Here is a 144,179-nt window from a genome sequence, read left to right as displayed (position 1 = left end):
AATCTAAATGATATCAAAACTGAGATCCAAATGATTACAACTTCTTGGGGCTGGAAGGAATATTCTAAGCTGAGAATCAGTAGTGTGCTGGAAGAATATTGCAAGCCAAATATTAAACCATTAGTAGCTTGAAACAGGCCCTGGTTGGAGTAGTTAGCCTGCAGAAATCAGCAAATGCTACAAGTCAGTGCCTTCCTCTCTTACTCCCCACCCCCCACCTAATAGCACTTCACTGGAAGTGAGTGAGCACATAGAAAATTAAGGAACTGAACGTGCTTTGCATTGCTGGAGTAGTAAAAACTGAACCTGGAAAAGCAAGTAGGGGCCAGATCTTCAAGGACCTTGTAATCCATAATGAAGAATTTGGAATTTGTCAGGATGAGGAAGGGAAGTAAATGAAGAGTTTTAAAGAGAAAGTCTTGATTCTGTTTGCATTTTTAAATGCAAAACTTGACAGTAGTATGCAGAGCTTTCTAGACAAATACCATGTGTGTTTTCACAGAAACAAGTTGAAGGCTATCATGTGATTTGAAAAAACATAAGTAAAGTATTCTCCATATTACAAGAGTACATTTGGGGAAGATTTATTCCCATGGCATATTGTGATAGTGTGTGCTTTAACAGCTGGGAAAGGAAGGTAAAATAGATTATGGCAACTGCTTCATGTGATGTCACCTGTAAGACAATAGCCATAAATGAAAGCCATATGTTGCACTCAGTACAATGTCAGTTTGAGTATTAAGGCCAAGAAGAAAGCCAGTCAATGCATCATTCATTCACCTACTGTGAATATAATTCATTAACTATGATATAATTCATTATCAATTGCTAATTAATTAGTAGAGACACCTATGAAGCTAATGTGAGGAGCCTGTATTGGTGGTATTTGGCAATGAAATTTGAAATAATGTTCTACATTACAAACACTGTGAATTGTTTCACTGGATGTATTTGTATATACATATTGCTTCACTGTATATATTGTATAATTATGATTTAACTGTGTATATTTATGATTCAGTAGCTTTCCCGGATAAAAAGGAAAATGTATAGATGATTTTACAATAGACAAAATTCACAAATTTAACAAGTCCATGATCCAAAATCGTTTAAAATTTTGCTATAACTCAAATAGTAAATACACATAGTGCTGGGCTGGTTTCTGTATTGGATCATTTACCTAGGAAATGAGCCTACTCAACAGCCCCACATCTGCATCCCAATAAGACTTTTTTGTTAGTCACTTTAAGTCTACAACTGACAGGGCTCCTGGGTGGCTCATCCTACTTTTGCTCCTGGTCCATGAGTTCAAGCCCTGCGTTGGGCTCTGTGCTGACAGCTCAGAGCCTGGAGCCTGCTTCAGATTCTGTGGCTCCCTCTCCTCTCTGCCCCTCCCCCATTCATGTTCTGTCTCTATCTCAAAAATAAACGTTAAAAAAATTATTTTGAAAAAAAAAGTAAATCTGCCACTGACAGATTTAATAGAAAAATTAAAAGGGAGTACACCATATTCTTGGTTAATTAGACTCAACATTTTAGAAATGTCAATACTCTAAAAAATGAATCTATCAATTTCCAATAAAATACCAGCAAAATTTGTTAAAACTAGGTGTACTGACTCAGAATTATATATTGAGATAAATTATATGTTGAGATAAATATGTAAGATGAGCTAAGAAAATTCTAGAAAAGAGGGTGAATGAAGGGAGCTTACCAATACCAGATATTACCATGTATTATATAGTAATGGTAATTACAGAATGAGATACACATACATCTCAAGAGACAGATTACTGGAACAGAATAGAGAAATCAGAAATAGAAACTCAAGTACATATGGAAATTCAATACATAGTTAAAGGTAACATTGCAAATTGATAGATTAAAAATTTAAACATTAAAATGAAGCCATAAAAGTACCAGGAGAAAGTATGGTATAGTTTAAAAAACAATCTTGGTATTTTGTTACAGGGGAAGACTTTGAAAACATTATGCAGAAACCACAGGAAGTGAAACATGCAAATTTAAGTGGATAAAATTTTTTTCTATGAGATAAAACATCAAAAAACAAACTATAAAGCAAATAGTATACTGGCAGTGAAATATGTGTGACATATGAAATAGGGAATTTTTTAATAATATATACAGAACAAATCAACAGGACAAAGAACAACACTCCAATATAAAATAGTCAAAAATCATGAAGACAGACTTCACAGAAGAGGAATCAGAATGTCTTTTAAAGATGTGAAAATATACTCGACTTCATTCATTACAAATAAATGCAAATTATTACTTCAAAGAGAGAAATTTTCACCTTCAGATTGGCATAGTAACAGTGCATGACACTCATGTATTTGGTAGTAGGAAAAATTGGTATGAATTTTTTTAAAGTCAATTTTACAATTTATATCCTAATTTCACATGCAGATATCCTTTCACCTAGTAATTCTACTTTGAAGAATTTATTCCTTATGCATACCTGTACATATATACACTAAGATATTACTTGTATTATTATTATTTGAAATACCAAAAACTTAAAACAAATATTATTAGTAGAAAATTACTTAATAAATTATTGTACATCCACATAATAAGATACTATGATACCATCAGTTAAAAAAAAAAAAAAAAAAAGCAAGACTTATTTGTCAGGATTAAAGGGACAATTGCCAAGACATAGTATTAAAGGAATAAAAGGAGGGGTGCCTGGGTGGCTCAGTCGGTTGAACATCCGACTTCAGTTCAGGTCATGATCTCGTGATTGGTGAGTTCAAGCCCTGCATCAGGCTCTGTGCTGACAGCTCAGAGCCTGGAGCCTGCTTCAGATTCTGTGTCCCCTTCTATCTCCGCCCCACCCCTGCTTTTGCTCTGTCTCTCTCTGTCTTTCAAAAATGAATAAACATAAAAAAGTTTTAAAAAAAAGGATTAAAAGGAGTACAGAATAGTATATGTATGACATATTACTACTGTGTGAAAGGTATATGCACAAAAATATAAATGCAAGTGTATGTAGAAAATACCATTAGAAGCACACAAAAAAGGAATATGGAAGAGATAAGAGAAGTAAAGGACATACTTTTTGTTTATTTGTTATAAATATTTTCCTTTTATAGCATTTTTGTTTGTTTAATTTGGGAGTGGCTGGAATCAGTGCCAGGAAGATTATGAGATTTTAGGGAGTGCTTCAGGAAAAGCAAAATGTGTTTATTGAGTGAAACATGCAACTTAGAAGTTGAAAAAGCTTTCATATAGTAGATTTCATAATTTTTGTTCATGATATATCTACGAGATGATAATATATTAAGGTTCTCCATGGAAACAGAACCAATAAGATATAAACAGATATATAGATTTATTATGACGGATTGGTTCACATGATTATGGAGGCTAAAATATTCCACAATCTTTCATCTGCAAGCTGGAGGCCCAGAAAAGTCAATGGTACAATTCTAGTCCAATCCCAAAGGCCTGAAAACCAGGTGAACCAAAGGTGTAAGTCTGAATCTGAGTCTGAAAGCTGAAGAACAGGGGGCTGATGGTATATAACCCAGTCTAGACAAGAAGGTTTGAGAAACAGGAGCTCCAATTTCTGAGAGCAGGAAATGGATGCCCCAGCTCAAGCAAAAGAGCAAATTCTCCTTTCTCCTGCACTTTTGTTCTATTCAGGCCCTCAAAAGATTGGATGATGCACACTCTTATTGGTGACAGTGATCTTCTCATTCTACAGATTCAATAATTAATCTCTTTTGGAGACATGTTCACAGATTCACCCCCAAATAATGTTTTGCCCACTATGTAGGCATTCCTTAGTCCAAACTGACACATAAAATAAACCATCACAGGTAGGAATCATCATTAACAGGTATCAATGTGGGTGAGTTTTGTGAGGGCTGGGGTTATGTTTTATCCCAATCTCCAGTGAATTCACTCAGATTAGCACAGTGCCTAGAACAAAGTACCTAAGTACCTATGGAATGAATGCATGAAAATGAATTTAGTGCTATGGTTATCATATAACATAATATATACCTTTTTCTTTTAAAGGTATATATTTTTTACTTTATTTTTATAAATAAAGTTGCTCATATATTTTGTTCATTATACGTACATGGTCATTTTCTTTTATTTGGGTTCATGTTTACTATAGTTAATGAAGGAAAATATCATAGTATTCAAAAATCTAGGTATTTGTGATAATCTTAAGATACCTTATGCCAAACAAGGCTGTACTACAATTCTTACAAATTATGGTACCAACTGAGATGCTTGTTTAATATACAGAATGTTAGGTTCCACATGCAGAGATTCTGATTTAATAACTCTAAATTGATGTTTAATAGAATTTAAAAATATTCTCAGGTAATTATAATAGTCATTACATTTGAGGAACCATCGGTTCCCAATTATTTTTTTATCCTTAGTTACCTTATGGAAAACTCTTGTGAAAAACAATATATTTAATGTATTCTTTAAAAAAAAAAATAACACCCAGTGCTCATCCCAACAGGTGCCCTCCTCAATGGCCATCACCCACTTTCCCCTACCTCTCACTCCCCATCAACCTTCACTTCACTCTCAGTTTTTAAGAGTTTCTTAGGGTTAGCCTCCTTCCATACCTGTAAATTTTTTCCCCTTCCCTTCCCCTGTGGTCTTCTCTTAAGTTTCTCAGGATCCGCATAAGAGTGAAAACATATGATATCTGTCTTTCTCTGTATGACTCATTTCACTTACCATAACACTCTCCAGTTGCATCCATGTTGCTACAAAAGGCCAGATTTCATTCTTTCTCACTGCCAAGTAGTATTCCATTGTATATATGAACAATTTCTTTATCCATTCATCAGTTGATGGACATTTAGGCTCTTTCCATAATTTGGCTATTGTTGACAGTGCTGTTCCTTTGCATCAGCACTCCAGTATCCCTTGGGTAAATTCCTAGCAGTGCTATTCCTGGGTCCTAGGGTAGATCTATTTTTAATTTTTTGAGGAAACTCCACACTGATTTCGAGAGAGGCTGCACCAGTTTGCATTTCCATCAACAATGCAAGAAGGTTCCCTTTTCTCCACATCCTCGCCAGCATCTATAGTCCCTGATTTGTTCATTTTAGCCACTCTGACTGGAGTGAGGTGATATCTCAGTGTGGTTTTGATTTGCATTTCCCTGATGAGGAGTGCCATTGAGCATCTTTTCATGTGCCTGTGGGCCATCTGGATGTCTTTAGAAAAGTGTCTATTCATGTCTTTTGCCCATTTCTTAACTGGATTATTTGTTTTCCAGGTGTGGAGTTTGGTGAGTTCTTTATAGATTTTGGATACTAGCCCTTTGTCCTATATGTCATTTGCAAATATCTTTTCCCGTTCCGTTGGCTGCCTTTCAGTTTTGTTGTTTCCTTTGCAGTGCAGAAGGCTTTTATCTTCATGAGGTCCTAAGTGTTCATTTTTGCTTCTAATTCCCTTGCCTTTGTAGATGTGTTGAGTTAAAATTGATGCAGCTGAGGTCAGAAAGTTTTTTTTTTTTTTTCCTGCTATCTCCTCTAGGATTTTGACAGTTTCCTGTCTCACATTCAGGTCCTTCATCCATTTTGAGTTTATTTTTGTGAATGGTGTAAGAAAGTGGTCTAGTTTCATTCTCTTGCATGTTGCTGTCCAGTTCTCCCAGCACCATTTGTTAAATCGACTATAATTTTTCCATTGGATATTATTTCCTGCTTTGTCAAAGATTGGTTGGCCATACTTTTGTGGGTCCAATTCTGGAGTCTCTATTCTATTCCATTAGTCTATGTGTCTGTTTTTGTGCCAATACTATGCTGTCTTGAAGATTACAGATTTGTAGTACAGGTGAAAGTCTGGGATTATTATGCCTCCCACTTTGGTCTTCTTCAATATTACTTTGGTTATTTGCAGTTTTTTGTGGTTCCATACAAATTTTAGGATTGCTTGTTCCAGCCTCGAGAAGAATGCTGGTGCAATTTTGTTTGGGATTGCATTGAATATGTAGATAGCTTTGGGTAGTATTGACATTTTAAAAATATTTATTCTTCCAATTCACGAGCATGGAATGTTTTTCCATTTTTTGTATCTTATTCAATTTCCTTCTTAAGCTTTCTATAGTTTTCAACATACAGATCTTTCACAACTTTGGTTAGGTTGATTCCCAGGTATTTTATGATTCTTGGTGCAATTGTGAATGGGATCAGTTTCTTTATTTGTCTTTTGTTACTTCATTATCAGTGTTTAAGAATGCAACTGACTTTTGTACATTAATTTTGTATCCTGCGACTTTGCCGAATTCATGTATCAGTTCTACTAGACTTTTGGTGGAGTCTATCGGGTTTTCCATGTATAATATCATGTCATCTGCAAAAAGTGAAAGCTTAACTTCATCTTTACCAATTTTGATGCATTTGATTTCATTTTGTTGTCTGATTGCTGATGCTATAACTTCCAACAATATGTAAAACAACAGTGGTGAGAGTGGACAACCCTGTCATGTTCCTGATCTCAGGAGGAAAGCTCTCAGTTTTTCCCCATTGAGGATGATATTAGGGCTTTTCATAAATGGCTTTTATGATGTTCATGTATGTTCCTTCAATTCCAACTTTCCATAGGGTTTTTATTAAGAAAGGATGTTGAATTTTGTCAAATGCTTTTTTTGCATTGATTGATTGGATCAAATGGTTCTTATCTTTTCTTTTATTAATGTGATGTATCAGATTGATTGATTGGCGAATGTTGAACGAGCCATGCATCCCAGGAATGAATCCCACTTGATCATGGTGAATAATTCTTTTTATATGCTGTTGAATTCGATTTGCTAATAATCTTGTTGAGAATTTTTGCATCTATATTCATCAAGGATATTGGCCTGTAGTTCTCGTTATTTTCTGGGTCTCTGGTTTTGGAGTCAAAGTAATGCTGGATTCATAGAATGAGTCTGGATGTTTTCCTTCTCTTTCTATTTTTTGGAATATCTTGAGAAGGATAGGTATTATCTCTGCTTTAAATATCAGGTAGAATTCTCTGGGGAAGCCACCTGGTCCTGGACTATTTGTTGGGAGATTTTTGATAATTGATTCAATTTGTTCACTGGTTATGGATTTGTTCAAGTTTTCTATTTCTCTCTGTTTGAGTTTTGGAAGTGTGTGCATGCTTAGGAATTTTTCCATTTCTTCCAGGTTGTCCAGTGTGTTGGCATATAATTTTTCCTAGTATTCCTTGATAATTTCATCTATTTCTGAGGGATTAGTTGTATTCATTCCATATTCCTTCATGATTTTATATATTTGGGTCCTCTCTCTGTTCTTTTTGAGAAACCTGGTTAGAAGTTTATCAATTTTGTTTATTTTTTCAAAAAACCACCTCTTGGACGAGAGGCCCATGGGAAGAGGGTAGGAAGGGCAGAGAGGCAGTGCACGCTACACGGACTGGTGGGAGGGAGCCAGGACAGTGGAGGGGCAGCCAGTCCACCAGCAAGGCAGAGCACCCAAGACTGGCTTGCAAAAGCGAGGGGCTGGATGAAGTGTGTTCTGATAGCCAGCAGGACTTAACATCTGGAATGTTAAAAGTCAACAGCTCTGCTCAGAGAGCCGGACGGGGAGAGTTGTTGAGCCCCGGAGGACAGAGCTCAGCTTGGCGGGGAACAAAGGCGCTGGGAAGAGCCATCTCCCTCTCCCATCACCCAGCCAAAATCTCAAAGGGAGCCAGTTCCCGTCACGGTACTTTATGCACTGCTCAAACACCCAACAATGTGCTTCTGCAGATCCAACACCCCGACTGGTCAGCCTCCCTACTGGTGCCACAGGGCCCCTCCGAAGTGGACCACTGAAGGCAAAGCTAGCTGAGCTTGCACCTCCCGCCCCTGTGCACCTTGAGGATCAACCCCGGCTAATAAACCAGATCCAATTGAAACAGCACCACATGCCTGGCAGTGGGCAAGTAACCCAGACAGAGGCCACACCACTCCACAGTGAATCCTGCCCCTGGGAGAGAGGAAGATAAGATACACACCAGTCTGACTATGGCCCCAGCGGTGGGCTGGGGGAAGACATCAGGTCTGACTGCAACCCCGCCCACCAATGCAAGTTACTCCAGACAGCACAGTGGAAGAGCCCTGCAGTTCTGCACCACTCCAGGGACTATCCAATGATGAAATGGAAGAATTCTTAAAAGAAACTCCAGGAAGTAGCGACAGGTAATGAACTAATCAAAAACAATTTAAGCAGTGTAGCAGAAAATGAATTTAAAATAATAGTCATAAAATTAATCGCTGGGCTTGAAAAAAGTAGAGGACAACAGAGAATCTATTACTACAGATTCAAGGGAATAAGAAACAGTCAGGAGGAGCTAAAAAAATTATATAAATGAGCTGCAAAAAAAAAAAAAAATGAAGGTGACCACAGCTTGGATTGAAGAGGCAGAGGAGAGAATAGGTGAATTAGAAGATAAAATTATGGAAAAAGAAGAAGCTGAGAAAAAGATTTAAAAAAATCCAGGAGTATGAGGGGAGACTTAGAGAACTAAGTGACATAATTAAGTGAAATAATGTACGCATAATTGGGATTCCAGAGGAGGAAGAGAGAGGGAAAGGTACGGACAGTGTACTTGATGAAAGCATAGCTGAGAACTTCCCGGATCTGGAAAAGGAAAAAGACATTGAAATCCAAGAGGCACAGAGAACTCCCTTCAGACGTAACTTGAATCAATCTACTGCAGGACATATCATAGTGAAACTGGCAAAATACAAGGGTAAAGAGAGAATTCTGAAAGCAGTTAGGGATAAACATGCTCTAACATATAAAGGGAGGCCAATAAGAATTGTGAAGGATCTGTCTACTGAAACTTGGCAGGCCAAAAAGGAATGGCAGGAAATCTTCAATTTGATGAACAGAAAAATATGCAGCTTAGATTCCTTTCTCCAGCAAGTCTGTCATTTAGAATAGAAGGAGAGATAAAGGTCCTCCCAAACAAACAAAAACTGAAGGAATTCATCACCACTAAACCAACCCTACAAGAGATCTTAAGGAGAATCCTGTGAGACAAAATATCAGAGACATTACTACAAGCATGAAACCTACAGACATCACAATGACTCTAAATCCATGTCTTTCTTTTTTTTAACATTTATTTATTTTTGATACAGAGAGGGATAGAGAATGAACGGGGGAGGGTCAGAGAGAGAGGAAGACACAGAATCTGAAGCAGGCTCCAGGCTCCGAGCTGTCAGCACAGAGCCGACGCGGGGCTCGAACTCACGGACCGTGAGATCATGACCTGAGCCAAAGTCGGATGCTTAACCAACTGAGCCACCTAGGCACCGCTAAACCCATGTCTTTCAATAATAACACTGAATATAAATGGATTAAAAACTCCAACCAAAAGACATAGGGTATCAGAATGGATAAAAAAAATAAGACCCATCTATTTGCTGTCTACAAAGACTCATTTTAGACCTGAGGACACCTTCAGATTGAAAGTGAGGGGATAGAGAATTATCTATCATGCTACTGGAAGTCAAAAGAAAGCTGGAGTAGCCATACTTATATCAGACAAACTAGACTTTAAATTAAAGACTGTAACAAGAGATGAAGGGCATTATATAATAATTACAGGGTCTATCCATCAGGAAGAGATAACAATTATAAATGTCTATGTGCCGAATACGGGAGCCCCCAAAAGTATAAAATAATCACAAACATAAGCAACCTTATTGATCAGAATGTGGTAATAGCAGGGGAATTTACTACTCCACTTACAACAGTGGATAGATCATCTAGACACACTGTCAATAAAGAAACAAGGACCCTGAATGATACACTGGATCAGATGGACTTGATAGATATATTCAGAACTTTGCATCCCAAACCAACAGAATATACTTTCTTCTCGAGTGCACATGGAACATTCTCCAAGATAGATCACACAATGTGTCACAAAGCAGCCCTTCATAAGTATACAAAAATTTAGATCATACCATGCATAGTTTCAGACCACAATGCTATGAAGCTTGAAATCAACCACAAGAAAAAGTCTGGAAAACCTCCAAAATCATGGAGGTTAAAGAACACACTACTAAAGAATGAATGGGTCAACCAGGCAATTAGAGAAGAAATTAAAAAATATATGGAAACAAATGAAAATGAAAAGACAACAATCCAAATGCTTTGGGATACACCAAAGGCAGTCCTGAGAGGAAAATACATTGCAATCCAGGCCTATCTCAAGAAACAAGAAAAATCCCAAATACAAAATCTAACAGCACACCTAAAGGAAATAGAAGCAGAACAGCAAAGACACCCCAAATCCAGCAGAAGAAGAGAAATAATAAAGATCAAAGCATCAATAAACAATATACAATAAAAAACCCTGTAGAGCAGATCAATGAAACCAAGAGTTGGGGTTTGAAAAACTAAGCAAAATTGATAAACCTCTAGCCAGGCTTCTCAAAAAGACAAGGGAGATGACCCAAATAGAAAAAAAAACATGAATGAAAATGGAATTATTACAACTAGTCCCTCAGAAACACAAGAAATTATCAGGAAATATTATGAAAAATTATATGCCAACAAACTGGACACCCTGGAATAAATGGACAAATTCTTAAGCACCCCACACTTCCAACACCCAAACAGGAAGAAATAGAAAGGTTGAACACATCCGTAACCAGCAAAGAAATTGAATCAGTTATCAAATATCGCCCAAAAAATAAGAGTCCAGGACCAGATGGCATCCCAGGGGAATTATACCAGACATTTAAAGCAGAAATAATACCTATCCTTCTCAAGCTGTTCCAAAAAGTAGAAAGAGAAGGAAAACATCCAGACTCATTCTATGAAGCCAGCATTACTTTGATTCCTAAAATACACAGAGACGCAGTAAAAAAGAAAACTACAGGCCAATATCCCTGATGAATATGGATGCAAAAATTCTCAATAAGATACTAGCAAATCGAATTCAAAAGCATATAAAAAGAATTATTCACAATGATCAAGTGGGATTCATTCCTGGGCTGCATGGCTGGTTCAACATTCGCCAATCAATCTCATACATCATATAAATAAAAGAAAAGATAAGAACCATGTGATCCTTGCAATCGATGCAGAAAAAACCTTTAACAAAATTCAGCATCCTTTCTTAATAAAAACCCTCGAGAAAGTCGGGATAGGAGGAACATACTTAAACATCATAAAAGCCATTTATGAAAAGCCCACAGCTAACATCATCCTCAATGGGGAAAGACTGAGAGCTTTCCCCCTGAGATCAGGAACACGACAGGGATGTCCACTCTCACTGCTATTGTTTAACAGAATGTTGGAAGTTCTAGCATCAGCAATCAGACAACAAAAGGAAATCAAAGGCATCAAAATGGGCAAATATGAAGTTAAGCTTTCATTTTTTGCAGATGACATGATATTATACATGGAAAACCCAGTACTCCAACAAAAGTCTAGTAGAACTGATGCAACAATTCAGCAAAGTCGCAGGATACAAAATCAATGTACAGAAATCAGTTGCATTCTTATACACTGATAATGAAGCAACAGAAAGACAAATACAGAAACTGATCCCATTCACAATTGCACCAAGAAGCATAAAATACCTAGGAATAAACCTAACCAAAGATGTAAAAGATCTATATGCTGAAAACTATCAAAAGTGTATGAAGGAAATTGAAGAAGATATAAAGAAATGGAAAAACATTCCATGCTCATGGATTGGAAGAATAAATATTCTTAAAATGTCAATACTTCCCAAAACTATCTATACATTGAATGCAATCCCAATCAAAATTGCACCAGCATTCTTCTCGAGGCTGGAACAAGCAATCCTAAAATTTGTATGGAACCACAAAAGGCCCCGAACAGCCAAAGAAATTTTTAAGAAGAAGACCAAAGCAGGAGGCATCCCAATCCCAGACTTTAGCCTCTACTACAAAGCTGTAATCATCAAGACAGCATGGTATTGGCACAAAAACAGACACATAGACCAATGGAATAGAATAGAAACCCCAGAACTAGACCCACAAAAGTATGGCCAACTCATCTTTGACAAAGTAGGAAAGAACATCCAATGGAAAAAAGACAGTCTCTTTAACAAATGGTGCTGGGAGAACTGGACAACAAAAAGCAGAAGAATGAAACTAGACCACTTTCTTACACCATTCACAAAAATAAACTCAAAATGGATAAAGGACCTGAATGTGAGACAGGAAACCATCAAAACCCTATAGGAGAAAGCAGGAAAAGACCTCTCTGACCTCAGCCATAGCAATTTCTTACTCGACACATCCCCAAAGGCAAGGGAATTAAAAGCAAAAATGAATTATTGGGACCTTATGAAGATAAAAAGCTTCTGCACAGCAAAGGAAACAACCAACAAAACTAAAAGGCAACCAACGGAATGGGAAAAGATATTTGCAAATGACATATCGGACAAAGGGATAGTATCCAAAATCTATAAAGAGCTCACCAAACTCCACACCTGAAAAACAAATAACCCAGTGAAGAAATGGGCAGAAAACATGAATAGACACTTCTCTAAAGAAGACATCCACATGGCCAACAGGCACATGAAAAGATGCTCAACGTCGCTCCTCATCAGGGAAATACAAATCAAAACCACACTCAGATATCACCCCATGCCAGTCAGAGTGGCTAAAATGAACAAATCAGGAGACTGTAGATGCTGGAGAGGATGTGGAGAAATGGGAACCCTCTTCCACTGTTGGTGGGAATGCAAACTGGTGCAGCCACTCTGGAAAACAGCGTGGAGGTTCCCTAAGAATTAAAAACAGACCTACCTCATGACCCAGCAATAGCACTGCTAGGGATTTACCGAAGGGATACAGAAGTACTGATGCATAGGGACACTTGTACCCCAATGTTTATAGCAGCACTCTCAACAATAGCCAAATTATGGAAAGAGCCTAAATGTCCATCCACTGATGAATGGATAAAGAAATTGTGGTTTATATACACAATGGAATACTACTTGGCAATGAGAAAGAATGAAATATGGCCTTTTGTAGCAACATGGATGGAACTGGAGAGTGTTATGCTAAGTGAAATAAGTCATCCAGAGAAGGACAGATTCCATATGTTTTCACTCCTATGTGGATACTGAGAAACTTAACAGAAGACCATGAGGGAGGGGAAGAAAAAAAATGGTTAGAGAGGGATGGAGCCAAAACATAAGAGATTCCTAAAATCTGAGAACCAACTGAGGGTTTATGAGAGTTGGGAGGAGGGGTGGATGGGTGATGGGTATTGAGGGCACTTGTTGGGATGAGCAGTGTGTGTTATATGGAAACCAATTTGACAATAAATTTCATTAAAAAAAACAACTCTTGGTTTCATTGATCTCCTCTACTGTTGCTGTTGTTTTTGTTTTTTAGATCCTATATTGTTTATTTCTGCTCTGATTTTTATTATTTCATTTCTTCTGCTGGGTTTAGGTGTCTTTGCTGTTATGCTTCTATTTCTTTAGGTCCTGTGTCTAGATGATCTATCCACTGTTGTAATTGGAGTATTAAAATCCCCTTCAGTTACCACATTCTTATCAATAAGGTTGCTTATGTTTGTTATTAATTGTTTTATATATTTGTGGACTCCCTTATTCAGTGCATAGACATTTATAATTGTTAGGTATTCCTGATGGATAGACCCTGCAATCATCATATAATGCCCTTCTTCATCCCTTGTTACAGCCTTTAATATAAAGTCTAGTTTGTCTTATATAAGTATGGCTTCTCCAGCTTTCTTTTGACTTCCAGTAGCATGTTAGTTCTCCATCCCCTCACTTTCAATCTCAAGGTGTCCTCAGGTCTAAAATGAGTCTTTGTAGACAGCAAATAGATGGGTCTTATTTTTTTTTATCCATTCTGATACCATATGTCTTTGGTTGGACCATTTAGTCCATTCACACTCAGTGTTATTGAAGGATATGGATTTAGAGTCATTGTGATATCTGTAGGTTGCATGCTTGTAGTGGTGTGTCTGGTACTTTGTGGTCCTTGGTACATTTCACTTACAGATTTCCCCTTAGGATCTCTTGTAGGGCTGGTTTAGTGGTGATGAATTCTTTCACTTTTTGTTTGTTTTGGAAAACCTTTATCTCTCCTTCTATTCTGATTGACAGACTCCGTGGATAAAGGGTTCTTGGTTGTATATTTTTTCTGTTCATCACATTGAAGATTTCCTGCCATTCCTTTCTGCCCTGCCAAGTTTCAGTAGGTAGGTCTGCTACTTCCCTTATGTGTTTATCTTTGTATGTTAGGGCCCACTTATGCCTAGCTGCTTTCAGAATTCTCTCTTTATCCTTGTATTTTCCAGTTTCACTATGATATGTCATGCAGAATATCAATTCAAGTTATGTCTGAAATGAGTTCTCTGTGCCTGTTGGATTTCAATGTCTGTTTTCTTCCCCAGAACAGGGAAGTTCTCAGCTATGATTTGTTCAAGTACACCTTGAGCCCCTCTCTCTTTCTCTTCTTCTTTTGGAATTCCAGTGATATGGATATTGTTCTGCTTGTTGCATCACTTAGTTCTCTAATTCTTCCCTCATACTCCTGGATTTTTTAATCTCTCTTTGTCTTGGCCTCTGTCTCTTCAATCCATGCTATGGCTGCCTCCATTTTATTTTGCACCTCATTTATAGCATTTTTTAATTCCTCATGACTTTTTTTAGTCCCTTGATCTCTGTAGCAATTGTTTCTCTGCTGTCTTTTATGACTTTTTGAAGCCCAATGATTAATTTTGTGACTATTATTCTAATTTTTTTCTGTTATATTGCTTAAATTGGTTTTGATCAATTCATTAGCTATCACTACTTCCTGGAGTGTCTTTTGAACATAATTCTTCTGTTTTGTCATTTTGACTAGTTTTCTATCCCTTATGCATTTTAAAAGCTTGTGTGCTCTGCCCCTGCGAACACTGCTATATTAAAGGAGGGTCATACCCTGTCCAGGGCTTGGCCTTCAGGAGGTGTTTTTTGGGCATTGTTACTTGCTCTTTGTTGTTGTGACTTTGCTAATTTTATTACCCTACTCATAGCAATATTTTGGACCCTTTAGCAGGTGTGCTTTCATTTGTTCCTTGGAGTAGCCCAGTAAAGGAAAACAGACAAACAGGAGACAAAAACATGCAAACACACAAACAAATAACACACACAAACAAATAAACAAAAAAAAACCCTTAAAGACTAAAAAGAAAATCCTCAAAAACACAGACTACAAATAAAGAAGTGGGTGGAGGTGGTGCTGATGGAAGAGCATATACAAAGAGAGAAATGACAGGACCGGGGGAGGGGTCCATGGGGGGAATAAAAGTTGATTAGGCAGAGAGACTAAAAGGCTTAATCCAGAAAGAGAGAAAGGAAAATAAAGGAGTTGGAGAAAATGAAATGAAGTTAATATTACCCAGACAGAGAAATTATATGGCTTGATTATTCCAGAGAGAGAGAAAGGAGTGTAAAGAAGGAGGTGTAGAACATGTATCAAGATAATAGATTAAATATGCCTGTTTAGACAGATCAATATCCAAAGAAACCAGCCTAAGGGAGGGAAGAGATAAGGAGGAGAAATGGTGGGGGAGAATATATATATATATATATATATATATATATACCCAGAATTGACCTAGAGTTAATCCAGGCAATGCTGCATTGCTTGTCAGGAGGAGCTGTCTTCATGGTCTGCATGGTCTGCATGGTGCCACTACAGTGGATATGCAGCTACCAGTGCAAGGGGGTGTGGCTTGGCATATTCTGAACCCACCTCCACTATGGGCCCCGGGAGTGATCCCTGAGGCCCCGCCTTGGTGGTGGGGGGTGGTGGGGGATGGTGATGTCCCAATCTCTTCTCTATGGAGCCAGACTGGTGGACTCTGTTTGAGTCTTCCTCACTGTGCCACAGGGACAGAGGGGGTGGTTCTTCTCACTCCACCAACTCCCCTGACCCTGCACTTGGCTAGGATTCAAGCCCCTCTCTGTACACTCTGGCACTGGGGAAACATCTCTCAGTGTACCGATATGTGGTCCCGGCTATCTTTGTGCCACCACACTTCAGGGAGGACTGACTTCTCCTATTGCAGACTGAGAGCCACTGCCCTCGCTGCCAGCCTCCAGGGTGGTGGATGCAGGTAGGCTTTGTCTTTTCCCACAGCACTCCAGGGCAATGGCTGCTCTATCCTCCTGTGGACTGAGCCCTTGACCCAGCCACTGCTCCCAGGGGTGGCAGATGCAGGCATGTTCTGTGCTATCATGCAGCCCTCCAGGGAGGGAAACACTTTTTAGAACTGTTGACTGAACCACTTACCTACCACTGCACACAGGCCCCTGGCTCTTCTCCTCCCCCAGGTGTGCAAACAGGGAGCCAGCCCCAGTCTGAAGAAAGCCCCACAGTTAGAGATCAGATCCCTCTCACTCTCAGTCTGAGGTCTTTCTCCTGTCCAGCTACAGTCCTGCACTTCCCTAGCCACTCTTTCTCTTCCCTTTGTCTCTCCACAGAAGGGGGGGCCTTCCCTTCTGTGCCCACTCGGCCCTTTTTTTATCTCCCCCGTTTTGCAGTTACCCACCTATATTTTTCCCATCTTTCCCATTTTCTTCCTAGTGGAGTCAGTCTCTTTTCCTCCCAGGCTCTGGTGTTCAAAGTACTTTGGCTTCTACACTTCTTTGCTTGAGAGACATGGGACTTATTGAGACCCCTACTTCTCTGCCATGTTGACCCTCCTCCTAAGTACACATTTCAGGTAATTTCTTATTTAAAGTCAGTTAATTATAGATGTTTTCCGCATCTACAAAATATTTACACAAGATCACTGAGACTAATATTTGATTAAATAAGTACTATAGCCTAGATAAGTTGATAAATAAAACTTATCACCACTGTGATCATTTAAACAAACTCAGCTAATTTTATAACCGAGAAACCTGAGTCCTGCAGAGGGAAGGGAGATGGCGAATTATCTAACAAATTTATGACAAACTAAAATTAGTATCCAAATGTATTTCTACCAGATTGAGAGTTCCTACCAATCAGAAACTTTAGTGTGTACCATTATATTGGTGGAAGTGGAAGGATTTTAATAGATTCTAAGTATTTGTTGATCATGGAATTTCTTATGTTTGCAATTAATTTGGAAAGACTATTCTCAAGGTATTAAGAAAAATTTATTAAATGATATATTACATGGATCAACTTAATGCTTTTACCAGTGTTAAGCACCAAACCAAAATATTTAAACATATGGAAATACTGCTGAGGTCTTTTATAAATTGAGTGACTAAAGGCCACTAAGTTATCTTTCATTTGACCTTCAATTTGTACTTCTATTTCAATAAAAACATCTATTAATTTATATATAAAATAAATTTTAATTCACATTTACTTACCTCACAAATAGAGTAATATTAAGATGTGTTAGTTATAAGAATTTGCATTCTTCTCCACTAAGAATACTTAAAGACGTCCAGTGTGATTATATCGTCATTTGGTTTCTAAAAAATGCTGACAAATTTAGTGGAAACTATTTTTTATGATAAGAAATAAGATTTATAATTAAATACTTTGAGTTTGTTACATAAAGGGTGGTTTTATAATCAAGGATATGATGCAGTGAGACTCCCAACATTCACCTTTTTAAACTAGAATCTCTGTAAATGAACTTGATACTGGATAAACAAGATAGAATGACATGATCTTTTAGGTCATGGAAGAAATGCAAACATTAGTCATGAAAGGAGCTTTAATTCCCTAAAAATGCTTGGTAAAAAAATAAAACAAGTGGCAATTAAAAAAAAATACTCAATGCATAGCAAATGAAAAATGAAAAGAAAAACATGCCAGTTTTTTTTTGAATACTAAGCAAAGGATATGAACAGGGAAGTTCCAAACAAGGTATATGAATTCCTAATAGGATATGAAAACAAAAAGGTTACATGAACTCCTAGTAGGATATGAAAACAAAAAAGGTTAATTATATTAGTAATCAATACATTAAAACTAAAATAGGGAGATGTATTTTTTGCCTACTAAATTGTCAAATATTTTAAATAATAATTTTAGAATTGATGGGATAGACAGTTTCTATACTGCTGGTGTTGGTAGATATTGGTCATTTTATTCTGTAGGTTAATTTGGCAACCTTATGAAAAAAAGTTTTTAAAAATGGCATACTGGGGTGTCTGGGAGGCTCAGTTGGTTAAGTGTCTGACTCTTGATTTCAGGTCACATCATGATCTCCCTGTTCGTGGGTTTGAGCCCCACATCTGGCTCTGCACTGACAGTGTGGAGTGTGCTTGGGATTCTCTCCCTCTCTCTCTGCCCCTCCCCCACTAGTGTGTGTGCCCTCTCTCTCAAAAATAAATAAAAACATTTCAAAAAAGCATCTTCTTTTTCCCAATAATTTAATTCCTAGGAATTTGTCTTAAGTATATTATTGAATAAGTGAGGAAAGGTGGATGTACAAGGATGTTCATGTTCATAATAATTATAAATTCAAAAGTAGGTCAAGTTGTTCAATAAGTTATGCTTTATCCATGCAACAGAATACTATTCAGTATTTAAAAGCTATATATGAACATTAAACAATGAAAATTCATGTCATAAAAAGATATGCAGAACATGCATAATATGATTTTATTTAAGTATAAATGTATACATTGAAAAAAATGCTTATGTATATATACAGCAGTGTGGTAGCAATTGATCTACTTGGGCAGTGGGATTACTGTTATTTTTGTTTTCTTCTCTTGGTTTACTTTAATTTTATATAATTTATAATAAGTACACAGGTTTTTTGGTCGTGGGAAAAATAATGAGAATTCTTTTTTTTTAATGTACTTAAGAAAAAAAAAGATGTACATAGTTACATTTCAAACCAGAGACATAGTACTATGGATTGAATTATATCCCCCTTATCACCAAATTTATGTGTTTCCTTCATTCCCAATGTAACTGTATTTGGTGATAGGACTTTTAGGAGGTAAATAAGATTAAAGGAGATGGTAATAGTGGGATAGTGGGGTCTTAATCCCATAGTACGGTAGCCTTATAAAGAAGAAAAAGAGAGAGCTCTCTCTCTCGTTCTCTCACCACTGCATTCATGGATGAAAGGCCATCTGAGCACACAGTGAAAAAGGTAGCCATCTGCAAATATGAAAGCGATCTCACCAGAACCCTATTACACTGTCACCCTGATCTTGGACTTCTAGACTCCAAAAGTGTGAGAAAATAAATTTCTGTTGTTACCCAACTTATGATATTTTGTTATGGCAGCCTGAACAGACTAAGACATTTGTTTTTTTTTTTTTAGTGATTTAATGTATTTTTTGGTAATTTATAAACTTTGCCCTACTTAGTCCCAAAGACGTGAATTGGCTACAATAAGGCTATAATTAATACATTCTGTTAAGTCAGGGGAAAGAAATTAATCTAGACTCTAAAAAGTACCTAGTATTTAGAAGAGATGTGAGATGGTCTGAAATGATGGTGGGAACAATATAAGCAATTGCATAAAGATGGGACATTATGAGTCATAATCAGGGGATAAGAAGTAGGCCAATGTAAGTATATAGATGAAAAAAGATCAGAAGATAACAGGGCTCTTATTTTTCTCATGAATATTTTTTTTCAAAATTCACAAAGAACAAAAATAAGCTACCAGGTGTAATAATATTTTTTTAATTTTATTAAACTACATTTTTAAGGTACCTTATCAATTTCAAAAATTGTACTATTATAATTATGGACTTGTACTTCTTTTGGAAGCACTAACTTGCATATATTTTTAAGAAATGAAATTGTCAAACAGGATTGGCAAAGGCCCAATTTGCCCATGTTCTCAGAGAAATAGTAACTTCTATCCCAAGAGGGGCTAATGGAATCTTGTTCATTAAGCCAGTAATTAGGCTTTTGATTATGTAAGTATTTGGAGTCTCTGTTACTATTTTATATTTTCACTTAAGTTTTAAAGATACCCAGTTATATGCTACCTAAAATACATGAGAAGAAGGAAAAAAGCAAAAGTGTAAAAGAAATAATAGGAAAACAAGAGCCGTAGAATATCCACTTATAAATTTGACATTCTCTATGACCACTGGGCCATCTCCACCCCATCAGCAATTACTCACTAAATTATAACCAATCATGTCATTACTGAAGTAGACTTGTGTTTCTGAAAGACAGAAAATTAGATGTATAAATTGAGGTCAGTGAGAAAAGAATGGTCAATAGTAATATTGACAAAGGGAATGTGTTAAACTTTGGTGTTCATGATGCATCTAGTATATGAAATGGTAACTACAACATTAGTTTTGAGATGTCATCTGTTTTAGAAACATACATGTCAAAAATACTCAAATTTCCCTTCTAAAAAATACTTCAGCCTAATTTTAAAGTCCATCAATATTACTTAAAACCAATGTCTAGGAGGATGGATGGGGAAATGGCTGGACTGGTTTTCTATTAATGATTAAGTACACACATTTAATTATTTGTTCATTCAACAAACATTTAAGAAATGCTTACTATGCTCCAAGAACACTGGCACTAGATGTACAAATGACATGTTTTCTTACCCTGAGATGAAAAAGCCTAGATAGAGAATTGGTCTTCCAAGTGGAATGCACAACAGTTTAGAGGGGAGGTGTTAGCAATATAGGGGGCGTTGTTAGGGGCAGCAAAGCATTTTCAAAGGTACTACCCATTAGGTATTTGTGAAGAAACATTAACAATTATCTTTAAATTTATTGATTTATTGATTTATTGATTGATTCAGTGTGTAGTTGTTGGAGGTAGAGTTACTTTATTTTTATTTTATTTTATTTTTTATTTCTTAAAATGTACATCCAAATTAGTTAGCGTATAGTGCAACAATGATTTCAGGAGTAGATTCCTTAGTGCCCCTTACTATTTAGCCAATCCCTCGTCCCACAACCCCTCCAGTAACCCTCAGTTTGTTCTCCATATTCATGAGTCTCTTCTCTTTTGTCCCCTTCCCTGTTCTTATTATTTTGTTTCCCTTCCCTTATGTTCATCTGTTATGGCTCTTAAAGCCATATGAGTGAAGTCATATGATTTTTGTCTTTCTCTGCCTGACTAATTTCACTTATCATAATATCCTCCAGTTCCAACCACATAGTTGCAAATGGCAAGGTTTCATTCTTTTTCGTTGCCGAGTAATACTCCAGTGTGTGTGTGTGTGTGTGTGTGTGTGTGTGTGTGTGTGTATACCACATTCTCTTTATCCATCCATACATGGATAGACATTTGGGCTCTTTCCATACTTTGGCTATTGTTGGTAGTGTTGCTATAAACATGGGGGTGCATGTGTCCCTTCGAAGCACCACAACTGTACCCCATGGATAAATGCCTAGTAGTGCAATTGCTGGGTTGTAGGGTAGTTCTATTATTAGTTTTTTGAGGAACCTCCATACTGTTTTCCAGAGTGGCTGCACCAGCTTGCATTCCCACCAACAATGCGAAAGAGATCCTCTTTCTCCACATGGCCCCCAACATCTGTTCTTGCCTGAGTTGTTAATGTTAGCCATTCAGACAGGTGTGAGGTGGTACCTAATTGTGGTTTTGATTTGTATTTGCCTGATGATGAGTGATGTGGAGCATTTCTTCATCTGTCAGTTGGCTATCTGGATTTCTTCTTTGGAGAAGTGTCTATTCATGTATTTTGCCCATTTCTTCACTGGATTGTTTTTTGGGTGTTGAGTTTGATAAGTTATTTATAGATTTTGGATACTAACCCTTTATCTGATATTTTATTTGCAAATATCTTCTCCCATTCTGTCGGTTACCTTTTAGTTTTGCTGGTGGTTTCCTCTGCTGTGCAGAAGGTGTTTATTTTGATGAGGTCCCAGTAGTTCATTTTTGCTTTTGTTTCCCTTGCCTCCAGAGACGTGTTGAGTAAGAAGTTGCTGCGGCCAAGATCAAAGAGGTTTTTGCCTGCTTTCTCCTCGAGGATTTTGAGGGCTTCCTGTCTTACATTGATTGAGTTCTTTCATCCATTTTGAGTTTATTTTTGTGTATGGTGTAAGAAAGTGGACCAGGTTCATTCTTCTGCATGTCGCTGTCCACTTTTCCCAGCACCACATGCTGAAGAGACTGTCTTTATTCCATTGGATATTCTTTCCTGTTTTGCCAAAGATTAGTTGGCCATACGTTTGTGGGTCCATTTCTGGGTTCTCTATTCTGTTCCATTGATCTGAATGTCTGTGTTTGTGCCAGTACCATATTATCTTGATGATTACAGCTTTGTAGTAGAGCTTGAAGTCTGGGATTGTGATGCCTCCTGCTTTGGTTTTCTTTTTCAAGATGACTTTGGCTATTCGGGATCTTTTCTGGTTCCGTACAAATTTTGGAATAATTTGTTCTAGCTCTGTGAAGAATGCTGCTGTTATTTTGATAGGGATTGCATTGAATATGTAGATTTATTTGGGTAGTATTGACATTTTAACAATATTTTTTTTCCTATCCAGAAGCATGGAATCTTTTTCCATTTTTTTGTGTTTTCTTCAATTTCTTTCATAAGCTTTCTATACTTTCCAGCGTATAGATTTTTCACCTCTTTGGTTAGATTTATTCCTAGGTATTTTATGTTTTTTGTGCACCTGTAAATGGGATCGATTCCTTGATTTCCCTTTCTGTCGTTTCATTGTTGGTGTATAGGAATGCAACCGATTTCTGTGCATTGATTTTATATCCTGCAACTTTGCTGAATTCATGATTCAATTCTAGCAGTTTTTGCTGGAATCTTTTGGGCTTTCTATATAGAGTATCATGTCATCTGCGAAGAGTGAAAGTTTGACCTCCTCCTGGCTGATTTGGATGTTTTTTATTTCTTTGTGTTGTCTTATTGCAGAGGCTAAGACTTCCAATACTATGTTCAATAACAGTGGTGAGAGTGGACATCCCTGTCTCATTCCTGAACTTAGGGGAAAAGCTCTCAGTTTTTCTCATTGAGGAACATATTAGTGTTAGGTCATTCACAATATGGCTTTTACGATCTCGAGGTATGCTCCTTCTATCCCTACTTTCTTGAGGGTTTTTATCAAGAGAGGATGCTGTATTTTGTCAAATGCATTCTCTGCATCTATTGAGAGGCTCATACATTTCTTGTTCTTTCTTTTATTGATGCGATGAATCACATTAATTGTTTTGCAGATATTGAACAAGACCTGCATCCCAGGTATAAATCACACTTGGTCGTGGTGAATAAGTTTTTAATGTATTGTTGGAGTCAGTTGGCTAATATCTTGTTCAGGATTTTTGCATCCATATTCATCAGGGAAATTGGTCTCTAGTTCTCCTTTTTAGTGGAGTCTCTTGTTTTGGCATCAAGGTAATGCTGGCTTCATAGAAAGAGTTTGGAAGTTTTCATTCCATTTATACTTTTTTGGAACACCTTCAAGAGAATAGGTGTTAACTCTTCCTTAAATGTTTGGTAGAATTCCCCTGGAAATCCATCTGGCCCTGGACTCTTGTTTTTTGGCAGGTTTTTGGTTTCTACTTCGATGTCCTTACTGGTTATGAGTCTGTTCCAATTTCCTATTTCTTCCTGTTTCAGTTTTGGTAGTGTATATGCTTCTAGGAATTTGTCCATTTCTTCCAGATTTCCCATTTTATTGGCATACAATTATTCATAATATTCTCTTATTATTGTTTTTGTTTCTGCTGTGTTGGTTGTGATCTCTCCTCTTTCATTCTTGGTTTTATTTATTTGGGTCTTATCCTTTTTTCTTTTTGATCAACTGGCTAGTGGTTTATCAATTTTGTTAATTCTTTCAAAAAACCAGCTTCTGGTTTCATTGATCTGTTCTACTGTTTTGTTTTGTTTATTTTTTGTGGTTTTGATAGCATTAATTTCTGCTCTAGTCTTCATTATTTCCTGTCTTCTGCTGGTTTTGGGTTTTATTTGCTGTTCTTTTTCCCGCTCCTTAAGGTGTAAGGTTAGGTTGTTTATATGATATCTTTCTTCCTTGTTTAGGAAGGCCTAGATTGCTATATACTTTTCTCTTATGGCAACCTTTGCTGTATCCCAGAGGTTTTGGGTTGTGGTGTTATCATTTTCATTGACTTCCATATATTTTTTTCATTTCCTCTTTAATTTCTTGGTTATCGCATTCATTCTTTAGTAGGATGTTCTTCAGTGTCCTAGTATTTGTTACCTTTTCACATTTTTTCTTGTGGTTGACTTCGAGTTTCATGGCATTATAGTCTGAAAATATGCACAGTATGATCTTTATCTTTTTGTACTTATTGAGGGCTGATTTGTTTCTCAGTATATGTTCTGTCATTGAGAATGTTCCTTGTGCACTGGAGAAAAATGTATATTCTGCTGCTTTAGGATAAAATGTTGTGAATATATCTGTTAAGTCCATCTGGTCCAATGTGTCATTGAAAGCCATTGTTTCTTTGTTGATTTTTTTGATTCGATGATCTATCCATTGTTGTGAGTGGGGTGTTGAAATCTCCTACTATTATGGCATTACTGTGGATGAGTTTCTTTATTTTTGTGATTAATTGATTTATATCTTTGTGTGGTTCCCCACGTGGTGCATAAATGTTTACAATTTATAGGTCTTCTTGGTGGTTGGACCCCTTGATTATGATATAATGCCCTTCTGCATCTCTTGATACAGTCTTTATTTTATCTTTTTTTATTTTTTTTTAATTTTATATATGAAATTTATTGTCAAATTGGTTTCCATACAACACCCAGTGCTCATCCCAAAAGGTGCCCTCTTCAATACCCCCTCCTCCCTCCCACCCCCCATCAACCCTCAGTTTGTTCTCAGTTTTTAACAGTCTCTTATGCTTTGGCTCTCTCTCACTCTAACCTCTTTTTTTTTCCTTCCCCTCCCCCATGGGTTCCTGTTAAGTTTCTCAGGATCCACATAAGTGTGAAACCATATGGTATCTGTCTTTCTCTGTATGGCTTATTTCACTTAGCATCACACTCTCCAGTTCCATCCATATTGCTACAAAAGGCCATATTTCATTTTTTCTCATTGCCACGAAGTATTCCATTGTGTATATAAACCACAATTTCTTTATCCATTCATCAGTGGATGGACATTTAGGCTCTTTCCATAATTTGGCTATTGTTGAGAGTGCTGCTATGAACATTGGGGTACAAGTGGCCCTATGCATCAGTACTCCTGTATCCCTTGGATAAATTCCTAGCAGTGCTATTGCTGGGTCATAGGGTAGGTCTATTTTTAATTTTCTGAAGAACCTCCACACTGCTTTCCAGAGCGGCTGCACCAATCTGCATTCCCACCAACAGTGCAAGAGGGTTCCCGTTTCTCCACATCCTCTCCAGCATCTATAGTCTCCTGATTTGTTCATTTTGACCACTCTGACTGGCGTGAGGTGATACCTGAGTGTGGTTTTGATTTGTATTTCCCTGATAAGGAGTGACTCTGAACATCTTTTCATGTGCCTGTTGGCCATCCGGATGTCTTCTTTAGAGAAGTGTCTATTCATGTTTTCTGCCCATTTCTTCACTGGGTTATTTGTTTTTCGGGTGTGGAGTTTGGTGAGCTCTTTATAGATTTTGGATACTATCCCTTTGTCCGATATGTCATTTGCAAATATCTTTTCCCATTCTGTTGGTTGCCTTTTAGTTTTCTTGGTTGTTTTCTTTGCTGTGCAGAAGCTTTTTATCTTCATAAGGTCCCAGTAATTCACTTTTGCTTTTAATTCCCTTGCCTTTGGGGATGTGTCGAGTAATAGATTGCTATGGCTGAGGTCAGAGAGGTCTTTTCCTGCTTTCTCCTCTAAGGTTTTGATGGTTTCCTGTCTCACATTCAGGTCCTTTATCCATTTTGAGTTTATTTTTGGGAATGGTGTGAGAAAGTGGTCTAGTTTCAACCTTCTGCATGTTGCTGTCCAGTTCTCCCAGCACCATTTGTTAAAGAGGCTGTCTTTTTTCCACTGGATGTTCTTTCCTGCTTTATCAAAGATGAGTTGGCCATACGTTTGTGGGTCTATTTCTGGGGTTTCTATTCTATTCCATTGGTCTATGTGTCTGTTTATGTGCCAATACCATGCTATCTTGAGGATTACAGCTTTGGAGTAGAGGCTAAAGTCTGGGATTGTGATGCCTCCTGCTTTGGTCTTCTTCTTCAAAATTACTTTGGCTATTCGGGGCCTTTTGTGGTTCCATATGAATTTTAGGATTGCTTGTTCTAGTTTTGAGAAGAATGCTGGTGCAATTTTGATTGGGATTGCATCGAATGTGTAGATAGCTTTGGGTAGTATTGACATTTTGACAATATTTATTCTTCCAATCCATGAGCAGGGAATGTCTTTCCATTTCTTTAAATCTTCTTCAATTACTTTCATACGCTTTCTATAGTTTTCAGCATACATATCCTTTACATCTTTGGTTAGATTTATTCCTAGGTATTTTATGCTTCTTGGTGCAATTGTGAATGGGATCAGTTTCTTTATGTGTCTTTCTGTTGCTTCATTGTTAGTGTATAAGAATGAAACTGATTTCTGTACATTGATTTTGTATCCTGCAACTTTGCTGAATTCCTGTATCAGTTCTAGCAGACTTTTGGTGGAGTCTATCGGATTTTCCATGTATAATATCATGTCATCTGCAAAAAGCGAAAGCTTGACTTCATCTTTGCCAATTTTGATGCCTTTGATTTCCTTTTGTTGTCTGATGGCTGATGCTAGAACTTCCAGCACTATGTTAAACCGCAGCGGTGAGAGTGGGCATCGCTGTCGTGTTCCTGATCTCAGGGAAAAAACTCTCAGTTTTTCCCCGTTGAGGATGATGTTAGCTGTGGGCTTTTCATAAATGGCTTTTATGATCTTTAAGTATGTTCCTTCGATCCCGACTTTCTCAAGGGTTTTTATTAAGAAAGGGTGCTGGATTTTGTCAAAGGCCTTTTGTGCATCGATTGACAGGATCATATGGTTCTTCTCTTTTTTTTTTTTGTTAATGTGATGTATCACGTTGATTGATTTGCGAATGTTGAACCAGCCCTGCATCCCAGGAATGAATCCCACTTGATCATGGTGAATAATTCTCTTTATATGTCGTTGAATTCGATTTGCTAGTATCTTATTGAGAATTTTTGCATCCATATTCATCAGGGATATTGGCCTGTAGTTCTCTTTTTTTATTGGGTCTCTGTCTGGTTTAAGAATCAAAGTAATACTGACTGCCTAGAACGAGTCTGGACGTTTTCCTTCCCTTTCTATTTCTTGGAATAGCTTGAGAAGGATAGGTATTATCTCTGCTTTAAACGTCTGGTAGAACTCCCCTGGGAAGCCATCTGGTCCTGGACTCTTATTTGTTGGGAGATTTTTGATGACTGATTCAATTTCTTCGCCGGTTATGGGTCTGTTCAAGCTTTCTATTTCCTCCTGATTGAGTTTTGGAAGAGTGTGGGTGTTCAGGAATTTGTCCATTTCTTCCAGGTTGTCCAATTTGTTGGCATATAATTTTTCATAGTATTCCCTGATAATTGTTTGTATCTCTGAGGGATTGGTTGTAATAATTCCATTGTCATTCATGATTTTATCTATTTGGGTCATCTCCTTTTTCTTTTTGAGAAGCCTGGCTAGAGGTTTGTCAATTTTGTTTATTTTCTCAAAAAACCAACTCTTGGTTTCGTTGATCTGCTCTACAGTTTTTTTAGATTCTATATTGTTTATTTCTGCTCTGATCTTTATTATTTCTCTTCTTCTGCTGGGTTTAGGCTGCCTTTGCTGTTCTGCTTCTAGTTCCTTTAGGTGTGCTGTTAGATTTTGTATTGGGGAATTTTCTTGTTTCTTGAGATAGGCCTGGATTGCAATGTATTTTCCTCTCAGGACTGCCTTCGCTGCGTCCCAAAGTGTTTGGATTGTTGTATTTTTATTTTCATTTGTTTCCATATATTTTTTAATTTCTTCTCTAATTGCCTGGTTGACCCACTCATTCGTTAGTAGGGTGTTCTTTAACCTCCATGCTTTTGGAGGTTTTCCAGACTTTTTTCTGTGGTTGATTTCAAGCTTCATAGCATTGTGGTCTGAAAGTATGCATGGTATAATTTCAATTCTTGTAAACTTATGAAGGGCTGTTTTGTGACCCAGTATATGATCTATCTTGGAGAATTTCCATGTGCACTCGAGAAGAAAGTATATTCTGTTGCTTTGGGATGCAGAGTTCTAAATATATCTGTCAAGTCCATCTGATCCAATGTATCATTCAGGGCCCTTGTGTCTTTATTGACCGTGTGTCTAGATGATCTATCCATTTCTGTAAGTGAGGTGTTAAAGTCCCCTGCAATTACCACATTCTTATCAATAAGGTTGCTTATGTTTATGAGCAATTGTTTTATATATTTGGGGGCTCCGGTATTCGGCGCATAGACATTTATAATTGTTAGCTTTTCCTGATGGATAGACCCTGTAATGATTATATAATGCCCTTCTTCATCTCTTGTTACAGCCTTTAATTTAAAGTCTAGTTTGTCTGATATAAGTATGGCTACTCCAGCTTTCTTTTGGCTTCCAGTCGCATGATAAATAGTTCTCCATCCCCTCACTCTCAATCTAAAGGTGTCCTCAGGTCTAAAATGAGTCTCTTGTAGACAGCAAATAGATGGGTCTTGTTTTTTTTTATCCATTCTGATACCCTATGTCTTTTGGTTGGCGCACTTAATCCATTTACATTCAGTGTTATTATAGAAAGATCCGGGTTTAGAGTCATTGTGATGTCTGTATGTTTTATGCTTGTAGTGATGTCTCTGGGACTTTGTCTCACAGGGTCCCCCTTAGGATCTCTTGTGGGCTGGTTTAGTGGTGACAAATTCCTTCAGTTTTTGTTTGTTTGGGAAAACCTTTATCTCTCCTTCTATTCTAAATGACAGACTTGCTGGATAAAGGATTCTTGGCTGCATATTTTTTCCGTCTAGCACACTGAAAATCTCGTGCCAATTCTTTCTGGCCTGCCAAGTTTCAAAAGAGAGATCAGTCACGAGTCTTATAGGTCTCCCTTTATATGTGAGGGCACGTTTACCCCTTGCTGCTTTCAGAATTTTCTCTTTATCCTTGTATTTTGCCAGTTTCACTATGATATGTTGTGCAGAAGATCGATTCAAGTTACGTCTGAAGGGAGTTCTCTGTGCCTCTTGGATTTCAATGCCTTTTTCCTTCCCTAGTTCAGGGAAGTTCTCAGGTATTGTTTCTTCAAGTACCCCTTCAGCACCTTTCCCTCTCTCTTCCTCCCCTGGGATACCAATTATGTGTATATTATTTCTTTTTAGTGTATCACTTAGTTCTCTAATTTTCCCCTCATACTCCTGGATTTTTTTATCTCTCTTTTTCTCAGCTTCCTCTTTTTCCATAACTTTATCTTCTAGTTCACCTATTCTCTCCTCTGCCTCTTCAAGCCGAGCCGTGGTGGTTTCCATTTTGTTATGCATTTCGTTTAAAGCGTTTTTCAGCTCCTCGTGACTGTTCCTTAGTCCCTTGATCTCTGTAGCAAGAGATTCTCTTCTGTCCTGTATACTGTTTTCAAGCCCAGCGATTAATTTTATGACTATTATTCTAAATTCACTTTCTGTTATATTATTTAAATCCTTTTTGATCAGCTCATTAGCTGTTGTTATTTCCTGGAGATTCTTCTGAGGGGAATTCTTCTGCTTGGTCATTTTGGATAGTCCCTGGCATGGTGAGGACCTGCAGGGCACTTCCCCTGTGCTGTGGTGTATAACTGGAGTTGGTGGGCGGAGCCACAGTCAGACATGATGACTGCTCCCAGCCCATCTCTGGGGCCACATTCAGACTGGTGTATGCCTTCTCTTCCCCTCTCCTAGGGGCGGGATTCACTGTGGGGTGGCGTGGCCTGTCTGGGCTACTTGCACACTGCCAGGCTTGTGATGCTGGGGATCTGGCGTATTAGCTGGGGTGGGTAGGCAAGGTGCACGGGGGCAGGAGGGGCAGGCTTAGCTCGCTTCTCCTTAGGTGATCCACTTCAGGAGGGGCCCTGTGGCAGCAGGAGTGAGTCAGATCAGCTGCCGGAGGTTTGGCTCCGCAGAAGCGCAGAGTTGGGTGTTTGCGCGGAGCGAGCAAGTTCCCTTGCAGGAACTGGTTCTCTTTGGGATTTTGGCTGGGGGATGGGCGGGGGAGATGGCGCTGGCGAGCCCTTTGTTCCCCACCAAACTGAGCTCTGTCGTCCCAGGGGCTCAGCAGCTCTCCCTCCCTTTGTCCTCCAGCCTTCCCGCTTTCTGAGCAGAGCTGTTAACTTATGACCTCCCAGAAGCTAAGTCGCGCTTGCTTTCGGAACACAGTCCGTCAGGCCCCTCAGCTTTTGCAAGCCAGACTCTGGGGCTCTGCTTGGCCGGCGAGCCGCCCCTCCGCCCCGGCTCCCTCCTGCCAGTCCGTGGAGCGCGCACCGCCTCGCCGCCCTTCCTACCCTCTTCCGTGGGCCTCTCGTCTGCGCTTGGCTCCGGAGACTCCGTTCTGCTAATCCTCTGGCGGTTTTCTGGGTTATTTAGGCAGGTGTAGGTGGAATCTAAGTGATCAGCAGGACGCGCGGTGAGCCCAGCATCCTCCTACGCCGCCATCTTCCCTCCTTCCCTCTCCAGTCTTTATTTTAAAGTCTAGATTGTCTGACATAAGTATGGCTATGCCAGCTTTCTTCTGTTGACCGTTAGCATGATAGATGGTTCTCCATCCCCTTATTTTCAATCTGTAAGGTGTCTTTATGTCTAAAGTGGGTCTCTTGTGAACAGCATATAAATGGATCTTGTTTTCTTATCCATTCTGTTACCCTATGTCTTTTGATTGGAACATTGAGCCCATTGACATTTTCAGCAAGTACTGAAAAATATGAATTTATTGCCATTATGATGCTTGTGGAGTTGGAGTTTCTGGTGGTGTTCTCTTGTGCTTTCCAATCTTTGTTGCTTTTGATGTATACATTACATCATTTTTTCCCCTCAGAGAGTCCACCTTAAAAGTTCTTGCAGCGCCTGTTTAGTGGTCACAGACTCCTTTAATTTTTGTTTGTATGGGAAACTTTTTTTATCTTTTCTTCTATTTTGAATGACAGCCTGGCTGGATAAAGAATTTTTAGCTGCATATTTTTTCTGATTCAGCACATTGAATATATCCCACCACTCCTTTCAGGCCTGCCAAGTTTCTGTGGATAGGTCTGCTGAAAACCTGATCTGTCTTCCCTTGTGTGTTAGGGACTTCTTTTCCCTTGCTGCTTTCACGATTCTCTCCTTGCCTCAGTATTTTGTGAATTTGACTATGATATGCCTTGTTGATGGTCGGCTTTTGTTGAATCTCATGGGGGTCCTCTGTTGTTCCTGGATTTTGATGTCTGTGTCTTTCTCCAGGTTAGGAATTTTTCGGCTATTATTTGCTCACATAACCCTTCTACCTTTATTTCTCTCTCTTCCTCTTCTGGGACCCCTATGATTCTGATGTTGTTACTTTTTAATGAGTCACTGATTTCTCTAATTCTTAAATTGTGCTCTTTTGCATTAATCTCCCTCTTTTTTTTCTGCTTTATTATTCTCTATAAGTTTGTCCTGTATATCACTGGCTCTCTGTTCTGCCTCATCCATCCTTTCTGCCGCTGCATCCACTCCTGGTTCCAGCTCAGTTATAGCATTTTAAATTCCATCCTGGCTATTTTTCCCTTCTTTTATGTCTACATAAAGGTATTCTAATGTATTTTCGACTCCAGCTAGTAATCTTATTATCGTGATTCTAAATTCTGGTTCAGACATCTTGCTTGTATCTGTGTTGGTTAATCCCTTACTGTCATTTCTTTGTGCTCTTTCTTTTGGGGTTAATTCCTTCATTTTATCATTTTGAAGGGAGAAAATGAGTTAATGAGGTAGAAAAATTAAAATTAAAAAATTAAAATTAAAAAAATATTAAAATTATAAAATTAAATCCACACAAACACACACACACACAAATCTAATAAATGATGCTAGATCCTGGGTGTGTTTTGGGATGGGTGTTGAAAGTGGTTTGACAGAGTAGAGAAAAAAGAAGGGGGATGAAGAAAAAAAAGAAAAGAAAAAAGGGAATCATATGAGAAATTGAAAAAATGAATACACTGTAGTAGACTAAAATGAGATGATGCAAGTAAAATAGAATTTGAAAAAAATATACACAAAAGTAAAGAATATAGTAGAAAAAATTTAAGAAAAATATTTTTAATAAAAAGTAAAAATAAATACGATTTTTTTCTTTTTCTGTATTCAAGAAAAAGGAAATCATTTGAAAATTTGAAAAAGTGAATACACTGTATTAGACTAACATAAAATGATGGAAGTAAAATGGAATTTGAAAAAAATTACATAAAAGCAGTAAATATGGGGATAAAACCCAGGGGAAGAGACCCAATTCTGGGCTCAGACCAATGAGTAGTACTTCCTCTTCACATGAGTTTTGGGGTTTGTATTAATTTTAGTTTCTAATAGTGTGACTGCTACCTAAGAGCAATTTTCTGTAGCTTTGAGAGTTTCAAATCCATCATGTTAAGAACAATTCTAAAATTATTTATACATTTTTAGCTTTTTAATTTATCTTTAAATGCCCATAGACACCCACAGCACATAATTCTAGGAACTACCAACGTGTACAACAATATTTTTATTGTACATTTTTGGACAAAAATAATACTTAAAAATTAGATCAAATGGAACTAAGTTGGAAAGAGAAAAATCACTGCAAAAAATCTTTCCTTAAAACTTGGTCAAAATAAAATATGGTATAAACAACAAAATGTTTTATATATTTATATACCTTAAAGAATTTTGCTATATACCTCTGTTATTCTCCAGTGTATTCATAAAAGCCCATATCACCTTGAATGCTCATACTTTTATCAACATATCAGAATTTTCTCATCTTAGTCAGTGGTGTGTCTTATTTTTAATTACTGATTTCAGCTCCAAATGGTTCTAACAATCCTGAGGAAATTGTCCAAAGAAAACAGTATTTTTTTAGCCATTACCTGCTATGTTGACCATAGCACTTACAATAGTTTTTCCCTACAGTCGTCTTTTCCTGTCTTCCAATAAGAAAGCCCTCATTTTTCAGGATAATCATGCCACAGGCACATTTGTTAAGACCATACTCATTGGGTAGCTTGGGCTCTATCAGTAGACATCAGATAATAATATGTAGTATAGATATGAAGGTTCTTGTTACTATATTTGTTATCATTCATGGGATAGAAGTATATTGTATTATACTTTTATTAATGTTGGTAAATGGTTCTAGTATAAGTCAATTTTGTTAGAGACTTAGAAACAAGTAATAAAAATAGATGCTACATATTTTGTCCTTTTTATATTCTCAGTTCTGCATTGTAACATTATTTGAAGTCTAAATTAGTGTTCATAGTCCACATATAGGATATATGAATGATAATAATTAAGTTAATTTCTGTTCAATGCCAGCACAGTTGGAAGAATCCAAAGACTTAGGTTAGTGGAAATGTTCAACTTAACTCAATTCAATATACATTTATTGAATGTCTAATATCCAATGCAGTAAGACAGTTATAAATATGATATAACCTCTGAGCTTAGAAATTTACTGTTGATTCAATATTTGAATCAATAGGTGTATTGAGCACCTACTATGTGACAAGCACAGTTCCAGGAACTAGGAATAAAGTAATAAATAAAATACTTGCCCTCAGGAATCGTACAGTCTAGTGGAAAGAAATAGACAATAAAGAAATTAGGGAAATGTCCAGGTGTTTGTAAGTGCCATGGAGAAAAATAAAACAGAAAAGGGGGATATGGAGCGATAGTAAGAAGTGTTGGGGCCAGGAAGTTTAATCATGGCCCATAACATTTTATGAGATTAGAGTTGGGAATTAAAGTATAACCAAGGTGATATAGAGGCCAGATAAGAGGCATCTTATCTGCAGTATTCAGAGTTCCTGAACTCTGTCTTTCCTCCTGTGGAAGTGTCGGATATAGGAGTGACCTATGACAGTCTTGTAAATAAAACTGTGTGAAACTAAGTACAATTCATGACATGATTTGCTGAGTTCTATGATAAAAATGCAAAAATAGCACATGGGATTAGAGGGGAAACAAAGATTCATCCTCACTGGAAGTCTTCATGGAAGAGTTGGCATCTTTATGAATCAATAGTTATGTGATACCTTTCTCCTTCAGCATGCTCCAAGCATGCTTGCTCAGCCATACAGCAAGCAAGTGACTTTGTAGAAGTTTACTAAATTGTGTCAAAAACAGTTCCAAAAAACTTACTTTGAGGAACATAAGCCTTCTGTGGTCTAAATCCTGAAGCAGGTGAATGTACAGAAATGTGGCCTAATGTTCCAAATCTGATGAGCTATAGATGTGGTCAAAAAACTATAAATATTTTGAGTGGTAATATCCTTAATCATTACTAGTCCAGATTTTGATTTCAATTTTTGAAATAAGATCTAGGTTAGTTAGGTCTTATTTTTATGTTGTGTCCAGCATAAATTTAAAATCAAATTTATCTAGAAATAGAGGATATGTCAATGGAAACTAGGTCAAGATTAGTCATAACAACTACCATTGATTGCATGCTAATTGCTTTGTACACGTTATGCTATGCCTCATGATTATCTTGAAAAGCAATATTCTCATTTTTGTTTTAGATATGAGATTCTCTTACAAATATCTGTTAACCTAAGGCTAAGACTAACCTTAGTCTTGTTAACCTAAGACTACACAGTTAGTATGTAACAGACTTGGATTTGTTCCCTGATACTGTACTTTTTCAACAACATTGTACTGCCAAAAATGGAATCCCAAACATTGCATCCATTAGTTTAAAAGACTTGAACTTTATACATGAGCGGTGGAAACAAGGTTGATGTCACAAGTCCTTTTCCAGATGAGTTTGCCTGTTTGCTTATACATTCCAGCAGTCTATACCATCATTGCAAGAATGGTAAGAAACCTCAGAAATTAATGCTGCAACTAATAATGGTTAAAAATTATTTCCAGTTTTACTGAAAAGCCCTAGAAGTATCTCCAGATAGTAAATAGAATAGCCAGAACTTAAATGGAAATTTCCATGAAACTAAGTGAACTCTACAAGGAGACTTTGTTATTTACCTCAGGAGAATATGATTAAAGAATGATATTCATATTATGATATATCACTTTTAGAAACTCAGGCTTATTTTTTTTCTTATTTTATACACAAATTTTCTTAAAATGAAGCACAATAATGCAGGTTAGTTTATTTTAGAATACTACTTCATGTTTGCCTAGCCATTCAGCACATTTCAGAACACTCATTTGTTTTTCATAAAGACACTAGATGTACAACAGATATTATTATCTAAGGTTTTTAAATATAAGAACAAATCTCAATTTAAATAATCTGGCAAATTTGCACAGCTAGTGAAGGATGGAGCCAGTCATTGAACCCCAGTTTGTTCATATGCAGTTCAGCAGTCTTTCTTTTTAGTATGTTGTTCCAAAGGCCTGTATATCTTGATTCATTTTTTTAATAGAACATCATCAGTCTTAGTATTCATCATAGTACAATAATCATGATTCTAAGTATCTGTAATTATACTGGTCTTTGCAAGCTTATTTATTTATTGTCTCATATATCAGGTTGAGTGGATTATTATAGTAACAGGCACTATAGAAATGCACAAGATTAAAAATGGATTATGAACTTTCATAGGTATCCAGCTAGGATACCTTCAATGAAAAGTCACTCCAAAATTGAAAAAAAAAAAAAAACTAAACAAAACAAAACATTTCTCATATACATGTCATGACCCACATGTTAAAATCACTAAATATAAATAGGTATGTCTATCATCAAGAGGCCAGGTGAATTCTGTTCAAAGTAAAAAAAAACAACACTTTAAGGAACTTACTTTAGCTTTGCACTTGGCAGAATGATTAAACTAGTTTTCTTTTGTTTCCTTTAAAGTTGTCAACCATGAAAACCTCACAAATAATGAGCTCATTGTTTTGCTTCATCCTTCTCAGCTCCAACCAGATGTGGCTTATTTGCACTGTTACATTTGCTTGTGTGTCGTGACATACACATTCCATGGGCATATTTTAAAGGAACTTTGGCAAATGGCAGTATCTACTCGTGAGGAAATCAAAGAGTGTGAGAAGTCTGTAATCCATTTTGTATACAGAATAGTTGAAGAAGCAGAGTATGCTTTGCCAAGTGAAGAAAAGATAAAAGAGCACATGGGAGCTGCCCAAGGGTTTGAAGACTCATCATGTAGAAGAGGAAATTTATACTGCAGATCTCTGGAGTGCAAAAATAGGACCAAAGTATAGAAGTGGCAGGGAGGCAGGTTTGGCCTCCATGTGGAAAGTGAATGTGAGATTCACTGAGTGCTTGCAAATATAGAAACAGTGGCCTTGTGATGCAGTGAGGTCCTAGAAAGGATTCCTGGAGTGGGATGTTTGGAAAAGAAAGCTGCTGGATCCTTTCAGAGTTACACAATTCTTGGATAATAATTGTGAAAATATATTGAGCTCCCATATGTTTTACGTATTTTAGCTTTTCAATCTTCATGAAAATCTCAGAAAGTAGGTACTATTATTATATAAACAAGGAAATCAAGGGACAACAAAATTAAGTAATTTTCCCAAGGACAGTTGATAGGTATAGTGGATATGGGATTCAAACTCAAACAACGTGGTGTCAGAGCCAAAGCTTTTGACTACTATGCCTCAGAGTTGCTTAAATTGAGTGGTGCTCTGGTTCATTTGTGAACTTAAATGATCCCAAACAACCCTTCCCAAGACCTCAGGCCTAGTAATAGCCTCACTTTTACCAGTAATGTTATGTGTTATAAGTATATACAATGTTTAAAATTCAACTAGATACTGAAAGTACAACTACCATTATAGTGTGTGTGCCTGTGTGTGCTGGGGAAGCAGTCTGAGAAATTTGGAGCATTAAAATGAGTTATCATGTATTTTTGCTTGCAACCTTTGTCTTTTGACAAAGCAGGAAAGAACATCCAATGGAAAAAAGACAGTCTCTTTAACAAATGGTGCTGGGAGAACTGGACGGCAACATGCAGAAGGTTGAAACTAGACCACTTTTTCACACCATTCACAAAAATAAACTCAAAATGGAGAAAGGACCTGAATGTGAGACAGGAAACCATCAAAACCTTAGAGGAGAAAGCAGGAAAAGACCTCTCTGACCTCAGCCGTAGCAATCTCTTACTCGACACATCCCCAAAGGCAAGGGAATTAAAAGCAAAAATGAATTACTGGGACCTTATGAAGATAAAAAGCTTCTGCACAGCAAAGGAAACAACCAACAAAATTAAAGGCAACCAACGGAATGGGAAAAGATATTTGCAAATGACATATCGGACAAAGGGCTAGTATCCAAAATCTATAAAGAGCTCACCAAACTCCACACCCGAAAAACAACCCAGTGAAGAAATGGGCAGAAAACATGAATAGACACTTCTCTAAAGAAGACATCCGGATGGCCAACAGGCACATGAAAACATGCTCAACGTCGCTCCTCATCAAGGAAATACAAATCAAAACCACACTCAGATATCACCTCACACCAGTCAGAGTGGCCAAAATGAACAAATCAGGAGACTATAGATACTGGAGAGAATGTGGAGAAACAGGAACCCTCTTGCACTGTTGGTGGGAATGCAAATTGGTGCAGCCACTCTGGAAAACAGTGTGGAGGTTCCTCAGAAAATTAAAAATAGACCTACCCTATGACCCAGCAATAGCACTGCTAGGAATTTACCCAAGGGGTACAGGAGTACTGATGCATAGGGGCACTTGTACCCCAATGTTTATAGCAGCACTCTCAACAATAGCCAAATTATGGAAAGAGCCTAAATGTCCATCCAGTGATGAATGGATAAAGAAATTGTGGTTTATATGCACAATGGAATACTACGTGGCAATGAGAAAGAATGAAATATGACCCTTTGTAGCAACATGGATGGAACTGGACAGTGTGATGCTAAGTGAAATAAGCCATACAGAGAAAGACAGATACCTTATGTTTTCACTCTTATGTGTATCCTGAGAAACTTAACAGAAACCCATGGGGGAGGGGAAGGAAAAAAAAAAGAGGTTAGAGTGGGAGAGAGCCAAAGCATAAGAGACTCTTAAAAACTGAGAACAAACTGAGGGTTGATGGGGGGTGGGAGGGAGAGGAGGGTGGGTGATGGGTATTGAGGAGGGCACCTTTTGGGATGAGCACTGGGTGTTGTATGGAAACCAATTTGACAATAAATTTCATATATTGAAAAAAATAAATAAATAAAGCTCCAGATATGACACCTGTATGAATCCAGGGAAAAAAAATGAAAACTGTTTCTTTCAAAAAAAGACTGAAAACCATTCACATGTGTGAAGCAAGCTTCAATTCCTCAATTTACTATAGATCAATTATTGGAACTTGGAAACATATTAGAATTACATTTGGAGAAGTAAAAATAAAGAAATCCAGTGTTTTGGTCCTATCTCACACCAATTAAATCTGAATCTCTGGGGGTAGACCCCAGGCATCTGTATTTTAAAAAGCTTCCTAGGTGATTCTATTCTACATGCAGCGTTGAGAACCACTTCTATAGCACAAATTGCCTTTTTATTTAAAATTAGGAACACAGTTGATCTAAGTAGAAACTGTGGAGCTAATGGAGTTTGTCTCTCATTTCTGAGCCCTTATCATAAGCACTCTTCCTGTCTTCCAGGGCACAAATTACCTTGGTGTTTCTGTCACAGTGACTCGCTGACCTCATGTGTCCCATGCCCTGGCTTTTTCCTTCTCTTTGGAATCAAGCTTGTGCATTATCCCGAGACTTCTTTGTTCTTCTCTTTTCTGCTAGTGAGTAGAAACAGGTCAATCAGAAAAAGTGATCCCAGGTCACGTGTTTTAAGTAATGTGCTTTCCTACTTTGATACCACACTCCCTTAACCCAGTTTGAATAGACTTTCAGGCTCTGCTACAGTTGGGAATTTCAAGCATGACTGTTTGGAATAATATATCTGAGCCTCAAATGAGCAGACACCTGCTCCAATAATCTTTAGCTCTGGCCTTGCTTAAGGAATGACTCGTTGTTTTATGGTTGATTTCATTATAAAGGCACATTTTTCCTTCATAAATAGTGTCCAGGATATTATATAATGTTCTGTAGGATATTTTTTAAGGAGGGAAATGCTATCTTTCATGAGGAAATCATTTTGACAGCAGTTTCTTTTGTTATTAAAAAGGTAGTTAGCAATTGTTTATGTATATTCTTTTCTAAGAAGGAGGAAGTGGGAAAGCCTTTGATCAGGGCCTTGTAATCAGGGAAACAGGAAAACAAAGGATGCACAAATATGAGAAATTGACTACTACCAGAAGGAAAATGTTACGTGGACATCAATTAATATTATTGAACACCTACTGGGTATATAATACTCTGCTAGCAATTTGAAAAATGACATGGAAAACATACCTATAAAACATAATTACCAGGGAATTTTTTGGCTATTTGTTTAAATTCATTATAGCAAGGATAAGCAACCAAGGCTGCTTGTAATTTGGTCTCAATAAAACTGATTCCTAGGTAGACTTTCTCAGAAGGATAGAAAATAAACCATATTGAAATATTATTTTTTTTATTTTTCTGATAATTACAACACATACACACAGGTGGAGGCAAATACTCTAATTTTAAATATATGATTCTCAAATTCAGTCATCAACACAATCCCAGAGCATGTACAGGATCCAGCACACTGCTTGGGATTTCCTTCACTTATCATTCATAAGTACTGTGGATTTTGCCCTATAGGCTGAGATTAATAATGCAACTATGCTTGTATATCACTAAGATGCAAGGAAAAAGAAAGAAGACTCATTCCACAGGTCACACACAGGAAGCATTCTCATTTCTTTATGCTTGTGGATGAGAAATTATATATTCATACTTCTGTTTTGAAAATGGAGAGACAAAGCTTGAACTGTGTTACATAATCATCTGAAAATGTTAGCAAATGTATTTTTATTTTGGCTGAAGAGTCTGTGCTGTACCCATGTGAAAAGTGCCAGGACACCTTGAATGGAAGATTGATGCCTGGGAAAGACTAAGGCAATCTGAAAGTTTTGTGAACATCCACTTCTCCTAAAATATGGTAATTGGCCATGTTACTTAAAATTTAGAGAAAATTGATATTTTCTATGGATTTTCATGCTAATCAATTCAATTGACCATTTCTTAGTATTTTTGTTGGGCTTGCTTCTATTATTGTTTGGAGTAGAAATCAATTTTGCAAATATTTTATTTCACGTATTTTTTAAGTGTATACATTTTCCACTTCCAGAAAATATCCTAAGTGCTTACCTTATCAGTTATGAAAAATAGATTGAAGAAAATGTAATGCATGTTCCTATCACTCTAGGGTGTCTATAGCCTGCTTCATACCATGTCTTGAAAATGATGCATTTGAACAGCCTAGAGAGGCACAGTCCTATATTATGAGTTATATTTCCATTTTTTTTTACAAATATGATTTACCCTGGGCCTGTGAGGGTATACTTACCTGTCTGTCTTGATTATATTCCCTTTTAAGGCAGTCCAAGGTGAGAAAATTTCCACAGATGAAGAAACAATTTGGATGGGTTTGCTAAGAAGTTGGTGACTAATGTCCACCATTAATTCTCAAATTTTAATATATTTCCTAAAGTACATAGTGTGGTCATAGTTCAGGCTAGAAATAGTGTGTCAAGTTCTAGTAACTACTAAGCAGCTAGTATTGTCAAAAAGGATGAAAAAGAGGGATATTTGAATAAACATGGAAAGGAAGAAGGAAGAAAGGAAGGAGAGTGGGCATATAGGAAAGCACATCCGTGTGTATTAAGAGACATACATCCTGAGCATGAGAACCTGCCTCTCAAGTTCATCAGCTTCCACTGTTGTCAAAGAGATTATATGATCACAAAGGATGATATGTACTCAAGTTTTGGGAAAATAGTTACTCATTTCTAGTTTATATGTCTTAGTTATGATTTTAAAAGAAACAATTGGTGAAATGCTCTAGGACAATGTAAGGAAACAGTTCTCCATAGTTATCAGGCATTTCTACACATGGAGCAAACAGATGCTCTGTCTTTGCTCTGAACTATCTTTTTTTAAGGACATGAGTATGTTAGACAGCCTTGTTAGAGATAGTGTCTCCAGCTGGAGTGAAGAGCAGATTTGATTCTGTAAATATACTAAAATAATGTTTCCCTCCAGGAAAAAGATCAAGCATTCTCACTGCTTATTATTAACTTCTTAGGTTAGGCTCAGAGTTCCTCTCCAATAATGCAACCCAAAGCCTATACAGATGTCACCTGGCCCTCTTCAGATTGTCCTTGGGAATTGGGACTTAGCAAACTTAAACAATTGCTAATACCCACAGGTACTGCTATCACTAGAAATAATAAATTGTCCTTTGCCTCTGAACCAGGAATCTCATGTTTTCCACTAGGCTAACTTGTTAGTTTGAAATCCCAGACCCTTCATGGTCCTTGACAAATCGTAGAATGTCAGATCTAAACAGAACATTAGAGATATATAATCCAACCCTCTCTTTTATAAATGAGGAAATTTAGAACCAGAATTTAATTTATCTGCCAAAGGTCAAAAAGGTGATTAAGAACCAGGACTAAAGGTAATTAAAACATATCTAAAAGATAACTCCAAATTTGTTGATAATCTTTATTTTAGATTTAATAATGCCCCCTCCAGATCTCCTTAGATTTCTCTTATATATGTGTTTCCTCCCCATGAGTACTTTTGTTTCTGACTACCACGGTCTTCAGGCCCAGCACCATGGCCTCAGGTTGTGACAAATCTGACATGTAACACCCTAGCATTTCTTTGTGGAATACAGCTGGAACATATGCTCTCATCTCTGTCCTGCTTCCCTCACTCTCTTGCCAATTTCTCCTGGGCCAATTTCTTAATACATTGCTTAACAGATACACAAATCTTTGCCTGCAAATTGGCTTCTGAGTAACCTGACCTGAGATGGTAACCTAATTATTAAAGAAAATTAGGCAAGACTAATTTCTTGCCTAAGAAATTAGTGACTCTATACTCAGTATATTTTAGAAAAAGCACTGGGCTCAATGACTGCTACTAACATCAGGGTAAGAGTTAGAGGAGGTATGATTGACTGACTAAATGTGGGGAGACAGAAGGAGCTCAATTCATAGATACAGCTGTCATTTAAAAATTATGATGTGCCTACTCCATGTAAAGCACTGTAGGATATGTAAAGCCCCTTCTTTTAGGCAAATAGGCTTAAAAATAATACAGGAAAGTATTTGATATGGGAAAAGGGTTATTCCCAGAGCCTAAGAAGTAGAAAAATTTAGGCAGCAGAGTAAATTTTAAAAATAGAACCAGTTTACTTATTCATTCATAAAATAATCACTAATTAAATGCCCACTATGCACCAGGTGCCAAGTATCATGTTAGGTACTGAGGGTGCTGGTTACTAACAACCAGGCGAAAATGAGCCAGCTTTGTTGCGTTTGCCAGTTTCTGTGGTGGAAATATTCCCACCATGGCTGATTTCACGTTACCAAAAGGACATCAATCAGTTCACAAAATTCCTGAAAGTGTAACAATGGGCTCTTGTGAGACAGTAGAACCAGTTCTGGCATAAGCTGGCTCCAGCATACCATTGCCTAAGTATGTGTCAATAAACACCACATAAATAGTCTCTGTCTTTCCATGGATTACTGACAAACAAGTTTACAAGTAAATAGATAATGACTGGGAAAGCAGATATAAAGAAAAAGGTGCCTCTAAAAGGACCCCCTAACCCAATCTTAAAGATGAGGGGAAGGAACATCTTCCCAAAGAAATGGCATCTATTTGGAGATCAAAAGCATAAGAAGGAGTTCATTAAGTGAAGGAAGACTTGGAGGTGTGAAAAGATGGTTTCTTTTAGGTAGCTGAAAAGAGTAGGAGCAGGAGAGAACATAGCAAGAGGTGAGGCTGAAGACATAGGGAGTGATAGACCATAACCAGCCTCCTAGGATGGGTTAAGTAGTTTGGATGTTAGCCCAAGGCACGATTTTCTCCAGTATGTCTAAAAAAATGCCAATAAGGAGGAAAAAGGAAGGAAAAGAAGAAAAGAAAGAGGAGAAAAAGAAATACCTATGCTCAAAAAAAATGTTTTGGAAATACTAGTTGATCAATGTTAAATAGTTGTCCTCACTGTATCATTTCTCAGTCTTTAATCTGCTGATGTACAATATGGTTCTCTCAAAGTGAGATATAGTATATTTCATTTATTGGAATTATTTAACTGTGGAACACCTCTCATTTATTTTTAGGATTATCTCAAGAGTAGGGTGCCTTGGGAACTAGTGTCCACAAAACATATTCTAAAAAGTGTTCTTCTGAGAACAATGGAAAGGGATTATAAATTTTTAAGCAACAGCGACATGATCAGATAATGCAATAGGTATGTTTTCTTTCACCAATTAGTGATTTGTTTTATATCATGTTTTTCTATTGCCCCCACACTTCCCTAACTGGTTTGTATGCCCAAAAGTAAAGAGGCCTCGAGAACCATCCAAATGCATCTTAGTAGTAAAAAAATCATTTCACATAGGTATTACACTAATACTAAATTTGATAAATTTCATTGTTTTGGTTTTTAGCTTTAATCTCTCTTTAAAATTTCATTATTTCTAAAAAGCAGAAAGGGTAAGACCTGGATCTATGTCAACTTTTAGGTCTAATTTTCTTCAAAACCTAACAATGACAAATTCATTCATTTCTAGATTATAGTCTCCCAAATCTTAAGTGGAAATTGTGGCTCAGATTGTATATCCACTTATAGCCACTTCATTCTACAGAAGGAATGAAGGGGACAGGGTTTAATGTAGAAGAGGAAAAGAAAGTGGGGATGAGAGAAAAAAGACCATTTAGTGACCTATCAGAGCTTGATGAAATCTAATATAATTAACAAACTTGTGATATCTCTTGCGATTGTAATTCCAATTATTTGCTAGCTGTAGGCAAATTTCACTGCTTTAAGTTAGGAAATCATGTAAATAGCCTAATTAATATAGTTTTCCTTATGTTCTACTAAGAAAACAAAAACAAATATGTCATTTTTTAGAATAAATAGCATGTTATAGACTAAATATTATAAATATTCAGTCAGTTTGCAGAACAAATATTGCATAGTATGGATCCTTTTCAGCGATTCTATGAAGTTCAGTATGATTTAATGAAATTATGATGGCTGTTTGAGTTTAACAACTACATTACAATAAAAATAAAGCACTTCCTTTGCATGGATAAGAGGAAGATTCTTGATGAAAAATCATGGTAGTATAATTCTGTGGACCTGAGGAGACAAAGATTCTATTATTTTTCTTGCCAGTTCTGTAATCTTAAGAGAACCCGAAAGTTAAAATAAATCTTTTAAAAATTCCATATGTCAGTGGTGGAGAGATATAATAAATAATTCTTTGCCATTTAATCATGTAGAATTGAGAGATAAAGCTGTTTGTAAAACCCTAAAAGACTTACAAATCATCTCTACAGATTGTCATATGTTAATGTCAGTGAGCATTTAATCACCACATGTGAAAATGCATAATGCAATGGTTGGCTTGCATTGCTCTTTGTCTGGTAGCTCCACCTCACCCCATTATATTTAATCATCTGCCCTCTGTCCTGCTGTCAAGTATTTATCCCTCAAAAACAACTTAAGACTACCATTATGAAGAGAGGGAGAAAGAATGATGATGATTGAGTTAATAAAGAGTTATTTATTGAGATTCTCTATTTCTAGCACTGTGTTAGGTAATGTCAAGTAAGGAAAAACAGTGTTTTAATGCCACACATAACCCCCTGCTTTACAGAATTTTACTATCTATTTAGAGCATCAAAACTCTCACAAATCAATTAGAGATCAACCAAACACTATATATAATATTAATCTGAAAGGCAATAGCTAAGAAATGAGATATTCATTAACTGGAGTGGTAGCAAAAGACTTCATGGACAAGCTAGAGGTGGAATCTTGAGAGATGTTTAGGATGTACAGTGGTAAAGAAGGGAGGGCATCCAAACCAGAGGAGAGGTTTAGTATAGCGAAAGGTACAGAGATGTACCTGTGTGAGGGAGATAAAGGATTTTTATGATAATAGAAGTTATCATGTGTACAAGAATTGAGTAAGATTATTGATAGTTTAGTAAGCCCAGAAAAGGGGCTGGGATATAATAAGGTAGAAAACAGGGAGTTTCCTGGTCCAGAAGGTGACAGAATTAACCCAATTAAAACAAAAACAAAAACACAATAAATGAAACAGTTTCAAAATTAAGATACATTATAATAGCATAGAACAGAACTGAGTCAAAGTGAAGAAGACTATTTTAGTAAGTCATAAGAAAGAGATGAGCAACTGAACAAAGGAAATAGAAGTGAAAATGAACACAAAAGGGTAAATCAGAAAGACATTAAAAAATATCAAACTGTCTTCTAATGTCTTTTATGTCAGTTTGGATATAGGAAACAAAGGGGAAAGAAGTTAAAGAAGACTTCAAGGCTTTTAGCTATGACAAGAAGTGATGTTATCTCTGGGGTAAAATTATGTGGTGAGTTCTGATTTTTACATGAAATTGAACTACAGGTGGGTAATACTTGACAGGTATTTTGGGAGTCATCAGCACAAAATTGATTAAAGCAGGATACTTCAACCACCACCACCTGATTCTCCAAATTTGCATCCAAATATCAAAAAAAGCCTTTACTTTAATAAATAAAGCCATGAAAGTTCATGTGGTGAAGACTGTTAGGACTCCATTTATCTTTTCTTCCATAGAAATAAAACTGTAACCTGGCACATACATGGCTGGTATGGTAAATCAAACAATGGCTTTCAAAGATGTCCACATCTTAATCTTCAAAACTTATAAATATATGTTAGGGTAATGGCAAGGAGAGATTAAGGTTCTAGATGAAATTAAGGTGATTAATCAGCTGACCTTTAAAATAGGAAGATTATTCCAGATTATCTGGGTGAGCCCAATGTAAAAATAATGTCCTTCCTTTAAATTGAAAGAGGGAGACAGAAATTGAGGTAAGTCTGAAATAAATTTGAAAATGATATGCTGCTGGCTGTGAATTTAGAGGAGGGGGCCACAAATCATGAAATGTGAGAACCCTATAGAAGCTGAAAAAGGCAGGGAAACAGATTATTCTCTAATGTCTCCAGAAAAAAAAAAAAAAAAACATAACCCCACCTTGATTTTAACCCAGTGAGGCTTATTTCAGACTTCTGACCTCCATAACTATAAGACAGTATATTTGTGATGTTTTGAGCCATCAAATTTGTGGTAAATTGTTATAGCAGCGATAAGAATCTAATACAACTAACTATACTATATTTCCCACCCACTATTATATTTAGGTGTGACGATGTGACAAAATTTTCACCAATGAAATGATAGAGATAGATATGTGTACTTTTGGGGAAGCATCCATCACATGACTTGTCACCTCTCCCCAGGATTGCCCAATGAGCACCCTGGGCCTGGAACATTCCTTTGTATGGAGGCTGTGAGCTAAGCTGCTACTTTGTCTCAGATTCTTCTTCCTTAGTAAAAGAAACTTACCCTGTTTTGGGTGCAGTGAACTTCCTTGTACTTCTTATGCATGTGCATCATACAGTACCTGGCCAACCCCACCAATAGATCTGCCACTACATGAAAGGAATAGGGTCTTGAACTGCATCATAAGAGGGATGCATAAAATCCATCACCCTGCTTTAATTACTAGGAGTTTCTCACTGGCCATGGGAGGCCAGCACCCACTACAGATACTGATCTTACTATTTCTCTTTTTTCTAAGAGTAAATTATTATTCCAAATCGTACTTTGTGTGTTGATCCCTCTTGGCAACTCCATAGAATATACAGTGGATCTATGTTTGTGGGCTCCTAATTTTGGTGGTTGGCATTATTATGATCTTTGTGGAGCTGGAATGCACAAATTGTGAGATCATGACCTAAGCCAATGTTGGATGTTTAACCAACTGAGCTACACAGGAGCTCCTGGAAATTTGACTTCTAAATTTCTCTGTGCATGAAAATTTCTCACGGATCTGGAGCTTGGACATGAGAAAACTAAACACACTTTAAGATGAACTAAATAATTCATCTTGTTTGAACTATTGCTCTGGATTCTTTATGTTATAGTATCTAGTATGACCCTGGTATTAATCAAGGTTCTCCAGAGAAACAGAACTAACAGGATGTATATAGGAAGAGATTTATTATAAGGAATTTGTTCATGCAATTATGGAATTTAAGAAGTTCCTTGATCTGCTATCTGTAAGCTGGAGACTCAAGAAAGCCAGTGGTGTAATTCAGTCCAAGTTCAAAAGCCTGAGAGCCAGTAGTGCCGAAGGCAAAAATTAATAGTCCAATTCAAGTAAAGACAGCAAGGGTTCACATCTTCCTTCCTCTGCCTTTTTGTTTTATTCAGTCCCTTAATGAATTGCATGATGCCAACCCACATTGGAGACAGCAAACTACTTTACTGGGTTCACCAATTCAAATGCTAATTTCCTAAGGAAACTCCCTCACAGATACACCCAGAAATAATGTTCAGCCAAATATCTAGGTATCTTATGATGCAGTCAAGTTGACACATAAAATTAATCATCACAGACCCTAAATAATACAGAAGATGATCTTGTTTAAAGAGTAAATATGTTTGTGGTGAAGGGAGGAAGTTGGAGAGGAAAAAGCCAAAGGCAGCCATTGGGACTATCTTTATGTAAAGGCTTGGAAGAAAACCAGCAGAGATTAAAACGGAGCATACAATGTTACAGCATCTACAGGAAGACAAAATTTCATGAAGGACATGATTAGTAACTGTAAATGTACCAGAGATATATGACTAGTGGGTCACTCCTGTTTACTTTCATTTGTCCTCTTCCATCTCTCTGTATGGCTTTAAATACCATCTATACACTTATTCACAAATGTATATCTCCAGACCAGATCACTCTTTTTACTTACTTGATATTGCCACTTGGATACCTCTAAGCATCTCAAACTCAATATATCAAAAAGTAGACACTTGAGAACTCTCTAGAAAAAGTCTGTTCTTCATTCTCATTGTTCCATCTCAATAAAGGCACCTCATCTTTCCAACTGTTCAAACTTGAACATAAGACTTCTTTTTTCTCCTTCACCTTTCACATTCAATCCATTAGTCCATCATCAAATCCCATCAATTTTACATTAAAATACACCTCTAATTCTAGCCTTATCATAACTACAATCACTGCTTACCTGAAATCATGTAATTCCTTACCAAATGTATCCTTCCAATCCATTTTCCTCCACATTACAAAGCTGTAAATAATATTTTTTCACTCCTATTTAACGTGAAATAGCTTGCCATTGTATTTAGGGTTAAAGTAAAATCATTAATATGGCTTAAAAAAAAAAGCCCAGCATAATATTTCCTAGACTTACCTTTCCATATTTTTTTTTCTTTAACCACTTTTCCCCCTTGCTTTTTATGCTGTGGCTGCACAAAATGTCTCTCGATTTTTGGGGGTGCCTGTGTGACTCAGTTGTTTAAGCATCTGATTCTTGCTTTTGGCTCAGGTCATGACCTTACCATTCATGAGATCAAACCCTGCATCAACCCTATCAGTGTGGAGCCTGCTTGGGACTCTCTGTCTCTCCCTCTCTCTCTGCTCCCCCACCCTGCTCATGCTTTCTCTCTTTCTCAAAATGAATCAACTTACAAAATTTATTTTAAAATGTCTTTCAATTTTTCTAATGCATCAATTCTTCTCTTTCTCAGGGTTACATACATGCTTTAAATATAGTTTAAAATATAAATTTTTAGTATATATGATCAAAGCCTTATTCTTTAAATTGTCTTCTGCATACACATATGGATTGCATATGACAATATAGATTGTCAACCTGCATATATTAGAAATATTTATTACTTTACTTAGTAAATTGTTGTCGCAGACTTTGAGTCTGGAGTTCTCTCTTGTCCAGCAAGACTGTGGACACAGAATTGAATACAAGAGAGGCTAATGTCCAGGAGGAGACAAGAGCCCCAAACAGGGGATTTGTCTCTGTATTTATTGAGCTCTCAAGGTTTTATATATGTGGTAAATGTGCAGAAGAAAACAATAAGCTAGTGACCAATAACTAGTGTGGGTAAGAAGCAAAGGGTTTGGGGGGTGAGTGCCATTAGAAGTTGATATTAAAGCACAATGATATATTGGCACCAGACACCAGATGGATAGTGTTTCTCTGTGGGCAATACAGGTAAGTAGCTGTTATTGCCAAAGTTTAAAATTGTTGGAGCATGCTGCTCCAAGGATAACAAGGCACACTTTTCACTAACTAACCTAGGGAAATTTCATACCTCAGTGGCTTTCTGCCTCTGTTCTCAGATGCTTTTGTCCTGTGGAGGTGGCTTTCCACCCTAAGCCTTGTTTTCCACCCTAAGCCTTGTTTTACTTAATGACTAAGCTTGGGTGCTTTCACCCTGTGGCGGTTCTCTGCCCTAAGCCTTGTTAACCCATTGGTGCAAGTGTACAGAATGCTTTTTTTTTTATTTTTTAATGTTTATTTATTATTGAGAGACAGACAGAGACAGAGTATGAGCATGGGAGGGGCAGAGAGAGGAGGAGACACAGAATTTGAAGCAGGCTCCAGGCTCTGAGCTGTTAGCACAGAGCCTGACACTGGGCTCAAACTCACAAACCACAAGATCATGACCTGAGTCGAAGTCGGACACTCAACTGACTGAGCCAACCAGGCACCTCAAGTGTATGGAATATTTCAACTTATTTCCTACAGGTGTATATAGTAATTTCAATTAAAATTTTACCTAAACCGTTTTGAACTTTTAAAAACAATATTTTAAACCTATACCACTAACTGTGAAATGATTTTTTTATGAATTTACTATCTAGTATTTTACTATATTTTGTAAAATCACTGAATTTTAAACTACTGCAATAGTTCCCTTACTTCTTGTTTTCCTGGCCTCCCAACCTTTCTACATTGCTGCAATGCCACTTTGTGTCCTGTATTCCAATGCTCAAAATCCTTCAGTGACTTCATATTGTCTATGGAATGCAAATGACCATTATTTGCTTTACACTACATTAATTTTCCCAAGAGAACTTATACACTTGCTATCCTACACAGATTATCTTTAGTTAGTAAAAGTTGTACGTGTGTATGTATGTATGTATATATTTATGTGTAATATATATGTATATATATGTGTGTGTATGTGATAATGCATATTCCTTAAGAAATAAATGTCTTTTCTTCTCCTAAATCTATCCCCAGAACAATAAATCATGGCTATGCCTCAAGAAATACTTGGTGAATGTTTATTAAATGAGCTTATTTGAACCTTGTGTAATTTTTTCAGTTTCTTCATTTTCTGATTCAGGACTCTTTCACTGTTTATTGGCATTTAGTAAAAGAATAAAAAGTGATGGGAAGAGGAGGACCAACGGCCATGTTATTGGCCTCTAAAGTCCTGGAATCTCTAGATACCCTGTCTTGTCTTAACTCTATATCCTCCAACTATTTAGCCTTTGCAAGACTAAATCTTCTGCTCAAATTCTTCCAGACATCCATTGTCTCCATTCCCTCAAGAAAAGCTTTACAACTGTCTCCATGTTGTGCTTTTTGATAGTCAAAATTTACATTAAAACTAGTGAAATGAAACTTCAGAGCACTAATCATAGTTGTCACATTCTATACATTGTTATCAAGTCCATGCCCAACACTTATTACACACTGAATATGCATTAAACGTGTAGCATATTCTTCATCATTCACACTTTATCTTTATAAATTGAAAAAAATCATGTATGCACATATGTGTATGTGTATGTATGTGTATATATGATAGAGCTTTGGCAATATGATAAAGAAAAATATATAAATAAATTATATACTTAAAAAATTTTAATTAACTATAGATAAACTTGTTTGAAGTATTATGAATATATGTGCTAAAAATGTGAACATTTAGATGAAATAAAGATATTTGTAGAAAAACATACAATACAGGGGCGCCTGGGTGGCACAGTCGGTTAAGCGTCCGACTTCAGCCAGGTCACGATCTCACGGTCCGTGAGTTCGAGCCCCGCGTCAGGCTCTGGGCTGATGGCTCGGAGCCTGGAGCCTGTTTCCGATTCTGCGTCTCCCTCTCTCTCTGCCCCTCCCCCGTTCATGCTCTGTCTCTCTCTGTCCCAAAAATAAATAAAAACGTTGAAAAAAAAAAGAAAAACATAAAATACCAAAAATGCTAAAGAAGAAATAAGACTTTCATAAACACCAAACCATGATCCATTATATATATATATATATATACACACACACACCCACATATACATACATACATACATATATACATACACATATACATATTTACATGCACACACACACACACACATATATATACACGTACATACACTGGATTCATCAAAATTTTAAATTTTTTATCTGAAAAATAGTGTTAAGTGGATCAAAAGACAGGTCTAGGCTGGAAGATATTTGTAAAGCTTTGTCAAACAGAGGACTATTATCTATAATATGTAAATAATTCAAAATTCAAAAGCAAATGAAAGCAAGCAATCCAATTAGACAATGTACAAAAGACATAAGCAGTTCACTGAAGAGAATATTTGATGATAAACAAGCACATGAGAAGATGTTCAACATCGCTATCCATTATATACATCTATTAGAACAGCTAATATTAAAAATATACATACTGATAATACCAAATACTAACAAGGATGTGAAGAAACTAGATCACTTATATGTTGCTGGTGGGACAGTGAAATGGTGTAGCTGCTTTGGAAAATAGTCTGCTAGTTCCTCAAAATGTTTAACAAAAAGTTAACTCAAAATTTAAGCCATATGAACTAAAAGTTTCATTACTAGGTATATATCCAAGGAAATTCAATACATATGACCACACTAAAACGTGTATGGAAATGTTCATAGAATTTTTATTAATAATAGCCTCAAACTGTAAACAATTTGAATGTCCGTCAATGAGTAATTAAACAAACTGGTGCATATCTATACTAAGAAATAATACTCAACAATAAAAAAGAAGAAACTATTGATATATGCAACTTGATGGATCTTAAGAGTGTTACACTGAGTAGAAAAAGACAATCTCAAAAGATTATGTACTGTATTATTCCATTTACATAATGTAATGACAATCAAAATGACAAAATTATAGAGGTGGAGAACAGATGAGTAGTAGCTGCCAGGGATTATGGTTATGGTAATAGATGGGTGAAGGGTGGCATAGGTGTGACTATTAGGAGGTAACATGAAGGATTTTTGTGTGGTTATGGAAAAGTTCCATACTTTGTGATTTTGGTGATTACAAAATTCTGCACAAGTGATAAAATTGCACAAATATTGCACACTCACAGACATACATACACACACAGACAAGTACAGGTAAAATTGTTCTAAATGTCTGTGGATCATACAAATGTCAATTTCCTGTTTCTGATCTTGTACTGTGGTTATACAAGATGTTAACCACTAAGGAAACCTGAATGAAAACACATGGGATCTCTACTATTTTCACAACTACCTGTGAACCTATTATTATTTTATAAATTAAAACTTGGGACACCTAGATGGCTCAGTCAGTTAAGCATCCAATTCTTGGTTTTGGCTCAGGTCATGGTCTCACAGTCATGAGATAGAGCCCACATTGGGCTCTGCACTAGATGTTGAGCCTGCTTAAGATTCTTTCTCTCACCCTTTCTCTCTGTCTTCTCTGCTTATTCTCTCTCTCTCTCTCTCTCTCTCTCTCTCTCTCTCTTTCTCTCAGATTTATTAACAATTAAAAAACGTTAAGAGCAAAACAAAACAAAACAAGTATAGATTCTTACCTAACATTATATACAAAGGCCAAATCTAGGTATATTAGACTGAAATGTAAAAGTTAAAATGTAAAGTCATTAAAAGAAAAGTAGAAGAATGTCTTTGTGACCTAGGGGTATACAACAATATCTTAAAACTTCAAAAATATAAGTCATAACTTAAAAATGTATTAATTTTATTACATCAAAGTTAACAATATTTATTCAATGAAGATGCAATTTAAAAGTTTATAGGCAGGTGAGAGAATGAGGGAAGATATTTGTACTATCTAAAATTTAAAAGGAATTACTGTCTAAAATATACAGGCTACTCATTAACAAGAAACAAACATCAACCTCAGTAAAAAAAAAATGTGGGCAAACATTGAAAACAGGAAATGTATAGTGTATAAATCCTTGAATCCTAATAGACATATGAAAACATGGCAAAATCATTAATAACCTGACAAATGCACATAAAATCACCTTACATGTATTAGATTGGGAAAAATTAAAAGCTGAATAATGTATCATGTATCCATTGGTCTAGATGTGGTGATAAAAAATTTCCTCAGCTAGTGGAATTGCAGACTGAAAACAGCCAATCTGGCCATATGTATTCAAATTAAATATACTCAAATATAAGTAAATTTAATTTATATGTCAAATAAATTCCCACTCAGGTCCATAAGAATCATACAAAAGAATATTCATTAAGGCATTATTTGTGATGGAAGGAGTGTTGAAAAATTTTGTGCATCAATTTCTGTAAAAGTAGTGAAGTCAAATATAGTGGGTACAAAAGATGGAGAAGTGTGTAGCAATCAGAAACAGTAGATTATATATATAGTAAATGGATGGATTTTAAAACAGTACTGAATGAAAAAAGTAAGAAACACGGTGACATATAACACAACATTATTAAGTAATATAAAAATGAATGAACTAAAATTCACATTTTGTAAAAACACATACATAGAAAACACAATGGAATGATTGATGATTGGAGTCATGGAATGAGTGTGGGAAATTTGGATAGATGAGAATGATTTAATTAATTAAGGAGGAATTTTATGAGGACCAAATAAGATAATATTCTATGATATGAGGGGTAAGATTAATTCAATCTTCTGCATCTGACATTAATACAACACAAACAACAACATATCAGAAAGAATCTGGTTGGATTGAGAAGGCTTAGCTCAGCCATTAATAAGCTATGTGAAGTTGTAAAAAGCACTTCACTTTTCTCTTTTTCGTTTCCCCATCTATACAAGGATATAGTTGGATTTTACTAATTCTCCACTTAGCTCTAATATGGCTCCCTTATAATGCTTTTCCAGTTCTACAAATCTCTAGTAATGGAGGAACAATCCATTAAGGTTTTTTTCTCATTGTATTTAACTACACATAACATAAAATTTACCATCTTCACCATTGCTTAGGTGTATAAAGTACACTCATATTGTTATGCAACCATCATGACCATCCATCTGTAGAATTATTTTCATTTGAAAAATTGAAATGCTATACCAATTAAACAATAACTGTCCCTTTCTCCCATCCTTTTATCCGCTGGCAGCATGCACTCTACTTTCTATCTCCAAAAATTTAAGTACTCTAGGTACCTCATATAAGTGTAATCATACAGTATTTACCTTTATGAGACTGGCTTATTTCACTTTAGTATAATGTCCTCCAGGTTCATCCAAGTTGTAGGTTATGCCAGAATTTCCTTTTTTTTTTTTTTTGCATTCTGAATAATATTCAATTGTGTGTATATATATATATATATATATATATCACATTTTGATTATCCATTCATGTATAAATAGACAATTGTGTTGCTTTCATGCTTTAGCTATTGTGAATACTACTACTATGAATTTTGATGTACAAATATCTTTTGAGACCCTGCTTTCAATTCTTTTTGGTAAATATTCATATGATAGAGAAAAGATAAAATAGCCACAGAAAGTAAGGTTAGGAACTGAGTTGTGTGGATAGGGGCAGCACATATTTTGGAATCATTCTGGGAGGGGCTGAACACAGCAAACCCCCTCAGGCATAAGGTTGCTCTTAAGAATGTAACAGACAACACCTCCTCATCAGGTTTCCTTCAGGAATATGACAACTCATCAGGTTTCCCTCAGGAAATTGACAAAAGTCCTGACTAAAAATAAGTAGTGGACAATAAAATGTATGACCCACAAGGAAGGATACAGCCATAGATCACTCCTCATACAATGGAATCAAGCCAATCAGGAATGGACATCCAACAACTAGAGCTATCAAGCCAATAAAGGTAGAACCTGAGAAGGAACAAGAGGGAAGGTGTGTGTGGGGGTGACCAGAACCTTATAAAACAAAGGCCCTTGCCTATAGTTTCAGGCATTCACTTTCAAATGTCCCCTCCTTGTAAAGAAAGCTTTCATACTATTCTTACTTTCTGATCTTACACTCTAATAAACTTTGTCTACTGCTCATTTTGTGTCCATCTCTTCATTCTTCAAAGCAGCGAAACACCAAACCTGGGTAATGAAGTAAAAAATCACTTTCCGCTCAGAAGTGGAATTGCTTGAATATATGGTAGATCAGTTCTTTTTTTTTATTTTTAAAAATGTTTTTTAATTTATTTTTGAGAGAGAGACAGACAGACCATGAGCAGGGGGAAGAGCAGAGAGAGAGGGAGACACAGAGCCCGAAACAGGCTCCAGGCTCCAAGCTGTCAGCACAGAGCCCAACACGGGGCTCAAACCCACAGTGAGATCATGACCTGAGTCGAAGCGGGACGCTCAACCGACTGAGCCACCCAGGCGCCCCTATGGTAAATCAGTTCTTATTTTTTTAAGGAAACAACATAATGTTTTCTACAGTGACTATACAATTTTACATTCCCACTGACAGTGCAGTTTCCAATTTCTCCTCATTCTCACTAACACTTATTATTTTCTGTTTTTTTTTTAAATCATAGTTATCCTAATGAGTGTGAGGTGATATCTCATTGTAGTTTTGATTTCCTTAATGATTACAAATGTTAAACATCTTTTCATGTGCTTATTGGCCATTTGTACATCTTGTTTGGATAAATACCTATTCAAGTCCTTTCCCATTTTTAAGTTATATTGTTTTATTTTATTGTTGTTGAGTTTTAGATGTTCTCTATATGGTATGGTTTTATCGAATATATAATTTACAACTCTTTTCTCCTGTTCTATGTATTGCCTTTTTACTCTGTTGAGTCTTTTGATACACAGAAGTTTCCCTTTCTTTTTAAAGTTTACTTATTTTGAGAAAGAGAGAGAGAGAGAGAGACTGAGAGAGAGAATGAGTGGGGCAGGGGCAGAGAGAGAAGGAGAGTGAGAATCCCAACCAAGCTCCATGCTCATAGTGGAGCCTGACATGGGGCTTGATCTCATGGCCTTGAGATCATGACCTGAGCTGAAATCAAGAGTTGGACACTAAACCAACCGAGCTACCCAGGCACCCCCAAGGTTTCTCATTTTAATAAAGGCTAATTGATCTATTTTTTTCTTTTGTTGTCTGTGCCTTTGTCATATCTAAGAAATCATTGCCAAATCCAATGATGTGAAACTTTCCCCTGTTTTCTTCAAAAAGTTTTATAGTTTTAGGTATTTGATAAATTTTGGGTTAATTTTTATGCATAGTGTTAGGTAAGAGTTCAACTTCATTCTTTTACATGTGTATATCCAGTTTTACCACCATCATTGCTTAAAAGACTTTTATTTTCCCATTGAATGATCTTACCATGCTTGTCTAAGATCACTTGACCATATATATGAGGATTAATTTCAAGGCTTTTTATTTTATTCCATGGCTTTATGGGTCTATTTTTATGTCAGTGCCATACTGTTTTGAATACCATAACTTTGTAGCAATTTTTGAAATCAGTGTGAGTCCTCCAAATTCATTCTTTTCTTTCTAGATTGTTTTGACTATTTGGGGCCTCTTGGGTTTCCATATAATTTTAGGATGAACTTTTCTACTTCTGCAAAAGATGTCATTGGGATTTTGATAGGGATTGCATTGAATCTGTCAATAGTTTTAGGTAGTATTGGCATTTTAACAATGGTAAGTCTTCTAACCATGAACATGGAAGTCTTTCCATTCATTTATGTCTTCTTTAATTTCACTCAGCAATGTTTTACAGTTTTTTACCTCCTTAATTCCTAAGTATTTTGTTGTTTTTAACACTATTGTAAATTAAATTGTTTTCTTAATTTCTTTTGAGATTGTTTCTTGGTAATGTATACAAATGCAACTTATTTTTGTGCATTGACTTTATATCCTGCCACTTTGCTGAATTTATTTATTAGTTATAATGGGTTTTTTTGTAGACTCTTTAGAATTTTCTACATATAAGAGCATATTATCTGCAAACAAAGATTTACATTTTCCTTTTGGATTTGGATGTTTTTTATTTCTTATCTAATTGCTCTGTCTGGGAGTCTCAATACTATGTTGAATAGAAGTGTGAAAGCAAGGATCCTTGCCTTCCTTCTGACCTTAAAGGAAAATTTTTCAGCCTTTCATTACTGAGTTTGCTGTGGGCCTTTCATATATGACTTTTCCTATGTTGAGATAGTTTCCTTCTATTCTTAATGCAATGGGTGTTTTTATCATGACACAGTGTTGGATTTTATCAATGATTTTTTTTAATCAACTGAGATAATCATGTTTTTTTCCTTTATTCTGTTAATGTGGTTTAATATATTTCTCAATTTTCATATGTTGAAAAATCCTTGAATTCCAGGGATAATTACCACTTGGTAATAATGTATCATTCCTGTTATGCTACTGAATTCAGTTTGCCAGTATTTTATTAAAGAATTTTGCATCAATGTTTATAAGGGATATTGATTTGTAGTTTTCTTCTAGTGTCTTTGTCTGGCTTTGGTATCTGGGTAATTATGGCCTCATAGGTAGATTAGGTAGACAGTGTTCCTTTTTTTGTATTTTCTAGAAGCATTGAAAAGAATAGGTGTTAATGCTCTCTTTAAATGTATGGTAGAATTCACCAGTGAAGCCATTAGTCCCAGGGCTTTTTTCATCTATTCAAGTTTTTTTTTTTAATTTATTTATTCATGATCAGTCCTAGTAGGTTTTGTGTGTCTTGGAATTTGTTTTTCTAGGCTATTCAAGTTGTTACAGTATAGTTGTTCAAAGTACTCTCTTATAGTCCTATAATTCTTGCATAATCAGAAATAATATTCCCATTTTTATTGCTGATTTTAGTAATTTGGGTCTTCTCTCTTTTATCTTAGTTTAGCTAAAGGTTTGTAACTTGTGTTGATCTTTTTGGAGAAATAACTTTTGGTTTTGTTCATTTTCTCTATTTTTTTTATTGTCTATTTCATTTATCTCCCCTCTAATCTTTACTATTTATTTCCTTCTCCTAGATTTAGGTTAAATTTGTTCTTTTTATTCTAGTCTCTAATTTGCAAAGTTTGGTTCTTGATTTGAGATATGAGATTTTCCTTGCTTTTTAATTTGCTTATTGATATTAAATTTCCCCATACGACTTCTTTTGCTGTATTCCCTCATTAGTCTCTACATATTTTATGATTTTTGTTTGTGATTTCTTCTTTGATCCATTGGTTGTTAAGGATGCACTATTTAATTTCCACATATTTGCATATTTAAAAATTTTCCTTCTGTTACTGTTTTCTAATTGTATCTTATTGTGGTTGAAGATACTTTGCATTATATCTGTCTTTGTAAAACCAGTGAGACTTAATTTGTCACATAAATATGGTCTATCTTGGAGAATGTTCTAGGTAAATCTGGGAATAATGTATATTCTGTTGTTGGGTTGACTACTATGCATATGTCTCTTAGAACTAATTGGTTTATTGTGTTGTTGAAGTCCTTTATTCCCTTCCTTACTTTTTTTTTTTTGATTGTTCTATTATTGACAATGGGGTGTGGAAGTCTTCACCTACTATTGTGAAACTATTTCTCCCTTTAATTCTCTCAAATTTTCTGTATAGTAATATATAAATATATTTATATTTTGAGAGATCTGTTGTTGGTACATACATGTTTTAATTATTATATTCTTGCTGTTTTGAAACTTTTGTTAGCATATAATGTTCTTCTTGGTCACTTGTGTCTTTTCTATTTTTAAGTCTATTTTGTTTGATATTAATATACCAAACCCTGCTTTCTTTGGTTACTATTTGTATAAGATATCTTTTTTCATTGGTTCACTTTCCATCTATGTTTGCCTTTGCACCTAAACTGAGTCTCTTGCAGACAGTATATAGTTAGATTATATTTTCTTTTTTATTTTAATTTTTTAACATTTATTTATTTTTGAGACAGGGAAAGACAGAGCATGAATGGGGGAGGGGCAGAGAGGAGAGGGAACCACAGAATCTGAAGCAGGCTCCAGGCTCTGAGCTGTCAGCACAGAGCCCAATGCGGGGCTTGAACTCACGGACTGTGAGATCATGACCTGAGCCAAAGTCAGCCGCTTAACCGACTGAGCCACCCAGGTGCCCCTATGTTTTCTTTTTTAATGCATTCTGCCAATCTCTATCATTTAATTGAAAAGTTTAATCCATTTACATTTAAAGTTATTACTGAGAGATTTGAGGAAGATGGTTGAGTAGGAGGACCCTAAATTCACTTTGACTGATGGATACAACCAGATAACACTAACATCAGAAAAAAAAAGACTGTAAGCACAAATTCTACTACTAATCATAGAGAAGAGGCCACATTGAAGAGGGTAGGGAGGGTGGAGACATGGTAGTGAGCTAAATGTGCCTGTGGAGCTGTCCCCAGGAAGGAGGAAACTATGGGCACAGAGAAAGGAAAGCAGAAGACCATTAAACTGGGGATCCCACATAAGAAAGATGAATCCCCTTAATGTTAGGCTTTGAAAACCATGAGGCGCCTGGGTGGCTCAGTCAGTTGAGCATCCAACTTCAGCTCAGGTAATGATCTCACTTGTTTGTGAGTTCAAGCCCCGTGTCAGGCTCTGTGCTATCTCAGAGCCTAGAGCCTGCTTCAGATTCTCTGTCTACCTCTCTGCCCCTCCCTCATACATGTTCTGTCTGTGTCACAAAAATAAGGTAAACATTAAAAAAAAATTGAAAACCAGAGGGGCTGAATTTTTTGAGTTCTTACAACCAGTGGCACTTAAAACCTGAAACTGTAAAAATCAGCAGACTCGGTTCTGGGAGAGCTAGAAGGGCAAGAGGAAATTACGCCTTTGCCCTTAAAGAGAGCACAAGAAAGATCCCAAAGAGATACAGCATAGAGGCCGCAGTTTGAAAAATGCCTAGGGCATATGGGATGCAGTTGTTTATTCATCTCAGATCATGTCATGGAGGGACAAAGATCATTGGGGGACTCCTCCAGGAGCAAAAGAGCTGGAAAGTATTTCCCTTCCCTGCTCACAAGCATAAACACTCACTCATCTGTGAGAACCAGCATGGCACCAACTTGCTACCAAATTTGCTAACACTGGTTCCCCACCTCCCTACTTTTCAGTGGATCTACACCCTTATGTTAGGCCTGCCTCTGTACCAGGGCTGCAGGTCTTCTTCTTCAGAGAACCAGTGGTGCCCAAACTTTGTTAACATTACCACGTCTCTCCCCTGTATGCTTTTCAGGACCCCCCTTAAACCCAGCCAGCCTCAGTAATAGAAGAAGCAGGCCCTCCCCACCATCCCCATGCAAAGCACCGGTATGAGAACCTTATAAACACTGCAAGCCCCATCTCCATGCACATTGCAGATCAGCCCCATCCAACATGTTCTTGGATGGAGACCATCCAAAGGTATATAAAAGCCTGACAGTGTGCAAGCAACCCTGAAAGGGTCCAGCACCACTCCAAAGTGACTCCAGCCTGAGGGAGAGGGAAAGATAACCACACACACCAGTCAGTCTGTGGCCCCAGCAGTGGGCTGGGGGCAGACAACTGGTCTGCCTTTAGGTCCTGTCCACCAATGAAAGCTTCTGAGGGGACAACACAAGGAAAGTGTCCTGGTGATACTGTATTTCTGGCAAATGATTGGTCAGTCTTAACTCAAGACCAAGGTGGCCTCATATTGGATCACTAACACTACAGGAACCAAACACCACCCACAACAGAAAAAGACAGCCATGAAAGATGAGTGGACTGAAGGAAATAGCAGCTCGGCCACAACAGGAAGGGGCATGCAGCATACATATGAGACACCACTGAAGACCAGGTTCTAGTGAACAGTCAACACTGCACTGCAGGGAACTACAGGACCTCTTCTTCATAAGGCCACTACTTTCAAGAATAGGAAATGTAGCTGATTTTCCTAACACAGAGAAACAGGAAGAGAGTTAGACCAAATGAGGGAACAGAGGAATATGTCTTAAATGAAAGAAAAGGGAAAAAAATCACAGCAAGAGACCTAAGTAAAATGGAGATAAGTAATATGCCTGATAGAGAATTTAAAGTAATAATCATAAAGATACTCACTGGACATAAGACAACAGTGGAGGACATCAGTGAGATCCTTAAAAAGGAGATTGCAAAAACAAGAATCAGAGATAAATAATACAATAAAATAAATTAAAAATACACTGGATAGAATAAATAGTAGACTTAAAGGAAACTGAAAAATGAATCAGTGACGTGGAAGACAGAATAATGGAAAGTAATTAAGCTGAGCAGATGAGACCAAATATATACACAAAATGAAAATAAACTTAGAGAAATCAGTGACTCCATCAATCATAAATAACATGTGCATTATAGGGATTCAGGAAGGAGAAGAGAGAGGAAAAGGGAAATAAACTATATTTAAAGAAGTAATACCTGAAAACTTCCTGAATCTGGGGAAGGAAACAGAAATCCAGATTCAGGAGGCAGAGATTTCCAAGAAAAATTCCCCCAGGAAATCCACACCAAGACACACAGTAATTAAAATGGCAAAAAATAGTGATAGAGAATTTTGAAGGCAGCAAGAAAAAAGAAAAAAAGTTACATACAAGGGAAAATCCAAAGGGCTATGAACTGGTTTTATAGCACAAATGTTGCAGGCCAGAAGGATATGGCATGATATATTCAAAGTGCTGAAAGGGAAAAATCTACAGCCAAGAATACTCTATACAGCAGGGCTATCATTCATAATAGAAGTAGAGGTAAACAGTTTCTTAGACAAGTAAAAGACAAAGGAATTTATTACTACTAAAGCAGCACTACAAGAAAAGCTAAAGGGGACTCTGAGCGGAAAGGAAAGACCAGTAGCAAAAGTCAGAAAAGTAGGAGTCACAAACTCAGTAAAAATTAATATATGTAAAAATCAGTCAAGGGTCTCACAAAATAAAATGATGTGAAGTATGACATCATATACCTAATACATGGAAGGGAGAGGAGTAAAGAGTGGGTTCAAACTTAAGTGATCATCAGCTTAATATACATTGTTATATGCAGAGGATGTTATATACAAACCTAATGGTGCCCACAAATCAAAAACCAATAATAGATATGCAAAAAATAAAAAGAAAGGAATCAAAGTATATCACTAAAAAAGAAAAAAAAGCCACCTAATCGTGAGAATAGACAGCAAGGGAAAAAAGGAAAAGAAAATAACTACAAAAACAGCCATAAAACAAGTAACAAAACAGCAATAAATACATACTTTTCAATAATGGCTTTGAATGTAAATGGAGAAAATGGCCCAATCAAAAGATGAAGGGCGATTAAATGGATAAAAAAGCAAGACTCTTCTATATGCTACCTACAGGAGATTCATTTCAGACCTAATTACATGCAGATTGAAAGTGAAGACATGGAGAAGAATTTGTCATGCAAATGGATATAAAAACAAAGATGTTGTAGCAATACTTGTACTGGGGAAAATAGACATTAAAACAAAGAGAATAGGGACACCTGGGGGGCTCAGGTGGTTAAGTGTCTGACTTCAGCTCAGGTTATGATCTCATAATTTGTGAGCTCAAGCCCTCCGTTGGACTCTGTGCTCACAGCTCGGGGCCTGAAGCCTGCTTCAAATTTTGTGTCTCCCTCTCTGTCTGCCCTTCCCCTGCTCACTCCCTGTCTGTCTGTCTGTCTGTCTCTTCCTCTCAGAAATAAATAAACATTAAAAATTGTTTTAAAATATTATAGCAAGAGACAACACTGTATGATCTTAAACGGAACAATCCAAAAGAAGATACAACAATTGCAAATGTTTATGCATCCAATATAGAAGCACAGAAATACATCAACTAGTTAATAACAAACATAAAGGAGAAATATGATAGTAATACAATAATGATAAGGGACTTTAACACCTCACTTACATCAATGGACAGATAATCCAAATAGAAAATCAACAAGAAAACAGTAGCTTTGAATGACACACTAAAACAGATATTCAACAGATATATTCAGAACATTCCATATTAAAACAATAGAATACACAGTCCCTTCAAATGCAATGGAGGATTCTTCAGAATATATCACGTATTAGTCCACAAAACAAGTCTCAAAAAATACAAAAAGATTGAAGTCATAGCATACATCTTTTCTAACTACAATGGTATGAAACTAGAAATCAATCACAAGCAGAAATTTGGAAAAAAGGACAAATACATGGAAGTTAAATCACATGTTACTACACAATGAATGGGTCAAACGAGAAGTCAAAATGAAAATTTAAAAATACATGGAGACAAATGAAAATGAAAACACAATAATCCAAAGTCTTTGAGATGCAGCAAAAGTTGTTATAAGAGGGAAATTTATAGAAATACAGGCAAACCACAAGAGGCAAAGAAAATCTCAAATAACTTATTCTAAACTTACACCTAAAATAGCTAGAAAAAGAAAAAAGAAAACCCTAAATCAGCAGAAGGAAGGAAATAATAAATATTAGAGAAGAAATAAGTGATATAGGAACTAAAAACAAACAAACAAACAAACAATAGAATAGATCAATGAAACCAGGGGTATGTTCCTTGAAAAGACTGGCAGAGTTGATAAACCTTCAGGCAGATTCATAAAAAAAGGACCCCAATAAACAAAAATAAATGAAACAGGAGACATAACAACCAATATCACAGAATACAATTATAAGAGAATATTATGAAAAATTATATGCTAAAAAATTGGACACCGTAGAAGAAATGGATAAATTTCTGGAAACGTGACACTTCACATTAGTTAATCTGGAAGAAATAGAAAATTTGATCAGATTGATTACCAGGAATGAAATTGAAGCAGTAATCAAACAACTTTCAAGAAACAAAAGACTAGGGACAGATGGCTTCACAGGTGAGTTCTAGCAAACATTTAAAGAAGAGTTAATACCTACTCTTCTCAAACTATTCCAAAACATGAAAGAGGAAAGAAAACTTCCAAGTTCATTTTTGGAGGCCAGCACTACCTTGATACCAAAACCAGATAAACACACTACAAAAAAGAGAACTACAGACCAATGTCTCTAATGAATATGGATTTTAAAAAAAAGGATCAACAAAATATTAGCAAATCAAATCCAAAAATACATTAAAAATTATTCTCCACAATCAAATGGGATTTATTCCTGGGATACAAGGGTGGTTCAATATTTGAAATTAATCAATGTGACACATAACATCAGTAAGGAAGGATAAAAGTCATATTATTTCAATGGATGTAGAAAAAACATTGGACAAAATACAATATCCATTCCTGGTAAAAACGCTCAGAAAATTAGGTTTACAGGGAACATACCTCAACACAGTAAATTAAGGCCTTATTTGAAAAATCCACAGCTAACAACATACTCTATGGTGAAAAACTGAGAAATTTTCCAAGATGAGGAAGAAGTGAAAGATATTCACTCTCAAGCACTTTTATTCAACATAGTATTGGAAGTCTTAGCCACAGTAATCAGACAGCACAAAGAAATAGAAGGCACCCAAATCAATAAGAATTAAAACTTTCACTATTTGGAGATGGCATGATACTACAGAAAGCTAAACACTTCACCAAAAAATTACTAGAACTGATAAATGAATTCAATCGAGTCACAGGATATAAAATCAATGTACAGACATCTGTAATATTTGTATACATACATGGATAAAAAATAGCAGAAAGTGAAATTAAGAAAACAATCTCAATTACCATTGGAGCAAAAATAATAAAAAAGTTAGTAATAAACTTAGCCAAAGAGGTGAAAAACCTGTACACTGAAAACTATAAAAAAGAAATTGAAGATAACAGAAAGAAATGGAAAGCCATTCCATGCTCATGGATTGGAAGAACAAATATTGTTAAAATGTCTATAGTATCTAAGGCAATCTACACATTTAAAGTAATCTATATAAAATCCCAACAATATTTCTCACAGAAGTATAACAACCTATCCTAAATATGTATGGAAACACAAAAGACTCTAAATAGCCAAAGCAAACTTGAAAAATAAAAACATAACTGTAGTTATCACAATTCTACACTTCAAATTATATTACAAAGCTGTAGTGATAAGGGAGGAGCCAAGATGGCAAAACAGCATGGAAGTTTTTTGTGTGTCTCATATCCATGAAATACAGACAGATCAACACTAAACCTTTGGCACACCTAAAAAACTGATCTAAGGATTAACACAACAATTTGCACAACCTGAACCACAGAATTTAGCAGGTACACAGCGTGGAGAGGTGAACTGGGGGAGAGAGAAGCCACATGGGGCAGGGAGCTGCTTTTGCATGTGGAGAGAGGCCAGAGACAGTGGGGATAAGAACACCCCTCCCCAAAATCACCTTGAAATAAAGTGGAAAATTATAAACAGCTGCAGGGACTGAACTAAAAAGGGAGAAAGGAGAAAGGCGGGGGTTTAAATTCCATTAAGAGTGTAAACAGGGGGAGTGCAGAGTCTGCAACTCTGCAGCTCTATAACTGGCGGTGCTCTGGTGGGAAGGGGGAATCCCCAGGGGCAGAGTGGGATCCAGGAGTTTCTCAGGTTGCACAGGGAGAAGCAGTTCCACTGCTGGAAGGACATTTGGTAGACTTGTGCTGAGAGTCACATGGGCCCAGCAGACCCCAGGGAATGGCCATATTCAATGGTGCTGGAACAAGGTCATTGGGGGGAAGCCTGGTGCCAGATGTGTGTTGTGATTTTCCATAATCACTGAGGTGCTGCTGCTACACTGTCTCACAAATGTTTTCTGGGGTGGGCTGGCACCTACCCTCAGTCTCTGGGCATCAGCAGCAGCATGGTCCCCCAGGCATTCCAGGATGTGGCTGGGACCCTGCCATTGCTCACTGAGACCTTATACAGAGTGGTGGAGCAGGTCAAGGCTGCAGTTCCTCAGAAGGGGGCATTGGGGAAGGCAGCAGTGTCTGAGACAAAACTAGGGAGGGAGGTGTTGCCTGGGGCTTGGTCATGGAGAGTGTGGAAGCGGGGAGTGGACAGAAGCCAAAGATGAAGGACGGGTGTGTAATTGCTGATCGGGGAGAACAGAGTCCTGATACTAGAGACTGGGTAGCTGGGTGACACCATTTTCACTGCTCCTGTGCATAGGCACCTACAAATGCCACAACAATCAACCCAAGTAAGCTAGCTGTGCCATCTAGTGGAGAATGGAACCATTACACTAATCCCCGCCCACCTGGGCCAAACTTGCTGTTCAAGAACACAAGTCTCACTGCCTGCTTAGTGAATGGAATATAAAGTGCATCATAGTTTAACTTCTAGGGGAAAACAAAGTAATTTCAGTCATAATTCATTCTGTTAGTCCATCTATTCAATTTTCTTTCTTTCTTTCTGTCTTTTTTTCTGTTTTCATTTCTTTTCTTTTGAATACAGAAAGAGAAAAATTTCATTTTTCTTTTCAATTTTTATTGTAAATATTTTTATTTAATTTATTTCTACTACATTTTTTACTTTTGTGTAAATTTTTTGAAATTCTATTTTACTTACATCATTTCATTTTTTTCTACGTCAATGTATTCATTTATTCAAATTTTCAAACGAATTCCTTTTTCTGCCATTTTTTCTCTAACGTACCAAGCCACTTTCAACACCCAGACCAAAACAAAGCAAAGATGTAGCATCATTTATTTGATTTTTGTGTGTGTGTTTGTTTGCTTTTAATTTCAATATTTTTTTAAATTTTAATTTATTTAATTTTATTTTTGCTGCCTCATTAATTCTTTTTCTACCTTGAAAATGATGAAACGATGGAAGTCACCCCAAAAGAAAGAGCAGGAAGAAATGACAGCCAGGGACTTAACCAACACAGATACAAGACAGATGTCTGAACCAGAATTTAGAATCATGATAATAAGAATACTAGCTGGACTCGAAAGTAGATAAGAATCCTTTTCTGCGGACATAAAAGAAGTAAAAGCTAGTCAGGATGAAATGAAAAATGCTACAACTGAACTGCAAATTCGATTGGATGCCTTGGCAGCAAGGATGGATGAGGCAGAACAGAGAATCAGCGATATAGAGGACAAAATTATGGAGAATAATGAAGCAGAAAAAAGAAGAAGAAGAAGGCAAAAGAGCACAATTTAAGTATTAGAGAAATCAGTGACTCGTTAAAAAGGAATAACATCAGAATCATAGGGGTCCCAGAAGAGGAAGAGAGAGAAATAGGGGTAGAAGGGTTATGTGAGCAAATCATAGCAGAAAACTTTCCTAATCTTGGGAAAGACACAGGCATCAAAATCCAGGAAGAACAAAGGACCCCCATTAGATTCAACAAAAACCGACCATCAACAAGGCATACCGTAGGCAAATTCACAAAATACTCAGGCAAGGAGAGAATCATGAAAGCAGCAAGTGAAAAAAAGTGCTTAACCTAAAAGGGAAGACAGATCAGGCTTGCAGCAGACCTATCCACAGAAACTTGGCAGGCCAGAGAGGAGTGGCAGGATATATTCACTGTGTTGAGTCAGAAAAGTAGGCAGCCAAGAATTCTTTATCCAGCAAAGCTGTCATTCAAAATAGAAGGAGAGATAAAAAGTTTCCCAAACCAACAAAAATTAAAGGAGTTTGTGACCACTAAACCAGCCCTGAAAGACATTTTAAGGGGACTCTCTGAGGGGAGAAAAGATGAATAAATGAATGAATGAATGAATGAATGAATAATAAATAAATACTAAAAGCAACAAAGATTAGAAAACACCAGAGAACACCACCAGAAACTCCATCTCTATAAGCGTCATAATGGCAATAAATTCATATATTTCAGTACTCACTCTAAATGTCAATGCACCCAATGCTCCAATCAAAAGACATAGGGTAACAGAATGCATAAGAAAACAAGATCCATCTCTATGCTATTTACATGAGACCCACTTTAGACCTAAAGAAGACTTCAGATTGAAAATAAGGGGATGGAGAACCATCTATCATGCTAAAGGTCAGCAGCAACAACAACAGCAAAATCCGGAGTAGCCATACTTATATCAGACAATCTAGACTTTAAAATAAAGACTGTCTAGGGGCACCTGGATGGCTCAGTCGGTTGGGCGTCCGACTTCAGCTCAGGTCATGATCTCACAGCTCGTGAGTTCGAGCCCCACATCAGGCTCTGTGCCAACAACTCAGAGCCTGGAGCATGTTTCAGATTCTGTGTCTCCCTCTCTCTCTGCCCCTCCTCTGCTCATGCTCTGTCTCTGTCTCAAAAATAAATAAAAACATTAAAAAATTAAAAAATAAAATAAAATAAAATAAAATAAAATAAAGACTGTGTCAAGAGATGCAGAAGGGCATTATCTCATCATTAAGGGGTCTATCCACCAAGAAGACCTAACAATTGTAAATATTTATGTGCCAAATGTGGCAGCACCCAAATATATTAATCAAATAATCAGAAACATAAAGAAACTCATCAATAGTAATACCATAATAGTTGGAGAATTCAACACCTCACTCACAGCAATGGACAGATCATCGAATCAAAAAATCAACAAGGAAACAATGGCTTTGAATGACACACTGGACCAGTTGTACTTAACAGATACATTCAGAACATTTCATCCTAAAGCAGCAGAATATAAATTGTTCTCCAGTGCACATGGAACGTTCTGCAGAATAGATTATATACTGGGACACAAATCAGCCCTGAGTAAGTACAAAAAGATCGAGATCATACCACGCATATTTTCAGACCACAGTGCTATGAAACTCGAAATCAACCACAATAAAAAGTGTGGAAAGGTAACAAATACTTGGAGACTGAAGAACACCCAAATAAAGAATTAATGGGCTAACCAAGAAGTTCAGGAGGAAATTAAGAAGTATATGGAAGCCAATGAAGATGATAACTCCACAACCCAAAACCTCTGGGATGCAGCAAAGGCGGTCATAAAAGGAAAGTATATAGCAATCCAGGCCTTCCTAAAGAAGGAAGAAAGATCTCAGATACACAACCTAACCTTCTGTCTTAAGGAGCTGGAAAAATAAGAGCAAATAAAACCCCAAACCAGAAGAACACAGGAAATAATAAAGATTAGAGCAGAAATTAATGCTATCAAAACAAAACAACAACAACAACAACAAAACAGTAGAATAGATCAACCAATCCAGAAGTTAGCTCTTTGAAAGAATTAACAAAATTGATAAACCACTAGCCAGGTTGATCAAGAAGAAAAAGGAAAGGACCCAAATAAATAAAATCAAGAATGAAAGAGGAGAGATCAGAACCAACACAGCAGAAATAAAAACAGTAATTAGAGAATATTATCAGCAATTATATGCCAAAAAAATAAGTAATATGGAAGAAATGGACAAATTCCAGAAACATATACACTACCAAAACTGAAACAGGAAGATATAGAAAATTTGAACAGACCCATAAACAGTAAGGAAATCAAAGTAGTAACCAAAAATCTGCCAAAAAAAACAAGAGTCCAGGGCCAGATGGCTTCAGGGGAATTCTACCAAACATTTAAGGAAGGGTTAACACCTATTCTTTTGAAACTCTTCCAAAAAATAGAAATGGGGGCGCCTGGGTGGCGCAGTCGGTTAAGCGTCCGATTTCAGCCAGGTCACAATCTCGCGGTCCGTGAGTTCGAGCCCCGAGTCAGGCTCTGGGCTGATGGCTCGGAGCCTGGAGCCTGTTTCCGATTCTATGTCTCCCTCTCTCTCTGCCCCTCCCCCATTCATGCTCTGTCTCTCTCTGTCCCCAAAATAAATAAAAACGTTGAAAAAAAAATTAAAAAAAAAATAGAAATGGAAGGAAAACTTCCAAACTCTTTCTTTGAAGCCAGCATTACCTTGATTCCAAAACCAGACAGAGACCACACTAAAAAGGAGAACTAGAGATCAATTTCCCTGATTAACATGGGTGCAAAAATCCTCAACAAGATATTAGCCAACCGGCTCCAACAATACATTATAAAAATTATTCACCATGACCAAGTGGGATTTATACCTGGGATGCAGGGCTGGTTCAATATCTGCAAAACAATTAACGTGATTCATCACATCAATAAAAGAAAGGACAAGAACCATATGATCCTCTCAATAGATGCAGAGAAAGCATTTGACAAAATACAGCATCCTTTCTTGATAAAAACCCTCAAGAAAGTAGAGATACAAGGATCATACCTGGAGATCATAAAAGCCATATATGAACGACCAAATGCTAATATCATCCTCAATGGGGAAAGACTGAAAGCTTTCCCCCTAAGATCAGGAATGAGACAGGGATGTACACTCTCACCACTGTTCATCAACATAGTATTGGAAGTCTTAGCCTCTGCAATCAGACAACACGAAGAAATAAAAGGCATTCAAATTGGCCAGGAGGAGGTCAAACTTTCACACTTCACAGATGACATGATACTCTATATGGAAAACCCAAAACATTCCACCAAAAAACTGCTAGAACTGATTGATGAATTCAGCAAAGTGGCAGGATATCAAATCAATGCACAGAAATCGGTTGCATTCCTATACACCAACAATGAAGCAACAGGAATAGAAATCAAGGAATCGATCCCATTTACAGTTGCACCAAAAACCATAGAATACCTAGGAATAAATCTAACCAAAGAGGTGAAAAATCTATATGCTGAAAAATATAGAAAGCTTATGAAAGAAATTGAAGAAACAAAAAAATAGAAAAAGATTCCATGCTCCCAGGTAGGAAGAAAAAGTATTGTTAAAATATCGATACTACCTGAAGCAATCTACATATCCAATGCAATCCGTATCAAAGTAACACCAGCATTATTCACAGAGCTAGAACAAATAATCCTAAAATTTGTATGGAACCAGAAAAGACCCCAAATAGCCAAAGCAATCTTGGAAAAGGAAACCAAAGCAGGAGGCATCACAATCCCCAACTTCAAGCTTTACTACAAAGCTGTAATCATCAAGATAATATGGAACTGGCACAGAAACAGACACTCAGATCAATGGAACAGAATACAGAACCCAGAAATGGACCCACAAGTGTATGGCCAACTAATCTTTGACAAAGCAGGAAAGAATATCCAATGGAATAAAGACAGTCTCTTCAGCATGTGGTGCTGGGAAAAGTGGACAGCGACATGCAGAAGAATGAACCTGGACCACTTTCTTACACCTTACACAAAATAAACTCAAAATGGATGAAAGACCTCAATGTAAGACAGGAAGCCATCAAAATCCTCGAGGAGAAAGCAGGCAACAACCTCTTTGACCTTGGCCGCAGCAACTTCTTACTCAACACATCTCTGGAGGCAAGAGAAACAAAAACAAAAATGAACTACTGGGACCTCATCAAAATAAAAAGCGTCTGCACATCAAAGGAAACAACAAAACTGAAAGGCAACCAGCAGAATGGGAGAAGATATTTGCAAATGACATATCAGATAAAGGGTTAGTATCCAAAATCTATGAGGAACTTATCAAACTCAACACCCAAAAAAGCAAATAATCCAGTGAAGAAATGGGCAAAAGACATCAATAGACGCTTCTCCAAAGAAGACATCCACATTCTTCAATGTCTGACTCCCAAAGAGGGAAAAGCAGAACAATGAAAGGAAGAAAAAAGGGCTGGTCCTTTCAATACCCTAGATGTCACTTTAGTTGGAACGGGTCATGCTTGAAACAATGGGGGGGGGGGTGCAATAATGTCTTCCTGTCTCTGTATCTGCATCTTCATTTTCTGAGTCAGGAATCAGTGACCAGAACACAAATCCCAAATATTTGAAGGACAAGGTACTTACTTCCTGCCCTTTTTCCCACAAGCTTTGTGTAAGTTGCTCCAGGAATACACATACAGTTGCCTACAACAGGGTGGGTTTGGGGAGTGCATAGTGGCTGCTGAGCTAAGAACTAAAATTAGCCACACTTTATCATGTAAGCCTTCCCCCAGAAGTTGAAAACCTTCAATAGAATTCAGAATTCCAAAATAGTTACATGAGTTAGATCCTACCAGTGCAATTATTGTCTAGGTAGGAATATAGATACCTGGTGCTTCCTATTCTGCCATCTTCCCAGAGTCTATTTTACTCACTAAATTTTATTTTGGTCTCTGATTGGTTTCTTTAAATATTTATTTCCCTTTCAAACATGCCTCATCTATGTACATCTCCCAAGTCATTGGCCTTTTCTGCATCATTTCACTTATAGCCTTTAAGGTAGCTAGGAAAGTATCATAAATATAATTTGTACCTCTTTTTTATGAGTTAGTGGTATTAGAAGATTATTCCAAGTAATAAAATTACAGGCAGGCATATCTTGCTTCACATATCTACAGATTCTCCGGCAATTTTGATCAAGATTTTTTTAAGTTTATTTATTTTGAGAGAGAAAGAGAGAGAGAGAGCACATAACTCAGGGAGCAGATAGAGATAGGGAAAGAGAGAAGCCCAAGAAGCCTCCATGCTGTCAGTGCAGAGCCTGAAATGGGGCTCAAACTCATGAAATGAAAGATCATGATCTGAGCTGAAATCAAGAGTCAGATACATAACCAACTGAACCACCCAGGTGCCACAATCACAAAATTGTTTATTGCAAAGGACAATACCAGAAACAAAGTGAAATAGGTTGTCTTTCACATCACAGGTAGAATTTATGACACTTGTAGTGAGGAAAACAAATAGAATAAATTAAAATATGAAGTACAGGTGACACACTTTGTTCTTTACCACCTGTGTCTGTCATGTATACACAGACCGCAAAACCTTCTTAACCCAAACTCCATTAGTTTGGAATCTGCAATAATCCCTATCTGCCTAACCTAAATTTATGTCTGTACTATGAGCACACACACACACAATCTGCTCAGCAAACACCAATAAGACTAAATGAGAAGGTTGAAAGGATTCCTCTTTTGCTGCAGCTTTTTCATACAATGAATGTCCTAATCACAAATGATTATGTGCTCACTAAAGTCATTATGGAATTCTGTTAAGACTTGAGACAAAGTTCTCTCTACTTCTCCCATGAGGTAATTAAACTGCTTTTAGTTTAACATTTTATTTAACTCAGCTAGGGTTCTCCCTCCAAAGAACTGATGAATTAGTCTCTCTGGACGAATTTGAATGAATTTGACTATCTAGATATGTGTGCATACACTATCCCATATGGCCAAATTATAAACTCATTTGTCAAGGCTTAGACAGAAAATTCTTGTTTTTCTTCTCCAATAGTGTTTAAAAGGTTAAAAATCTTTTTTATGGTACTGCTTTCATAATGGAAGGCTGTTTCTATACATGAAGTCTTAAATGCACTTTATTTATTATAGGCTATGAATGTGCTCTGTATCACAGGAGTCCATAATGGGAAGTCAGCTACCCCACAATATGGGTCTGGTGGGCCAGGACTGTGTAGTCTGCTGGCCTGTAATAGAAAATCAAACAGGTCATTTCACAGTCATCAAACACATGCAGAGGTACCTTACTGGTTTATAGTCCTCTGTCTTTTAGGATATAAAATCATTTTTTCCTCTATGAAAACAGTGCTCGCTCCTATATAATCACTTAATTTACGTATAAAAGTTACACTTAGTAAAAATATATGAACCAAAGTTACAACAGAATTCTAAAACCACGAACTATCTTTTCAGAATGCACTTTCTTTATCTCTTTCTCTCGAAAAGCTTCATTGCTTTTAGAACAGGAGATATTATTACAGAACTCAAGATTTAAAGCATTTCTTCAGCCCATAGTAAGTAATAAAGCTTTTTATTATAAAAATGAATGTAAATATATTTAACAATAATTTCAACAACTCAGAATTGGTTCAATTTCTACACTGGTAAATATGAGTCTCATGACATTTAGGTGCTATCAAAAATTTCCATTACTCTTTTCACTGATCCTTATACTAGTGGTGATGCTGAGCTGCAATTATTGTAGATAAAGATTTTATAAAGAATATTATGTAACAATTTTCTCTTAAGTCAAATGTGTATGCACAAAAGTGAGAGGGGGGAATTTGAAAATGTCTATTCTTCTGAAGTTTTGGCAAAATATTTCTGTGCAAAGAGGATAGAGCTTTGACCTGCCAACTATATTGCAGTTAAAGCCAGGGGTCTGGATGAGAAATAGGGTAGAAAATCAGAGTGGTCAGAACCTTCTGGACAAGGCAGTGTTCATATGGATGAGTGTTAGCCAAAGTTTGTACATGCATAGCAGTTTGCTATGAGGGAAAGGGTTAGGAATTCTCAGAGTTAGAGGAAAGAGGCAATAAAATTATCTGGAGGAACTCAATTTCTCAAGCTCAAAGGCTTTATTCAATAATTTTCTTCCTGAAAGTCAAGTTTTTCTAGGAGGAACTCAAATCTTCTGAATATAACCATTTTTTGGTGTGATTTTCAGCAGAAGTGTTTTCTTGTATAAGAAAGATACAAGATGAGGGGCACCTGGGTGGCTCAGTCGGTTAAGCGTCGACTTCAGCTCAGGTCACGATCTCACGGTCCGTGAGTTCGAGCCCCCCGTCGGGCTCTGGTCTGATGGCTCAGAGCCTGGAGCCTGTTTCCGATTCTGTGTCTCCCTCTCTCTCTGCCCCTCCCCCATTCATGCTCTGTCTCTCTCTGTCTCAAAAATAAATAAACGTTAAAAAATTTTAAAAAAAAGAAAGAAGATGAAAATTGGTAGAAATAGCCCTTGAAAAGAGACCCTGAGCATATATTGAGTCATATCACTATTTATTCATGAAGGATTTTTTAAAATCCTGATTTCATATTTATAGCGTTTTTGTTTGTTTTATTTTGTAATACTTTTGCTAAGTCTAAGAATGTGATTTTGCTTTAAGAACTTTCCTGGCTAAGAATAATGAACAAAAATCTAGATCTAAGGGACCAAATTTGAATTTCCAGTATGGTTTGAAAAAATGAAAAGGCTTATTTGGATGACTTACCTTTAGTTACATTAGGTAACTGAAGGTCAGAAAGGATATGTAAATACTCCAATAATACAGAACTAGAACTGTGGAGAAAGCTTCAAGTGAGTGCAGAGTTTATCGGAGCTTGCATTATATATAGTTTAGAAATATCACTACAGGCTTTTTAATAAATGAAATTTTATATTCCTTGGTTAATAAATTCTGCTTGATTCTTCACAAACTCTTTCAGATCTACCCCTTTCTCTCTACTCTTAAAGCTATTATTCCATAGATTATAACTGTTACAATTCTAGCAGGTCTTCTATCTTCTAGTATCTCTCTCTCTCTCTCTCTCTCTCTCACTCTGTCTCAACTTAAAGTCCGTATCTCTTGTGAAAACTAAAATAATCTTTCTTATACTTTATTTTCAATAGGTTCACCCATTCTTCAGTCTACTTAGTGTCTTATAGGATGACCATATATCCCATTTGCCCAGGACAGTCCTAATTTATACATGTCATCCTTGAATAATTATTAAGTGTACTTTTTCACTCTTCAAAATGTCCAGATTGTAGTAATAAATAATATGATCTCCCTACATATAACTCATTACTTCCAAATACCTTACTTCATGTCTCTCAGTCACAATTCCTCTGCTTCATACAAGTCAATCCACTAATTGGGTTCCTTTATAGAAACTGATTTCATGTAACTCCAGAGTGACTTTGTATACAAACTGCCTCAATTCTAATTACTCTTTTATGTAGAGTTCATTCATTTAACAAATATTTGGTGAGCAACTATTCTGTGCCTTGCACTGTCCTAAGTGTTGGATGGAGGTAGAGCAGTAACAGGACAGGCAAGTTTGCTGCTCTCATGGAGCTTCTATACAAAGAATTCCATCAACACTTATGTATATGATGTGGTTAGGTATTTGCTCACATATTTACTCTTTGCTCATTGCCTTCCCTTTGGTATCCAAACATGTTGAAAAATAAATGAGGGAAAATGAGAATATGGTTCCTCCCATTTCCAAGTTCCCTTTCCCAGTGCATACATAAGATCTGGTAATACTAGCAATCTAAAAGCGCTGCCTAGCATGCCAATGGGAGGGTATCCATGAGGAACTTTAGGCTATCAATAACTGTAATAGTGGGGGCTTATACCCTGAAGACTACATTACAAAAGTGTGATTCTCTTTCTAGAATTCAAGGAAACAACATATGTACATTGTTGTTACAAACATTATGCTTTGAAACATTATGAATCTAATTAATCATTATGTCTGACCCTGCCCACCCATAGACACACCCCTCCTTCTATAAGAACAAAAATGTAGATGAAAACATTTGACAAGGGGAAATAAAGAAGAAGCATCAGGAAATCTACATTCAAAAAATTTTGCAACTTAATGGTCTTGCAATTTTGGTTCAGCACTATCTTGGCAGGTGGATGTGAGTTAAAATGAGAAATGTCATAAACATCAATGAAAATACCACATTCCTTGTTGTTTGTTTAATTCTACCTCTATACATACATTTTAATTGGAAAGTATGGTGGAAGGCAAGAGAAACCATGGAGGTAAATGGGGCATATTTGTTTACATCCATGTCATGTTTAAGTCATTTTTGTCGCATGTTATGATGTGTTATGTTTGTTACTTCCTTGTTTCAAATTCAAACTGTTTGAGGGCAGGGACTATACCTTCTGGTTCATTATTGCATTTTTGTGTTCTGAGTGTCTACTATCTGATGGGCCTTTTCTAGGTGCTAGGACACAGTAGTGAATAAAAAGACAAAAATTCCTGCCCTTGTTACTGTCATCACAGCACCTCTGTGTCTGCCAGTGGGCAAAAGTCTTTATCCAAGACTCCACATATGGAATAAAGGTGCTTGCATGAGAAAAGGGAATTTTTCCGTTGTTGTCATAAATTTCTTATATTTTTTTTCTGAGAGTAAACTGATGTTTAATTTGAAAGAATAGCTGTTCTTGTCCCATTAAATATTTTTAGATTCTCAGCAAAGTTTTCTATGAAACTGTGAGTGGTTCTATCTGTTTCGGGTGGTTACTTTGCTTCATTTTAATTCAATTTCCCTATCTAAAATAATAGTAAGAAAGCTGTAGGAGGGAAGAGTGTGGGTCTGGGGAAAAGGTTACATTTATTGTTAATTTTGGACTGACTCTATATTAAGCATTACTTGTAAATTTTGGACTGACTCTATATTAAGCATTACTTAATGTCAGCTAATAATAATACACTTTATTCATCACAAGCATATTGTCAAACTTGAAGAAATGGCAACCACTTCTTTCAGATTTTAAAGCATCAAAAATAAGGAATCCCTTAAAGCAAATTTGTGTGTATCATCACATTTGATAACAATGTGTCTTTGTAGCTTCACTTATGTTACTTTGTATTTCTCATAGACAAAGTGAGGATTTCTGAGAAAACGGAATTTTCAAAATGATATTACCACTGAGGTAGATTTACAACAAAAAAGTTAAGTTTGATTAACCTTTACCCTGAACAATGAAAGTACTCAGAATGGTAAGTAAAGATTGTTTTAAAATTATTAGAATAAACTGGAACTATAGTGCTCAGTTGGAAGTGGCTTATGGCAATAATTGCATAAGATGGTCAACTAATTAATTTTTAGAGGGATATGGATAATAGGTAGGAGACATTCCACAAATGAAGGCTCACATTGTAAAGTTCTGTGCATCTTGCCTGCATTTATTTTACATAAGCAAGCCATGTCACCTTCCTAAGTAATCTCTTAATCATCACTTCACTCTGTGTTCAACATTTCTGTCACTCCTAACTTCCCAGAGATCCTTTCTCCCTCAGCCATTGTCATATTTAGTTCTACCCTCCTAGCCCTTAGGCCAGGGGTGGCAAACTGAAAAATCTGATAGGGTGCTGGCAAATACCATAATGAAGTTGCAGATGGTGTAAGAGACAGAGATGGTTGGGACTATGGCAAAAGACAGAGCAAATGACCTTTTAATAGAGGTGGCTACCACATAGTTTCACGTGGTTATTACCATGCAAGAATGCCACCCCAGTGTTTCTAAATCTGTTTTTCAAGAGAAACTAAAATCGAGAATATCATGTGAACTCTTCCAATGTTTAATTGTTAGTCAGTTTTCTACACATAACTTATCCCATCCACTTTACTCACCTCACCCCTACCCATCCAGATAAATACAAATGTCCATATTCTACCCATTTTGTGTTTCCTTTCTTTAGACTCTATGGAGTAATTCCATTCGCTAATTTTTTATTGAAGTGTTTACCACTAGCATTGTTTTAATATATCTTCAAACCTGTGATTGTATTTAAACAGGGGTTACTGCTTTAGTTAAGAAGGAATTGACAATCTAATGGTAAGTGACTATATTAGAATAGGTAGTTGTTTTGAAAAGGGGACTATGGGTCTCCTCAAATCATAAGATATGCAAGCTGATTGCCTCCACCAATATTTTAAATAGACTGGCTCCAGAGTAATGTTACAGAAGATGTGAATTGAGATCAATTCAGTTCAAAACATGTTTACTGAGAATGTAATATGTACCAATCATGATTTTTAAGTTGAAAACCTTGAACTTTTTTTTCTGAGAAAAAGTGCCTTTTTGGGGACGGTGGAATTTTGTAAAAAGAATGGTGGGTATCTTAGTCAGCTCAGGCTGCCATAACAAAATACTATAGATTTGTTGGCTTAAGCAACAGAAATTTATCTTCTCAGTTCTAAAGGATAGAAGTCCAAGATCAAGGGACTGACATATTAATTTCTGGTGAGGACACTTCCTAGCTTGTAAATGGCTGCCTTCTCTGTGTCCTCTTGTGAGGGGACTGGGTGGAGAGCAAGCTCTCTAGTGTCTCATTTATAAGAGCACTAATCCCATTATTATGGTCCCACCTCATGACTGCATCTAAATTTAATTATCTCCCAAAACCCCCATATCTAAAAACCATCAAATTGGGAGTTTAGGCTTCAATATATGGATTTTGAAGGGGTATAATTCAGTCCATAGCAATAGGTGATACATGGTATTGAAGATACGATTATTTGTTTAAATACTTAATTTCCTAATATAAAACAAGCTATTCATAAATAAAAAAATTAATGTGCATTAATTAGCTATACTCATAATTTTTTCATTTAAATTTAAAAGGACCAATTTGTCAAAAAATTGAGTTATTTTCCTAGAAAGAAATAGTAAATATATTGGTTTTCTTGTTATGTTTCTTTTTTTTCTCTCTCTCCTTTTTACCCCCCACTAATTACTCTTTCTGAATCTATATTCATGGAAGAATTTAACTGGTACACAAAATAAAATCTATGGGTGAATTAATATTTCCTTAGCAACCATAGGTGCTTCCCAGCTTACAATTTTAGATATTATTGACATTTTTTTCCAAATATGTATTTTGAGTCTATACAGAAAGTTCAAGAATAAAGCAAAGACAACATGAAATATTGATACTTCAACCTGTAATAAGAAAATATGCCAACAGAACAGTTACTAGCATATTAAGCTAAATCCCCTCTGTCTCAGTTTGAATTCAGTGTTTTTCAAGTGGTCAATTGAAAAAAATTAGATAATTACTATGAGCATAATCCAATGCTGGGTACCTCAAAGTAGAAAAAAAGTGTAAGACAGTCCCTATTCTAAAGAAGTTTAAAGTCCACTGGGTAAAGGAATTTATATGCAAAGAATGCTTAGAGAACCATTAAATTCTAAGTTGTATGGTGAAGACTACCAAAGCAAGAAGAGTTCTGAAAAGCATATAATCAAACTGAGTTTAAGTAGCACAAATGGCTAAAAATCAAGACAACTGAGAACACTAAATGTTAGCAAAAATGTAAAACAGCCAGGACTTTTACCCCCTGGTGGTGGGAGCATAAAATGTTACAAACACTGCAAGAAAATCTGGTAGTTTCTTACAAAACTAATCATAATAGATAGACCTTGAAAACTTTATGCTAAATGAAACAATCTAGACATGCATACAAATACTGTAAAACTCCACCTATATGAGATGCCTAGAATAGGCAAATCCATAGAGACAGAAAATAAAATAGAGGTTACTTAGAGCTAGTGTGGGAGGGAGGAGATGGAGAAATATTGGCAATGTGTATGAAACTTCTGTTTGGGTTGATGAGAAAAGTTCTAGAAATGGTTAGTTATGATGGTTTCACAACATTGTGAATACACTTAATGTCAGTGGCTTGCACACTTAAAAATGGTTAAAACAATAAATGTCATGTTCTGAATGTTTTACTATGATATTAAAAATTGCATGTACACACACACACACACACACACAAATGGAATGAAAAAAATCAGAATGCATCACTAAAGAAACAAAAAGGAAAACAAAGCCCTAAGTATGTACCTCCTCCATTATTCAGGAATTCTAACTCTAGGTATTTATCTAAGAGAAATAAAAACATATATCTATAAAAACATTTGTATAAGAAGGTAGCTATACTTATACAAGCCAAAGCCTGGAAAGAGATCAAGGTATTCATCAATAGGAAAATGTATAAACAAATCAATATTACTCAATAATAAAAAGAAACTATATACAGAAAAATATGGGTTAATCTCAAATGCGTTATGTAGAATGAAGATTTACACAAAGGAGTATCAATGATATGATATTATCTATATAGGATTATAAAAATGAAAATGAAATTATGATAGAAATCACCAGAACAATGTTTGCCTCTGCTGAAGCTGGAGATGGGAATGGACTGTGGAGGGGCCTGAGGGAACTTTCTCCAGAGATGTCAATGTTCTATATCTTGATGGGACTTTGGGTTACACAGGCATGTATCTTTGTCAAAACTCATCAAATGATACAATGATCATTTGTGTGTACTATTGTATTTAACTTTTACCTATGAAAAATAATAATAAAACAAATATTGAGCTCTAGTTAATGATATACATTACTGATGTTTGTAGGGGTGATGTGAACTAATGTCTGAAACTTACTTTGAAATACATCAAAAAATAAGATGGATAAATGGATGGGCAGATGGATAGATGTGTGATAAAACAAATATAGCAAACAGTTAATTGTTTGTGGAATCTAGGTTGTGATCTATGGGTATTTACTTTCAGCTTTCCTGCATGTTGGAAAATATCATTCATGGAAAAAGTGGGAACTGAAGTGACCTTTGTCGTGTGGGTAATATTTTATAGGTCTAAGGGAAGAGAGATCCTTGTCTGTAGTGGGGAGTCATAGGGAGCAAAGACTCAATTAATAGAATGGAAAGAAATGGAATGGTCATAGAGTATGGAAACTGATATGAGCAGAGAAGAAGCTGTGTATTAATGAGAAATAAGTTTGTATACATATCATGGTCCAAATTAAGGGAAACTTTTAAAAAACAAGGTAAGGAAATACAAACTTACTGAGGCATTTAGTAAGATTTTCATAGGGCAATGGCTTGGTATAAACAGTATCTTTGGAAGGCTGTTCAGCCAGTAATTTTCTGGACAAATTGCACCAGAAAAAGCCTGTAGTTAGCTTGATTACATAGTTATTGCCACAGTACAGACATGAAGTGACAAAGGCATTTCTAGGGTGGTATCAGTGGGAATTCTGTTCATTTTTCAGCTATGAATTTATGGTTATGATAGTCATTACTGTACATATTTTAAATTAGTTTCAAGAATTTTAGGGAGGGATATACTATTTTTCTTAGGGGATGAACTTATATGTATATGAATCATTTACTATAAACCTCTTTGGGTTGATACCAGTTGAGGTACTTGGTTAATATATTCTTGACTAAAATGGATGGAAAACAGGACTTGGAAAGTCCTTGCTCTAAGCATCCTTACCAGAATCCTGTTTCAAGGAGATATGAAGCAATGCAGAGTAGGAACTCTATGCCTCGAATGATTTATTATTAGAATAATAGAGGAAAGAGAAGAGCCTAGTAATAGTATAGCTGTTAGGACTTGACGTTGGACGCATTGGGATGTATTTTAGTAAAGTAGCTATTGGAATACTGTACATTGCAGACCACCAAACAGAAAGTAACAAGTGGACTGTGAAATTACTTCAGCACATAAAAAGGCTTATAAAGAGGCCAGAGTGGTAGTAGTAAGCGATTTTAACTAGCCAGGGATAGACTGGCAGCATTAAGTAGAAGAGATAGGACCTGAAGATTTTTATGGTTTTGAAATATGATCACTTTTTGAGTCAATATGTGTGTCACCCACTAAAATGAGCATAATTTTAAGTAACATATGGCTGAACACCTACAAATACATCAAATGATGTTGTGTTTTAGTGGCAATCTTTCTAGTGGTGAATAGGAAAAGATTCTAACAGCTGGTTTATTTGAAAAGAGAGAGAGACAGACTGAGCACAAAAGCTTAGAAAGCTGTAATTAGAATGGTCAGATGCAGAACATGTGACCAGCTTTTGACACATCTAGAATCAAGAAAAATAAGTCTTTAGAGATAGAAAAGTAGCTAGAGAAAGGAACACACAAAAAACCATACAAAAACAATGAGAAAGCAGCAACTGTGACTAAATAGGAAACTAGAATTAAGATAAATATGCAATATTTTAAAGGAAGAAAATCAGAGGGACAGGCAAATTGATTATAGACTACTAAATTTTCTTGATTATTCTTTCATTTCTTTTATTTACTGAAAAAAAAGTGTGCATATATGTGAACAGGGGAAACACTGATCTTAATAAGAAGAAAAAGAATGATTATCACATCGAGGGTGAATGGAGACAGAAAGGTCAAAGCTCTTCCAGGGCTCACTGCCTGAGAGCTAGGATACAGAGCCAGGGACTGCAGGAACCATATTTCTCAGTTTTCAGGTGGTTCTAATGAAGAGATCAATTTATCAAGCCACAAACAAAACAAAACAAGCAGCAGAAAGGAAACCTGACTGTGGCCAAGACTGAGAAGACAAGAATTATCCACCTATGCCTTAAATATTTATACTTTGTGGAAAATAGTGACTTTTTTGGAATCTCACACATTCCACATTTATGTTGGAAAGGTTCTAAATGTATTTGATTTGCTCAGAAACAGGTGTAATCTATCTAAAACAACTAGGCCATCTATTGTACACTGAGAAAAAGAGAAGTGTTAGAAAATCCTCAAAACAAATGAATGCCAGTGTTGGCAGGAAAATCTTCCTGATCTCCTGTAGTTATAGCTAAGTACTAGGAATTTCTAGATATATGTGATTTCACCTGTCAAAGAAACTAAATTAAAAATCTCAGTGTCTAACTTTGCCTCACTAGTAGCATGTAGGTTTCAGGCTCTCTTTGGAAGACACTAAATTCAGAAACAGATGAGTGAATTACAATGATACAAAATAAACATGTTGACAGGTTATATACATATATATTCAAATTATACCTTTTTGCCAATGGTCACAATCTAAAGTGTGTTTTTCTAATTTTTGAAAATATTTAATTTTTCTCTTTGAAAATAAAGTATGATGTAAAGGTAAGGTAACAGAACATACTAAATATTCACAGAATCAAGGTGTGGAAAGTACCAAAAGAAGAATAGATAAATCAAATAAGCCCACCTGGAACAGCACAATAAAGAAATTAATATAATTTGTTCATTTTGTTTACCATAGAAGGATTAAGTTGGAAAAAATAAATATGATAAATTTATTACTATCAATATGGATACTTGTTAAATAATATTTGCATTTTTCCCATAATCTGTATAATATGCTATATTTGGTAAACATAACACCTGATAATTTATACAGAAAAAAATGTTCAGATAATTTGGTAATGGAGTTACTACGAGTTCATAAATGCCTTGTACTTATGTACCGCAATGCTTTTAAAGTTTTTCTTTTTAATGTTTATTTATTTTTTGAGAGAGACAGAGCGTGAGTGCGGGAAGGGCAGAGAGAGAGGGGGACACAGAATCTGAAGCTGTCTCCAGGCTCTAAGCTGTCAGCACAGAGCCCAACGTGGGGCTTGAACTTATGGACTGGGAGATCATGACCTGAGCTGAAGCTGGATGCTTAACCAACTGAGCCACACATGAGCCCCTGTACTGCAATACTTTTAAATGCAGGAGATTCAACCCATCTGGAGTATATTACTTGGAAGATTGTCCCTCTTTATATTACATCTAAGATCATTCATGGCCTTATTTTTAATAGGAAAAATAATCTATTTTATTCACTTCCAGTGCAATGCTCTGTTCAAAAACAGTCTAAAGTTTTATATAGAGAACCAGTAGGGAGCTTATATTGATCCTTTAAGAACACGTAAAGCTCATTTAATCAAGAAAAAAAAAATGCTTAAAATTAGCCTTAGCTGTAAGGTTAACCTGGAACTGAAAACAGAATAGGGTTAGCACTGAGAGCTAAAACACATAATTAAGAAAATTAAATCTGTTTTTACACACAAACCAACCTTTTATAAAGAAGTTTTTTTTTTAAACAAACTGCAATTTTGAAAGTACTACAAATAAAGAAGTGGGAGGAAATGCACAAAGGACAGTAATAAGTTTTCTGAAGTATAAGAAATATAAGGAGACAAATGTGGATTCTAGCTTCAGAGAATGGTTAGGTCCTAGAGTTTTGTTTAAAGTAACCAGTTACTGCCTTGGACTGATGACTTCCAACATCCCAAAAATTGGTCTGTAGAATCTAGACAAGGCTCGGCCAACCCAATGTCTAGGGATGTGTGTTTGTGAACAATCCTACATGTTCCCTAAAGGTGTATTTTGCTCACAATAACATCGTTTGTAATGGCTTTCTTTCTAAATTCCAGAACTCCATAGAACCCAAAACTAAAGAGAATTATAGATTTAAATATAGGCATTCTGAACATGAAATATATAAAAAGAAATTTCTGAATCTTTTACCAATCAGTTGATGACTTGAGGCATAAGTTTGATTACCCTTATATTAATATACATAATTACAAGTGTAAGCCATAAAATTATAGTGGTTGATTGAGATTACTGAATTTTGAAAATAATTATTTGTTTCAGTAACCTCTCAGATATTTTTATCTATACTTTCCAAGGGGAGAGGAGAATGAAGTATAATATATTTAAAACATATATAATTCTTATACCCCTAAACAGATAATTAAAACATTTACCTATGAGACAAAATTAAGCCAAAAAATTGCCAGGCTCAGAAAAATTCAGACATTGAAGTAGAAGAGAGGATATGTAGCGTTAGAACATTTTGCTAGAACAAGTTGGATGAGTTCCAGAAAGACACTTCTCTGATAGGAATTCCTTTTCCTTCCTTCTCATGGAGTGAGGAGTGCCTCTTCTGATTGGTGAAATTTGGAGAAATGTCTGACTTCTTGGTTCTGCTATTTGGTGAGAAAGTTGGATCAATTTAGAGGGCTGGTGTAAGAAGGTTCACTCATGACTGCAAGTTGAAGCTAATCAGATTTATAAGCATTACAGGTGATAGTTTGATTACTAGCTGAATCCTGTACACATTTCTCAATTGGTTAAAAATGTATAAGAAGAAGATGAGTAGGATTGTGACTATGAAGACCTCAAAAATCTAAGTAGATGCCAGGAGTCCCAACAAACCTTACGGGATTTGTTCTTCACTAAAAGCTTCTGTATCACCACAAACTTACACTAGTCTTAGGAGACAGTATAGTAAAGTGAGTATAGTGAATTTGGGTTTTGGAGTTATGCTGCCTAGGTTTGAATCCTGTTTTCATATTTGTAAACTTGGGCCACTCATTAAGCTACCCTAGACATTAATTTCTTCATTTGCAAACTAAGGATTATAAATAATATCGTGAAGTAATCATCCAGTAAATATAAGCATTTTTATAAACTTTTAATTAATGTCTTTAGTATACTTAGATATGAAATACTATTTCATATATTTGATGAATAATGCGAGTATTTCTAATAATGAAAACCTTGTTCCTTCTCACATATACGTAAGTACTGCTTTAGGAGGTGTGAAATTATATAATTCACATCTGGCAGGCTTGCTACAAGTTATACCATCCATCCTGTCCCCTTATATGTATGTTAATTTTCTATTGATGCTATAACAAATTACCACAAATTTAGTGGCTTAAAACAACATAAACATACTATCTTACAGTTGTAGGTCAGAAGTATGGAATGGGTCTCAGTGCTCTAAAAGCAAGGAGTTGGCAGGGCTTTGTTCCTTTTTGGAGATTCTCAGAAAGAATCCACTTCCTTGCCTTTCCCAGCTTCTAGACACTACCTGCATTTCTTGGCCCATGCCCTCTTCCTCCCTCTTCAAAAGCACATCTCTCTCTCTGTACTTTTCTTCATTTCTGCTGTCTACTTTTAAAGACCTTTGTGATTATACTAAACCACCTGGTTAATCCAGGCTACTCTTCCCACCTTGAGATTCTTAATCACATACACAAAGCCCCCTTTGCCATGTAACCTAATATATTTACAGGATCAGAAAATGAAGATGTGGACATCTTTGGGGACCATTATTCTGCCTACTACAACAGGTAAAGAAATTGAGGCCCAGGGAGGCTAAGTACTATTCTAATCTTCACAAACTTGGTGCTTCGTTGGGCCTAAAGCTCATGCTTCCTAATTTCTGGGTAAGTACTTTTTTAATAATGGTTGTCTGAAAAAAAACAATCTCATGCTTGAATTTAGTAAATCAAAGACTGCACTTAGTATGGAGCTTATTCTATTGTCTACTCGTATGACCCTTTCTTAGAGTTAATGGAAAGATCTCAGGATGCTAGGAAGGGTGTACACTTTAGCTGCAGGAAGGATTAGCTATATCTGTTCTACTAATTCAAGTACAAAAGGTCATAGGTTAGAGAAGAAGTCATTATAACATAAAATCTAAGTTTTTCTAGAGTTATTAGAATACAGGAATCTAGTAATATAAGAAACAAGGTTATTAGACTTGAAAGGTTAAGGGGCAGACTCAAATGAGTTATAATGTCAACAAATTCATAATTTCTGTGTTTAGAAGATTGCCACTAATTGTTTGAAATAGTTGTTTTTCTGATAAATTGAGAATACTATTCCTGTTTTTTATACAATTTAAAGAAAATTTTGGGGAAAATTCAAATAAAATAAAGGGCATGGTCTCCATTCTTGTGGAGCTTGCACTATAAACATTAACAAGCACACATGAAAGAAGAAAGAAAGAAAGAAAGAAAAGAAAGAAAGAAAGAGAGAAAGCAAGCAAGCAAAGCAAAGACAAGAAAAGGAAAAGAATAATTAAGAGAAAATTAAATGAAATGCCTGTGTGATAATAGCTGTAAGTGAAATTGGTTCAAAGAAAGAGGGGACTCACCAGGCTATACTGACTAGAGAAGACTTCATGGTAGACATAGAGTTAAGTGTGTGCCTTTGAATAAGTAATACAAACTTAAAAAATCTTCACACCCTCTGACCCAGCAAATCCACTAAGAATCCAGCCAAATAAATTTAAAATGCAACAAAATAGCTCTTAATGCACCTTATAACAATGAAAAATCCTGAATGCCTACCAAATAGAGAAATAAACTGTGGCACAAAAATATGTGGGAACACTACATGGCTATTGAAATTATTGAAGAATTACTCATGATTGAAAGATGCTTATGTTATATTTTTAAGCCAATAAAAATGATAATACAAAACCATTTACTATATTTATAAATATTTATTATTTAAACAGTGAATCTTCTTTAAAAGTCAATAAAATTCATTATTCTTCTGGTAGAAAAAGAGTAAGACAGACACTTGTCTCAAGGAAAACAAAGGCCAGGGCAGAGGCTGTCTTTCTCCCCTGAAGAAGTACCTTTAGTATTTGCTGGCTATCCCAACACATTCACCCTCTCCCTAGTACTCCTTAGATCTAAGAAGCCTTATGGGAAGATAGTTTAAAGTCTTATCACTACCTACTCCACACAATATGACACGCTCAGTTAATCTAAGATAATGTGAGTTAAGGCAGGGAAAATATAGAACAAGTGACAATACCCCGGATTGTACCAGGAAATACACCAGACTCTAAAGTGCCAGGTGTAAGATTCTAGAAATATTGTTATGGACAGGGGAACATGTGAGGGGGAGGGAACTAGTAGAGCGATATAAACAGATAGAGTGAAAGGTGATTGAGAGCTTGATATACACAAGGCAGCATTATTAATCTGGTCTTTAGGCCACTTTCTGAGATCAGTCTAAAGTTACTTTTGGTTTCAGCTAAGATAGGTATAAAAGTAGCTTAAGACCCAATAACTTCACTCTTAGTTATCTAAAGGTATACAAAAGAGAAAGAAAACATGTCTACACAAAAAGTTTTACACAAATGTTCATAGAGGCATTATTCATAGTAGCCAAAGCAGGAAAACCCCAATATCCATCAACTTTTTAATGGATAAACAAAATGGAATATATAATAAAATGGAATATTATCCAGCAATAAAAGGAATAATGATATATGTATGCTACAACATGATGAATCCTAAAAACATTATGGTAAATGAAAGAAGCCATATGCAAAAGGCCACATATGATATGATTCCCTTCATGACAAATGCACACAATTAGCTAATCTATAGGGACAGAAAGTGGTTGTTTAGGACTGAGTGGAAAGAATAGTGGGAATGGGGATTGATTGCTTATGTGTATGGGGTTTATATCAAGGGTAATATAAATATCCAAAAATTCTAAAATAATTTTTATTGCTTTATTGCAATATTCACTTTTTTGCAATGACCAAGAACAAAATCTGCAATATCTCTGAGGCATGTCTGTAGTACATGTATTATAGTCAATTTAAACTGATCTTTCTTTAATGCCTACTGGTAAAACATATTTAAATAAGACAATTTAGGTGATACAAACAACCTTTATTTAACACTTTATGAAGTAGACAGTCTCCTATGGAGAACTGCAAAATGGAATGGAAGGCAAGAAGGTTCTACAGAATAAAGCATAAAGAACAAGGAAAAGACTGGGGCGCCTGGGTGGCGCAGTCGGTTAAGCGTCCGACTTCAGCCAGGTCACGATCTCGCGGTCCATGAGTTCGAGCCCCGCGTTGGGCTCTGGGCTGATGGCTCAGAGCCTGGAGCCTGTTTCCGATTCTGTGTCTCCCTCTCTCTCTGCCCCTCCCCCGTTCATGCTCTGTCTCTCTCTGTCCCAAAAATAAATAAACGTTGAAAAAAAAATTAAAAAAAAAAGAACAAGGAAAAGACAAATAGAAAATATCTGATTAGCTGGGGCCACATAGTCAATCTTGCTTGAAGTGAGAATGCCTAGAGTTGACTTAGCATTTGGGGATTGGCTGGCTGAATATACTGAGTTTCTGATCAAGTAGAGCATTTACACAGACACAAAAATTGTCAAAGTTTCAGTTTGCTGACAGGGCATCCTGGGCAGGAGTGGCTTCATCTGGAGCCTCGAAATCTATTTCAAAACTGCCCTCTAAATGAGTCCCTGTAAAATGCTTTATGTTGTTTCAGCCTGAGACAAGATAATGCTAGAAAGGCAAACACATATAATTCTAACTTGTTCACAGAGAAGAAAGGAGAGCACGGATTTCAACTAGGCTATTACAAGTAAAACACTAACCGTGGGGTAGAGGAAAAAATCTGTGTCCCTATCTTTCACATTCCCAGTTGACTTGTTTCCTTGGTAATTGACTAGGAAAAAGGAGGCATTAAACTTTTAGCAGGGTAGGCAATGAAATGTGGGCTTTGTGAAGGAACAGAAAAGAGGCATGAAAAGCAATATGGAAAGCCCATGCAGAGAGTGAGGTGGGTGGGAAAGGAGGGCCATAAGATCAGCTAAGTGACAAGAGGGAAGCAAGTCCCAAGGAACATGAAAAACTAAGGTCTTTAGTTATGACTCCACAGGAGATGAGAAATGTTTTAAACAAAGTAGTCTTTTATATTCTTTTATAGTCTTTCAGAACATATTTTTTTTTTAGTTTCCTGATCTTTAAATGTATTTTGAATGTGGGGGTTGATTATTTTAAAATAACTAAATTATAATCTATTCTTTTGTATGGTTATCTTCCTTTTTTTAAAAAAATCTATTTTACTGGATGTCTTGTGGTGGACTATGTGCCAGTCTTTATTTGAAGAGGTTTACTCTCTATAAAGGTTTACCTGTCAAAACCATAACAACACATGGTACTTCTTTCCAGTCAGATATGTTGATGTGTAAATTTATATACAATAGAGTGAAAATTACACATCCTGTCAGAATCACTGACCTCACCAAGGAAAGATGACCATAACATGCAAGTGCAAGACCAACTACTACCTGGAGACTTGGAAAACAAGTCAAAGAATTACCATACTGAAAATGTAATACTTGTCAGAAACACTGAAATATCTGGTAAGCACTTGAACCAAGGAAGTGACATTTAGTCTGTAGTCATATATCAGGGGTCATCAGCAAACTGCATTACAAGAAGAAAAATTATATGAGCTTTGTCATTTCATATCTAAATGTTTACTGCAAACAGAGCAGTCCTTTAAATAATTGTTTTCCAAGGTAGATGAATAGAAATGTTTTACTTTTTTTAATCCTTGTAAATTCTTTCAGAGCCTCAAGGCCTGGTCCATTCCTGAGTCTTCCAAGTTCTTAGGCTCTCTTTAAATTTAGGTCAACTGATCTGGAGAACAAAAAGTCAGCACATGACAAAAACAGACTTTTTAAAGCAGCTTCTCTCTTGCCAGATATAGCCCAAATCCCAGGCACTCAGAGTGAGTCTAGTAATATAATGGAACACTGTATTTTATTTTAAAACAATATGATACAGACAGAAGGTCTAAAATGTTAGCAAGGCCAGTTCTATTCTCAGGTATGGGAATAACTCTGTAGTGCAGTTGATAAAATGTTGATGAGATGGGATGCTGTTGATGAGATGAGATGCAGTTGATGTTACTGTTACTAATGGTTAAAATGTATTAAGCCTTTAGTATATGCAGGTAGTACTGTTCTAAGTATTTTTCATGTATTATTTAATTTAATTCTCACCACACACAAATGAAATGAAAACTATTATTATCCCTATTGTATATACAGAGAAACTGAGGCACAGAACAGTTAGATCAGAGATTTTTATGTTTTAACTTACCTATAATAGAAGGAAAGAAGAAATAGCAGTACTATCTATGAACCAAAGTTCCTCTGAGCTATATATACATACTGAGCACTTTCTGAGGTTCTATATCTTTTAATACAAGATATGAATCCAATAACACATTTGCTATCTTCTACTAAATTTACCCTATGAAATATTGCCAGCCAAAATTTATTATTTGACTTGGAATTTATCAATTCTATGTGTACCCTCTTCAGAAACTGTCTGGTTGCTTGGGGCGCCTGGGTGGCGCAGTTGGTTAAGCGTCCGACTTCAGCCAGGTCACGATCTCACTGGTCTGTGAGTTCGAGCCCCACGTTGGGCTCTGGGCTGATGGCTCAGAGCCTGGAGCCTGTTTCCGATTCTGTGTCTCCCTCTCTCTGCCCCTCCCCTGTTCATGCTCTGTCTCTCTCTGTCCCAAAAATAAATAAACGTTGAAAAAAAAAGAAAAAAAAAAAAAGAAACTGTCTGGTTGCATGTAGTCTTTGAGGTGTGACTCTAAAGTAATAAAACTGGTTTTTATTTGTGGTCAATGAAATCCCCTCTTTTTAGTTCATAGTCATAAGGCAGACACATGAAATTATTATCCATATGATAAAACTTGATATTGAGGAAGAAACAAGACATTTTTAATTTTTAGCACAATAGTTCCTGATGTCACTTGTAACAAAAACTAAATTAACACCATAGAAAGTTACTTCCCTGGAAGAGACTAAAGCTTTGGGTCCTGACTCATAGGAGAGTCCTTTTGTAATTAAACCAATGTTTCTCAATATTGTCTATTATTAAAATTACTGTGGTGTTATTGAATAGAACATTCTAAAATGATGGAGATGTTTTATAATTTGTGCTATATAATATGGTAGTCATTAGCCACATGTGATTACTGAACATTTGAAATGTAACTAGTGTCACTCGGAAATTTAATTTTAATTAATTAAAATTGAAATATTCACAAGTGACTACTAACTACTATATTTGGCAGTGCAGAATGTTTGTGAAAAATACACATCCCTGGGCCTATACTAGACCTATAAAATAAAATCACCAGTTTAGTGTCATTTGAATATGTATAATTAACATTATATTAGTCAATGCTGACTGAACACACAGTTTATTTTACTTCAAATTGCTACTGTTCTTCAAGCCCATAATTCTAGGCTACTTCTGTTTTCAAACATAATACTGCATAGAATGTATCCAGTTATTTATATACTGCATTTTATTTAATTATAGAAAAAATTAGTTGTATTGTTACTTAGAGCCACAACTATGCTGTGCTTTCTACATAGGCCTAGAATTAGTACATAGCTTTAAGAAAGTGCCACATATGAAAATTTGAATTTGTAAAGAAGTAAATTAGGGAGTAATTATTCATTTCACAAAAGAATTCACCAAAAGGCTACTTTAAATAGCTAACTCTCCTAAAACTAATCCTAAATAATATTCAATTAACACAAATCCAATTTGCACACAACTCTTCGAGAACACATCTGTTTCCTCAAACCAGCTACACCTGTGAATAATTTGCAAAACCTCTGGAGACTGTGAGAGGTTTCTCCATAAAAGCTATGACACTTGGTGTTGAAAGCACCCTATGCCACATTTTCAAGAGCTTACCTTCACTGTGTTAGAAGAGAATCTGTGCCTTCTTGTAAATTATCTTTCCTCAGATTCTCATTGGTGGTTATAATATTTAGCTTAATCCATAATATACCATAATGGAAACAACCAAAGATTCCACTTGCAAGTGCTTTGAAAATGGAACCAAAAAGTAGTGTCCAGGCTTTTGGTTTCCAGTCTGGCATATAAGGAGCTTAGAATTTGTCACTCCATCTTAATGACAAGTAAAAACGTGAACAAAATGAAAAATCAACTTTAATCAGTCAGAGAAGAGAGGTCAAATAGCAAACCACTGTTCCCAAAATTGGAAAGACAGACAGGCAGATACAGAGAATCACAGCTTACCAAAACAGAAACCCGCCAACACATACTTCCATAGAAACCAGGGCCTAGGTAAGAGAGCCTGAACTGTAATTGGTGAATTGCTGGAGGCTCAGTGCAGACAACTATGGAAGTTAAAATCTCCAAAGGGACCCAGCCAGAGGAACCCCATGTCTTGTGAGTTTTACCCCCAGAAGCTCTACAAGGTTCTCACAGTGAATATAGGAGAAAAGTACCCTCAGGCTCTCTGCAAGGGGATGGGGAAAAACTATTTTGAAATACACCAGAAGATTATATTCTTCTTATCATGGCCTGCCTTCAGGAAAAACTATTTTACCAGAGCTTAATCTGCTGGGATTTTAACAGAGCTTAATGCAGATAGTGGAAACTAGGATGGACCTTAGTAAACTAGACAAAAAGTGCAAATTAAATAAAAAAATAATAAGAATCAAAGCAAAAGTCAATGAAATTGAAAACAGGAAATAAATAAAGGAAAACAACAAAACCAAAAGCTAGCTCTTTGAAAAAAATTCAGTAAACTCAGTAGGCCTCCAGCCAGGCTAAGAAAGAAAATTTAAAAAGATACAAATTACTAATATTAGAAATGAAAGAGAGGATATAACTACAGATCCCATGTATGTTATAAAGGTAATAAGAAATATTATAAACAACCTCTATGCCCACAAATTTGATAAAATAGATAAAATGGATCAATTCCTTGAAAGAGATAATCTTCTAAATCTCACATGAGATGAAATAGGCAATTTAAATAAGCCTAATCTATTAAATAAATTGAATCAATAATTAATAACATTCCAAAACAGAATGCATGAGGCCCAGATAGGTTCACTGGAGAATCGTACCAAACATTTAAGGAATAAGTTAAACCACTTCCTTACAGTGTATTACAGATGGTAGGAACAGAGGGAATATTTTCAAAGTAATTGTATGAGGCCAGAATCACCCTTAATACCATAACCACACAAGGATCTTATGAGACAAAAACAAAAAACAACCCCCCCCCAAAAAAAACTACAGACTAATATCTCTCATGAACATAGGTATAAAAATTCTCAACAAAATATTAGCAAATAAATTCTAACAACGTATACACCAAACTTTTTATTATGACCAAATGGGATAATCCCAGCTGTACAAGAATGGCTCAACATTCAAAAATCAATTAACATGATTTATCACATCAATAATGTGATCATATCAATAGATGCAAAAAAAACATTTGAGAAAATCCAACACTTATTTATGACAAAAGTTCTGAGTAAACTAAGAGTAGATAGAAACTTCCTCAACATGATAAAGAACATGCAGAAAAAAATCTATAGCTAACATCACATTTAATGGTGAAGAACTTGAGGTTTTTCCACTAATATCAGGAATAAGACAAGTATGTTCCCTCTCTCCACTCCTTTTCAACATTGTACCAGAAGTCCTAACTAATACAATAAGACAAGAAAAGGAAATAAAATATATATGATTTGGAAAGAAAAAAATAGAATTGTCTTTATTTGCAGATGACTTACTCATCTACATTATATATGTAGAAAATCCAAAAAATGTGGCAAAAAAAAACCTCCAGGAAAAAAATCAATCATTTTCCTATATATCAGATGAACAAATGGAATTTGAAATTAAATAAACATTATCAATTTTATTGGCAACCAAAAGAATAAAACATTTAAATATAAATCTAAAAATATGTAGATTTAGATGAGGAAAACTACAAACTCTAATGAAAGATATCAAAGAAGAAGTAAAGACATGGAGATAACCCATGTTCATGGACAGGAAGAGTCAATTTTATCAAGATGTTGGTTCTTTTCAAATTGATATATAGATTCAATGCAGTTCCGATCAAAATTGCAGCAAGTTATTTTGTGGATATTAGTAAATTAATTCTCAAGTTATGTGGAAAAGCAAAAGACCCTGGATAGTCAACTCAATGCTAAAGAACAAAGTTGGAGGGGTCACACTACCCAAGTTCAAGACTTACTACAAAGCTATAATCATCAAGACAGTGGGGTATGGGTGAAAGAATAAACAAATAGAGGAATTGAACATAATGAAGAGCCCAGAAATAGACCCACTAAATATAGCCAACTGATCTTTAACAAAGGAAGAAAGGCAATACAATGAAACAAAGATAGTCTTTTCAGTAAATGGTGCTAAATAGAACAACTGATCATTCACATGCAAAAAAAAAATGAATCTAGACACAGATCTTGAACCCTTCACAAAACTCAATTCGAAGTGTATCATAGATGTAGATGTAAAATGCAAAACTATAAAATTCCTAAAAGATAATGTAGGAGAAAACTTGAATGACCTCGGTATGGTGATGGCTTTTTATATACAACACCTATGACATGGTCCATGAAAAAAACTAACTGGACTTCATTAAAACTAAAATATTCTGGGGGTGCCAAAGTGCCTCAGTCAGTTAAGCATTCAACTCTTGATTTGGGCTCAGGTCATGATCTCATGGTTTGTGCGTTCAAGTACCACATCATGACCCTGCTAGGGATTGTCTCTCTTGCACTCTCTCTGCCCCTCCCCTGCTCACATTCTCTCTCAAAATAAATAAATAATCTTTAAAAACATTTAAAATCCTCTGATCTATAAAAGAGATAATGTCAAGAGAATGATGAGACAAGCCACAGACTGGGAGAAAATATTTGCAAAAGACACATCTGATAAAAATTCTGTATTCAAAATTTGCAAAGAACCTGTAAAACTCAATAGAAGAATGAACAAACCAGTTAAAAAATGGGTCAAAGATCTGAACATACACGACACCAAAAGCTATACAGATGGCAAATAACCATGTGAAAAGATGTTCAACACTACATGTCATTAGAAAATCGCAAAGTAAAACAAAAAGGAGATGCCACTACACACCTATTAGAATGGCCAAAACCCAGGGGCACCTAGGTGACTCGGTTGAACATCTGACTCTTGATTTTGGCTCAGGTCATGATCCCAGGGTCATGGGAGCAAGCCCTGTGTTGGGCTCCATGCCGAGCATGGACCCTACGTATGCCCCTCTCTCCTGCTCGCATGATCTGTCTTAATAAAAAAAAAATAAAAAAAAAAAAAAAAAAAAGAAAGAAAGAAAGAAAGAAAGAAAGAAAGAAAGAAAGAAAGAAAGAAAAAAGAAAGAAAGAAAGAAAAGAAAAGAAAAGAATGGCCAAAACCCAAAACACTGGCCACACTAAAATGCTAATGAAGATATGAAGGAGCAGGAGCTCCCATTATTTGCTGGTGGGAATGCAAAATGGTACAACTACATTAGAAGACAGTTTGGCAGCTTCTTATAAAACTAAACATACTCTTTGCTATGTGATGCAGGAATCATACTCCTTCGTGTTTACTGAAATGAACTGAAAACAAATCTACCCAAAACATGCAAACAGTTATTTATAGCAGATTTATTCGTAATTGCCAAAACTTGGAAGCAATCAATATTCATTTCAGTAGATGAATGGATACAAGAAACTGGGTATATCCAAGAAACTGGGTACATCCAGACAACAGAATATAATTCAGAGCTAAAAATAAATATGTTAACAAGCCATGAAAAGCCATGGATAAAATATAAATGTGCATTAAGCATAAGAGGGAAATCTGAAAATTCTACATACTGTATGATCACAACTATATGACATTCTGGAAAAGAAAAAATCATGGAGACAGTATAAAGATTAACGGTTGCCTGGGCTTAAAGAGGAGGGTGTTATGAATATGCAAGACACAGAGGATTTGCAAAACAGTGAAACTATTCTGTATGATCTCATAATGGTAGGTAAGTGTCATTATACATTGTATATAGAATGTATAACACCAAGAGTGAGCTTTAATGTAAAATATGGACTTTGATGTATGGACTAATGATACATCAAAGTAGGTTCATCAATTGTAACAAATGTAACACACGTTGTTAGTGGGGGCAGTTGTGTTTGGGGGGACAGGAATTTTATGGAAGTTCTTTGTACCTTTAATTCATTCAGTTTTGCTGTAGATCTAAAACTGGTCTAACAAAGTTTATTTTAAATAAATAAAATAAAGTTTATTTTTTAAAAAGTTCATTTTGCCCAGAATGATCCCATTTATGCCTATTGTTCTGGCATAATTTTTAATAATGCTCCCTTTCTCTTTCAAAGGACCCTGGCTGCAACAAAAATATGTATAATTGTCCCTGTCCAATTCTAATGCAGGTTTTTCTTGGCACAATCTCATTTGTGCTATAACAGTTTCCCAAACATTTTACTTAAAATTTAAAAATTCAGGGGTGCTTGTGTGGCTCAGTTAAGTGACTGACTCTTGATCTCAGCTCAGGTCTTGACTCAGGGTCATGAGTTCAGGCCCTACATTGAGCTCTGTGCTGGGCATGAAGCCTACTTAAAAAAAAATAAAATTCAGATCCCTTTGAGATAATGACTCAGTAGTTCTGGGGTAAGGCCTGGAAAACTGAACTTTTAAAAGCATTCCTGTAGTTTTGTATGATCGTAGTGTATTAAAACAAAGACTCAATTTAGGTAACTTTGGATTTTATGCAAAACCAGCATGTTTTAGTTATATATTTGGATTTAGATTGCCTAATGGAAGGTTTCTTGCTGCAGGACATCAATAATCATAAGTAATTCTGAAAAAGTCACATTTTATCTTGGTAATAATTAGGTTTGAGAATGGTTGCCATAAAATGAAGTACATGTTAAGACCTTGGAATATGCCATTACTTTAGCAAAGATAATGTAATGAAGTCTAAGAGCAAGAGTCCAAATATCTATGCTATTTACTTCTCCCATATTGCAAAACTTAAAGTTGCCATTTCTGAGATATGTTAAATTTTCTTCTAAGAATATTGATGAAATCTATACACAATAATTTTCAGAAAGAATTTCAGAGTTCTGAATGGGGGTAAAAATCTAAGTTACTGGCTAATGAGAAGATTTGGAGATGATCATCACAAATGAAATTCAAGATTATTGTTTTCTTTTCTTAAAAAAATAAATTGGCTACTTATGTTCTTGCTTGGGGAATTGGTCTGAGCAAACCAATTTCATCAATTCCCTCAAATCTCTGACAACCTATGTGCCTAACCTATGTGGAGTAAGCTTTGTTACTCCAAACACAAATTTCAAAGCAAGTCAAGACCTTTGGAATACAAACACTTTTCATGGATTTGTTTGTAAAAGCCTTTGCCTGGAGGTGTTTCTGTTAAATAGCACTCACTGTATAAAGACAGGGCTTATTCATATATACTTCTCTGGGTGGCCTAACTGAAACAAAGATCACATTTCAAGCATACCATGCTGGGTATGACATGCTGAGAACTGTGCAAAATTTCATCACTTCCATTCTTCTAACTTAATACAAAAATGTAAAAGTATAGATAAAAAGATTTTCATTTTTCAAATGATATCTTTCGTTCCAAAATTTTTATTTTGACATGTTTATTATTGTTTCCTGCCCAGTAGAAAAAGAAAATATTTGCCAAAAATCCTACATAATTGTGTTCTCTTATGTAATTTGAATTCAAAGGATAGTTAAACCTGGTTAGTAACAGATGCTGCTGCAGTGGTTGGAATTTGGCCAATGCGAAAAAACCTTGAACATATTCACATGACCAACTGAGAGCTCATATAAAAATTCTGTGCACCTTTTCTATCTAATTACTCTATTATGTTTCAGGTAATCACAATGCTGTGTATTTTGTTTTGAGTGGGAGAGAAAATTGAATATGCCTTGTTAGAGTAAAGAATGAAAGGAAAATAACAAAACCCATCTCACTAGGAAAAATCAACTGTTGAGGTGTGAGCAATCTTTTTTCTGTAAAATGTTCAATGATAATTTTTCATGTCTTCCTTATAAGCAAGTATTTTATATTCTCTATAAATTGCAAAAATACAATTTCATTTCCAAGTTGGATTTGAAAGTGTATATTTCTGAAGAAGAATACAAAAATTGTGAAGGGGCACCTGGGGGGCTCAGTTAGTCGAACCTCAGACTTCAGCTCAGGTCATGATCTCATGGTTCATGGGTTTAAGCCCTGCATCAGGCTCTCTGCTGACAACTCAGAGCCTGGAGCCTGTTTCAGATTCTATGTCTCCCTCTCTGTCCCTCCCCCACTTGCTCTCTCTCTTCCTCTCTCATATAAGTAAATATTAAAAATTTTAAAAATTGTGCAAACTAGAATTATTTGATGGTGTATTAATGCAACAGTGCATGTGTGTGTATGCGTGTGTGTGTGTAGGGGGAAGAAAAGGGAATAATATCAGCCTCTAATTCTTTTCTAAAAAATGATACCTTATTTAATTATTTACATTCTTCAAAACTTTTTTAATCAGGTTGCTAATTATCTGAGAACTATAAAATGTGAAACTTTTTTCTAATTAAGTAATTTTTTTCTATTAAAAAAGGCACATGATAAAATTTAATTTGGTAAGATAGATTGTAGCTTTTAATATAGGAAAATGTTTTCAATTATGAAATTCAAATGTATGACCAGTAACAGAACATTTATTTTAGGCCTTTGTCTCATAATTTTCAAAAGATCTAAATTTTACATACTTTATGAATGAATTGGCAATGGAAATATTAGACACAAAAGTGTTGATGATATTTGACCAATCTAAAAATAATTTGGAATTTATGCTAAAAGCCAGACACTGTACAGTAGTTAAATATGGCCTGCAACATGATTTGCTTATTCTATAAAGTGTTGAGCCTCTTTTAAACTGAATTACAAATTTTGAAGTTAAGAAATCTTACATTAGAAAAAAAATTTCAAAATCAATAGATCTTACAAAAAAATCTTGATTTTTAGCAATTGAAAAATGAGGCAATCTGCTAAGATGGGGCCTGCATTCCTTTAGGGTAACAGTTAGCAAGAGCCAAGGGGCAGCTATTTCTGCTTGTTCCAGTATACCACAGTCCCTACCATTCCCCACTGTCTTTAGGACAACGTAGCCAAGTGTCAGTTTCTGATAGAATTCATTCATATTTGTTATTTGCCTTATTCATAGAGGTATTTGAGTTAATGATTCAGGCATATCAACAGTTTTTAAATTGTGCTGAGCTATCCTAGAGTTCCATGGAAACACTCGCTGTCGAGATTGACAAGAAGCTAAATGAGTGGACTCTGGAAGTCTCCACATCTTCACCTTATAAGCTTTTCTTTAAATTTATTTTAGACATTAGAGTTTCTGTTTATGATTTTTTGAACAAATATTTCTGTGTATATAAAAATATATTTTAGAAAAGCCATTGCTCTTGCCCAGTGGCTTCCAACCTTTCTTATTCATTTATATACTATTATAGAACTCTTTTTACACTAATTGATAATTTAAAAATCTTTGAGTGAATATAAAAATTGTGATTTTTGTGTAATAGTATTGTGATAATTAGTTTTATATACCCACTTGGTTAGGCTATAGTACCCACTTATTTAATAAAACAATCCAGGTGCTGCTGTGAAGGCATTTTGTAGATGTGGTTAACATCTACAATCAGTTGATTTTAAGCAAAAGAGACAACTTCATTAATGTGGGTAAGCCTCATCCAATCGATTGAAAGGCTTAGGGGCAAAAATTAAGGTTTCCTAAGAAAGAAAAATTTCTGCCTCAAGAATGCAACATCAACTCATGCCTGCCCCATCCTGTCGGTTTACTTTATGAATTTTGGACTTGCCAGTCACATAATGATGTGAGCCAATTCCTTAAGATCTCTCTGTCTCCCTATCTCTGTGTCTATGTCTCTCTCTGTCTAAATGTATACATATCTCCTACTGGTTCTGTTTCTCTGGAGAATCTGGACTGGCAGTTATGTAGAAGTAATTTTAAGTAAAAAAAAAAGTTTTAGATCACCATATCATTAGATATTATAAAGCTTAAGTAAATTCTATTATACATCTTCTATTCATAAAATATAGATGTTTAGTTTTCCCATTTGAAATGTTATTCAATTTATTTAATTATGTGAGAAAAAGTAAGATTTGCTAACACATAAATGACATGTATTATACTTGTACTTGAGAAACAAATGTATATTAAAATGTAAATTGAAATGTGACTGTATTATAGAATCAAATAGACAAAAAATGTTTTTTATGAATTAATATTCAGAATTCTTATGTGTTCTGCTTCTAGAAATACAAACAGTTTGTCTTTTATAATTACTCCCCTTTTTGGGGAAGGCAAAACAATTTTTCTTTTACTTTTCTAGGTTCTTGCTGAAAGCACCACCTACCCCATAGTAAAATACAGATTAACAGAAAAAACACAAACAGAAGTTTAAAAGCATGTATAACTCCTGAATACATGGGAGATACCCAGGAAAATTGAGTAACTCCTGCAAATGGCCCGAACATAAATATAATTTCCATCTAAAGACAAAATATGTTGGGTTTTGAGAGATCAGTTATGGGAGGTTATCTGTAAAAGCACTGTAAACAAAAGTATTATGGTTATGAAGATTTAAGTCCTTGCCTACTTTACTGATGAGAATTTTTAGAGATTTATTCATCCTTTTCCTGGTACACAGTGGAAAACATCCTTATAAATGAATATTCTCTTTAAAATGTAAGTTTGCCTCATAAGAGTGAAATTTCTATTTGGTATTCAGAGATACTCTTGTTACTACAGCCACCCAAAAATAATCTGTCCAAATAATATGCAAAAAAGGATATTTTGGAGTTGCATATTCTGCTCCCATCATCCATGAACAGTTACGATAATATTCAAAGGTGTCCATTAGTTAGCAGTACTCTGCAAAAGACATGTTGTTACTCTATGTAATATTTTCCCCAACTAAACATTAAGGGAAAGTGAATATATTTATCCCTAAATTTTATTTTTTTATTTTTTTTAATTTATAAATTATTTTCTTTTTTTCTTTTTTCTTTTTTTCTTCAATATGTGAAATTTATTGTCAAATTGGATTCCATACAACACCCAGTCCTCATCCCAAAAGGTGCCCTCCTCAATACCCATCACCCACCCTCTCCTCCCTCCCACCCTTCATCAACCCTCAGTTTGTTCTCAGTTTTTAAGAGTCTCTTATGCTTTGACTCTCTTCCACTCTAACTTCTTTTTTCTTTTTTCCTTCCCCTCCCCCATGGGTTTCTGTTAAGTTTCTCAGGATCCACATAAGAGTGAAAACATATGGTATCTGTCTTTCTCTGTATGGCTTATTTCACTTAGCATCACTCTCTCCAGTTCCATTAACGTTGCTACAAAAGGCCATATTTCATGCTCTCTCATTGCCACGTAGTAATCCATTGTGTATATAAACCACAATTTCTTTATCCATTCATCAGTTGATGGACACGTAGGCTCTTTCCATAATTTGGCTATTGCTGAGAGTGCTGCTATAATCATTAGGGTACAAGTGCCCCTATGCATCAGTACTCCTGCATCCCTTGGGTAAATTCCTAGCAGTGCTATTGCTGGGTCATAGGATAGGTCTATTTTTATTTTTTGACGAATATCCACAAAGTTTTCTAGAGTGGCTGCACCAGTTTGCATTCCCACCAACAGTGCAAGAGGGTTCCTGTTTCTCCACATCCTCTCCAGCATCTAGAATCTCCTGATTTGTTCATTTTGGCCACTGGCATGAGATGATATCTGAGTGTGGTTATGGTTTGTATTTCCCTGATGAGGAGCGATGTTGAGCATCTTTTCATGTGCCTGTTGGCCATCCGGATGTCTTCTTTAGAGAAGTGTCTATTCATGTTTTCTGCCCATTTCTTCACTGTATTATTTGTTTTTTAGGTGTGGAGTTTGGTGAGCTCTTTATAGATTTTAGATACTAGCCCTTTGTCCAATATGTCATTTTCAAATATCTTTTCCCATTCCGTTGGTTGCCTTTTAGTTTTGGTGATTGTTTCCTGCTGTACAGAAGCTTTTTATCTTCATAAGGTCCCAGTAGTTCATTTTTGCTTTTAATTCCCTTGCCTTTGGGGATGTGTCAAGTAAGAGATTGCTGCGGCTGAGGTCAGAGGTCTTTTCCTGCTTTCTCCTCTAAGGTTTTGATGGTTTCCTGTCTCACATTCAGGTCCTTTATCCATTTTGAGTTTATTTTTGTGAATGATGTGAGAAAGTGGTCTAGTTTCAACCTTAGGCATGTTGCTGCCCAGTTCTCCCAGCACCATTTATTAAAGAGACTGTCTTTTTTCCATTGCATATTCTTTCCTGCTTTGTCAAAGACTAGTTGGCTATACATTTGTGAGTCTAGTTCTGGGGTTTCTATTCTATTCCATTGGTCTATGTGTCTGTTTTTGTGCCAATACCATGCTGTCTTGATGATGACAGCTTTGTAGTAGAGGCTAAAGTCTGGGATTGTGATGCCTCCTGCTTTGGTCTTCTTCAAAATTACTTTGGCTATTCGGGGCTTTTTGTGGTTCCATATGAATTTTAGGATTGCTTGTTCTAGTTTCGAGAAGAATGCTGGTGCAATTTTGATTGGGATTGCATTGAATGTGTAGATAGCTTTGGGTAGTACTGACATTTTGACAATATTTTTTCTTCCAATCTATAAGCATGGAATGTTTTTCCATTTCTTTATATCTTCTTCAATTTCCTTCATAAGCTTTCTATAGTTTTCAACATACAGATCTTTTACATCTTTGGTTAGATTTATCACTAGGTATTTTATGCTTCTTGCTGAAATTGTGAATGCGATCGGCTTATTTGTCTTTCTGTTGCTTCATTATTAGTGTATAAGAATGCAACTGATTTCTGTACATTGATTTTGTATCCTGCAACTTAGCTGAATTCATGTATCAGTTCTAGCAGACGTCTGGTGGAGTTTATCAGATTTTCCATGTATAATATCATGTCATGTGCAAAAAGTGAAAGCTTAACTTCATCTTTGCCAATTTCGATGCCTTTGATTTCCTTTTGTTGTCTGATTGCTGATGCTAGAACTTCCAACACTATGTTCAACAACAGCGGTGAGAGTGGACATCCCTGTCATGTTCCTGATCTCATGGAAAAAGCTCTCAGTTTTTCGCCGTTGAGGATGATGTTAGCTGTGGGCTTTTCATAAACGGCTTTTATGATCTTTAAGTATGTTCCTTCTATCCTGACTTTCTTGAGGGCTTTTATTAAGAAACGTTGCTGAATTTTGCCAAAAGCCTTTTCTGCATCGATTGACAGGATCATATGGTTCTTATCTTCTCTCTTGTTAATGTGATGTATCACATTGATTGATTTGTGAATATTGAACCAGCCCTGCATCCCAGGAATGAATCCCACTTGATCATGGTGAATCATTCTTTTTATATGCTGTTGAATTCGATTTGCTAGTATCTTATTGAGAATTTTTGCATCCATATTCATCAGGGATATTGGCCTGTAGTTCTCTTTTTTTTTTGCTGGGTTTCTGTCTGGTTTAGGAATCAAAGTAATACTGGCTTCCTAGAATGAGTCTGGAAGTTTTCCTTCCCTTTATTCTTTTTTGGAATAGCTTGAGAAGGTTAGGTATTATCTCTGCTTTAAACGTCTGGTAGAACTCCCCTGGGAAGCCATCTCCTCCTGGACTCTTATTTGTTGGGAGATTTTTGATGACTGATTCAATTTATTTGCTGGTTATGGGTCTGTTCAAGCTTTCTATTTCCTCCTGATTGAGTTTTGGAAGAGTGTGGGTGTTTAGGAATTTGTCCATTACTTCCAGGTTGTACAGTTTGTTGGCGTATAATTTTTACCTAGTATTCCCTGATAATGGTTTGTATCTCTGAGGGATTGGTTGTATTAATTCCATTTTCATTCATTATTTTATCTATTTGGGTCATCTCCCCTTTCTTTTTGAGAAATCTGGCTAGAGGCTTTTCAATTTTGTTCATTTTTTCAAAAAAACAACTCTTGGTTTCATTGATCTTCTCTAGTTTTTGTAGATTCTATATTGTTTATTTCTGCTCTGATTTTTATTATTTCTCTTCTTCTGGGTTTAGGCTGTCTTTGCTGTTCTGCTTCTATTTCCTTTAGGTGTGCTGTTCGGTTTTGTATTTGGGATTTTTCTTGTTTCTTGAGATAGGCCTGGAATGCAATGTATTTTCTTCTCAGGACTGCCTTCACTGCATCCCAAAGTGTTTGGATTGTTGTCTTTTCATTTTCATTTGTTTCCATATATTTTTTAATTTCTTCTCTAATTGTCTGGTTGACCCACTCATTCTTCAGTAGGGTGTTCTTTAACCTCCATGCTTTTGGAGGTTTTCCAGATTTTTTCATGTGGTTGATTTCAAGCTTCATAGCATTGTGGTCTGAAACTATGCATGGTATGATTTCAATTCTTGTATATTTATGAAGGACTGTTTTGTGACACAGTATGTGATCTATCTTGGAGAATGTTCCATGTGCACTCGAGAAGAAAGTATATTCTGTTGCTTTGGGATGCAGAGTTCTAAATATATCTGTCAAGTCCATCTGATCCAATGTATCATTCAGGGCCCTTGTTTCTTTATTGACCGTTTGTTTAGATGATCTATCCATTTCTGTAAGTGGAGTCTTAAAGTCCCCTGTAATTACCACATTCTTACCAATAAGCTTGCTTATGTTTGTGAGTAATTGTTTTATATATTTGGGGGCTCCGGTATTCAGTGCATAGACATTTATAATTGTTAGCTCTTTCTGATGGAGAAACCCTGTGATTATTATATAATGCCCTTCTTCATCTCTTGTTACCACCTTTAATTTAAAATCTAGTTTGTCTGATATAAGTATGTCTACTCCAGCTTTCTTTTGACTTCCAGTGGCATGATAAATAGTTCTCCATCCCCTCACTCTCAATCTGAAGGTGTCCTCAGGTCTAAAATGAGTCTCTTGTAGACAGAAAATAGATGGGTCTTGTTTTTTTATCCATTCTGATACCCTATGTCTTTTGGTTGGCGCATTTAGTCCATTTACATTCAGTGTTATTATAGAAAGATATGGGTTTAGAGTCATTGTGATGTCTGGATATTTTATGCTTGTAGCGATGTCTCTGGTACTTTCTCTCAAAGGATCCCCCTTAGGATCTCTTGTAGGGCTGGTTTAGTGGTGACAAATTCCTTCAGTTTTTGTTTGTTTTGGAAGACCTTTATCTCTCCTTCTATTCTAAATGACAGACTTGCTGGATAAAGGATTCTTGGCTGCATATTTTTTTCTGTTCATCACATTGAAGATCTCCTGCTATTCCTTTCTGGTCTGCCAAGTTTCAGAAGAGAGATCAGTCACGAGTCTTATAGGTCTCCCTTTATATGTTAGGGCATGTTTATCCCTTGCTGCTTTCAGAATTTTCTCTTTATCTTTGTGTTTTGCCAGTTTCACTGTGATATGTCATGCAGAACATCAATTCAAGTAGCGTCTGAAGGGAGTTCTCTGTGCCTCTTGGATTTCAATGCCTTTTTCCTTCCCCAGTTCAAGGAAGTTCTCAGCTATTATTTCTTCAAGTATATCCTCAGCTCCTTTCCCTCTCTCTTCCTCCTCTGGAATACCAATTATGCATATGTTATTTCTCTTTAGTGCATCACTTAGTTTTCTAATTTTCCCCTCATATTCCTGGATTTTTTTTATCTCTCTTTTTCTTAGCTTCCTCTTTTTCCATAACTTTATCTTCTAGTTCACCTATTCTCTCTTCTGCCTCTTCAATCCGAACCGTGGTCATTTCCATTTTATTTTGCAGCTCGTTTATAGCGTTTTTTTAGCTCCTCCTGACTATTCCTTAGTCCCTTGATCTCTGTAGCAATAGATTCTCTGCTGTCCTCTATACTGTTTTCAAGCCCAGTGATTAATTTTATGACTATTATTCTAAATTCACTTTCTGTTATATTGTTTAAATCTTTTTTGATCAGTTCGTTAGCTCTTGTTATTTCCTGGAGATTCTTTTGAGGGGAATTCTTCCGCGTGGTCATTTTGGATAGTCCCTGGAGTGGTGTAGACCTGCAGGGCCCTTCCCCTGTGCTGTGGTGTATAACTGGAGTTGGTGGGCGGGGCCACAGTCAGATCTGATGTCTGCCCCTGCCCACACTGGGGCCAAAGTCAGACTGGTGTGTACCTTCTCTTACCCTCTTCTAAAGGCAGGACTCACTGTGGGGTGGCGTGGTCCCTCTGTGCTACTTGCACACTGTCAGGCTTGTGGTGCTGGGGATCTGGCCTGTTAGCTGGGGTGAATAGGCAAGTTGCACAGGGGTGGGAGGGACAGGCTCAGGGGGTGGGAGGGGCAGGCTCAGCTTGCTTCTTCTTTGGTGATCTGCTTCGGAAGTGGCCCTGTGGCAGCGGGAAGGAGTCAGACCAGCTGTGGGAGATGTGGCTCCGCAGAAGCACAGCGTTGGGTGTTTGCAAGGTGCAAGCAAGTTCCCTGGCAGGATCTGGTTCCCTTTGGGATTTTGGCTGGGGGATGGGCAAGGGAGATGGCCCTGGCGAGCGCCTTTGTTCCCTGCCAAACTGAGCTCTGTCCTTCAGGGGCTCAGCAACTCTCCCTCCAGTTGTCCTCCACCCTTCCAATTCTCTGAGCAGAGCTGTTAACTTATAACCTCCCTGATGTTAAGTCCCGCTTGCTGTGGGAACACACTCCGTCTGGCCCCTCCGCTTTTGCAAGCCAGACTGGGGGCTCTGCTTGGCCGGCAGATTGCCTCTCCATCCCGGCTCCCTCCTGCCAGTCCGTGTAGGGTGCACTGCCTGCCCCCCCTTCCTCCCCTCTTCCGTGGGCCTTTCTTCTTTGCTTGGCTCTGGAGACTCAGTTCTGCTAGTCTTCTGTAGGTTTTCTGGGTTATTTAGGCAGGTGGAGGTGGAATCTAAGTGATCAGCAGGACGCGGTGAGCCCAGTGTCCTTCTAAGCTGCCATCTTCCCCGAAATCCTATTTTCTATTTTAGATAGACAGTGAAAGCAGGGGAGAGGGGCAGAGAGAGAGAATCTTAAGCAGGCTCCATGCTCCGTACAGAGCTCAACACAGGGATCGACCCATGACCCTGGGATCATGACATGGGCAAAATGAAGTCAGATGCTCAACCAACTGAGCCACCCAGGCGCCCCATATATTTTTTAAGGATTGGTCTTTACTTCTTGCAACCTGTTCTTCTATATATGCTTTTAAAAAACAGTTTTATTGAGGTATAATTTGCATGCCATTATAAGTGTTCAATTCAATAATCTTTTAGTGCATGAATAGAATTGTGCAATTTCCCTACAATTCAGTTTTAGATTTTCATCATCCCAAAAACTTTCCTCATGTTTACTTGCAGTCCGTCCTCATAAACATTCACAGTGCCAGATAACTACTGATCTGTTCTTTGTCTCTATAGTACACAAGCTTTAATTTTAACAATTTCTCTATTGAGTTGAGATCATATTGAGACAAGTATATAGAATTATTACTATATGTTTTTATTCAACCCGTATTTACCAATCACTTATTAAATAGTTAATACAGTGGTAGATACACTGTATACGCGTCATAGTGCAAACAGTTGAAAGAAGGAAGCATGAGTTGAAATGCAGTTGAAAATTTCATGAGTTAGGGGAAACAAAGTAGTTAGGGGGAACAAAGGGGGAATAAGTTTCCTGATTCATGAATTCTTTATTATGGATGTAAATTAAATGATACATAACTTAAAACATAAATAATATAATTTGGTAAAATAATCAAAATTACTAAAATATCTTCTGAAGTGAGTGACTGATTCATGAACATGATCATCTGATATCAACCGTTATATGTATGAACACAATATGCCATTGGATGTTCTTAAATTACTCAATTTTGTGGGGAATAATTAAATAATATCTTTAATTTGTGATTTATAAAACAGAAAAGTCAAAATATACTTAATTATTTAATAACTTCCCTACAAAAATATTCTGCAACACTTAACTTACAGCTTTATTTAGAATTTTAACCCTTAATACCACATTTGTTTTAGTCTGAAAAAGTGCAAAACAAGTTTCCCTAAAATGTGTCACTTTGGCATCCAGACTATTTTGAGCTGAATGCAATCAAGACCCAGCAGACTAAATAAAAACTTTCACCTCTCCCTTAAAATACGTAAAAGAATTTAGATAGGGAGACTAAGCCAGTAACAAAGTTGTTACCAAGAGATAACTTCTTTAAATGAGCCATCTGTATGGCAGGACAAAGATCTAATTACCAAATATCTACTCATCTTATCTTCTCTAGTCATCCTGTGACTAGCTCTCCTCCCCTTTGAAACCTTAGATCCCTATCCCATTCTTTAGTGCAAGATGTCATGTAAGCCTCAATTGGCTGACTTTACCTTTGGTCTGACATTCTTATAGGGCCCCCATATGTATGTTATTAAATTTGTTTTTATCCTGTTAATCTATATTATATTAATTTGATTATTATACCAGTCAAAGAACCTAGAAAGGTAGAATAAAGTTTTTTTCCTTCCCTCCCCAACAAATCTTATTAGTCATGTTTAACATTATTCATTAATTGGTTCATTCACCAGATTTCTTTTGCCCTTACCATCTACTAAACACTATTCTACATGCTGAAAAATTAGTATTGAACACAAATATGGAGTCCTTGCTACTGTGGAACTTATTATAGTGAGAGAGACATAAAATAATACATTGAAAAAAATCAAAAACACATGGAGAAAAAAATAAAGCAGGATCAAGAGAATAGATAGTTATGGGAGATGGAAAATGGCTTATTTAAGTAAAGTGGTCAGGGAAGTTATTTCTGAGATGGTAAAATTTTCAGCAAAATGAAATCAATGAATGAATGAATGAAATGAGGAAGTGAAATATGCAGTGTCTAGAGGAAGAGGAACCCAGGCAAAAGAATTTATACAGAGGCCCTGAAGCAAGAACTTGCTTGCCATATTGGAAGGACATCAGGAGGCCAACATGGCTATTATTGAATGAAAAAGGAGGAGAGTATTGGATATATCAGAAAAGAAGCTGAAGACCAGATCATGTGTGCCTTGTAGGCCAGGCCAAGAAATTAGATTTTATTCTGAGTGCCATACAAACCACTGAAGTGTTTGGACTAGAAGAATGACATGATCTGATTTACATTTTTAAATATTCACTCTGGATTTTTTGGATACTTGACAGCTGGGAAGAGGGAAGTAAATGTGGAAGTCAAGAGACTAGTTAGAAAGCTATTCCTTGATGGAATTTAAATCCAGGGTGGAGCAGTAAAGGTGGTAAAGAGTGGCTGGATACTGGATAATCTGTATTTTGAATATAAGGCCTACAGGATTTGCTGATGTGTACAATGTGGGTTGTAAAGGAAAGCCAGGTTGACACCAAGGATTTTGTCCAAAGAAAAAGGAAAGATGGAGTTTCCATTAACTAAGATGAAGAAATCTTCAGGCTAAACTGGTTAAGGAGTGTTAAAAATCAGGAGTTCAGTTTGGAACATGGGTTGCTTGAGTTGTCTGTTATGCATGCAAGTGAAGATGTTGAGCAGGAAATTAGATTGAGTTTGAAGTTCATCATAGAGGTCAAGGATGGAGATTTTATTTTTATGAATTATCAGTGTAGAAACAGCATTTTAAAGCCATGAGCCTGGGGCGCCTGGGTGGCGCAGTCGGTTAAGCGTCCGACTTCAGCCAGGTCACGATCTCGCGGTCCGTGAGTTCGAGCCCCGCATCAGGCTCTGGGCTAATGGCTCAGAGCCTGGAGCCTGTTTTCGATTCTGTGTCTCCCTCTCTCTGCCCCCTCCCCCATTCATGCTCTGTCTCTCTCTGTCCCAAAAATAAATAAACGTTAAAAAAAAAAAATAAAGCCATGAGCCTGAATGAGACCACCTAAGATATGAATGTAAATGGAAGATAAGAGAAGAGCTTAAGAAGATAGTAAAGCAGGAGGATTCTGAGTTCACCTTCTACCAAAGACACATCAAGGTAGCAAATAAATATAGTGCATCTCATTCTTAAATGACTGCAACACTAGCAGAATAACTTTCCCACAGTTAAAGGTATAAAGAAAAAACATACCTCAAGAAAGGCAGGAGGGGAATATACTTGGTTAGCAACTGAACCCCTAGTATGGACCACAAGCAGGAGGGATATCACAGGCAGAGACATCTTCCCTGAGGAACAAGAGGATCAAGTCTCACATTGGACACTCCCATCCTGGAAATTCACACAAGGAATAGAAGCCCCCATATCATCTGGCTTTGAAATTTTTTGGGGGGAGGGGCTTAACTCCTGGTGATCCAGAGTGCTATAGAAAATTGAGACCCTGCTCTCAAAAGGCTATCACACTATATCACCTACTCCAATACCCAACAGAGATGCAGCACTTTGAAAATGCCCTGGGTTATATGAAAAAAAAATACATACATATATATATATATATATATATATATATATATATATATATATAAATGTTAGAGCATGTGCTGAGGAGCATAGATTTGTAGAAACTTTCTCACTTTCTTCAGGAATGGAAGTTCTGGGAGGCACTATTTTACTTGCTCTCCTGCAGCTTAGCTGTCCTAATGTTAATGGGACCTAGTTCTGACAATCTCCATCTACTTTGATAGTACTGCTTGTCCTACTCCAATGTTTCTTACAGACCCACATCACCTAATATGCCCACCCTGGCAGGTGCCCTTCAAATCAGCTCCCACCCTACTACACCCTGCAGCCAGTCTCAGTGGGGACAAGCATCCCCCACAAAACAATTAATGCACATCACACCCAGTGAACAGCCCCGGCTGGGTTCATGACCCTTAAAAGTGACTTCTGTGCTGAGAAGGCAGTCTTACCCAGAAGGATGCCCACAACAGTTATGGCCAAGTTTCTCAGCCAATTGCATTAGAGGCTAACCCACACACCAGTACTCCCACACCCTCTAAGCAAGCTGTGACAGGGCCCAGCCCTGCTACCAGTGTTAGTGTAGTAGTTGCAGCCCAGTCACAGCAGGAGAGCACAGGAAGCCCACACAGGGGACACCCTGGAGTGTCTGGTTCTGGTGACTGAGGGATTGCACTTCTGGGCCCCATAAGATGCCCTCTATATAAGACCACTACCTGAAAAACCAGGAGATGTAGCTGACCTACTTAATACATAGAAACACAGCAAATCAGACAAAATAAGGAGACAGAGGAATATGTTCCAAATGAAGGAACAACACAAAACCTCAGGGAAAAAAATGAAATTGAGATAAACAATCTGCCTGACAGAGAGTCAAAGCAGTAGTCATAAAGATGATTGTGAAACTTGACAGAAGAGTGGGTGAACTCAGTAAGAATTTCAACAAAGACATAGAAAATATAAAAAAGAACAAAACAGAGATGAAGAATACAATAACTAAATGAAATATACTCTAGAAAGACCCAATAGCAGATTAGAGGATGCAGAAAAACAGATCAGTGATTGGGAAGACAGGACAGTGGAAACTGTCTAAGCTGAACAGATAAAAGAAAAAGAAAATAATGAGAATAGGTTAAGAGATCTCTGGGACAATAACAAGCATATGAACATTCATATTATAGGGGTCCCATAAGAAGAAAGAATGCAACAAAAAATTTATTTGAAGAAATAATAGATGAAAACTTTCCTAACCAGACATCCAAAGCCAGGAAGAACAGAAAGCTTCAAACAAGATTAACCCAAGAATGTGCCTGGGTGGCTCAGTGGGTTAACTGTCCAACATTGGCTCAGGTCATGATCTAACAGTCCATGGGTTCAAGCCCCGCATCAGGCTCTGTGCTGACAGCTTATGTATTAAAATACATAAGTTGAAGATAAAGAGAGAAATCTTAAAAGCAACAAGAGAAAAGCAAATTGTTACATACATGGGAAACACAATAAGGCTATCAGCTAATTTTTCAGGAGAAATTTTGCAGTCCAAAGAGGAATAACATGATATATTCAAAGAAATAAGGAAAATATTTAAAGATCAGAGTGGAAATAAATGAAATAGAGACTAAAAACACAATAAAAAATATCAATGAAACCAAAAGCCATTTTTTGAAAACAAACAAACAAATAAACAACATTTATTAACCTTTAGCTAGACTCATGAAGAAAAAAAAGGGAAAACTCTTATATAATCAAGAATCAAAGAGAAGTTAAAACTGACACCACAGAAATACAAAGAATTATGAAACTATGGCAGAAAATTATTTACCAACCAAATGGACACCTAGAAGAAAGGGATAAGTTCCTAGAAACATACATTCTTCTAAAATGAACTCAGGAGGAAATAGAAAATCTGGCATACTGATTACTAGTAATAAAGTTGAGTTGGCGATTAAAAAAAAATACTTACAACAGACAAAAGTTCAGAACCAGATGCCTTCACAGAGAAATACAACCAAACATTTAAAGAATTGATACCCATCCTTCTCAAATGATTCCAAAACAATTGAACAGGAAGGAATGCTTCCAAATTCATTTTATAAGGCCAGTATTACTTTATACCAAAACCAGACAAAGAAACTACAAGGAAAGAAAACTATAAGCCAATATCTCTGATGAACATAGATGCAAAATATTAAAAAAATATTACTGAAAAATATTCATCAATTCAGTAAAAGGATTATTCACCATAATGATGTAGGATATATTCCAGGGATACAAGGATAGTTTGATAACCACAAATCAATCAATGTGATATACCACATTAACAAAATGAAGGATAAAAACCAAGTCATCTCAATAGGTAAAGGAAAAATATTTGACAAAATTAAAAAAAAACATTCATGATAAAATTCTCAACAAAGTGAGTATAGAAGGAACATACCTCAACATAATAAGAGCCATATATGACAAACCAACAACTACCATCATATTCAATGGTGAAAAACTAAAAACTTTTTCTCTAAGATCAAGAACAAAACAAGTTGGTCCACTCTCATACTTTTATTCAACATAATACTGGAAGTCCTAGCCACATTAATTAGACAAGAAAAAGAAATAAAAATCATCCAAATTGGTAAGGAGGAAGTAATAGTTTTCACTAAACAAGAAAAAATGATTCTAAGATTAGTATGAAACCACACACACAAAAAACCCTGAATAGCCAAAGCAATTCAGGGAAAGGAGAATGAAGCTGGAGATAGTACTATTTCAAATTTTACACATTACTACAAAGCTATAGTAATCAGAACAATATGGCACTGACACAATAACAGACCCATAGGTAAACAAAACAGAAAAGTGAGCCCAAAATTAAACCCATGCTTATATGGTCAGTTAATTTACAATAAACAAAGCAAGAATATTCAATGGGGAAAAGATAATCTCTTCAATAAATGGTGATGGGAAAACTGGACAGCTATTTGCAACAGGATAAAAATGTACCACTTTTTTACATCATATACAAAAATAAACTCAAAATCAATTAAAGACTTAAATGTAAGATCTCAATCCATAAACCTCCTAAAAGAAAATTTAAGCAGTAACTTCTTGGACATTGGTCTTAGCAATATTTTTTTGGATTTGTATACACAGGCAAAGGTAATACAAACAAAAATAAAAACAAAAAAAATTGGAACTGTAGCAAATTAAAGCTTTTGCACAGTGAAGGAAAACATCAACACAATGAAAAGGTAATGTACTGAATGGGAGAAGAGAAGATATTTACAAATTGCATACCCAATAAAGGGTTAATATCCAAAATATATAAAGAACTTACAAAACTCAAACCCTCCTAAAAAACAATTCAATTTAAGAAATGAGCAGAGGACATGAATAGACATTTTTCCAAAGAAGACATCTAGATGACCAACAGACACATGAAAAGATATTCAATATCACTAATGACTAGAGAAATGCAAATCAAAACCACCATGAGACGTCTCACACCAGTCAGAATGCCTAGTATCAAAAAGATAAGATACATCAAGTGTTTGCAAAAATGAGAGAAAAGGGGAGCATCTCAGTGTCTCAGTCTGTTAACCGTTCAACTCTTGGTTTCAGCTCCCATCATGATCTCACGGTTTGTGAGTTTGAGCCCTCTGTCAGACTCTGTGCTCCACAAAGCCTGCTTGGGATTCTCTCTCTCCTTTCCTTTCTCTGTCCCTCCCCAGTCATGCTTGCCCTCTCTCTTTCTCTCTCTATAGATAAATAAATAAATAAATAAATAAACTTTGAAAAATAAATCAATTACAAAAAAGAATGTAGAGAAAAGGGAACTCTTGTGCATTGTTGGTGGAAATCTAAATTGGTGCAGCTACTATGCAAATAGTATGGAATTTTTTTTTCAAAAAACTAAAAGTAGAAATAGCATATAATTCAGTAATTCCACTTCTAGATATTTACCCAGGGAAAACAAAAACACTAATTTGAAAGATATATGCACCCCTATGTTTATTGCAGTATTATTTATAGTAGCCAATATATGAAAGCAATCTAAGTGTCCATCAATACATGAAGGGATAAAAAAGATGTAATAATATTTTTAAGCCATGGAAATGAATGAAATCTTGCCTTTTTGACAACATGGATGGGCCTAGAGGGTATTATTATTTTTAATTTTTTTTTTACTTTTATTTACTTTTGAGACAGAGAGAGACAGAGCATGAACGGGGGAGGGTCAGAGAGAGAGGGAAACACAGAATCTGAAACAGGCTCCAGGCTCTGAGCAGTCAGCACAGAGCCCGACGCGGGGCTCGAACTCACATACCGCGAGATCGTGACCTGAGCCGAAGTCGGACACTTAACCGACTGAGCCACCCAGGCGCCCCTAGAGGGTATTATGCTAAGTAAAATAAGTCAGTCAAAGACAAACACCATATGGTTTCATGTATATGTGGAATCTAAAAAAATGAACAAACAGAAATAAATTTTCAAATACAGAAAGGAAACTGGTGGCTGCCAGAAGGAAGGTGTATGGAGGGATGGGAAAAATAGGTAAAGGGGGCTAAGAGGTACAAACTTCCAGTTACAAAATAAATAAGTCATGAGAATGAAAAGTACAGCATGGGGAATATAGCCAATAATATCGTATTAACTTTGTATAGTGACACATAGTAACTACACTTATCATGGTGAACATTTTATAATCTATATCAATGTTGAATCACTATATTATACACCTGAAACTAACATAATATTTTATGCTAAGTATACTTCAATTAAAATTTAAAAATAATAAATAGAAAAGAAGAGAAGAGGGACATTTCAGGATTTGGACTTGGAAAACTATAATGTTTAGAAGTCTGGAAAATAAAAAAAAAAAATCCAAGAAAGGAGATTAATAAGACACACCCAAAAAAGTTGATCACAAATAAAAAATGGTCTCCTTGAAAGCCAAGTGAAGAAAACAAATTCCCATATATAATCACTGTTATACAACAGGGACAAGGGGTAGAAATACGTATCATAAACTAATACTAATAATAAAAAATAATGCTTCCTAGGATTCTCTAGCCTGTGGGAGCAAATTAGATCAAAATAACATTAGTACATGAATTTTATTAGCTAACTGGTTTCAATCTTCTGATACTAGACATCTAGCTCCCTGCAGATTTAAATGAGAGCTGTGCTGTATTCAAAAACTCTATTTCCCTTTGCAAATTATTCCTATTTTAGTGAGTTATGTTCATTGTACCTTTTTATTACTTTTATAAAGATAAGCTCTCTTGTGAAGCCTCTTCATTGTTTCCTCCAAAAAGGTTTTTGTTTGGTTGATTCTTAGACCTGCCTGACATGCCCAGATGTGTTTGAAACCCAGCAGTAGATACAGATGGAGTTATTTTTTTAGAAGACTTTCAGCAAAGAAACTTCAGTTGAGCCTGTCTTGTCATTACATTAGAACATGTCCAAACATGTCCAACTCCCTAGTTGTTTCTGGCTATGCAGCTATGATCTGGATTACATTTTCTGCCAAATTATGTACAAAATACAATAGAAAAAGTGCTGTAAGAAAACATAGAACACATAGGAACTAATTTTTCTTGAGGCAGAACGGGGAAAGCTGGAGAGTTAGGTAATAGACACATATTCACAAAAAAGCTGATTTTGTGGTGGACCTTGAAAGAGATGTGTGATTTTGCCAAATGAAGAAAATGGACAGACAAGGCATTATAAGTCCAGGGTACATGAACAGATCATGGATGCATGAAAGCATGACACATTTAAGAACAAGTAAAAAACCTTATTCCTAGAGGAAGAGATGACCAATGTGATGAAATAAAGAAAAAAAAAAACAGGTTTATTCAGAATGTAAAGAAATTCTCATAGTATACTAAGAGGTTCAATTTTTATTCTATAGGTAATGGGGACACTGAAACTTTTTTCTATGCCTTTATTGAAGGTTTTGAACTGGAGAGTTGCATTATTGAATCTATATTTTAGAAGAAATAACTGATTACTATGTAGATGGCAGATACAGAGAAATATGAGAACAATTCAAATAGTTGAATAAGAGAAAATAAAGAACTAAACTAAGAGAGTGGCAAGTGAATGGAGAAAGGACAAATGTGATCAAGATTCTTGAGAGTAAAGTTGACAAGGTTTAGTGACTAAATGTATATAGTTAAAGAAAACTAGGCATAAAAGCTGATTCTGAAGTTTCAATGTTGATAACCATGTAGATGGTAATGCAACAAGAAATAGAGAAGCATATACAGATCTGTAGGAAGAGATAGTTGACTCAGTTTTGAATCAGCTGAGTTTAAAGTATCTATTCTACATTCAGCAATCGGTCATTAGTTTAAAATATTCTACATTCAGCTATAAGCCTCTTTTAAGAGACAACTGGAAATATGAACTTGGAACTAAGAAGTGAGGTATAACCTATAAATACAGATTTAGGAATTACCAACATAGATGTTAGTTGAAGTCACGGGCATGATTGGGTCACCTAGGTTGAAAAAATATAATGAAGAATTATTAATTTATTAAACAAATTCTTAATAAAGAGGTACTAATAAAGTGGTACCTAACAAAGAGCTGTGATAAGACTTAATAAAGAATTGTGAGAAACGTGGCAGAGTTCCTTTTTTTATTTATCTGAGCTGTATTACAATCTTGTGTGGAGAGACAGATGTCAAACAAAAATTACTTAATAAATTACAATTTTGTTAAGTGCCTATGAAGAAACTACATGATCCTAAAAAAAAAAATCCTGTAGCAGAAGGACCTGAAATAATTTTAGGGGCTGAAAACAGTCAATAAAACATTCCTAAGGAAATAACTTTTGAGATTTGAAGGAAGAGTAATAGTTAACCAAGCAAAAGGAGGGAGTTAGAAGCGGAATTTCAGGGCCAGAATAATTTTCCCTAAATTCCCAGAGGGAGGAGAAATGTAGAGCTTTGTAGAACTGTAGAAAGCACAGAGAGGAGGTGTGTTCCTTTTCTAAATATATGGGGCATTAGAAAAGCAGAAAACCTCCTACTTTTAAACATCAAATAATGTTGGATACAATATAACAAATATTATTTTATATGCATATCCAAACTTTCAGTAAAGGAAATTGTTAGGGGTCTATCAACCTATGATTTATAAAAATCAATAAAAATGAGTCCCCTACAAATAAATGTAAAGTGAAGATTTATCAAAGATTTATTTAATTTATTAACAAGGGAGCAAGTGGTATAGTAAAGTCGGATCAAAGGAGAATTCAAGGAATAGGGGTTTTATAGTCGAAGAGGAAAGACATACTGAAAGGTTTGTTACATTAGACACAGAATTGGTTAATGTCCCATAAGTCAGCGAGATCATAATATTTAGGATTATGATTTTATTTTTGCCTGATAGGAATCAATTGCACATCTACTAGACAAAACCCAACAAGTTAACATGTAATTTTTCCGATTCTTGGCCCTAGTCAATAGTAAATAGTACATTAAACCAGGTACCTTCTCCTACAGAATTAAATAATCCTTGGGTAGGCCCTTTATTTAATGTTCCAATATGTCACTGAATGGGAAAATAGCATTCTATCATTTAATTTCTAAGTTTTTGATATTTCTTATTCTTTTTCTTAATAGGCCCCCCAAAAATAGAAACTTCAAAACAGGAGTAGTAAACATAAATTTCATGAAGGCATGTAAAAAACACAAGAGTTTGTTTTATTAACTGCTGGATCTCTAGTGCTTATAATAATGTTTGACATAGCAGGCATTTAATATATATTTGTTGACTAAATAAATGAATACATTTACATTTTAGTTGATCTGAGAATATCTGCTACTCTCCATCAATGGAACTTTGAGTTTAGTGGACGCATAGGGACATAAAGGCCTTACGCCTGTGAAAAATGGGAATTTGAAACTGAGGGTCTTCTTAAAAAGCCAAGATCTTCTATAGTCTATACATACCTTAAGCATAAGGAAGGACTAGAAAAAAATAAACCCTACCAGCATAGGAAGTTCGTCTATATTACCTTAAGTTCTAGAATATAAAAATGTTGCCTTCCTTGAAAATTAATTTTCCCTCACATAAGTTTTACACTACCTGCATATTCTAGGAGCACCAAAGCCAGTAAATTAGCATAAGAAGTAACCTCATTATGGTGACATTTCTAAGGAAGCTATCAGACACATCCTCATCTCAGGATTACCATGCAGGATTACAATAAAAACCCTAACAAACACAAATTCACAATCCAAAATTACATAGCACACCAATACACAAACTATCATGAACAAAAGTTAACAGAATTAATAAATAGCAGACCCAGAGGAAATAATCCAGGAACATAGTTGAAAGAAACAGAGATCACTAATAGGGGAAGTTAAGGATAAATAGAGAATGCCCAAACTACATTTAAGAAAATGTAGCAAGAAGGAATAATGAGTATGGGAAGAAGCAATATTTAGAGCAATAATGTTTTAGAATTTTCCAAAATCGATGGAATATTTAAATCCCCATATTTAAGAAACTTGTTAAAACCAAAGGAAAGAGGGGAGCCTGGGTGGCTCAGTCAGGCATCAACTTCAGCTCAGGTCATGATCTCATGGTTTGTGGGTTCGAGCCCCACATCAGGCTCTGCTGACAGCTCAGAGCCTGGAGCCTGCTTCTTATTCTGTCTCCCTTTCTCTGCCCCTACCCTCCTGGCTCTCTCTCAAATAAATAAATAAATAAATAAATAAATAACAAAAAGAAAAAGAAGGAATGGCCTGAGATGAAGCTGGAGAGTGAGGCAAAATTCAGATCATGGAAGGTTTTTCTAGCTATCTTAAGGATTTTGATCTTTTCTAAGAGCAATGAGAAACCATTGAAAGGTCATAAATAAGGAAGTAGCATGATCAGACTACATTTGAAAAACATTTGACAGAATTATAAGTAATGGGATAGAAGAGAGCAAGAGAGTAGATTCAAGGAGACCAGTTGGGAGGCTATTACCAAGTGAGAGCTGATGATAGATTGAACCAGGTGGTAATAGAAAAATAGAGAAAAATGGATATTTAGGAAGTATAATTGCAGGGTTGGATGGTAGATTACATACATAAGTGAGGAATAGAGAGAAGTGAAGAATGGCTTCCAATTTTCTGGTTGGTAAAACTAGGTAAAAAGTGATAACATTTTATGGATTAATGAATACTGAATGAATATCAGGTTTATGAAAGTGGAATGGAGGTCATGAGTTCAGTTTTCAGCATGAGGATTGTAAGGCGATTTTGAAACCCTTTTGGTCACTATTATTAAAAGAGTGGACTAAAAACTACATGGCAGTAGGGGTGCCTGGGTGGCTCAGTCAGTTAAGCATCCAACTTCAGCTCAGGTCATGATTTGTGGTCTGGAGTTTGAACCGGACTCTGTGCTGACAGTTTAGAGCCTGGAACTTGCTTTGGATTCTGTCTCCCTCCCTCTCTGCCCCTCCCCCTCTCATGCTCTGTCTCTCTTTCTGTTTCTCAAAAATAAATAAACATTAAAAAATAAAAAAAAATTGAAGGCAGTAAGATGACAAAGAAAAGTCATACAGAATGGAAAAAAATCTAATAGAACATGATGACATGAAACCCAGGAGAGGAGAGACACAAGAAAATTTCAAGTACTTACATGTGGAAATATGGTGGCCTAGGAGGATGCTGAGCTCACTTCGTCATGCCTTTTGCTTAGATTCCACCCACATCTGCCTAAATAACCCAGAAAACCACCAGAAGACTAGCAAAACAGACTCTCTTGAGCCAAGCATAGACAAGAGGCCCATGGAAGAGGGTAGGAATGGTGGAGAGGCAGTGCATGCTACACGGACTGGTGGGAGGAACCCAGGGCAGTGGGGGGGCAGCCCACCAGGCAGGCCAGAGACCCCAATGTCTGGCTTGCAAAAGTGGAGGGGCCAGACTGCATGAGTCCTGACAGCCAGCGGGACTTAACATCTGGAATGTTAAAAGTCAACAGCTCTGCTCTTGGAGAACAGGGAGGACAAGAGGACTTTGGCAGGAAGAGTTGTTGAGTCCTGGAAGGACAGAGCTCAGTGTGGGAACAAAGGCACTGGCAAGCACCATTTCCCTCTCCCATCCTCCAGCTGAAATTCCAAAGGGAACCAGTTCCCATGATCAAACTTGCTTGCACCTCACAAACGCCCAAAGCTGTGCTTCTGTGGGTCCATCACTCTGATGGGCCTGCCTCCCTCCTGGTGCTGCAGGGCCACTCCCTCAGGGGACCACCAATGGCAAAGCAAGCTAAGCCTGCCCATCCCATCCCTATGGACCTTGAGGACTCACCTCATCTAACATGCGCTTGGCCAGATCCCATCAAAGCAGCACCACAAACCTGGCAGTGTGCAAGTAGCCCAGACAAGGGCTACATCACTCCACAGGGAGTTCTGTCCCTGGGATAGGGGAAGACGAGGTACACACCAGTCTGACTGTGGCCCCAGTGGTGGGCTGGGGACAGACATCGGGTCTGACTCCGGCCCCACCCGCCAACACAAGTTTCTCTGGACAGCACAGGAGAAGTGCCTTGCAGTTTGGAGCTACCACAGGGACTAGCCAAAATGATGAAATGGAAGAATTCTCCTCAAAAGAAACTCCAGAAAGTAGCGACAGCTAATGAATTCATCAAAACTGATTTAAGCAATATAAGGGAACAAGAATTTAGATTAATAGTCATAAAATTAATCGCTGGGGTTGAAAAAAGCATAAAGGTGAGCAGAAAATCTATTGCTACAGAGATCAATGGACTAAAAAATTGCCATGAGGAATTAAAAAATGCTATAAATTAGGTGTAAAATAAACTGGAAGCGACCATAGCACGGATTGAAGAGGGAGAGGAGAGAATAGGTGAATTAGACAATAAAATTACGGAAAAATAGGAAGCTGAGGAAAAAGAGAGATAAAAAAAAATCCAGGAGTATGAGGGAAGAATTAGAGAATGAAGTGATGCAATCAATGGAGCAGTATCCATATCAAAGTAATTCCAGAAGAAGAAGAAGAGAGAGAAAGGGGCTGAAGGTGTACTTCAACAAATCATAGCTGAGAACTTCCCTAATCTGGGGACGGAAACGGGCATTGAAATCCAAGAGGCACAGAGAACTCCTTTCAGACGTGTAACGTGAATCAATCTTCAGCAACACAAATCATAGTGAAACTGGAAAAATACAAGGATAAAGAGAGAATTCTGAAAGCAGCTAGGAATAAATGGGCCCTCATATACAAAGGTAGAAACATAAGGGTAGTTGAAGACCTATTTACTCAAACTTGGCAGGACAGAAAGGAATGGCAGAAATTCTACGATATGACGAACAGAAAAAAATATGCAGCCGAGAATCCTTTATCCAGCAAGTCTGTCATTCAGAATAGAAGGAGAGATAAAGGTTTTCTCAAACAAACAAAAACTGAAGGAATTCATCACCACCAAACCAGCCCTACAAGACATCCTAAGGGGGACTCTGTGAGTGAAATGTTGCAAGGACCATAAAGTACCAGAGACATCACTACAAGCATGAAACCTATAGATATCACAATGACTCTAAACCCATACTGTTCAATAACACTGAATGTAAAGGAACTAAATACTCGAAACAAAAGACATAGGGTATCAGAATGGATAAAGAAAACAAGATCCATCAATTTTCTGTCTAAAAGAGACTCATTTTAGACCTGAGGACACCTTCAGATAGAAAGTGAGGGGATGGAGAACTATCTATCATGCTACTGGAACTGAAAAGAAAGCTGGAGAAACCATACTTATATCAGAGAAACTAGACTTTAAATTAAAGGCTGTAACAAGAGATTGAAAAAGGCATTATATAATAATTACTGGGTCTATCCACCAGGAAGAGCTAACAATTAAAAATGTCTATGTGCTGTATACGGGAGCCCCAAAATATATAAAACAATCACAAACATAAGCAACCTTATTGATGAGAATATGGTCATTGCAGGGGACTTTAACACTCCACTGACAGAAATGGATAGATCATCTAGACACATGGTCAATAAAGAAACAAGGGCCCTGGATGATACATTGGATCAGATGGACTTGACAGATATATTTAGAACTCTGCATCCCAAAGCAACAGAATATACTTTCTTCTCGAGTGCACATGGAACATTCTCCAAGATAGATCACATACTGGGTCACAAAACAGCCCTTCATAAGTATAAAAGAATTGAGATCATACCATGCACACTTTCAGACCACAATGCTATGAAGCTTGAAATCAACCACAGGAGGGGAGGAGGGAAGATGGCGGCATAGGAGGATGCTGGGCTCACCGCGCGTCCTGCTGATCACTTAGATTCCACCTACACCTGCCTAAATAACCCAGAAGACCGCCAGAGGATTAGCAGAACGGAGTCTCTGGAGCCAAGCGCAGACGAGAGGCCCACGGAAGAGGGTAGGAAGGGCGGCGAGGCGGTGTGCACTCCACGGACTGGCGAGAGGGAGCTGGGGTGGAGGGGCGGCTCGCCGGCCAAGCAGAGCCCCCGAGTCTGGCTTGCAAAAGCGGAGGGGCCTGACAGACTGTGTTCCAACAGCAAGCACGACTTAGCGTCTGGGAGGTCATAAGTTAACAGCTCTGCTCAGAAAGCGGGAAGGCTGGAGGACAAAGGGAGGGAGAGCTGCCGAGGCCCCTGGATGACAGAGCTCAGTTTGGTGGGGAAGAAAGGCTCTCACCAGCGCTGTCTCCCCCGCCCATCCCCCAGCCAAAATCCCAAAGGGAACCAGTTCCTGCCAGGGAACTTGCTCCTTCCGCGCAAACACCCAACTCTGCGCTTCTGCAGACCCAAACCTCTGGCAGCAATCTGACTCCCTCCTGCTGCCACAGGGCCCCTCCTGAAGTGGATCACCTAAGGAGAAGCAAGCTAAGCCTGCCCCTCCTGCCCCCATGCACCTTGCCTACCCACCCCAGCTAATATGCCAGATCCCCAGCATCACAAGCCTGGCAGTGTGCAAGTAGCCCAGACAGGCCATGCCACCCCACAGTGAATCCCGCCCCTACGAGAGGGGAAGAGAAGGCATACACCAGTCTGAATGTGGCCCCAGAGATGGGCTGGGAGCAGACATCAGGTCTGATTGTGGCTCCGCCCACCAACTCCAGTTATACACCACAGCACAGGGGAAGTGCCCTGCAGGTCCTCAGCATGCCAGGGACTATCCAAAATGACCAAGCGGAAGAATTCCCCTCAGAAGAATCTCCAGGAAATAACAACAGCTAATGAGCTGATCAAAAAGGATTTAAATAAAATAACAGAAAGTGAATTTAGAATAATAGTCATAAAATTAATTTCTGGGCTTGAAAACAGTATACAGGACAGCAGAGAATCTCTTGCTACAGAGATCAAGGGACTAAGGAGCACTCACGAGGAGCTGAAAAACGCTTTAAACGAAATGCATAACAAAATGGAAACCACCAGGGCTCGGATTGAAGAGGCAGAGGAGAGAATAGGTGAACTAGAAGATAAAGTTATGGAAAAAGAGGAAGCTGAGAAAAAGAGAGATAAAAAAATCCAGGAGTATGAGGGGAAAATTAGAGAACTAAGTGATACACTAAAAAGAAATAATATACGCATAATTGGTATCCCAGAGGAGGAAGAGAGAGGGAAAAGTCCTGAAGGGGTACTTGAAGAAATAATAGCTGAGAACTTCCCTGAACTGGGGAAGGAAAAAGGCATTGAAATCCAAGAGGCACAGAGAACTCCCTTCAGACGTAACTTGAATTGATCTTCTGCACGACATATCATAGTCAAACTGGCAAAATACAAGGATAAAGAGAAAATTCTGAAAGCAGCAAGGAGTAAACGTGCCCTCACATATAAAGGGAGACCTATAAGACTCGTGACTGATCTCTCTTCTGAAACTTGGCAGGCCAGAAAGAATTGGCACGAGATTTTCAGGGTACTAGACAGAAAAAATATGCAGCCGAGAATCCTTTATCCAGCAAGTCTGTCACTTAGAATAGAAGGAGAGATAAAGGTTTTCCCAAACAAAAACTGAAGGAACTTGTCACCACTAAACCAGCCCTACAAGAGATCCTAAGGGGGACCCTGTGAGACAAAGTCCCAGAGACATCACTACAAGCATAAAACATACAGACATCACAATGACTCTAAACCCGTATCTTTCTATAATAACACTGAATGTAAATGGATTAAATGTGCCAACCAAAAGACATAGGGTATCAGAATGGATAAAAAAACAAGACCCATCTATTTCCTGTCTACAAGAGACTCATTTTAGACCTGAGGACACCCTCAGATTGAGAGTGAGGGGATGGAGAACTATTTATCATGCTACTGGAAGCCAAAAGAAACCTGGGTTACCCATACTTATATCAGACAAACTAGACTTTAAATTAAAGACTGTAACAAGAGAGGAAGAAGGACATTATATAATACTTACAGGGTCTATCCATCAGGAAGAGCTAACAATTATAAATGTCTATGCGCCGAATACCAGAGCCCCCAAATATATAAAACAATTACTCATAAACATAAGCAACCTTATTGATAAGAATGTGGTAATTGCAGGGGACTTTAACACCCCTCTTACAGAAATGGATAGATCATCTAGACACACAGTCAATAAAGAAACAAGGGCCCTGAATGATACATTGGATCAGATGGACTTGACAGATATATTTAGAACTCTGCATCCCAAAGCAACAGAATATACTTTCTTCTCGAGTGCACATGGAACATTCTCCAAGATAGATCATATACTGGGTCACAAAACAGCCCTTCATAAGTTTACAAGAATTGAAATTATACCATGCATACTTTCAGACCACAATGCTATGAAGCTTGAAATCAACCACAGAAAAAAGTCTGGAAAACCTCCAAAAGCATGGAGGTTAAAGAACACCCTACTAACGAATGAGTGGGTCAACCAGGCAATTAGAGAAGAAATTAAAAAATATATGGAAACAAATGAAAATAAAAATACAACAATCCAAACACTTTGGGACGCAGCGAAGGCAGTCCTGAGAGGAAAATACATTGCAATCCAGGCCTATCTCAAGAAACAAGAAAATTCCCCAATACAAAATCTAACAGCACACCTAAAGGAACTAGAAGCAGAACAGCAAAGGCAGCCTAAACCCAGCAGAAGAAGAGAAATAATAAAGATCAGAGCAGAAATAAACAATATAGAATCTAAAAAAACTGTAGAGCAGATCAACGAAACCAAGAGTTGGTTTTTTGAGAAAATAAACAAAATTGACAAACCTCTAGCCAGGCTTCTCAAAAAGAAAAGGGAGATGACCCAAATAGATAAAATCATGAATGAAAATGGGATTATTACAACCAATCCCTCAGAGATACAAACAATTATCAGGGAATACTATGAAAAATTATATGCCAACAAATTGGACAACCTGGAAGAAATGGACAAATTCCTGAACACCCACACTCTTCCAAAACTCAACCAGGAGGAAATAGAAAGCTTGAACAGACCCATAACCAGCGAAGAAATTGAATCGGTTATCAAAAATCTCCCAAAAAATAAGAGTCCAGGACCAGAAGGCTTCCCAGGGGAGTTCTACCAGACGTTTAAAGCAGAGATAATACCTATCCTTCTCAAGCTATTCCAAGAAATAGAAAGGGAAGGAAAACGTCCAGACTCACTCTAGGCAGTCAGTATTACTTTGATTCCTAAACCAGACAGAGACCCAGTAAAAAAAGAGAACTACAGGCCAATATCCCTGATGAATATGGATGCAAAAATTCTCAATAAGATACTAGCAATTCGAATTCAATGGCATATAAAAAGAATTATTCACCACGATCAAGTGGGATTCATTCCTGGGCTGCAGGGCTGGTTCAACATTGGGAAATCAATCAACGTGATACATCACATTAACAAAAAAAAAAAAAGAGAAGAACCATATGATCCTGTCAATCGATGCAGAAAAGGCCTTTGACAAAATCCAGCACCCTTTCTTAATAAAAACCCTTGAGAAAGTCGGGATAGAAGAAACATACTTAAAGATCATAAAAGCCATTTATGAAAAGCCCACAGCTAACATCATCCTCAACGGGGAAAAACTGAGAGCTTTTACCTTGAGATCAGGAACACTACAGGGATGCCCACTCTGAATGCTGCTGTTTAACATACTGATGAAGTTCTAGCATCAGCAATCAGACAACAAAAGGAAATCAAAGGCATCAAAATTGGCAAAGATGAAGTCAAGCTTTCGCTTTTTGCACATGACATGATATTATACATGGAAAATCTGATAGACTCCACCAAAAGTCTGCTAGAACTGATACATGAATTCAGCAAAGTTGCAGGATACAAAATCAATGTACAGAAATCAGTTGCATTCTTATACCCTAACAATGAAGCAACAGAAAACAAATAAAGAAACTGATCCCATTCACAATTGCACCAAGAAGCATAAAATACCTAGGAATAAATCTAACCAAAGATGTAAAGGATCTGTATGCTGAAAACTATAGAAAGCTTATGAAGGAAATTGAAGAAGATTTAAAGAAATGGAAAGACATTCCCTGCTCATGGATTGGAAGAATAAATATTGTCAAAATGTCAATACTACCCAAAGCTATCTACACATTCAATGCAATCCCAATCAAAATTGCACCAGCATTCTTCTCGAAACTAGAACAAGCCATCCTAAAATTCATATGGAACCACAAAAGTCCCCGAATAGCCAAAGGAATTTTGAAGAAGAAGACCAAAGCAGGAGGCATCACAATCCCAGACTTTAGCCTCTACTACAAAGCTTTCATCATCAAGACAGCATGGTATTGGCACAAAAACAGACACATAGACCAATGGAATAGAATAGAAACCCCAGAACTAGACCCACAAACGTATGGCCAACTCATCTTTGACAAAGCAAGAAAGAACATCCAATGGAAAAAAAGACAGCCTCTTTAACAAGTGGTGCTGGGAGAACTGGGCAGCAACATGCAGAAGGTTGAAACTAGATCACTTTCTCACACCATTCACAAAAATAAACTCAAAATGGATAAAGGATCTGAATGTGAGACAGGAAACCATCAAAACCCTAGAGGGGAAAGCAGGAAAAGACCTCTCTGACCTCAGCCGTAGCAATCTCTTACTCGACACATCCCCAAAGGCAAGGGAATTAAAAGCAAAAGTGAATTACTGGGACCTTATGAAGATAAAAAGCTTCTGCACAGCAAAGGAAACAACCAACAAAACTAAAAGGCAACCAACGGAATGGGAAAAGATATTCGCAAATGACATATCGGACAAAGGGCTAGTATCCAAAATCTATAAAGAGCTCACCAAACTCCACACCCAAAAAACAAATAACCCAGCGAAGAAATGGGCAGAAAACATGAATAGACACTTCTCTAAAGAAGACATCCACATGGCCAACAGGCACATGAAAAGATGTTCAGCGTCGCTCCTCATCAGGGAAATACAAATCAAAACCACACTCAGATATCACCTCACGCCAGTCAGAGTGGCCAAAATGAACAAATTAGGAGACTATAGATGCTGGAGAGGATGTGGAGAAACGGGAACCCTCTTGCACTGTTGGTGGGAATGCAAATTGGTGCAGCCGCTCTGGAAAGCTGTGTGGAGGTTCCTCAGAAAATTAAAGATAGACCTACCCTATGACCCAGCAATAGCACTGCTAGGAATTTATCCAAGGGATACAGGAGTACTGATGCATAGGGCCACTTGTACCCCAATGTTCATAGCAGCACTCTCAACAATAGCCAAATTATGGAAAGAGCCTAAATGTCCATCAACTGATGAATGGATAAAGAAATTGTGGTTTATATACACAATGGTATACTACGTGGCAATGAGAAAAAATGAAATATGGCCTTTTGTAGCAACGTGGATGGAACTGGAGAGTGTGCTGCTAAGTGAAATAAGCCATACAGAGAAAGACAGATACCATATGGTTTCACTCTTATGTGGATCCTGAGAAACTTAACAGGAACCCATGGGGAGGGGAAGGGAAAAAAAAAGAGGTTAGAGTGGGAGAGAGTCAAAGCATAAGAGACTGATAAAAACTGAGAACAAACTGAGGGTTGATGGGGGGTGGGAGGGAGGAGAGGGTGGGTTATGGGTATTGAAGAGGGCACCTTTTGGGATGAGCACTGGGTGTTGTATGGAAACCAATTTGACAATAAATTTCATATATAAAATAAAATAAAAGAAAAAAAATGAAGAAAAAAATAAATAAATAAAAAATAAAAAATAAAAAAATAAAAAAAAAAGAAGAAATCAACCACAGGAAAAAGTCGGAAAACCTCCAAAAGCATGGAGGTTAAGGAACACCCTACTAAGGAATGAATGGGTCAACCAGGCAATTAGAGAAAAAACTTAAATATGTTTGGAAACAAACGAAAATGAAAATACAACAATCCAAATGCCTTGGGATGCAGCGAAGGCAGTCCTGAGAGGAAAATACATTGCAATCGAGGCCTATCTCAAGAAACACGGAAAATCCCAAAGACAAAATCTAACAGCACACCTAAAGGAAATAGAAGCAGAACAGCAAAGACACCCCAAACCCAGCAGAAGAAAAGAAATAATAAAAATCAGAGAAGAAATGAACAGTACAGGATCCAAGAAAAAAAATAATAAAGCAGATCAATGAAACCAAGAGTTGTTTTTTTGAAAAAATAAACAAAATTGATAAACCTCTAGCCAGGCTTCTCAAAAAGAAAAGGGAGAGGGCCTAAATAGATAAAATCATGAATGAAAATGGAATTATTACAACCAATCCCTCAGAAATACAAGCAATTATCAGGGAATACTAGGAAAAAAGTATACGCCAACAAACTGTACAACCTGGAAGTAATGGACAAATTCCTAAGCTCCCAGACACTTCCAAAACTCAAATGGGAAGAAATAGAAAGCTTGAACAGACCCATAACCAGCGAACAAATTGAATCAGTTATCAAAAATCTCCCAACAGATAAGAGTCCAGGACCAGATGGCTTCCCTGGAGAATTCTACCAGACATTTAAAGCAGAGATACATATCCTTCTCAAGATGTTCCAAGAAATATAAAGGGAAGGAAAATTTCCAGACTCATTCTATGAAGCCAGCATTCCTTTGATTCCCAATCCAGACAGAGACCCAGAAAAAAGAGAACTACAAACCAATATCCCTAATGTTTATGGAAGCAGAAATTCTCAACAAGACACTAGCAAATTGAATTCAACAGCATAGGAAAAGAATTATTCACCATGATCAAGTGGATTGTTTAATATAGTGTTGGAAGTTCTAGCATCAGCAATCACACAACAAAAGGAAATCAAAGGCATCAAATTTGGCAAAGGTGAAGTCAAGCTTTCACTTTTTGCAGGTGACATGATACTATACATGGAAAACCCAATAGACTCCACCAAAAGTCTGCTAGAACTGATACATGAATTCAGCAAAGTTGCAGGATACAAAATCAATGTACAGAAATCAGTTGCATTCTTATACGCTAACAATGAAGCAAGAGAAAGACAAATAAAGAAACATCCCATTCACAACTGCACCAAGAATCATAAAATAACTAGGAATAAACCTAAACAAAGATTTAAAAGATCTGTATGCTGAAAACTATAGAAAGCTTATGAAGGAAATTGAAGAAGATTCAAAGAAATGGAAAAACATTCTGTGCTCATCGATTGGAAGAATAAATATTGTCAAAATTTGAATACTACCCAAAGCAATCTCCACATTCAATGCAATCCCAGTCAAAACTGCAGCAGCATTCTTCTCAAAGCTAGAACAAGCAATCCTAAAATTTGTATGGAACCACAAAAGACCCCAAATAGCCAAAGTAATATTGAAGAAGAAGACCAAACCAGGAGGCATCACAATCCCAGACTTTAGCCTCTCTACACAGCTGTAATCATCAAGACAGCATGGTATTGGCACAAAAACAGACACATAGACCAATGGAATAGAATAGAGACTCCAGAATTTGACCCACAAACGTATGGCCGACTATTCTTTGACAAAGCAGGAAAGAATATCCAATGGAAACAAGACAGTCTCTTTAACAAATGGTGCTGGGATAACTGGAGAGCAACATGCAGAAGAATGAAACTAGACCACTTTCTTACACCATTCACAAAAATAAACTCAAAATGGATAAAGGACCTGAATGTGAGACAGGAAACCATCAAAACCCTAGAGGAGAAAGCAGGGAAAAACCTCTCTGACCTCAGCTGCATCAATTTCTTATTGACACATCTCCAAAGGCAAGGGAATGAAAACCAGGAATGGACTACTGGGACCTCATGAAGATTAAAATCTTCTGCACTGCAAAGGAAAAAATCAACAAAACTAAGAGCAACGGACGAAATGTGAAAAGATATTTGCAAATGACATATCAGACAAAGGGCTAGTATCCAGAGTCTATAAAGAACTCCCCAAATTCCACACCAAAAAACAAATATTCCAGTGAAGAAATGCGCAGAAGACATGAATAGACACCTCTCTAAAGAAGACATCCAGTTGCCCAACTGGCATATGAAAAGATGCTCAATGTCACTCCTCATCAGGGAAATACATATCAAAACCACATTGAAATACGACTTTATGCTGGTCAGAGGGGCTAAAGTGAACAAATCAGGAGACTATAGATGCTGGAGAGGATGTGGCAAAACAGGAACCCTCTTGCACTGTTGGTGGGAATAGAAACTGGTGTAGCTGCTCTGTAAAACAGTGTGGAGGTTCCTCAAAACATTGAAAAATAGATCTACCCTATGACCCAGCAATAGCACTGTTAGAATTTACCCAAGGGATACAGGAATGCTGATGCATAGGGGAACTTGTACCCCAATGTTTATAGAAGCACTTTCAACAATAGCCAAATTATGGAAAGAGCCTAAATGTCCATCAACTGACAAATGGATAAAGAAGATGTGGTTTATATATACAATGGAATACTACTTGGCAGTGAGAAAGAATGAAATCTGGTCATTTGTAGCAATGTAGATGGAAATGGATAGTATTATGATATGTGAAATAAGTCAGAAAGAGAAAGACAGATACCATATGTTTTCATTCATATGTGGATCCTGAGAAATTTAACAGAAGACCATGGTGGAGGGGAAGGGAGAAAAAGTTACAGAGAGGAAAGGAGGCAAACCATAAGAGACTCTCATAATTAAAACACTTAGCACTTTGACCCATTTTATACTTTGTGGTTGTACACATATTTCTCTCAGGGAAATATTAACTCCTTAAGAATGGAAACTATCCCTTTCCCAGAGAAGATGTTTGGTAAATTTTTACTGAACAGAATTTTCCCAATAAGATGACTATAGCTTCTTCAAAGAAACCAGGGTAGTCTAATAGAACTTGTCTAATAGACAGTGGAAATGTTCTATATCTGTGCTAATATACAGCAGCCACTAGTCACATGTGGCTATTGAACATTTTGAAATGGGGCTAATGCACTTGAGTGACTGAAATTTTAATTTTGCTTAACTTTAATTTAAATTTAAAATACCCACCTGCCTATGTATTGGACAGTACAGGCTGAGTGACTATGCAGCGATTTAGCAGGTGTGTGATTCAGTCTATTCTGTGAAGTATCAGTCCTCTATTGTCAAGTAAAGTCTAAACAATCAGTTGATTGGCAGGTTTTTCTCACCTTACCTGGCTGCTTTTACACTGCACAGAGACCTTTAATCAACACTGCATGGGCAGTCTATGCTAAGCAATATTTGGAGAAAACCAAAGGAGAAGCTTTTGACTGTGGCTCCAAACAGATTAGCATTTTAAGAAGCATATAATGTAAAGGCATTAGAACATTTGAGACATTAAATATATCTTGTCTACATGCTAGGAAGTAAATTGTAATAAAAAATGCAGCACAGGCTAAAATCTTGAACCTGTTTACTCAGTAGAGTTCACTGCTTCAGTGTACGTTACAGAGACACAGCTAAAGTGCTTTACATGTCATCTATTTCTCAGAAGTGCACTGGTTATCACAGAGAGCCCAAATGAAAAAAGCAGGGGTGACTCAGAACACATCAATAGTCACAATTAGGGAAGCAATTTAAAAAGTCACAACATAATGAGTAGAACGCAATGATTCCTTTTAATGTAAAGGACAGCTTACTTGCCAGCAAGCATATATATAGTGGTTTGATGAGAATCTCTTTTGCCAGGGACTTCCCAAACCCAGATAAAATCCCTAAACTTGCTGACTTAGTGCTGTCATCCTTTCATTTTAGATCTTGTTTATAGCCAAAGAGATTTCTGGTGAGCAAGAGTCCTCTTTAGACCAGATTTATTATAATTATTTAGTTAAAAGAGATGGCAAATTTTTAGGCACCAGTCTCAAAAGTATTTCACTATGTGATTATCATAAGAAAGGTTTTTTCTTTTCTGACTTATATAAAAACATTTTGCCCTATAGAGATTTTCACAGATATTCTTGGTATACAGAATACTTAGTACACTTACTTTCTGCCTATTTCCTCTACTCTGATTTATGCTCTTACCTATTGATATATACCTAACTTTCTAGTGGGGGTGGTTGGGAAGCAGACCTCACAAAGGTACACTGTATTGGTACAAAGGGGTTCATGGAAGAGTGAGGAAGGTAAAAGGAGGTTGGTAGATTTGACCTTTATAAACTGTCCATCTTTAAAGACTCATTTTGACGAGACTATTAGGAATCAGCCCTAGGGGCGCCTGGGTGGCTCAGTTGGTTGAGCGTCCGACTTCAGCTCAGGTCACTATCTCCTGGTCTGTGAGTTCGAGCCCCACGTCGGGCTCTGGGCTGATGGCTCAGAGCCTGGAGCCTACTCCCGATTCTGTGTCTCCCTCTCTCTCTGCCCCTCCCCCATTCATGCTCTGTCTCTCTCTGTCTCAAAAATAAATGTTAAAAAAATTAAGGGGCGCCTGGGTGGCGCAGTCGGTTAAGTGTCCGACTTCAGCCAGGTCACGATCTCGCGGTCTGTGAGTTCAAGCCCCGCGTCAGGCTCTGGGCTGATGGCTCAGAGCCTGGAGCCTGTTTACAATTCTGTGTCTCCCTCTCTCTCTGCCCCTCCCCCGTTCATGCTCTGTCTCTCTCTGTCCCAAATATAAATAAACGTTGAAAAAAAAATTAAAAAAAAAAAAAAAAGGAATCAGCCCCGGTTTAAATCCTGGTTTTGCCCTCACTAACGCTATGACTCTGACAAGAAACTAAACAAGTTTAGGACTGTAAAATGAAGATAATAATAGTCTTTACTTGGCAAAGCAATTGTAAGAACTAAAAAAATAATGCTCATAAGGCACTTGAACTATAAGCTCCAGAAAAGCCGAGTACCAGGTTTGTCTCTTCTTCAGTGTTGTATCCCTATCACCTAACATAGTGCTTGGAATAGAGCAGATTGAATAATTAAATGGTTAGAAGACAGAGGCCTGAGGAAAAAACAAACAGACCTGTTTAAATGAGCCTATGTAAGATTCTGGCACAAAGGAATTTTTTGCGGTGAAAACTGGCAGAGAATTGAGAAGGAGGTTTCCTCAGCACTGCAGATTTGTGTGGCTCATTCCAAGCAGTGGGAGGGCTTGGAATCAGCTGCCATGGCATGAACATATACTTAATATTGTTGACAATGGATGCCAGAGAACACGAGGGATTAGAGCTGATAGATTCAGTTATGGAACCCTCGTAAAATAGCTGGAGAAGTTTTTGAGAAGGTATATTTCAGCAAACTGGATGGATTTCCATCCTTTTTGTTCTTAAGGTAAACCTGACCTATTTTGTAGCCACAGGATGGTGAAGATCTAATACAAGACGTGACTCTATTGTCAAGCTGGCCTACCAAAACAGTCATTTTCCAATATTTACTAAATTGTTTTAAAATTAAACTTTTAAGGGGAGACTGGGTGGTACAATCGGTCGTGTCTGACTAAAGATCAGGTCATGATCTTGCAGTTCACGAGTTCGAGCCACACATTGGGCTCTGTGCCAACAGCTCAGAGCCTGGAGCCTGCTTCGGATTTTGTCTCATTCTCTCTCTCTCAATCTCTCTTTGCTCCTCCCCTGCTCCCACTCTGTATATCTCTCAAAAATAAATAAACATTAAGAAAACATGTTTTAAATTAAACTTTTAGTACTGCAAAGGCATTAGGAGTTCCATGACATAAATATTAGTATCACCAAACACTCTATCATTTAAAACTCCCCATTGTGGGTGCTTTAATGATTTCTGCTTTTTGCTTCTTTGTCTTTCCTTTATCTTGTCTTCTACTTTCTGGCTTTCCTATGCCTCATGACTTCCAATTTAGTATTTAGTAAAGCCCTCAGGATTCCTTAGTGTCACTACCCACCCTGTTACAGACAGGATGTAAAGATGTTGCAGACCTTTGTGTTAAATACTACTGTATGGTAAATAAGTATCTAACAGAATTTGATACTTATTCAATTCTATTATGAGGAGAGCTACTTAAATGTGTTAAATGAAGCTATATGGCCTGAGAGGAATAACAAATTTAATCTAGGTTTTCCCTGATGCAAAGTTAATTTTTATAGCTCATACAACTGTCCATATATTTTAAATAAGGAAGAACAAAGGGAAACAAAAATGCAGGTTAAAGTTGGAGTGAGATTATCTAGGGAAGACTTGAAATAAAAGAGATCCTATATGTTATAGTATAGCTGAAAAGGGAATTCACTACAGGGTTTGATGATTGTGTATATGCTGTGGATTCTCTAACACACATCTTTCCCCCAAGCTTCAGAATCACATCCTGCTGTAGCTGAATGTCTCCAGGTCACCTCACATTCAGCATGTTCAAAATGTATGTATCACCTCCCCTCACCCCAAACTTCTCTCTCTGTTCAGTGGAAGTGCCACCAACTACACAAATGCTCAAGACAGAAATACCTTCTCATACCTTAGGCTTGAAAGATTTTTCATAATGCAAATCTGGTCTCATCATTCTTTAATCAAACCTTTAGTGCTTTGCCATTGCTTTGGAATGGCAAGGCTCTGTGATCTGTCCCCTGCCTACTCTCTAGATACCATCATATAAGAACAAAATCTGTACTTAGAAAGGAGAGACTTTACACAAAAGCATTTAGTGAAAGGGAAAAAGAAACTATTGAAATAGGGATAACACTGTGACCATAAGCTCTGCAAGTCTCAAGACTTAGGCAGAAAAGGTTTTCCTTTTACACAGGAGTAAACAGAGTTAGAAAGAACTGGGTGTAAGGAAGTGGGATGGGAGGATGGCATTATTTGATAGTAGATAGATCAGATAATGTTTTATCCTAAGGCAGCAGGTTTTCTTCTTAGAAGGCTGTATGCCAGCTGTCTGAAGATGGGTCAAGTTCAGGGATCTGGGGGAAGGACAGAATCTGAACCAAAAATTGGTTAATAAGCATTTAATTCCCATTGATCAGTGTGGGCAAAACAGTTTAGCTAATCAATTATGAAGCAAAGAATAAAAATTTGGAGGGTCTGCGTCTGACCTTATTATATGTAAGCAAGAGAATGTAAATGAAGTGTAAAGAGAGTCTATTTAAGTCATATAGTGAAGGGGGCTTCTTTATAGTAGTAAGCCATTTCCTGGAACACATAGGGTAGGGGAATTTCTTAACTTTACAGTTTTCCAGAAGCACTGGGGCTCAGGTAAAATTTACCATTGTCACCACATTTCTTAGTTTTCTCAATATTAAAAATATTTTTGTTAGAGGAAGGCTGAACTTGACATGCCTTACACAGGCATTACTTGGTATCATCATAAGCTAATATTTTCTATCCAAGCACCATTTAACTGCATTGATCCAACCCATCATTCAGCAAACAACTTATATATCACTGGACTGAGTTATTTTTCTTAATTCCTGAACAAAGATCAATGTCCTGCAATGTATTCCCACTGACAGTGGTAAATGTTACCTGAGCTCTGTACTCCTGGAAAACAGCAACAGTTAAGAAATAACCCGCCTCAAACACACACACACACACACACACACACACACACACACACACACTTTTGTGTTTCCAGAATTGCCTTATTGCAATGGGCCACCATTCCTCCATGACATAGATAAGACTCACAGATGTCCTTATTATTTACCTTTGACAACGCAGAAGCCCTCCAAATCCCCATTCTTTGTCTCATAAATGATTACTTAAACTGTTTGTTCCCATTGATCAATTAGAACAATGTGCCCTTTAATGTTAATTGATTAAACTTAGCTTCTCTCCTTTCCCTAGGCTTTGACTCACCCTCAGCCCAAGCCAGCATACAAATCCATGTTGGTGGCACCTTCTTAAAATAGACTGACCTGAGGATAAAACAGTATCTGATTATTAAAGAAATAAAAAGCCAGACACTAACTAGTGTCTACCTTTAACTAAAGGCAGTAAAGATAGATTTTACTAAATAGCCCCACTGATGTAGGGGACAGAGCCCAATGTAACCTAAGCTCAAATCTGAACCATACAGAGGTATTTGGGCCTTTCAAATTGAAAATGAGAAAGTAGAAAGGGAGACTGTGGGGGGTGGGGGTGCTCAAGAAATGTCAGGGAAGTGAAAAATTATAACAAGCATGTAAGAAATTGGTCAGTTTCAATGTGATTAAGCCATCTATGTCTGCCAACTGGCACTTATCAAAAGTTAGGCTCCTTCCCTACCACAGAGACTAAGAGACAAGGGTTCTATCCTTCATAATGATTACTTATCAAAGGAATGGCTTTCAGGTCCTTGAGAAAGACACAGCTAGGTTGTAGGAGATACACACACATCCCAAAAGAACAGAAGAAGGATTTACAATGGTAATTTTTTTAAGTAAATCCTTCTAAGAGGAAGGAATGTTGGGGCACTATAGTAAGGTTTTGAAACAAACAGTATATTTTTTAGCAGGGTTGAGCTTTATCAGCAAGGAACTTAAGGGGGTTTGGGTCATCATCCCAGGGGTACTGCCTATTTGAAATGATGCTAGTGTTTGTTCCAGTCTCTTAGTGTGTGTGGGGAGGGGTAGATAAAACCACTTGTGCAGAAACTCTGAAGCTCTCATAAGTCAAGGTTGAGTCCTGGTTGAGAATAGGGCTCAGAAGACCCTGACTAAAGTTTGTTCAAGGATTCCTTGTCATCATGTAGTATCTGATGATGTTGCTTCCATCCACCACTCATCCCACTCTCCTACACCCACTTTTTTTCTAGTTTTGTTCACTTCTCCCTATAGAAGAAAAGCCTTTCCTGCCTGACCTTTGAGATGTTTGCAGAAGTCAGAGCATACTCCCTATTGTAATTGCCCTCCTCCCCCCTGACAGTGCCTGCCCCCCTTTGTAATAATCTGTTCAAATAAAGTTTCTCCTTACCTAAATCCAGATTTACTTTTTATTTGACACCATAGCACTCTGATGCTTATCACCTTGTGATAACTTGCTTCATGTCTGAGTTACTATATTGCTTTTTTAAAAGTAATCTCTATGCCCAATATAGGGCTCAAACTCATGAACACCAACTAAGCCATTCAGGTGCCCAGCCAGGCACCTCTTGTTATTATAAACTCTATAAGGTCAAGGATTATGTCTCTTACCCAGAAGGTAATAGGAGCTCAATGAATATTTATTGACAGAAGAGGATATGAGCAGGTGGTATATTAAGAATATATATATATATATATATATATATATATGTTCAAAGTATTTGTAATATGTATATATATATATATACATATACTTATATGTATACATATAAGTATATGTAATATGTGTATATATATATATACACACACACACACACACACACACACAAATTACAAATACTTTGAACATAATTATAGAATTCAATTCTGTATATTGACTCTGTTATCCACTGAAACTTTCAAGAGGGCAGGGGATAAGTAATGGTGCTAGTAATTTCTTCTGAGAAACTTTGGCTCTTTAGGTAACTGAAGATAACCAGAGACTAATAGTATCTTCCCCTCCTTTCTTGTATAAATATGAAACTTCCCATTGCATATTGCAAGAAAGGAAAAAAAAAAACTTTCCTCTACCTTTTTGGTTTACTGGGTTGGGCCTACAAATTAAACTGACAAAAGACAGGGGTGCATGCATGGCTCAGTCGGTTGAACATCCGACTTCAGCTCAGGTCATGATCTCTTTTGTGAGTTGGAGCTTCGCGATGGGCCCTGTGCTGACAGCTCAGAGCGTGCAGCCTGCTTCTGATTGTGTGTCTCCCTTTCTCTATGCCCCTCCCCAGCTCACACCCTCTCTCTCTCAAAAATAAATAAACATTAAAAAAATAACTGACAAAAGACAGATTAACATGATAAAAGGAATACAATTTTTATTGATACTAATATTTTTATGTGCTTGAGGCCTTCACAAAAAAATAAGCAAAAACCCAAAAAGCAATTAGACTCAGGGGCTTGCATACCATTTTAACAAAGAGCAATACTCTGTGGAGAAGTGACTAGGCAAAATAAAAAGGGAATTTGGGCTTCTAGGAATGATAAATTGTGGGAAAGTGACTTGGAAATATATGGGGTAACTGACAAAAGATAATGATTATTTTAGTAAGATTTATGCACACTCATGTTGGCTTCAGCTTCCCATCTCTGGTGAAGAGTCAGACTCCCCTTAGAATACAGAGATGGCACCTTTTTCATAGGAAATCTATACCTTGCTTTTGGGCAGATAAGAGGAAGGCAGATGGCTCTTCCTACATCTTCTGTTTCTCAATTGCTTTCAGCTCAAAATAATCTATTTGCCAATGTAGCATATTTTGGGGTGGTGTATTCTGATTTCCTTCAAGATTTTTGGTCATTTTCAAAAGAAAGAAATTGAAGATTTATGAGATCTTGTTTCTTGTTTCTTGAGTTCTTGTTTCTTTTAATAAGTTAGAAGATATTTTTCAATTGTTTGTGGAATTAAGAAGTAAGCCTAAAAGATAAAATTTGTGTTTTATTTCCTATGTTTCCCACTAGAATAGACTCACACTTAACTGTACACTTTGGTAAGCTATTCAAATTAATTCCAAAGATTATATTTAAGGTAAAGAGCTATTTGCTGAGTATTTAACAGCCCACTAAACTCATTGATCTCATTGATAAGATGGCTCAATTTCCAACGTGAGCTTGGTAATTAACAATGTAGATGAATTGCTACAGGCAAGATCTTTGCATGTTGTTATTCTATCTTTTGGATCCCTTTTAAGAGAGCTAATCACATTTGCATCCTTTTTTCATTGTGAAGACCTTTATTGCTGTTTACAAACTTTAAAAATATCTTAAGCATAGAAGCAACTTTACTCAATTGTTCATAGTCTCAGTTCATTCACACTTTGTTAAATGAAAGCATTGTTGCTGAACAGAAAAGAAATATATCAATTTAGAGAAAAAGAAAGACATTCCTATTTTGAAGGTAGCCAAAACTGAAAAAAAATGTGAAAGGTTCACAAGCAAATGGAATGTCACTACTTTGTGATTTAAACAGTACAAAGAATAGGAACTAGAATTATTCAATATAATGGTCAAGTGCAAGAATCATAGTGTTCCCTTTTTAAATTGGAATCTTAGTAAACATGGCAAATTTAAATACATTCCAATTAAAGATCAGGGTGAGAGGAGAGTCACAGGAAGCCCCACACTGTATTTATAATTACAGTTGGAACTATTTACCTAACTTCTAGTATAGTTGTTTAACCAGTGTTTTTTTTTCCACCTCAGTAAGATGATAGAGATAATAGAGACTACTGGATATATTTTATATGCACAGAACAAAGCCAACAGGTTCATAGGAAAGGAATAATTTAAGCTGAGTTTAACAGTTTGGGCAGAAAAAATGAAAAAAAAAAGATTTGAATGGCAGTTTCAGATTTAGTTTCCTATCAAAATCTGCCAGTTAATATATTTTATGAGTGTATTATAATAATTTCAGTGTCATGTTCACATCACAGCCAAGAATGAGCATGGCTCAAGTAACTTTAGTGGTTTAGGATAGACTTTTGGGATGCCTAGACTTTTAGGTGACTGAGTTAGCTTCAAGTTCTGCCAGACCGCTAAGCAGAGGTAACTATAGAATACAGAACTATAGAATACAACATTGTCTTCCCAGAGAAGGAATCAATAATGGAGAGAGATAAAGACAGAGACACAAAGAGAATGAGAAAAAGGAGGGGATTCCAGCATGAAATGACATACACCAAAAGATGATCAAAGCACATTGATCTGAGTTGTATTGAAAGACCAAAGAAGCTAGGAGTTGTGCAACATTCCAGGAAATCTGCACCATTGTAGGAGGGTTCTGCCTACCAAGCTAAGGTTCAGGGACAGCAGACAAATCCCAGGAATGGGCATTATCGGTAAGAAAAAGAGGTTTCCAACCCTATAGAGATTTAAGTATTAGAAATATTAACAAGACAAGAAATCAAGGGAACAGTAGAAGCCTGTTTTCAAAACAAAGGCATCAGGTTTAGCCCTGACTAGCAGAAAGATCACTCACAGCTGAGTTATGGGCTGGAAAACCTTCATTACTTCATGATTAGACAGGATTAGCTCCCTACTATAGGATATAGATGTCAACTGGTGTGGTTGTGGGGATATTAAAGCCAAAAAAAGTGGGATGAAGCCAGGTCTCACATAAGAACCAAGAAATAAACACTCATCAAGAATTCAGAGTAAAGTAAGTAAAAGTTGTTTTAATTTGTTGGCTTCCATTATCCAGTATTTCATGAAAATCACATGAATGCAATGAATATATGTGGAGGAAAGGCTATGGAAGTTCAAAGGCTATGCAAGTGTTCGTTTTTTGCTTTATATGTTTTTCCATCACTGCTGGATCATTCCCATCAGTATTCACATAGTAGCAATATTCCCCACCTTGACGCACTTTCTTGATGCTATTCCCTTCTTTCTACTAGTACCTTGCTTTGCTCCCCCTTTAGCAAGACTACCTTAAAATTGTCAAACCTCATTAACTATATTTATCATTTTCCATTCTATATTGAACTCACTCCAGTCAGATTTTTACCCCTACCACACCACTGATGTAGCTCTTGACAATTTTACCAATGATCTCCATATTCCTAAATCCTGTAGTCAGTTCTCAATCTGCATATTACTCACTTATGAGCTGCATGTGTCATGATTTGATCACTTCCTCCTCAGCTTCTGGGAAAATTTTCTCTTTCTAAATGGTAGCAGAATTTTCCACCCCAAAATATGCTTTGACATAAAAATTATTTTGAGCTGAAGGTAACCGAGAAGAAGCAGATACAGGGAAAGCTCTCTGCCCTCCTCCTATTTGCCTAAAAGGACATAAATTTACGAAGATGCCCCTCTTCTCCTATCAGTAGGACAAAAGTTAATCACTTTTAGATTCCTGGTCTAGAGAAGGCACCAGAGGAATCTATGTAGAAAGCTGCACTAACTCACCTTTATATATCATTAGTTTCCCATATTTTTGTCTTCCCACAACTCTCCTTTCTAAAGATTCAAGGTCTTTTCCTTTGTCTTGTTACTTATCTCAAAACATATTGTTCCTTTGTTAACATCCTATATAAACTCAAGCTCTAGCTGGTCCTTTAAATGACTAATCTCAAAAAAAAAGACAAAAACAAAAGCAAAAACAAAATAAATGACTCATCTCCGAGTCTCTCCCATATGTCTGAGATATATGTTAATAAACTTCTGTTTATTTTTCTTTTGTTATTCTGTCTTTTGTTACAGAGACCCAAACAAGAGCCTAAAAGGGTAGAGGGAAAAATGATGTTTCCTTCTTTATATCTCCTTATTTTATTAGCTCTCCTTTCTTGGCATAATTTGCTGAATAATCCTTACTTTTCAGATAATTTAAGTGTTAGAGTGACCTGGGGCTCAGTTTTAGAATTTCTTCCTTATGTTTTCTTATGGTAAGGCATGTGACATTCTTCTAGAAGACTTTCTCTGGCCACAGCAGTGTTTCACCTATAAATGCAACAGGCTGCCCCTATAAGTTAGCATCTGTGGGAACAGTCTTTAACTGACAATTGATAGGAATTTGTGGATAAATATTCCCACCTTCCTCACTTCTTGTGCAGGACAACATTAAAACATGTTCTTCAGTTTCTCAGAATTCTCCTTTAGCTGTATTGTGCCTCAGTTGCACACAGAAGCAACCTGCCAAATAATGTACCTTGTATTGGCTTTATTCTCTTCCCTGTCTCATTTCTCCACTTTTCAATTGGTGCTTCCTATGATCACATCCTTTTTTTTTGGATTGGATTTCTCAGTAAACCAACTGTAAGAGATGTATGTGTAGAAGAATTCTTGGGAGGTCCTAAGGAAAGATACCTGTTAAGTTGTGAAAGAAACAGAATTGGGCAGAGGAAAAATACCCTATAGGTATGAGCTGATTCTATTGGGAAGCTCTATAAGATGTCCTCTACAGTTGTTTCCAATGGAGACAAAGGGGTCAGGGTTTTGGGCACTGAATAAACTGCTCATCCTATTCAGGTTGCCCTTTGGGGAAAGACTATAGCTCTTCTTGGCAGAAGGCAATGCTTAGAAAAAGACTCAGCTGTAGGCCATTTGTAGCAAAATTCCTAGCAGCTAGGAGGATCAGTAAGAAGGGGTCCAGTGGGTCACTACAGAATCCACTACAGTTTCTCTCCTGTACTGCTTGAATTCACTTGT

This window comes from Felis catus, chromosome X (genome assembly GCF_018350175.1).
Source record: "Felis catus isolate Fca126 chromosome X, F.catus_Fca126_mat1.0, whole genome shotgun sequence".
Lineage (NCBI taxonomy): Eukaryota > Metazoa > Chordata > Mammalia > Carnivora > Felidae > Felis > Felis catus.
This window is presented reverse-complemented; position numbering follows the sequence as displayed.